Below are 144179 nucleotides of genomic sequence, written 5' to 3' on the forward strand. Positions count from 1 at the left end.
AGAAGGAAAATAAGCAGAAAATGTTTTTGCAAGGCTAACTCCATCTACTCCACCAAAAACTAGTCATGCTTCTCAATGGAAGCAGCGTCCTCTAGTGGATAGAGTTTCAATAATGTAAACTTTTTTTAAAAACAAATTTTCTTTGAGGTGAAATTCACATAATATAACCATTTTAAAATGTATGATTCAGTGGTATTTCGTGTACTCACGATGTTGTGCAACCACCAGCTATCGCTAGTTTCAAAACTTTTTAATCGCTCCATAAATAACTCATAACCATTGAGTAATCACTCCCTATTCTGCCCTCCCATCCCCTTGTAAGCTCTATTATGCTTTCTGTCTCTATGGATTTGCTTATTCTGAATATATCACATAAAGGGAAACATACAATATGCGAAATTTTGTGTCTGGTTTCTTTCATTTAGCATATTGTTTTCGAGGTTTATATCAGTACTTCATTCCTTTTTATTGTAGAATAATATTTCATTGTATGTATATACCACAATTTGTTTACCTGTTCATCCAACGATGAAATTTGGGTTGTTTCCACGTTTTTTCTGTTATGAGTAATCCTGTTATAAACATCTGTGTACAAGTTTCTGTGTGAATATATATTTCCATTTCTCTTGGTTAAATACCTTGGAGTGGAATTGTTGGGTCATATGGTAAGTCCATGTTTAACTTTTTGAGGAACCACAGAAAGAAAAAAAAAGGGGGGCCAACCAAGACACATCAGAATATGGTTTCCTAAAATACTGGCATGTTTTGCAAGAGAATGCTTGTTAGTGGGGAAAATAATGGCAATAGTTATAGCTACTTATATTTCCCTCTAATAATGCCAATCTTTTATAGAAAGCCTTTCTAGAATTGAGCATGTGGTGATAATCCGTCTTACCCCATGAAGCTTGAGTTCAATGATATGCTATAAGATTTATCAAGTATAATATATATGATTGTTTATGTATACCAAGACGTTTGAGTTATCTCCTGTTGCATTTTGACTTCTAAATAAGTTTTTCTCCTTTTCTTGAATCCTTTCTATCTGAAAAACATGATATTTTCTTGTTTCAAATAACAGGAATTCATATATCAATTACAACAATTTGGAGGGGAAAAAACATTGCTCCCCTCCAAATTTGATATTTATAAATTTATAGTAATGTTGAGTTTTTGCATATTAAGACTCAAAGTTCAGAGAATTGAATACAGTATAGGCTCTAGAATGGGAAGAATAGTTTATTATATAAGGGAAGTTCTTGTCTCACAGGAAAGGGAAAACATTTCCTGTTACTGGTCAGTGGAGCAAAAGAAGAGAAAAAATTAAGAGAAGGGGATTAGATATGAGTGACCTGATTCTCTCTCCCACCTCATAGTTGAAACTAATATTGGAGGTGGTGGTGGTATACCATTACCATTCAAAGATAGATTTAAGTGACTCTCAAGCAGAGGGCATATTCCGCACTTTTCAGGACATAGCCTAAGAAATTTGAAAGATGTTTAGAGATGACCCCATTTGGCAAATCCTGGGAGCAATGTGGTGCTGTCCTGTAGGTACAGGAAGAATCGAGAGGGTGGTTACAATGTCACATGGTCTGCTCCTAACAGGTACGAGGATCCAGAATTTCATTGGAGCTCTGGCATGGGAGAGGTAGAAAGCAAAGTATGAAAGAGCCAAAGGCACAGTGGATCAGAGATATCTGGAGGCACTATGTGGAAAAGAGGGAATTTGAATCAAGAAACTGCAGTGTCTCTGTTCATGTGAAATCCATCTGCGGCCAGCAAATGATTCCTGTTCATAGCAAAGCAAATCAGTGTTGTCAGATAGAGATCATAGATCTCTGTAAGTCAGTCCTCACTTGATCCTGCTGTTTGGGTTCTTATGGATTTTCTCATTAATTAAGGAGTTAAATGAAATCTTGGACTTTTAAAAAATTTGTATGAGAGACATGGTTTTAGGTGTTTTGGGGGAAATCATCATTTTACAGAAAATAATGTCACCCTCAAAATACTAAAATAGAAAAAAAATATTACCTTAGAAATCTATATCTAGTAAAAATATCCTTCAAAATTGAAAATAAAAAAGAAACATTTTTTGGCAAATTAAACTTCAGAGACTCAATAAGACTGGACCCACAGTAAAGAAAATACTAAAGGGAGGTTTTTTTCAGGCAGAAGACAAATGATTCATAAGTAAGGAAATTCAAGAAGGAATAAAAAGCATTAATATTATGAGAAATCTAAGTGAGTATTGGCTGTAACAATAATGCCTTCCAGAGTTTAAATATAGGTAAAATGAAAATATAAGACAATAATAGCACAACAGATGACAGGGGTGAAGTAGAAAAAAAGTATTCTCATGTCCTAGCAAAGTATAGAAGCTGGTAAAGGTACTAATTTATTCTATTTTAATTTTTAACACCTTTATTGGAGTATAATTGCTTTAAAATGTTGTGTTGTTTGCTGCTGTATAACAAAGTGAATCAGCTATATGTACACATATATCCCCACATCCCCTCCCTCTTGCATCTCCCTCCCTCCCACCCTCCCTATCCCACCCCTCTAGGTGGTCACAAAGCACCGGGCTGATCTCCCCGTGCCATGCGGCTGCTTCCCACTAGCTATCTATTTTACATTTGGTAGTGTATATATGTCCATGCCACTCTCTCACTTCGCCCCCGCTTACCCTCACCCCTCCCTGTGCCCTCCAGTCCATTCTCTACATCTGCGTCTTTATTCCTGTCCTGTCCCTGGATTCTTCAGAAGCATTTTTTTCTTTTTTTTTTGACTTCATATATGTGTGTTAGCATACGGTATTTGTTTTACTCTTTCTGACTTACTTCACTGGTATGACAGACTCCAGGTCCATCCACCTCACTGCAAATAACTCAAGTTTGTTTCTTTTTATGGCTGGGTAATATTCCATTGTATATATATGTCACATCTTCTTTATCCTTTCATCTGTCAGTGGACACTTAGGTTGCTTCCATGTCCTGGCTATTGTAAATAGAGCTGCAATGAACATTTTGGTACATGACTCTTCTTGAATTATGGTTTTCTCAGGGTATATGCCCAGTAGTGGGATTACTGGGTCATATGGGAGTTCTATTTTTAGTTTTTTAAGCAAGCTCCATACTGTTCTCCATAGTGGCTGTATCAATTTACATTCACACCAACAGTGCAAGAGGGTCCCTTTTCTCCATACCCTCTTCAGCATTTATTGTTTGGAGATTTTTTGATGATGGACATTCTGACCATTGTGAGGTGACACCTCATTGTGGTTTTGATTTGCATTTCTCTAATGATTAGTGATGTTGAGCATCCTTTCATGTGTTTGTTGGCAATCTGTATATCTTCTATGGAGAAATGTCTATTTAGATCTTCTGCCCATTTTTGGATTGGGCTGTTTGTTTTTTTGATAATGAGCTGCATGAGCTGCTTGTATATTTTGGAGATTAATCCTTTGTCAGTTGCTTCATTTGCAAACATTTCTCCCATTCTGAGGGTTGCATTTTCGTCTTATTTATGGTTTCCTTTGCTGCGCAAAAGCTTTTAAGTTTCATTAGGTTCCATTTGTTTATTTTTGTTTTTATTTCCCTTTCTGTAGGAGGTGGGTCAAAAAGGATCTTGCTGTGATTTATGTCAGAGTGTTCTTCCTAACTTTTCCTCTAAGAGTTTAATAGTGTCTGGCCTTACATTTAGGTCTTTAATCCATTTTGAGTTTACTTTTTGTGTATGGTGTTAGGAAGTATTCTAATTTCATTCTTTTACATGTAGCTTTCCCAGCACCACTTATTGAAGAGGCTGTCTTTTCTCTATTGTGCATGCTTGCCTCCTTTATCAAAGATAAGGTGACCATATGTGTGCAGGTTTATCTCTGGGCTTTCTATCCTGTTCCATTGATCTATATTTCTGTTTTTGTGCCAGTACCATACTGCCTTGATTATTGTAGCTTTGTAGTATAGTCTGAAGTCAGGGAGCCTGATTCCTCCAGCTCTGTCTTTCGTTCTCAAGATTGCTTTCGCTATTTGGGATCTTTTGTGTTTCCATAGAAATTGTGAATTTTTTCTTTCCAGTCTGGGAAAAATGCCATTGGTAGTTTGATAGGGATTGCAGTGAATCTGTAGATGGCTTTGGGTAGTATAGTCATTTTCACAATGTTGATTCTTCCAGTCCAAGAACATGGTATATCTCTCCATCTGTTTATATCATCTTTAATTTCTATCATCAGTGTCTTATAGTTTTCTGCATAAAGTCTTCTGTCTCCTTAGGTAGGTTTATTCATAGGTATTTTATTCTTTTTGCTGCAGTGATAAATGGGAGTGTTTCCTTAATTTCTCTTTCAGAATTTTCATCATTAGTGTATAGGAATGCAAGAGATCTCTGTGCATTAATTTTGTATACTGCTACTTTACGAAATTCATTGATTAGCTCTAGTAGTTTTCTGGTAGCTTGTTTAGGATTCTCTATGTATAGTATCATGTCATCTGCAAACAGTGACAGCTTTACTTCTTTTCTGATTTGGATTCCTTTAATTTCTTTTTCTTGTCTGATTGCTGTCACTAAAACTTCCAAAATTATGTTGAATAATAATAATGGTGAGAGTGGGCATCCTTGTCTTGTTCCTGATTTTAGAGGAAATGGTTTCAGTTTTTCACCATTGAGAATGATGTTGGCTGTGGGTTTCTCATATATGGTCGTTATTATGTTGATGTAACTTCCCTCTATGCCTATGGTCTGGAGAGTTTTATCATAAATGGGTGTTGAATTTTGTCGAAAGCTTTTTTGGCATCTATTGAGATGATCATGTGGTTTTTCTCCTTCAATTCGTTAATATGGTTTATCACATTGATTGATTAGTGTATATTGAAGAATCCTTGCATTCCTGGGATAAATGCCACTTGATCATGGTGTATGATCCTTTTAATGTGCTGTTGGATTCTGTTTGCTAGTATTTTGTTGAGGATTTTTGCATCTATGTTCATCTGAGATATTGGTCTGTAGTTTTTTTTTTTTTGGTTTTTTTTTTTTTGGTGACATCTTTGGTTTTGGTATCAGGGTGATGGGGACCTTGTAGAAGGAGTTTGGGAGTGTTCCTCCCTGTGCTATTTTTTGGAAGAGTTTGAGAAAGATTGGTGTTAGCTCTTCTCTAAATGGTTGATAGAGTTCACCTGTGAAGCCATCAGGTCCTGGGCTTTTGTTTGCCGGAAGATTTTTAATCACAGTTTCAATTTCAGTGCTTGTGATTGGTCTGTGTATATTTTCAATTTCTTCCTGGTTCAGTCTCGGAAGGTTGTGTTTTTCTAAGATTTGTCCATTTCTTCCAGGTTGTCCATTTTATTGGCCTATAGTTGCTTGTAGTAATCACTCATGGCCCTTTATATTTCTGCAGTGTCAGTTGTTACTTCTCCTTTTTCATTTCTAATTCTATTGATTTGAGTTTTCTTTTTTTCTTCATGAGTCTGGCTAGTGGTTTATCGATTTTGTTTATCTTCTCAAAGAACCAACTTTTAGTTTTATTGATCTTTGCTATTGTTTCCTTCATTTCTTATTCATTCATTTCTGATCTGTTCTTTATGATTTCTTTCCTTCTGCTAACTTGGGGGGTTTTGTTCTTCTTTCTCTAATTGCTTAGGGTGCAAGGTTAGGTTGTTTATTTGAGATTTTTCTTGTTTACTGAGGTAGGATTGTATTGCTATAAACTTCCCTCTTAGAACTGATTTTGCTGCATTCCGTAGGTTTTGGGTTGTCTTGTTTTCACTGTCATTTGTTTCTAGGTATTTTTTGAGTTCTTCTTTGATTTATTCAGTGATCTCTTGGTTATTTAGTAGCATATTGTTTGGCCTCCATGTATTTGTATTTTTCACAGTTGTTTTCCTCTAATTGATATCTTGTCTCATAGTGTTGTGGTCAGAAAAGATACTTGATATGATTTCAATTTCCTTAAATTTACCAAGGCTTGATTTGTGACCCAAGATATGATATATCCTGGAGAATGTTCCACAAGCACTTAAGAAGAAAGTGTATTCTGTTGTTTTTGGATGGAATGTCCTACAAATATCAGTTAAGTCCATCTTGTTTAATGTGTCATTTAAAGCTTGTGTTTCCTTATTTATTTTCATTTTGGATGATCTGTCCATTGGTGAAATTGAGGTGTTAAAGTCCCCTACTATTACTGTGTTACTGTCAATTTCCCCTCTTATGGCTGTTATCATTTGCCTTATGTATTGAGGTTCTCCTGTGTTGGGTCCATAAATATTTTCAATTGTTATAGCTTCTTCTTGGATTGATCCCTTGATCATTATGTAGTGTCCTTTTTTGCCCCTTGTAATTGTCTTTATTTTAAAGTCTATTTTGTCTGATATGAGAATTGCTACTCCAGCGTTCTTTTGATTTACATTTGCATGGAATATCTTTTTCCATCCTTTCACTTTCAGTCTGTATGTGTCCCTAGGTCTGAAGTGGATCTCTTGTAGATAGCATATTTACGGGTCTCATTTTTGTATCTTTTCAGCCTGTCTATGTCTTTTGGTTGGAGCTTTTAATTCATTTACATTTAAGGTAATTATCAATATGTATGTTCCTATTACCATTTTCTTAATTGTTTGGGTTTTTTTTTTTTTTTTTTTTGGCGGTACGCGGGCCTCTCACTGTTGTGGCCTCTCCTGTTGCGGAGCACAGGCTCCAGACGCACAGGCTCAGTGGCCATGACTCACGGGCCTAGTTGCTGCGCGGCATGTGGGATTTTCCCGGACCAGGGCATGAACCCGTGTCCACTGCATCGCCAGGTGGACTCTCAACCACTGCGCCACCAGGGAAGCCCTGGGGGGTTTTTTTGTAGGTCATTTCCTTCTCTTGTGTTTCCTGCCTGGAGAAGTTCCTTTAGCATTTGTTTTAAAGCTGGTTTTGTGGTGCTGAATTCTCTTAAATTTTGCTTGTCTGTAAAAGTTTAAATTTCTCTGTCAAATCTGAGTGAGATCCTTGCTGGGTAGAGTAATCCTGGTTGTAGGTTATTCCCTTTCATCACGTTAAATATGTCCTGCCACTCTCTTCTGGCTTGCAGAGTTTCTGCTGAAAGATCTGCTGTTAACCTTATGGGGATTCCCTTGTATGTTATTTGTTGCTTTTCCCTTGCAGCTTTTAATATTTTTTCTTTGTATTTAATTTTTGATAGTTTGATTAATATGTGCCTTGGCCTGTTTCTCCTTGGATTTATCCTGTATGGGACTCTCTGCACTTCCTGGACTTAACTATTTCCTTTCCCATGTTAGGGAAGTTTTCAACTATAACCTCTTCAAAAATTTTCTCAGACCCTTTCTTTTTCTCTTCTTCTTCTGGGACCCCTATAATTCGAATGTTTGTGCATTTAATGTTGTCCCAGATGTCTCTGAGATTGTCCTCAATTCTTTTCATTCTTTTTTCTTTATTCTGTTCTGTGGTAGTTATTTCCACTATTTTATCTTCCAGGTCACTTATCTGTTCTTCTGCCTCAGTTATTCTGCTATTGATTCCTTCTAGAGAATTTCTAATTTCATTTATTGTGTTGTTCATCATAGTTTGTTCACTCTTTAGTTCTTTTAGGTCCTTGTTTAAACGTTTCTTTTATTTTCTCCGTTCTATTTCCAAGATTTAGGATCATCTTTACTATCATTACTCTGAATTCCTTTTCAGGTAGACTGCTTATTTCCTCTTCATTTGTTTGGTCAGGTGGGTTTTTATTTTGCTCCATGTGCTGCGTATTCCTCTGTCTTGTCATTTTGCTTAACTTACTATGTTTGTGGTCTCGTTTTCGCAGGCTGTAGGTTCATAGTTCCTGTTGTTTTTGGTGTCTGCTCACAGTGGGTAAGGTTGGTTCAGTGGGTTGTGTAGGCTTCCTGGTGGAGGGGACTGGTGCCTGTGTTCTGGTGGGTGTGGCTGGATCTTGTCTTTCTGGTGGGCAGGGCCACGTCCAGTGGTGTGTTTTGGGGTGTCTGTGAACTTATTTGATTTTAGGCAGCCTCTCTGTTAATGGGTGGGGTTGTGCTGCTGTCTTGCTACTTGTTTGGCCTAGGGCATCCAGCACTGGAGCTTCCTGGCCATTGAGTGGAGCTGGGTCTTAATGTTGAGACAGATATCTCTGGGAGAGCTCTCACCAGTTGATATTATGTGGGGCCAGGAGGTCTCTGGTGGTCCAATGTTCTGAACTCGGCTCTCCCACCTCAGAGGCTCAGGCCTGACACTAAGCTGGAGCACCAAGACCCTGTCAGCCACACAGCTCAGAAGAAAAGGGAGAAAAAAAAGAAAGAAAAATAAATAAATAAAAGTATAAAAAAATTATTAAAATAACAATTTAAAAAGTAATAATAATAATAAAAAAGAGAGTAACCAAACCAATAAATAAATCTACCAATGATAACAAGCGCTAAAAACTACACTAAGATAAACATAAAAATCAGATACAAGTCAGTTGCAGACAGCAAACCCCAAGTCTACTGTTGCTCCCAAAGTCCACCACCTCAATTTTGGGTTGATTCGTTGTCTATTCAGGTATTCCACAGATTCAGGGTACATTAAGTTGATTGTGGGGATACAATCCAGGGCCCCTGAGGCTGCTGGGAGAAATTTCCCTTTCTCTTCTTTGTTCACACAGCTCTTGGGGTTCAGCTTTGGATTTGGCCCCGCCTCTGCGTGTAGGTTGCTTCTGTTCCTGCCCAGACAGGATGCGGTTAAAGCAGCGGCTGATTAGGGGGCTCTGGCTCACTCAGGCCAGGGGAGAGGAGGGGTATGGTAGTTATAATTGGAATGCGAGGCAAGCCTGTGGCAGCAGAGGCTGGTGTGACGTTGCAACAGCCTGAGGCATGCCGTGTGTTCTCCTGGGGAAGTTGTCCCTGGATCATGGGACCCTGGCAGTGGCGTGTTGCACAGGCTTCCAGGGTGGGTGTATGGATAGAGACCTGTGCTTGCACACAGGCTTCTTGGCTGCTGCAGCAGCATTAGCGTCTCATGCCTGTCTCTGGTGTCCAGGCTGATAGCCTCGGCTCGTGCCTGTCTCTGGAGCTCATTTAGATGGTGATCTGAATCCCCTCTCCTCGCGCACCAGGAAACAATGGTCTCTTGCCTCTTAAGCAGGCGCAGACTTTTTTCCGGACTCCCTCCCGGCTAGCTGTGGTGCACTAGCCCCCTTCAGGCTGCCAACCCCAGTCCTCTCCCTGGGATCCGACCTCCAAAGCCCGATCCTCAGCTCCCAGCCCCTGCCCGCCCCGGCGGGTGAGCAGACAAGCCTCTTGGGCTGGTGAGTGCTGGTCGGCACAGATCCTCAGTGTGGGAATCTCTCCACTTTGCCCTCTGCACCCCTGTTGCTGTGCTCTCCTCCGAGGCTCCAAAGATTCCAACCCCCACCCAACCCATGTCTCTGGCCGCGAAGGGGCTTCCTAGTGTGTGGAAATTTTTCCTCCTTCACAGCTCCCTCTCAGATGTGCAGGTCCAGTCCCTATTCTTTTGTCTCTATGTTTTCTTTCTTCTTTTGCCCTACCCAGGTACGTGGCGAGTTTCTTGCCTTTTGGGAGGTCTGAGGTCTTCTGCCAGCGTTCAGTAGGTGTTCTGTAGGAGTTGTTCCACATGTAGATGTATTTTTTATGTTCTTGTGGGGAGGAAGGTGATCTCCACGTCTTACTCCTCTGCCGTCTTGAAGGTACCCCCCTAATTTATTTTAGAATTTAATAAGTCACAGAAGCATGTGGCAGTTGGTGGGGTAGCTAAAAACAATATAACAAAATGTATAAAATAAAAAAAAATACCAGTAATGAATCCAAAAGAAGTCATCAAATTAAATCCAAATGTATTGTGTGTGTGTGTGTGTGTGTGTGTGTGTGAAAGATTGTTAGATGAGGATTGTCAGACTGGATACAAAATAAAACCTCCATATTCAATATTGAATATGAAGTTACAGAAACATTAAAGGTAAAACAATGAAAAAAGATATGCCATGCAACCGCCATCTAAGTGAAAGCCACTGTAGATATAGTAATATCAGACAAAGTGAATTTAGGGCAATTACTAGAGATTATTACTAGCAATTATTATGACTATTATTACTAGAAATTAAGGAGCCTATTTCATAATGATAAAAGGGTCTATCTACTACAAAAATGTAGCAATTATAAATTTTAGGTGCTAATAAATATCAAATAACCAAATAAAAATTAAAAAATATATAGCAGAAGTTAACAGGACTTAACAGTGAAACAAACAAATTCATAAATACATTGGGAGATTTTTACATACCCTTTTGGTAAATGATTGAAAAAACAGACAGAAGAAATCAGTAAAGATGTATTCTGAATGAGAAGGCAAATAAACTTGATCTTTTAAACATATAAAACACTGCATCTAATAAATAAATAATGCATTTCATTTTCAACTACACATGAAACTTATGTTACATTTGATAGATGCTGAGCTGAAAAGCAATTCCTCTCAAATGTTAAATGGTTAAAATTATTCAGGGTATATTATCTGAATAAACAGAAATTAAATTGGAAGTCAAAACAAATATATCTAGATATTCCTGAAGTATTTGGAAATTTAGCAGTACTCTTCTAAACTTCCAATAAGATAAGACGAAATCACAATAGAACTTAGAAAATATTTTTAACTGAATGGTAACAAAATAAAATATAACAAAATTTGTAGGTGTTATTAAAGTCATGCTTAGAGAGAAATATATAGCCTAAATGCATTTACTAAAAAAACAATAAAGGCTACAAATCAATTTCAATAATTTAGAAAATAATGGAAAATAAAAATCATAGAAATAGAAGAAAGTAAGTTATAAATATAAATGCAAAAAAAAACCCCAATGAAATAAAAAGGATATACAGTAGAAAAGATGTCAAAAGCCAAAAGTTGGTTCTTTGAAGGATTGAATAATAAAAAGAAAAAAGTCACAAAATACCAATATCAGGAATCAAAAAAGGGTCATTAATACAGATTCTACAGATTTGTAGAAGATAACAAAGTTATAAACAACTTTATGTGAATAAATTTGAAATTTTATTTGAAATGGACAAATTCCTTGAAAAATTTGTTACAGAAACTGAAACAAGAAACAGCAAATCTGAATGGTTCTCTATTAAAGAAAAAAACTAAAAACTTGTACACAAAACCAACTCAGCCCCAGGAGCCTTCACTAGTAAATTATCCAAACCGTTAAGGGAAAATTAATACCAATCTTAATCTCTACCAGAGAACAAAAAGGTGAAAACCTCTTTCATCTTGTTTTAAGAGGTTAGCATAACTTTAAAATCAAAATCTAACCAGCACATTAAAAGAAAGAAAAATTACAAGCCAAGCTCTTTCACAAAAATAGATGTAAGAATATGAAACAAAATATGAAAAAAAAGAAACAAGGCAATATATGAAATTGATAATGAAAGTGACCAAACTGAATTCAATTCCAGGAAAATAATTAGATCTAACATTCTAAAATCAATGAATGTTATTTACTGCAATATAAAAATAAAGGAGAAAAACACTATGAATACCTAAATATAATACAATAAAAATTTAATAAAATTCAGTATTATAAGTGGTTTTAAAACTTCTTAGAAAATTAGGAACTGAAGGGATCCTCTTTAAGATGATAAAGGATATCTATTTTAAAAACCTACACCAAACAGCATACTTAATAGTGAATTATTAAAATCTTCCCCATACTCAGATCAAGAGTAAACAAGCTAACCATTATAATCATACCTCTTAAATGTTATAATGGATGTCTAGTCAGTCCAGTAAGGAAAGAAAATGAAAATGATGGTAGAGGAATTGAAAAGAGCAGAAATCAATGGAACAGAAAACTGAAAAACTGTAGAGAAAATCAGTAAACCAAAAGTTAGTATTTTTGAATACATTAATAAAATTGAGGAAATCCCTAGATAAGCTAATCAAGAAAAAGAGATAAATTACAAATTTTCAATATCAGAAATGAAAAAAGGGATATGACTAGAGAGGCCACAGACATTACAAGAATAAAAAGGGAGTGATTTGAATAATTTATGCAGTAAATGCAATAACTTAGATGAGGAAATTCTTAGAAAAATGCAACTTATCAAAAGGAAAAAAAAAAAGGAAAAAATCTCAGTAGCCCCATATCTGTTAAAGAAATTAATATCTTTAATTTACAATTTTGCACAAGGAAGATTCAAGTTACAGATGGCTTTACTAGTGAATTCTATCAATATTTAAGTGAGAAATAATTCTACTCTTACAGAAATTCTTTCAGGAATGAATGAACACTTCCTAACTTGTTTTATGAAGACAGCATTATCCTGATACAAAAAATCTGACAAATTATCCAGAAAAAGCACTAAAAATAAGAGAGAGACATTAAGAGACATGTGAGAAAGATTTAGAAATTTCAACATGTAATCCTCAAAAGTTCCAGATGGAGAGAATAGAAAAGTATGGGATGAGAAAATATTTCTAATGCTAAAAGCTAAGAGTTTTCCTGAAATTGTCTTAATTAAAGATACTAATAAATATCTTCAAATTACATTAACATAAATTCTAAGTCAGATTAATAAAAGTAATTTTATAATGATGCAAAAAAATAAAAACATCAAAAATAATTATAATATAAGCTAATGTATTAAAAATGTGGCTGACTAGTCATTTTCAGGAAAAGAAAAACTGAGTGAGTTTGCTATCTACAAACTTTGCTAACAGAATTCCTCATCTATTTCAAGAAGGAAATAGAACACAAAATGAAGAAGTAAGCAAAAGATGCAAATTTAAAGAAAGAAATGAATTAACATCTAAATAAGTCTAAATAAGCACTGCCGGGCTTCCCTGGTGGCACAGTGGTTGAGAATCTGCCTGCTAATGCAGGGGACACGGGTTCGAGCCCTGGTCTGGGAGGATCCCACATGCCGCGGAGCAACTAGGCCCGTGAGCCACAACTACTGAGCCTGCGTGTCTGGAGCCTGTGCTCCGCAACAAGAGAGGCCGCGATAGTGAGAGGCCCGCGCACTGCGATGAAGAGTGGCCCCAGCTTGCCACAACTAGAGAAAGCCCTCGCACAGAAACGAAGACCCCACACAGCAAAAATAAATTAATTAATTAATAAACTCCTACCCCCAACATCTAAAAAAAAAAAAAAAAAAAGCACTGCCTACATAAATCCACAATAATAATACTGTTTAATTCATTGGGTGCCAGACAAGGTAGAATTAAAATAGTAGACAAAAATAACACAAGAAGTGAGCAATGATATGAAATCGGTCTTGGAACTTCATTGCTCCAGATAAGGGTGCAACTATTGATTATATTTCACTAATTAAGTATACATGTTAAAATTTAAAAGTACTCACTTATAAAAAGAAATAAGGAAGAAGGAAGGAAGGAAGATAATGTGCATCTTCACAACAGTAGAGATGGGGGGAAAATGATGATAACAAAATCAATGCAAAAGAGGACAAAGCAAAGAAGGAAGAAACAAAGAAAAAAGCTTGAAAAATAGAAAGCACAAAATAGTGATAAAAATAAAATAAAATACATCTGTACCTAAAACAAATGTAAGTAGATTAAGATAGGCTATTAATAGAAAATGTCAAATTGGGTTTTATAAAATAAAAGCTAGGTATATTCTTTTAAAAATATGTACTAAAAAGATAAAAACACAGACACCTTTAAAAAAAAAGAGATGGGAAAATGAGATCTCTGTAAAATATTAGCAAAAAACTGGCAAGGTACCCTTATTACTATCAGCTTAAATAGGTACAGATGTATCTGATTTCACTGCTCATTCTACTGCTTGGAGCAATCAATCACTCCTCATTGCCAACAGAATAAATTCCAGACTCTTTAGCATAACCTTCAAGCTTCTTCACCTTTGGCTACAACCCTCCTTTGGACAGTTAAGTTCATGTTTGATCTCTCAGCTCCTATCATAAAGCTGATATGTAGTAGACACTCAAATATTTATTTAGTTCAGATGAAATAAAAAAACTCACGAGGGACTTCCCTGGTGGCGCAGTGGTTAAGAATCCGCCTGCCAATGCAGGGGACACGGGCTTGAGCCCTGGTCCGGGAAGATCCAACATGCCGCGGAGCACTAATCTCATGCGCCACAACTACTGAAGCCTGTGTGCCTAGATCCCGTGCTCCACAACAAGAGAAGCCACCACAATGAGAAGCCCGTGCACTGCAACGAAGACTAGCCCCCACTCACCGCAACTAGAGAAAGCCCACGTGCAGCAATGAAGACCCAACGCAGCCAAAAATAAATAAATAAATAAAACTCACGATTCATGCAATCATAACATTTACTTGCATAATGTCCTCTTCAACTTTTTCGTAGGTGTTTTTTCTTTTAAAAAAAGAGAGGAGAAGCACATTTATATTGTGGATCTGACATATTGACAACTAAGCAAAATTTCTTTCACCCACGCCTCTTCCTTCCCTCTTCCCCCACTATTGCTGTACATATTAACAACAAAAGACTTTTTTTTCAGAGGATAATTCATGAAGCATCCCCTCCTATTTCTTATACTCCCTTCCTTTCCTCGACTTTCCCATTTTTCTTCCCTCTTCTTCCTTCTCCTCTCCCTTTTCATCCACTCCCTTCTTTTTTTCACTCCTCCCTTCTCTTTGTACATTGATCTGTATTATACCAGAGCTTAGGAAAACAAGTGATGATGAGGGGTGCCCAAGATAAGAATGGAAGCCTTTCCTGTTTAGATGTGACTTGACAATGACAAATTGAATGAACGTTTTATATAAGCTGCCTCCCATTGTCCAGATTTAATGGTTCTTACCGAACAGGGCATCTGGTGGACTATTTCTATGAATCCATACTGTTTCCTAAACCACCCCCATATGCACTAGGGATAGTTGGGGTGCCATTTTGTATGTGTGTGTATGTATAATTTGAAGATCTCTAAACTATTCTGATAGAACTCCCTTTCCACCAACTACAGTCCTAGAAAAGAACCCCTGATACAAATGGGTCAATGTCACACTTCAAGATAAACACCTCTTGGGACTTCTCCGGTGGCGCAGTGGGTAAGACTCCACACTCCCAATGCAGGGGGCCTGGGTTTGATCCTTGGTCAGGGAACTAGATCCCACATGCATGCCACAACTAAGAGTTTGCATGCCACAACTAAGGAACCCATGAGCTGCCACTAAGGAGCCCTGGAGCTGCAACTAAGGAGCCCGCCTGCTACAACTAAGACCCGGCACAACCAAATAAATAAATGAATAAATATTAAAAAAAAAAAGCTTAAAAAAAAAAGATAAACACCTCTCTCCTACTGTATAGCACAGGGAACAATATTCAATATCCTGTGATAAACCATGATGAAAAAGAATATGAAAAAGAATATATATGTATAACTGAGTCACTTTGCTGTACGGCAAAAATTAAACACAAGATTGTAAATCAACTATACTTCAACAAAATTAAAAAAAAAGATAAACACCTCTCTCACTGCAAGATAAACACCCCCAGAGCCATCATATCGGGAACTTGTATATGATGACTTATACAATGAAGCGCTGAAGGGAACAGGTGCATTTTCTGCAGAACATTTTTTCATATTGAGCAAGGATACCCTAACTCATTGGTCCTCGACCCTAAGTATAAATCAACATCAATGGGGAGCCTTAAAAAAATTAGATGCTTAAGTTTCATCCCCAGAGATATGAATTCAATTGGTCTGCTTTTGGTTCAAACATTGGCATTTATTAAAGCTTCTCAGATATTTCTAATAGGTAATCAGAGCTCAAAAACATTTCAAACTTCTCATAATTAAATGGAAAAACCAAATCTGTGTCATTTGGGGAATTTTTAAAATATATTATAAAGAGTGAGATCTAAGCTCACTTGGAATTTTTGCTTCCAAAATTATAGAAATGAAGATATTATATGAACTTTTTCTAGTGCAGCAGATTATTAGGGGCCTAAGTGTACAGATCTGTTGTCTACAGACTATAATAAGCAAGAGATTTGGTGAACAGAAAAGAAAAAATGAGAATATCCTTAATGAAAAATACTGAGAGCCCAAGGAAGTGATGGAAAAGTATATAGAAAGTACATCAAGAATACATAGGGAAGGAACCAAAATGGAAAAGAGAATAACAAAACAAAACAAAGCAGTAGGTAGACGGGAAGGAGAAAGGATGCACAACTTAAAATGCTAGTCAATCTTTTATTAATTTTTGTAATTTTCCACTACTGTATCCAATACCATATCTAGGTTTTGGGCCAATATTAAAACTAGATATCCAGTACACTCTTCTTAATTAATTTCCATTAAATGAAAAAATTTAAAGATGAATTATTATATTCAATGTGTATTTTTACATTTTTTCTGACAGATCATTTTACATGATAGAAATTTACCTTTAAATGGCATTTCAAAGATAGAAACAACGACAGAACAATTAAATACAAAAACAAAAGCAAAAACTTTATTCTTTTGGCTTGATTGTAATGTGGTTTACCGTTCTTTATGGTAATAGCATTTTCCTGCATGCATTTCACCAACATACTACAAGTCAACAGCTTTAGTGTAAAGAATCTACATTTAATGTTGCTTGTGAAAGAAACACAAAGTGTTTTGCTGTAACTGGTAATATAATTTCACTTATATAATTTTTGTTGAAAAGAAAAGCTTGGACCTCATATCTGATAAAGTTCTAATGCCATATGGGTCAGTAAGAATAAGATCTACCTGTGTGAACAAACATTGGAAAAGACTGATGATTTACTGAATAAAAAGACTAGGTGGAAACATCTGATTCAAGCGATGCCAAGAATATCAACTGATCGTTCCTTAAGCCTCTTTTGATAATAAGGCATCACTATTTGAAAGCAAATAAATGCTGGACTCAGTCTGAGATTTGTTTCACGTTGAAATGTGTGCAAAGTTTACTGTACTAATAAAAAAAAGCAGGAACCTACACTGCATGTTAGTCTTTGTTTCTTATTTTGTGAAGTGCTTTAATTTAAAAGTGCTAGGAACAGAAACTAACAGTAGTGACTGTGACATCAACCTGAAGATACTTTTAATTTCTAATTTTATGTACAAAAAGCTGAAAAATAAAATAAAATGAACTTTGTACAGTATTTATATTTTCTTAGAAAACTCTAACCATATATTTTCAACAGAATTAAGCAGCTTGCAACATGTTTGTACATCGGGCTTTTTACCGTAGAGTATTCAATTAAGATTGGAAGGATAAAAACCAAGAAGCTCTTTATTGTTTGCTGCAACCTATTGCTTAATGACACGAAGAATGAGGTCTTGATAGAGCAATTTGCTTCACTTTACCACTGACATATATGGCTTCCCATATTAGACTTCTGAACAGTGGAAGGAATAAGATGCAGCAGCAGAGGCAAGATAAACATGCAGCAGTGACAGCTTCAAACTATAATGGAACCAATTACATCATATTACCTGTTGAAAGCTTGCAAACTATACTTACTGTGGTACATATTTGATGCAATAAATACTGTGCTTAAGTCGTCATTTTTGTTTGCTCAAACATGCACCACTGGGTAAAATTACTATTTACAAAGCAGACTTTTATTTTTTAAATTGACATGTACTATGTCAACCTTACCAAGAGCAGAAGATGGCTAAACAATACTGCAGGATAAAGCAGAATTAACTTTATAAAGTGATGGGAGGGGATGCTTTTTGGTCAATTCAGGTTTTAGAAAGGACTGATAAGATATTTTTATTTTATGCCAAAGGACACTTATCAAAAATGTTAAAGTCATGCTGCCAGGACTCTGAATGACTATGTAATGGGGTGTGTGTGTGTGTGTGTGTGTGTGTGTGTGTGTGTGTGTGTGGTGTGTATACATATATATGTATATACACGCACATATACATATATACATATATACAGGTACATGTAATGGATTATGAAAAAATAAAACAACTTTTTAATGCTTGTGAATTCTATGAAACATTTACAGGCACAGTAAAATTTTTCTGGATGAGACACCTTAAAAACATGAATAGCTGTTTAAGCACCTCAAAAATCTGAAAACATCCTGACACAAGAAGTAAACTCTTTCCTTTTGTGATGTGATTTCTTTTCATGTGAGAATGAGAAGTGCAGCATGCCTTCATTTAAAATATATCCAGTTATACAGTAGAGAAACATAGAATTTCTTACCTTTAATCCCTCTCCCCAAACGTAAACCCATTTACAAAAATAGTCACATATAATAGTAAACAACCTGTGAATTAAAAAGAAAGTGATAAATTCACAGCATACATTTCATAAAAATATGGCAGGTGTGGCAGTTAGAACATAAACAGTGGTGACAATTACTGTTATCAAGTGTCACGTGTTGAATTTACATAAAAATTTAACTTCCCTCCCCCCTTTAAATTGGTTCCTAGAGTCTGAGTAGCCATTACTCTCTGCTCTTCAGCAGTGTCAGCTGGTTGTGAACACAGAAACCTCCTGTCGATGTTGTTTCTCTGGTTTGTTGAGTCTCAGTTTGCTGACCAGAGGCCCCTGTCTTGTTATAGGCACTGACCTTAAGTATACAGTTGTAAAAACAGTCAGTTTGGCATTGACCTCCTGTGGGAGTCCTGTTGACACAAACACATCACCATCACAGGCTGTAAACAATTGATCACAAAATGGAATATTTTTTGTTACTTTTTACTTTCCCTGATATCTTTCCCTTTGTCTTCCTTTTCTGATTTGTCTTTTTCAAATTTTTCTTTTTCTGGTTTGGTCACACTGTCATAGGAAGGTGGAGACGTGGTAGAAGGTGTCACATCGGTTTTCTCTGGAGTTGAATTCTCATTTAGTTTATCAGTGAGGATATCTTCTTTGATGGGTGTTCCATCACCTTCTTTACCTTTGTCCTTCTTATATATACATGAAACTTTTTTAACTTTTTGCTTCAAGAGGTAGCGTCTATAAGCCCTCTGGATAACAATAGCAGACACCTCCTCTTGTTTGCGTTTCAAAGTGGTTGTAATGGGCTCATAGGAGACTTTGGAGGGGTTGGATGCCATGAATCTCTCTTCCATCTGTATTCGAAGGGCATCCATCTCTCCACTCTCACCCAAAACACGCTTTGTAAAGGCAAATAAAATGTCGAGGCAGTGGATCCTGTCCCCACTGACCATGGGCAGATCCATGGCAATGAGCTGGACTTTGTTTGGTTTTGCTATGAGAAGAGGAGGATCCAGGGCAGCCGCAAAATCAGAGAGCTTGGAGAACTCTATGAACTGGGTGGCATCAGGATCAAACTTCTCCCAAACCTCATAGAACATCTCAAAGTCATCCTCACTCAGGGGCTCTGCACTTTCTTCAGTAGCAACACTGAAGTTCTCCAGGATGACAGCGATGTACATGTTCACCACGACCAGAAATGATATGATGATGTAACTGACAAAAAAGAAGATCCCCACAGATGGGTTCCCACAATCTCCCTTAACTGAGCTGCCAGGGTGATCTTTTTCAGGGTCACAGTCTGGAGGTCCACTATTAAGAATAGGTGCTAGCAATCCATCCCAGCCAGCAGAGGTGGTAATCTGGAAAAGGCAGATCATGCTGTTGCCAAAGGTCTCGAAGTTGAACATGTCATCAATCCCAACCTCCCTCTTAACATAGGCGAAGTTGGACATCCCAAAGATGGCGTAGATGAACATGACCAGGAAGAGCAGGAGGCCGATGTTAAACAATGCAGGAAGGGACATCATCAAAGCAAAGAGCAGCGTGCGGATCCCCTTGGCCCCTTTGATCAGACGCAGGATTCGGCCAATCCTGGCAAGACGGATCACTCGGAACAGGGTAGGGGACACAAAATATTTCTCTATCAGCTCAGCCAGAAACATACCTATGGAAAGCCAAGATAAAACAAAAATAAGGTTATACTTAATGGCAGCAAATGAAAATTTACATTTCTAAGATAAGCACTAACTAGTTTTACAAAATGTGGACATGAGAATTAGGTATACACATACACACGCACACACATTTACATACACACAATCTGTAATATTTGTTTAGCAAAATGAAACTGGTATGTTTAGTGTTATAACATTAACCCTTTATACTAACTGAAGGTACTAATGGTCATTTTTTCTGGTTCAAGAAAAGCATCCATAAAGGACACAATGTATATGGCAGCCAAGCACAGAAATTTATGTTTATTTATTTATTTTTTTTTGCAGTACGCGGGCCTCTCACTGTTGTGACCTCTCCTGTTGCGGAGCACAGGCTCCGGACGCACAGGCTCAGCGGCCATGGCTCACGGGCCCAGCCGCTCCGCGGCATGTGGGATCCTCCCGGACCGGGGCACGAACCCGCGTCCCCTGCATCGGCAGGCGGACTCTCAACCACTGCGCCACCAGGGAAGCCCAAGAAATTTATGTTTCTTAAATACTAGTTCTAGTGTTTGCATAAGATTTAATGGATAAAGCATATGATTTTTGGATCAGGAATATGAGAGTTCTTATTCTTCTGAGATGGTTTTGATCCATCTTATTTGGGAGGTGGCAGCACAACGTACTGGAGACAATCCAGGCTTTCAAGACAGACATACTTGGGACTGAATCCTGGCAATGATTTTATGCATTGCTAAATGATGATAATAGCTACTTTTGTTGTCGTTGTTAGGCTTAACATTTACTAAGTCTTTTCTTTGTGCTAGGCACAGTGCTAAGTGCATTTACTTTCATAATCTCATTTAATCTTCATAACACCACTTCACAAAAATGTTCCTTGGAAAACTAAGGATTGGAAAGGTGAGGTACTTGCCATAGGTCACAGAGCTGGTAAGTAGTGAAAATAGGGAAGCGCTGGGTCAGGTCTGTATGACCCAGGAGTCTCATCCCTTAATCACTGTATTATCCTGCATATCACAGTCGTCAGGATCAAATGGAATGCTACCTTGTCTTTCTATTTAACCAGCAGAAGCGTATAAATAGTGGAATACTATTTGTCTCTCTATGTATATGTTCTCTTTCCTCAAACAAGCAGAACCTTACTTCTAGCACCTGATTTAATGTCCTACACACAAACACTTAATATGTATTGATGAAATGAATTTGCTTTGAATTTTTGAACAAAATATGTACTTGTGAAAAAGAATATTACACACCATAGAAAACTATCTGAACCCAAAGAAAACATGAAGCTTGTATGAGTGTGAATATATATAAACACACAACATGATATTCCAATTATCAAGGACAATTATTTATGGACTATTTGACTACTTGTAAGGATTTATATGTGTACGTGTGTGTGAATTGTTTATTCAAAACAATACTTGTCTATACTACAGGAGTATGACTGAGTACAGGAGTATTATGCTAAAGTTGCAGTTATTTTCTTCTGAAATGAGACAAGATGATAAATGAAACCTGCAGAATATAAATTCCTTTTTTTATACATCATTTCATACACAGCATGCAATTAGAGAAATGACAAGCTGAGAATGGACTAATAATTAGACTTTTATTTGAAATTTCGGGGTGAATGAGTAAGATTAGCAAAAAAAAACTTTAAAGCTTTAAAGCACAAATTTTCACTACTAAATTCCTTAACTGAGTAAAAGCAGCTCTTCTTACCTACGATGGAGAGAATGACCACCACAAAATCAAAGATATTCCATCCAATGGTGAAATAGTAATAACGAAGAGAGATTAGTTTCAGCACACATTCTCCAGTGAACAGAACAATAAACACCAGATTAATCCAGTACAGAATGTTTGTCATTTCTTGACTCTGGTCATCAGTTTCTACCATCATGGTGACCATGTTGAGACAGATGAGGATCATGATGCTGATATCAAAGACTTGTCTGGTTACAAAATCAAAGACCATTCCTTGGAATTTGTTCTGAAACAAAGAGTATGTAAAGTTCACTTAGAAACTGAAAAAAAAAATCAAGTTCAACTTATCTGATTTTAATATAGCAATATGAAAATGTAGCTTTTATTAAAAAACACTATGTTTGTTTTACACTTGGAAGAAAATGTGTATATTGGAATATCCAACTCTTTCCAAATGTTTTATTTATACTGTTCATGATACCAGATTTTATAAACTGATTTTATGTTAAGAACCACCTGTTAAGTTCTCAGTGCCCAGAACATCACCATGTGTACAATGGACAGTTAGTAAATATTTGCCACTATAATGAGTCTTTGTTATTGCCTGTGTTGGGGGTGAGAACCAAAATTAACTTTGAAGAACTAATGAATAAATACTTCTTTTGCTTTTCCTGTCATTTCCCCCCCTAGTTTCTCCCTTTATATACCCCCCCAACCCTCGGCAAATCCAAAGCGTCTTAAATTCTACCTTAATTCTACCTCAAGGTTCAGTTGAGAAGATGTTTTTAGAATTATAGTTCAAGAAAAAGGACATTAGTGGAATAGTTGGTGAAATCCAGTTAAATTCTACATTTTGTTTTATGGTATTACAGCAAGATTAATTTCTTAGTTTTGCTAACCAATCTATGGCTATGTAAGAGGTTAAAATAAAGGAAAGTAGGGTGAGGATTTTGTGAGGTAATTCTTCTATAAGAATAAAATTATCTTTAAAAAAATTACAGTTCACAATTCAAATGTTCAAACTCTGCCCTATTCAATTTGGACCTTATTCCAAGCACTAACTGGCCTTACGTCTTGTTTATGAAATTAAGTCCTCATCTTGCAAACCAATTAAGCCCATTGGACCCTATTTTCTTCCTTTTTGCCCCTATCTGCTTGGTATTGAGGCACTCTAGAGCTTGGGCCTTGGCTTACCTCTGCTAGGTTGTCCTCTACCTTCTCAACTAGAACTACAGACGTTCTGCTACCTCTATGCTCATAGTCTGCTTTGCCAGATCGACACATTTATTGGTCTGGATTCTCTATGTTAGTGTTTTGTCCTCTCCCTAGTAGAAGCATCCATTACTCCCTATTGAAATTCTGGGACATCAAACACCACCTGTTTGTTATATTTTGCTATTTGCTCTGAATACATATTTAGCCTGCTGGATTGGACTTACATTGTTTCAGCTGGGTCTGTCCTTCTAGGGCCTTCTTCAACCTAATAAATGCATCTAATTCCAGTTCTAAACACTTCGTTCTTAGCTCTTGTGTACTGAAGTTTACTTTTCCAAGGCTAGTTATGGTCCCCTTATTTCTACCCTTCTGATACTTCCTACCACTCTTGTACCATATCATTTTATCTTGTTTATCTGTCTCCTCTGTCCTAACACCTCTGTCAAGGGATATTATCAGACAGCCCTTCTCAGTCTGGTGAATCCTAACTCAGTTTTAAGTTTTAAGCACTCTGTGATCTCAGAAAACTTTGTGCTTACATTTGTCATAAAAGTGATGACATTTTATGACATCAATTGCTCTTATTTAATTAAAACCTTTTTCTCTTCCACAGATATAGCACCTACAGTGTAGTAGATTCAAAATTGCATAAAATCAGAAACTTGGTGTTTATTTTCATATCAGCATGATCAATAAAAAGCTCCTTAGATTCCCTGTCCATTTAGTTTTCCAGTGGATTACCTCAACATACAACTCCAATTCCCAGTTATAGATCACTGTCTCCAATTTAAATCCCAGAATATGCTGGAGGAAGCTATATAACCTTGGAGGCCTTGTTCACCAAAGATTTATGTTCTCTCACTTTACCTTGGCCCTTGACAATGATTAGCAATCCTTTGTCCCTCACTTGGTCCCAGGATAATTTCAAACTTCTCAGAAATTTTCCATTCTCTTGCCCCCTATTCTTCTTTTTTGAGAACACCAAAGTCAACTGGTGTAAAGAAACTCTTCTACTTCCTTTTTCATTTCATATTATCTTGTCTCCCACACCTATCTTTTCTATATATTACTCCAAATTCATTGGAGGACTCAGTCCCTTTTGCTCTCTAACCTAGACTACACTGTTCTTGAGCCACATCCTGCACAACTTTATTCTATATTTATTCCCTTTCTCTTCAATCTCTTCTTCTTCAGAACTCCTGCTTTGCTCTGCACCTAATCTCCCAATCTTTAGAAACTTTATTTTACTACTTCTTCTAAACATTCATTCTCTTTCAGACTCCCTTTTTGATTGTAAAATTCTGTAAACTAGCATCCCCAATGTTTTCTCCATTCATGTCCCTACTTCATATTCTGCATGACACCATTATTCATCCAGTTGTGTGAGGCAGAAGCTCATAAGTCATCTTTGTTGCTTCCTTCTTCACCTTTCATATTCAATTAATAAACCTTTTAATTTCATTCCTGTGATAGCTTACAAATCCATCCATTTTATTCATCTCCACACCACTCTACCTATCATCTCTGAAATAGTTCCAAAACGAGTCTACAATGCACATACTGCCTCTGTCAGTGCTGGTTGAGTGATATTCACAAAACCCAAATGGACCAGGTCCCCTTCAATGACTTCCCATTGCTCTAAGGACAAAGACTACTCTTGAACATGGCCTATGAAGCCCAGAAAAGTGTGGACCATCCTAACCTCTTCATTCTCCCCATGTCCCAAATGAACCCCCACCCTCTGCACTCCAGTTCACTGGCTTTCCTACCTCAGGGCCTTCACATATACATTCCTCTTCTCTTCCCACATTGCCTACTGACGCTTCCTCATTCTTCTCCATGCCTCAGCTCATGCTTCAGTGAAGCCTTCCCTAACTTCCCTGATTCATCAGTCCCCTCTTTCTTATCAGCTCTCATAGCCAAATGGATCTTTCCTTCTTGGATATTTCTATATTTGTTGGGGTGACTATTTGATTACCAAATAGACTCTTTATTGCTCGATATTTAAATCCAAATGTTTAGCACAGTACATTGTTAATGAATGACTGAAAGGATGGATTTTACCAAATCATTTCTTAATTTGCCAAATTGTTGCCAATAATAGTCTAGTTAAGTGCACTGATCGTTTCCTGTGCATCCCTGTCCCTGTCCAGGTAAACCTATGTCATTTGATGTAATTAAACAGCCATTTAAACATTTCTTTCTCAATAATTTATCTACATATATATGTTGCCTATTGATAAATCTCACTCCTTCACTGATTTACCTCTTCCTATAATGGTGAAGTGCCCAAGGCTTCATGCTCAGAACTTTTTGGGTCTTTTTTTTTTATATATATATTCTAATTATCTTTCAAAAATGAATCTAAGCTTCAGAGCTCAACTGAATTATGTCTGACAATGACAACTCTAAAATCTTTGTCTCGTATTCATAAGACCTAATTTTTCCAAATGCCTTTATAAGACTTTATGTTAGTGCAATCAGTAATTTCACAAAACATTAACTGTTTTACATTTTTCATTATCTACATAATGAAATGTAGATAATAATAATCCTCCCTCTTTTCCTATATTTTATAGCTGCCTCATCCCACTGAATCTTCTTGTTGGCTCATTTATTTCCTATGTTCCAGTCCTATTGGCATGACCCCATATTGTGGACTCATCTTCTTGTATATAAGGGTTCATCTTCTTGTCCAAGGCCCAGCACTATTTTGTCTCTAACATCTTCTCATGCCAGTCTCTAAAATTCTTTTTCTTCACATTACTGTGCTGTTCACTTAACTATATTATATTTTCATTTGGCTTAATTAAGATCGATTTCTTCAGACTCATAGTGGTAACCTTGACTCATTTAACCCAAAAAACCTTGTGTTTACTACTCACTATTTCAAATATATCACTATTCTCCACTGCAATATTTATTTCCATGGCTTTGGAGTATATGTTTTCTTATATAGGGCATTACTCTGCTTTACTCCCCATCCATTCAAGTTGTATTATTTCTCAAAGAGTAGGCTCAAATTGTCCATTCCTAATGTTTTGTCCAATATAACTATCCACTTTCTTTGAGCTTTTGGCTAACTTACAAACAAAACATGGGCATGGCCAGTTTTAGCTTGGCCAGTTTTACATCGTCACTAATGGAGTCATGGAGTCATGATTCCTTGGGAACACTGGATTGCCTTGTACCATGTATACCTTGGGGGAGGACTTCTGAAACATAGAAAAACTCAGGAACTCTCCTGACAACAATTCCTTGAAGCAACCAAACAGAACCAGTAGCCATTGGCAAATATACAATTGGAATAGCCATGAAAAGTCTTAAAGAATGATGTCATCTGATTTAGGGGCAAGATGCTAGGAGGAAATAGATTTTTCTTAAAAACCAGGAAAAAACAAGACCTGTGACTTTTTCCATTAATGATTCCATTCAATCTGCAAAGTTGGACAGAATATGGGGCATATCCAAGAGGTACCAATTATCCCAATTGGTCCCCACTGCACTCTGAGAACATTCAATATTCCCACACTATGTATCTATGAATATGTTTTCTTCTCTGCATTATTAGAAGCTCCTCAGTGACATCAATCCTATGGAATAATATTGGCATATAAGTCTGAACATTATTATTAATATGTATTTTATGTCTGTGTATAAAATAGATTACATAATTTCTACATAGTATGTATATATAAATTACAAATACTTAGGCTATTTAGACTAGCTAGCCACATTGCTAAGGCAAAAACTTTGTTTTGCAAATGCACAAAAATTAGTATCTAGCAATTTGGGCTGTAAAAGTGATAGATAGCATAGCTTTTATTGATGATGAAAGTATGTTATTCTTACAGCAGGTCGAGGTATGGGCTTTTGTGGTTTCTTTGAACCCAGTTTTTTCATTGCATTGTAGTATTTCTTCTGTTCTTCTGTCATAAAAATGTCTTGACCTCCAAAGTAAAGAAATGAAAGAAAAACTTGTAAAAATCACGTTCTTTGCTAGCTACAAAATTCATCTTAGTAATTGTGTGAAAAATGGCTCCACATTCTATTCTAATGCTAGTAATTAATATACGTATTTTAGAGATGCATATATTCAATGCATAAATTATGCCATATTAGTCAGATTTCTATACCGGAAATATCAGTACATGCTATCTGAATTATCAATCACTTAAAAACTCATAGATGATTAAGTCTCTCAAAACAATTTCTGAATTTTATATTCTTTCTTTTTGTTGACTGCATTTGGAGCCAAAAGGAAATGGTGTGATATGTTTAGTTCACATTTTAGAGCAAAGATGAAATTTTAGTATACTTATCTTCTTTTTCTGTTGGTTGAAGTTATCTATGATGACACCAATGAAAAGATTCAGAGTAAAGAATGAACCAAAAATAATAAAGATAACAAAATAAAGATACATGTACAGATTGTCTTCATACTTGGGTTGTAATTCTACCTACAAAATATGAAAAATGATAACTATTAGACCTACTCCATGTTTCATAAAAAAGACATCAGTGAATTTTCGATTCTCAAAGCATGTTTCTATCACTGGAAATTAAAAAAAATTAAACAGATTTTATGAAACATCAAATCTAACACCTATTGACGAGTCTCTAATAAGGTTCACTGACTTGAGAAAATGAAACAACTCATAGAAAAGTCTGAATAATTAAGATTAATTTCACCCAATAAATGCCTAGATTATGAATGAACTTGCAATGAAGTTTCAAGACCCCAGTGGGGCATGCAAAGTGAGGATTTCCTCTTCCTACAGAAGAGGTGTTGTAGTCACAATATTCTATGTTAAAAACTTTCAAATTTTACCCTTTCTGACTCAGTTTCTTCATCTGTAAAATGGAAAAATATAGAACCTACTCCTCATATGGTAGTTGGGAAGGTTAAATGTTACTATCATATATGAGAGGTGTTAGAACAGCACCTGGTCAATAGTAATAGGTTAAGAGTAAAGGTTTGATTTCTATTACATATTTCTGTTGATAGACTAGAATTATTACTGTACGTGTGGACATAGGTACATCAGTAGGATCTTTCCATCCTGAAAATTAGTCTATTGCTTCATCCTATTCAGCAGGCCTTAGGCATTGTTTTTGTAACAATGATGCCCTCTCTCATCCAGCACAGTTCTGACGAAAAAAGTATGATGGTTGGTTTAAGCTTTGGCTGTAACCTGTAGTTCAGGTCTCACAGGACATTGTTCTAACCAACTCAGTTAACTAGTCACAGGTGACAATGAATGCAGGTAATGACCCATTGTGTCATGAAATCAATTTAGAGGGTAATGGCCAACATGGAATTTTTTTTCTAATGAAATAGGGTAAAATAGAAAATATTGGGAATATTGTAAAACTGCCTATTCTTTGATAAGACTTCTATTTTATTTATGCATGTGTGTAGTGGACAGTGATATAAAATATTTTAAAATGTCTTAAAATTAAATACAATGCAAACACAAAAGTGCACAGTACATAAGTGTTAGATGTAATAAACTCTTTTAAAGTGAACTTTACAACCCAAGATGTCAGAAACCCTTGGTGTATCCTTCCCAAACATAAATTCTACCATCCCTGCTAGAGGTAATCATTATCCTGACTTTTACAGTAATTATTTCCTTGCTTTTTCTCTAGAGTTAGAACCTAAGTATGCATTCTTGAACAATAAGGTTAGTTGTGCCTACATTTTGTCTAGTAGACACATTTGTTATAACAGTTACATTTTAAGATTCATCTGCATTATTATGTATACTGGATTCATATATCATTTTCAATACTGTTTAATATTCAATATTTGCCTATTTCTACTACTTTTGAGTTGTTTCCAGTTTTTCACTACTGCAAAAAAAGTTATGCTCATTCTTATACATAGATTCTCCTATATATGTACACAAGTTTCTATAGAATATATTGCTAAAAATGGAATTGTGGGGTTAAAGAATATCTTGAACTTTAACGAATAATGTTGGTAATGTTCAACTTTTTTAAAGGAATATTTATCCATTTCCCCCCAACCAGCATACTAGAGTTCTTGCTGCTGTTTATTCTTAGCAGCACTTGGTATTGTCAAACTTTTTAATATTGCCAATCAGGAAGGTTTGTAGGTAATATCTAATTTTGGTTTAAATTTGCATTTCTCTATTAACTAATGAGAGTAAGAGTGAATAACTTGTCATAATTATAGTGGCCAATTGGACTCCATCTTTTGTGAAGTGCTTGAATGCTGAGGGGTTACATAGCAGACAGTGTATGCTAGGTTACTAAGGAAGAAACTGAAAGCAAGTTGTGTGTCATGTAGGTTATTGATAAGAAAGGTGGAGAGAATTTTAAATGAATTAATCAAATAGGTAGGAAACCACTGCAAAAAATGAGATAATGTAAGAAAGCCAGCACAGTGAGTGGTAATACATAATAAATTGTAACTATTATTCAAAAAACCCCATAACTGGGATTCCTGATAGTAATAGATACAATGCAGGGTGTTAAGCGCTTTCATTCTTTTTTTTTTTTTTTTTTAAATAAGGTGAAAAAAAAATCGGGAATTCTTTCTAAGTTACCACCTGGTTTTTGGTGTCAGGGATATAATATTTTGAGCTTAATTACTATACTCTGGCAATATTATCAGAAGCCAATCTCTTTTGCAAAATGTGATTTCCTCCCTTATTGTTAGTGAGAAATTAATGGAGATTATACAAAAAATTTCAAAAGTGCTGATGTGTATAAGGTAGATTATGAAAGGCCTTTTTTCTACCACAAAAATCTCACTTCCCAGAGAGAAACACCATTAGGATTTTTTTATATGTTTATTTTGCTTTCTGTTTGCTTTTTTCACCACTAGTCAGATCCTTCCTATCAGAGGAAAGATCAAAAGCTGGAAGAAATCTGTGACAGATGAAGAAAGTGCCTGTGCAGGCTTTTAATTCATGGCCAGAACTATCAGAACCAAAAATAAGATGTCTCATTTTACAAATAGAGTCAACAAATTTTTAAGTGCCAGGTACCATGCTAGATACTAGGAAAGATATGTTAAAAGATTCACAGTGAGTAGAGAAATACATTTAAATCAAATTTTGGAAAGTGTAATATAAGGTTGAATATTTTATTTTTCTAATATAGATGTAATCTATAAATTTACCTATGATTTCACTTTATTGACAATATCACTAAATAACAACACTTCAGAAATATTCACTGGATCAAATTAAACAATTTTCTCTCTAAACAGACTTACATTTCGTGAATCAACAGCTGCATACATGATATCCATCCATCCCTTAAATGTGGCCTGTAAAAAAAGTCACATCATTTAATTTTTTCCCTCATAAATTATAATTCTAGAAAAGAGATTCAATATCAGATTGATTGACCAAGATTCATTCAAAACAGGTATATAAAATAGTTTTGAATTAATATTTAAACTCTTTGGGCAAAGTTTTATAACATATGCATTGAAAACTCTTCCTTTGCGTTCTTCTATAACATCTTTTTATGCAACTTTAACATCTATAATGAAATCATGATGGATTACAACAATATGCTATCATAAAAGCAATTATCAATAACTTTTGACTCTGCTGTATCTAAAGAATATAACATGAAATAATTTCACGTATATAGTACTACCTTCAGACAAATGAAAAAATATGCTGTGTTGTTTGATCTTAATGCTTTCTTTTCTGCTCATCCCTTTCTAAGTGGTATTATCACTAACCATCAATCATGATGGTTTGTTCTTGAAATTCTCCTCAGTATTGCTAAATATACTATTTTGAGGCAGTTATTCTATAAAAAGCAGCATTATAATCTGAAGCAAACATTATATTTAATTGCAATTTACTTTTTAAAATATTTTGGTTTTGTGTGGGCATAGTAATCCTGAAGACAAGTCTTGTACATTTTTTTTTCAGTTCCTTAGTGCCACAGGACCCTGCAATATTTACCTAGTGTTGGGTATTGTGTAGGTGGATCATCTCAGGGAGCATGTGGACATGACTTAGAGTGGTCAGTTGAGAAGTTGAATGGATTTTTATGAAATTATAGCAGACATAGTAGACTTGATAGGAAGGTTTTCATTTGCAAGAGAGCAATCTCCCTATCTGAAAGCATTCAAGCAGCAGGAAGGAAGAGGGGAATCAAGGTAGAGTTCGTGTGAGGGTACATTTGGTTACGGTGTTGGTGAAGGTTGGGCGGGTGGAGACTTGGTGAGGGTTTAGAGACTGTCTGGTACCTGAGAAGGAGGACAGAAATCTACCACCCCTCTCCCCACCGCCTTTCTAACCCCACCCTCAGGCCACTGCCTCTACTTTGCTTAGATTAGGGATGGGGGGAAACAGTAGGAACCTACACAGAAATCTCAGTAACAAAGACCTGTGCTGGGAACCTAAGGCTTAGTCTGAGAGACTATAAACTTTGTAGAGCTGTCCAGTTTTCAACATGGTGCAGAAAAGACAGTTCGGCCATGACTGAGGAAGAATCTAGGCAGATGGGCTTGAGGAAGTATCTATTTGCAAACACTGAGAAAGAAGAATTTTGGACTCCTTTTCATAATACATCACAGTGAATAATAAGGTGGTTACTTACTACTTGAAGTAGAGAAAGATACCCGAGTCCCACATTATCAAAATTGACTTTCACGTTCTTCCACCGGGCAGTTTGGTTGCTCTCTATGAGGGCCTTACACTCACTGTAGTTGTTGACCACGCTGACATCAAACATTTCTCCAGTGGTGTAGTTAATACAGTGATAAAACTTGCCAGCAAAGAGATTCACTCCCATGATACTGAATATTAACCAAAAGATCAGACAAACCAGAAGTACATTCATTATGGATGGAATGGCTCCTAAAAGAGCATTGACAACAACCTGGCACAGAAATGAGATGGAAAAAGAAGTGAAAAGAGAGTCAGATCTATGGAAGGACTAGGAATTTGGTCATTATATATGCAAACTTGATATAGAAAATATGAAAATCATTCTAGTACTGAAAGTTTGATTCTCTTTTTAAAAAATTAAAACAGCTACTTCAAAAACAGTAGATTTTAAATTGGTAAAGTGAAAAGAATTTAAGAGCTAGCCATTCCTTTCTATGCAATCATGTGCATACAAACATAGGAGCACACACACCTACACACATCATCTGTTTCTGGTTGTTTTTGCAACATTCAGAGAAAGTCCTAAGTAACTCTTTTGAAATATCACAAAAAAAAGCATCTAAAAGTTCTTTTTTGAATAGCTAAATGTAGGGAGACAGGGCATCACCATTTCCTCAGTGCTGAGGGTATGTGGTCTCAGGTTTTGTGCCCCAGGGGATGACAAATGGCAGCACAAATTCCTCTGAGTTCTTTTGTACCACCTTTCTAAATGAGTGTTAGATTTCCACAGATGACCTACTTTTTAGCCATCTCAGCCTTCGTTTGAAAGCGAAAAGGCCAGATGTGAACTTTAAAAGGCTCAAAATACATCATATGGAACAGGGAAGAAAAATGATGAGGAACGATGTGGTGGTTTCAAATTACAGTGAGTGGGATTTTGTGCACGTTTATAAATGGAAGGAATATAACTAATCTTGACTCACATCAGAAGCCTATACAACATGCTAGCAACTTCCCACAGAGTGAACAAATCTAGTTAGAAGCAATCTAATTGTTTCTAATTAGAAGCAACCATTCAGGCATTAGGTTCTGTGAGTGCCTCCAACAATGTCAAGTTTATGGATGTCTGACAAATATTACTGATTGATTGGTTATGTGAGTCTGAATGTAGAAGACACAAATTCAGCATGGATTTGTCATGTCTAAGGTTCAAAGCAGCAGTTTGTTCTCAATTCTAATTCCAACAAATTCTAAAGCATTTGGTCTTACCCTCATTCCTTCAAACCGGGATAAGGCTCTCAATGGCCTCAGAGCTCTTAGTGTTCTGAGGGATTTGATGGCACCAAGTTCTGAGTAACCCAAAGCATTTGCAGTTAAGCTAACCAATGAGACCTATACAGAAAAAGCAACACAGTTTTCTCATTTACAAACAAAAATGCTTATACAATTCAACCTTGCTCTATGTAATAAACCAGTAGTTCTCAAACTTTAGTGAGTATCAGAATCACCTGGAGAGCTTGCTGTAAACACAAATTGCTGGCCAAGGTTTAAGGTAGGGCCTGAGAATTTGCATTTCTTCGAGTTCCCAGGTGAGGCTAATGATACTGGCCTGTGAGCCACACTTTGAAAACTACTGCTATAAACTTATGAAAAAGAAGAAACTATATGTGTTTTTTTTCAAGATTCTTGACAAGAAAATTTTAAAAAATTAAATGTAAAGCAAGAAAAAGAATGACACCGAAATGAAATTTTCATCTATAGATCTGTAAAACTTTATCATTCCTCATATTACTGAGCAGACCTGAAAGAGAAATTAAAACCTAGTACAAGTATGCAAGTAAACTACGCAAACCACTATTGACTCTGAATATAAACACATTCAGAAAGATCTAGGTTTCTAAACAGTGGCTTAGTCTTCCTGTAAATGTCATTGTGAGGGCATAAGATCATTAATTAGGGAAAATTAAAATAATTCATTAAAAAATGTTGAGATTTTAGTATAACTAATTAGAAATTGTCAGAAAAATGTTTTCTTTAGTCATTTACACAGATGACTAATGCAGTTGATAGAAGTTGTAAAATCTCAGCTAAAAAGGAAAAGAACAACTGCCATAGGTGGCACAGAAATGTCTGATTTCCTTTGAAAATACATAGAAAACTCATTAAAGCCATATAAACTAAAAAAAGATATTTTCTCCTAAAGTGCACCTGAATTTCAAAAGTAGAAAACTGAAAACAGATGTGTAATATAGGTTTTAAGAATATGGTGTTAGTGTATATTTAAAAAATACATTTTTTAAGAAAAATAAGTGAAGCACAGAGAAAATTTTTACAACAAAACTTGACTTATTCGAACTAATTTTGCACATGTCCTCTGAGATAGAAAAACCTTTAAATTTAGAAAAAATTAATCTATAAAAATTTCTGAGGTGGTTTTTATATTTTTCCTAAAATCTAAACTTTTAGGCTTTGTAAGTCTCTTCACAGATAACTGAAAAATAGTTACTGAATTATCATTTGTTGTGAAGATCTACATATAAAACAAGAGGACCTATAGTACTTTATCTTCTCTAAAGACAAAATGAAAAAGAGCTAGGCATAAATTAAAGGAGGAAAGATAAAAGTTAGACATAAGAAAAAAAATTCTGAACCGGGGTAGTATTTATTGGCTAAAGAAGTAGTAAAATATTCAAATTTACATGTCTTGTGTAGCTGAATATGAAAAGGAGATACCTGTAGACCCTCTTCTCTTTTTTTTTTTTTTTTTTTTGCGGTACGCGGGCCTCTCACTGTTGTGGCCTCTCCCTTTGTGGAGCACAGGCTCTGGACGCGCAGGCTCAGCGGCCATGGCTCACGGGCCTAGCCGCTCCGCGGCGTGTGGGATCCTCCCGGACCGGGGCACGAACCCGTGTCCCCTGCATCGGCAGGCGGACTCTCAACCACTGCGCCACCTGGGAAGCCCCCTCTTCTCTTTTTGATCTTTATTGGTCTTTGGCCTGTAAATAGTAATCTCCTTCTATTCCATCACTGACACCTCCACCAAATTTCTCTCCCTGAAAGAGCGAGCTTTTCTTGTCACTTTCCATAGACAATCTTTTAGCGGCTTCATTACTAAATCGTAAATCTAAATCTCTTTGTATGGCATCTCAGGTCCTTCAACCTCTTCTCCAACTTACCTTTCTTACCTTATCATCCAATTACAGAACGCTTTCCCTCACTTGTTTTGTGAACAAGCCCTGCTTGGCATGCATCAGTGTCTTTAAGGCTTTGGTGTCCTTCCCCTCATCTGTACCTGCTGACATGTCATCCCTCAAAAGCCAGCTCACACTGCCCTGGCCTCAAGAAGCCTTTGCTCTTTCCTCAGTGAAGCAGACGGCACTTTTAATATAGATGTCATCTTCTCGCTGTATACTATCTGTCCTCACTAGTTGTCTGTAAGCTCCCATAGGCCCAGAAAAATGGCATTCATATTTGTCTCTTCCATAACAAAATAGATGCTCAATAAATATATTTGACATAAAGCAAAGTATGGATTAGTTTAATACATTATCATAATAGTTTTCTTAAATCTAAGAAGGTAAATATCAGGGTATGCTAGGTAATATGAGTAGCAGTTTATAGACTTCAACTAGATTTCTCTTAAGAATTTCTTTATATTTAGGTAGTGTTGACTTAATGCCTTTATTATCACATAGATATATTAAATACCAGATATTTTTATTAAAAATCATAACACATACAGAAAATAAAGAAAAGTATCATCCATAATCTCATTATACAAATAAAACAACTGGTACTGTCTTGGTATATTTTTGCTTTGTTTGTAATGTCCACACAGATGTGGTTTTAAGTATTAGTTATTGTCTTATTTCATTGCCGGTAAACTTTTGATATAATTCTTCATGTAGCTCTATATGTTATTTAAGAATAGATTTGCTTTAGGCAGATTCAAGGGAAAAAAGATATTTTTGTCTCTTAAATTCAAAGAATTCTCTTTGTCTCTTACAAATTTTTTCCTGTTTGGTGATCAGAAAACTCCTACTAAATTAAAAGTTGATATATTTTTCACCTGAAGTTGTAAAAAATAATTTTCTCCATGAAAGGGTCCATTTTTTTCTTTGCTAGCAACATATGTAAATTTTATATTTCAAAATACACCTTTAATTGCCAAGGAATTATTATAATCAACAGAATATTATCTTTAAAGTACACTACTTAACACATTGTGCTTTCCTGAAAATTCCAGAGCCCTCCTCCTCCCTTAGCTCTGAGCATCACCCGTCCCCTCCCCGCAGGTGTCCTGTTCCCTATTCTCACTGGCTCGCCTAGTCTTTTCTAGACAAAAGGCCTTTAAGTTCCTTTCTAGTCTTTCAAAATGGACTATTAATTTAAAAGGAGTTTAAGAAGTAAATCTCCAAAACTAAATGAAAGTGATTTAAATTTTTTTTTTTAGTTAAGATATTATATGCATTAAAAAAGGTGAGATCTTCCTCAGAATTTTCCCTCAAAAATCAGGGAATAACCTTATATTCATATTTTTAAAGCTTCATATTCTGATACTGCATCTTTATTTTCAACACCATCGTGGTTTCACAAAACTTTTAAATAATTGGTCCAATAGCCAATCTGTTTCTGCCATCATACAAATCAAGAAGTGTCTCTTGCTATTTGGACTTCCAAATTTTTTGGAATTAGTAATCCACCTGTGGGACAGACACTTTGCAACAGACTCTGGTGATGATGAATATAGTAACATCAAAGATGCCCTTGAAGAATTTAAATACAGTTATTGTATGAAATGTGAGAGTGATAAAAGCAAAACTTCTATGGTAATATATTATTTTGTATAACTTGGAATCTTAAATATTAATTTAAACTAAACCAATACATACAATAAGTTCCATTTGACTGTTTCATCTCTGAAAGTATATACATTTAAACCAGCAAAAAAATTGTTTTGGGGCATTTTCTTATTGGGAAGATGGGAACCATCATTTATATTTGGGGCCATGCAGTACTTACTAAGTGCCTTTTATGTGCCAGGCACCATTGCTAGCACATATCATTCACATGCCAACAGAATGAAACAAGAATGTTCAGAATACTCACATCGACAATCAGGAAATCTAGCCAGCACCAGGCATTGGTAAAATACACTTGAAAGCCGTATGCAACCCACTTGAGAAGCATTTCCAGAATGAATATATAAGTGAAAACTTTGTCAGCATATTCTAACATGGTCTTAATGGTTTTTCGCTGTTCAATATATATATCTTCAAAGGCCTGTAAGTGAAAAAGCTTCACTGAATTTCATTTTCATGAACTGTCTCTAATTGGTATTTTATTAGAGAAAAACATGCTGCAAGCCTGTTCTCAGGTGCTTATGGGCGGAACACTTTGTGCTTCCCAGAGCTGCACTTTGCTTTATAGTTATCTATATGCAAACGACAGTTGACTGAGCATTTATTCAAATAATTTTTAAATTTTGGTATCAGGGTACCCCAAAAGAGCTTAAAATTTTTGAGACACTGCCAGCTGCTTCTCTCTACAGCAGGAAGCAGAAAATCATCTGCAAGCAGATCTGCTTTGTTCAGTGCAGAGTTGTGGACTGTAGCCCTTCAGTAATGCAAATGTAAGGCAAGGAGCCCCCTTAGCCTGGGAAAGGGGAATGGATTATGATCTCTAGCTTGCTCCTCTATCTCTCTTGCTCAATCTGGGCATGTGTGTGGTGTATATCTAGAACCTCCCTTTGCCATTATTTTGCAGAACTCTTTGGAAAGGGAGGGGGAATTCATTTGCAGGAGTCCCTAGGCCTTCTGGAATGAAAAGAGCATTTATCTAATTCAGTCCTCTTACAAGAAAAACTATCAGGGTAACCTGGTGGTCTGGATCAAGGAGAAAGGAGAATTTTATTTTTTTTTGGAGAAAAGGGGGATCGGGGCTTGTAAGTGGGGCTCAATACAAGGGCCTAAATGCTTTTCAACTCTATAGCTGAAGCTAGAAGCCCCCTCAGAAGCCAGCCTTTGTGCATGTTGGTGCATTTTGGTGATCTCTGACTGGGTGTAATTGATAACCGTGAGCTGCTACAGCAAGGGCACTAGTCACCAACAAGATGTCACAGTTCCCTCTCTACTTGGCATTAAAACACAGAGCTGACCTTCTTTGCTCCAAGTACATGACAGGCTGCAGAATCCTTAATCAAATCAGAGGTGGGCTTTGAGGCCTCCAGATATAATGCCATGATCCTCCTACTAAAATCAACTCACCAAACACTAGCAACTAATAGAAAAATAAACAAATAAAAGAAATGTAACCACATTTACATTACCAAATGGAAAACGGGACACACTGTTTTCATTATATTAATCAATATTTTGACCAAATTGACCATTCTGTGGAATGAAATCAGATATAAAATAAGTTTGTAATGCTTTCACTTTGCTACTCATTGGTAATTAAGTTAGTTTACTATTTGCCATTCAATGTGATTGGCACTAGTGAATCAGCATGAACAAGACAGGTGGGTTTTATGTAGCAATGGAGCTTATGTTAAACAGTTTGATATTTAGCTGATAATCCCATATCATGTCTACATACTCATTCTTAACAGGAACTGGTTCTGATGACTAAAAGAAAGATCCTTCCTTAAATATTCACAAAAAATCATACTGATCTAAATTTGATTCAATTTGAGGCCTATTCCAGAACAATGAAAATTGCTATTTAAGTAGTGTGCTAAAAATATCATACAATGTCTCTCATATTCACAAACACCTTGCTGTAAAAACATGTAAGAGGAGGTTCATTAAGGGGAAAGGCGAAGGACTTCAGGTAAAAGTAAAAGAGCAAATCATATTTCACCTACCAGTGCCCCACTGCTGAGTAGAATCATGAAGACAATGAAGGTTTCAAACCAGTTATGCTCCACTATCTTATAGCAAGTTTTTCTCAAGTTCCACCAGAGTTTCCCTTTGCCTTCTTCTATGCTTATCTGACAACACTTAAACTTCCGCACACAGTCTAAAATATGTCAAAGTAAATGAAGAAAAAAATTACTCTTTGATTATGTATATTTGTGTTGGTGTGAGATTCATCTACATTATTACCTGATATATTGTAAATAACTAGTTTTTAATATGGCTTTCACTTGTAGAAATAGAAATCATCTATACTTTTTTTACTCATTCATTCAACAACTACTTTTTAGTGTTTATGGGACTATTATAATGAATTATATTGCATTATAAAAACATATTATAGAACAACAGAAAGAAGTAAAATCACCAAAAGTTGATATTTCCATCCTATCCTTATCCTATGAGTATGATTCCACTCATATACAGACTTTATATATATTTGATTTCTAATTATTTAACTTAATGGTATAATATAAACATTTCCCTTTTTGTTACAAGTAAATAGAATTTTGAAAGGTTTCACATGCTTCTCTAAATAAGATTACCAGCCATAAACAAAATTTATATAAAGATTCCACTATTATTGAACATTATTTTGTATTTTATTTAATTTATTTTTTTATACAGTAGGTTCTTATTAGTTATCCATTTTGTACATATTAGTGTACATATGTCAATCTCAGTCTCCCAATTCATCACACCACCTATTATTGAATATTTATGTTTCTTTAACTCTAGCTGTTATCAGCAATAATGTAACAGACACCTTTGCAGTCTACTATATCAAAGGCTTGTCAACAAATATTTATTGAATAGCTGTTTATTCAAGGAATTGTATTGGACAAGTTCTAAAACCAGAATGTGTGAAACACAGCCTTGTCTAAAAAGAATGTGTATTTTGAGTAGGGGAGATTTGCCCACAGATATTACAGTTATAGAAAGCAAAATAGGTACTGTGAGAGTTTACTAGCAGATTAATTTCTAATACTGCACTCACTTTGGCAGCACATATAAAACACTGGAATGATACAGAGAAGATTAGCATGGCCCCTGCACAAGGATGACAGGCAAATTCATGAAGTGTTCCATATTTTTTACAAGGGAATCCCCATAAGGTTAACAGCTGATCTTTCAGCAGAAACTCTGCAAGCCAGAAGGGAGTGGCAGGACATATTGAAAGTGATGAAAAGGAAAAACATACAACCAAGATTACTCTACCCAGCAAGGATATCATTCAGATTCAACGGAGAAATTAAAACCATTAGAGACAAGCAAAAGCTAAGAGAATTCAGCACCACCAAACCAGCTTTACGACAAATGCTAAAGAAACTTCTCTAGGCAGGAAACACAAGAGAAGGAACAGACCTACAATAACAAACCCAAAACAATTAAGAAAATGGTAATAGGAACATACATATTGATAACTACCTTAAATGTAAATGGATTAAATGCTCCAACCAAAAGACAAAGACGGGCTGAATGGATACAAAAACAAAACCTGTATATCTGCTGTCTACAAGAGACCCACTTCAGACCTAGGGACACATACAGACTGAAAGTGAGGGGATGGAAAAAGATATTCGATGCAAATGGAAATCAAAAGAAAGCTGGAGTAGCAATTCTCGTATAAGACAAAATAGACTTTAAAATAAAGACAATTACAAGAGACAAAAAAAGGACACTACATAATGATCAACGGATCAATCCAAGAAGAAGATACAACAATTGTAAATATTTATGCACGCAACACAGGACAACCTCAATACATAAGGCAAATGCTAACAGCCATAAAAGGGGAGATCGACAGTAACACAATAATAGTAAGGGACTTTAACACCCCTCTTTCACCAATGGACAGATCATGAAAAATGAAAATAAATATAGAAACACAAGCTTTAAATGATACATTAAACAAGATGGACTTAATTGATATTTATAGGACATTCCATCAAAAATCAACAGAATACACTTTCTTCTCAAGTGCTCATGGAACATTCTTCAGGATAGATCATATCTTGGGTCACAAATCAAGCCCTGGTAAATTTAAGAAAACTGAAATCTTATCAAGTATCTTTTCCAACCACAACGCTATGAGACTAGATATCAGTCACCAGAAAAAATCTGTAAAAAATACAAACACATGGAGGCTAAACAATATGCTACTAAATAACCAAGAGATCACTGAAGAAATCAAAGGGGAAATAAAAAAATACCTAGAAACAAATCACAATGAAAACACGACGACCCAAAATCTATGGGATGCAGCAAAAGAAGTTCTAAGAGGAAGTTTATAGCAATACGATCCTACCTCAAGAAACAAGAAAAATCTCAAATAACAACCTAACCTTACACCTAAAGCAATTAGACAAAGAAGAACAAAAAACCCCAAAGTTAGCACAAGGAAAGAAATCGTAAAGATCAGATCAGAAATAAATGAAAAAGAAATGAAGGAAACTATAGCAAAGATCAATAAAACTCAAGGATGGTTCCTTGAGAAGATAAACAAAATTGACAAACGATTAGCCAGAATCATCAAGAATAAAAGGGAGAAGACTCAATAGAATTAGAAATGAAAAAGAAGAAGTAACAACTGACACTGCAGAAATACAAAGGATCATGAGAGATTACTACAAGCAACTATATGCCAATAAAATGGACAACCTGAAAGAACTGGACCAATTCTTAGAAAAGCACAACATTCTGAGACTGAACCAGGAAGAAGCAGAAAATATAAACAGACAAATCACAAGCACTGAAATTGAAACTGTGATTAAAAATCTTCCAACAAACAAAAGCCCAGGACCAGATGGCTTCAGAGGCGAATTCTATCAAACATTAAGAGAAGAGCTAACATGTATCCTTCTCAAACTCTTCCAAAATATTGCAGAGGGAGGAACACTCCCAAACACATTCTACAAGGCCAGCATCACCCTGATACCGAAACCAGATAAAGATGTCACAAAGAAAGAAAACTACAGGCCAATACCACTGGTGAATATAGATGCAAAAATCCTCAATAAAATACTAGCAAAAAAAAAAAAAAATACTAGCAAACAGACTCCAACAGCACATTAAAAGGATCATACAACATGATCAAGTGGCATTTATCCCAGGAATGCAAGGATTCTTCAATATACACTAATCAATCAATGTGATAAACCATATTAACGAATTGAAGGAGAAAAACCACATGATCATCTCAATAGATGCAGAAAAAGCTTTTGACAAAATTCAACACCCATTTATGATAAAAACCCTCCTGAAAGTAGGCATAGAGGGAACTTACCTCAACATTATAAAGGTCATATATGACAAACCCACAGCCAACATCATTCTCAATGGTGAAAAGCTGAAACCATTTCCACTAAGATCAGGAACAAGACAAGGTTGCCCACTCTCACCACTGTTATTCAACATAGTTTTGGAAGTTTTCAAACAGCAATCAGAGAGGAAAAAGAAATAAAAGGAATCCAAAACGTTAAAGAAGAAGTAAAACTGTCCCTGTTTGCAGATGACATGATCCCATACATAGAGAATCCTAAACATGCTACCAGAAAACTACTAGAGCAAATCAATGAATTTGGTAAAGTAGCAGGATACAAAATTAATGCACAGAAATCTCTTGCATTCCTATACACTAATGATGAAAAATCTGAAAGAGAAATTATGGAAACACTCGCATTTACCATTGCAACAAAAAGAATAAAATACCTAGGAATAAACCTACCTAAGGAGACAAAAGACCTGTATGTAGGAAACTATAAGACACTGATGAAAGAAATTAAAGATGATACAAATAGATGGAGAGATATACCATGTTCTTGGATTGGAAGAATCAACATTGTGAAAGTGACTATACTACCCAAAGCAATCTACAGATTCAATGCAATCCCTATCACACTACCAATGGCATTTTCCACAGAACTAGAACAAAAAGTTTCACAATTTGTATGGAAAAACAAAAGACCCCAAATAGCAAAAGCAATCTTATGAAAGAAAAACAGAGCTGGAGGAATCAGGCTCCCTGACTTCAAACTATACTACAAAGCTACAATAATCAAGACAGTATGGTACTGGCAAAAAAAAACAGAAATATAGATAAATGGAACAGGATAGAAAGCCCAGAAATTAACCCATGCACATATGGTCACCTTACCTTTGATAAAGGAGGCAAGAATATACAATGGAGAAACGACAGCCTCTTCAATAAGTGGTGTTGGGAAAACTGGACAGCTACATGTCAAAGAATGAAATTAGAACACTTCCTAACACCATGCGCAAAAATAAACTCAAAATGGATTAAAGACCTAAATGTAAGGCCAGACACTATCAAACTCTTAGAGGAAAACATAGGCAGAACACTCTATGACATAAATCACAGCAAGATCCTTTTTGACCTACCTCCTAGAGAAATGGAAATAAAAACAAAAATAATCAAATGGGACCTAATGAAACTTAAAAGCTTTTGCACAGCAAAGGAAACCATAAACAAGACAAAAAGACAACCCTCAGAATGGGAGAAGATATTTGCAAATGAATCAAAGGAAAAAGGATTAATCTCCAAAATATATAAACAGCTCATGCAGCTCAATATCAAAAAAAAAACAAACAATCCAATCCAAAAATGGGCAGAAGACCTAAATAGACATTTCTCCAAAGAAGATATACAGATTGTCAACCAACACATGAAAGGATGCTCAACATCAGTAATCATTAGAGAAATGCAAATCAAAACTTCAATAAGGTATCAACTCACACTGGTCAGAATGACCATCATCAAAAAATCTACAAACAATAAATTCTGGAGAGGGTATGGAGAAAAGGGAACACTCCTGCACTGTTGGTAGGAATGTAAATTGATACAGCCACTATGGAGAACAGTATGGAGGGTCCTTAAATAACTAAAAATAGAACTACCATGGGACCCAGCAATCCTACTACTGGGCATATACCCAGAGAAAACCATAATTCAAAAAAAGTCATGTACCACAATGTTCATCGCATCTCTATTTACGATAGCCAGGATATGGAAGCAACCTAAGTGTCCATCGACAGATGAATGGGTAAAGAAGATGTGGCACATATATATAATGGAATATTACTCAGCCATAAAAAGAAACGAAATTGAGTTATTTGTAGTGAGGTGGATGGACCTAGAATCTGTCATACACAGTGAAGTAACTCAGAAAGAGAAAAACAAATACTGTATTGTAACATATATATGTACAGAGTCTAAAAAAAAAAAGTTCTGAAGAACTTAGGGGCAGGACAGGAATAAAGATGCACACGTAGAGAACAGACTTGAGGACACGGGGAGGGGGAAGGGTTAGCTGGGATGAAGTAAGAGAATGGCATGCACATATATACACTACCAAATGTAAAACAGACAGCTAGTGGGGAGAAGATGCATAGCGCAGGGAGCTCAGCTTGGTGCTTTGTGACCACCTAGACGGGTGGGATAGGGAGGTTGGGAGGGAGACGCAAGAGGGAGGAGATATGGGGATATATGTATACGTACAGGTGATTCACTTTGTTATAGAGCAGAAACTAACACACCATTGTAAAACAATTATACTCCAATAAAGATGTTAAAAAATAAATTTCTAATACTGAGCTTTACAGAAAAAGTGGACTTGGGGCTAGACTTTGAAGGATGCGTAAGAATCAGGTCTAGTACATGGAGCTGTAAAGGAATGCAGAAAAAGTGATATTAATAAACTTTGGTGATGGAAAAGTCTAGAAATTGTGTGAAGCAGAGAATTGGGAGTCAAGACTAGAAAAGACACTCTAAAGCCAATCTCAAAAGACCCGAATGATTCAGTTAGAGAACTTAGATTTTATGTGCTATCTAATGGGGAAAACATTGAAGGATTTATTTGGGAGTTATGGAGATTTACCTGATGAGAATACTGATTTAGAATGATCTTTACCTGCACAAGGCAGTGGATGACTAGAAGAGAGAAGATGGAAAAGGAGTCCAGAGTCTATGAGATTCAATCAACTTAACATTAAAGAAAGTGAAAGCAAGGGTAATGCTAGTGATAGTGGTCAGGAATCAAAAGATACTGCTGAGTTGACAGGACCTGGCAGCACACAGTATATTGGGGAGCTGGGGTGTGAGAGAGGAGTCATGACATAGAGTTTTAACCATGACAGAGAGCTCTCCTTCAATGAATAGAAAAATGGAAACCTCATTTTGAAGGAGCTTAATATTTTAATGCATAAATATTTAACAGATGCTACTTTATAATGTCAGCCAGATCATATCCTTTGTTTCATGAAAATTTAATGAAGTCCCCTTAAATGTTATTAGTTTCTCAAGAAAGAAAGAAATAGCGTTGTATTTCTTGTTTCTTTGAGGCAAGATCTTTCTCACATTTCTGACTCCCAAAGGATTAAGAAGAATTACATGCCCTGAAAATATTTGTTGTAATGAATTAAATGGAACTGGATTTAACGGGTTTTTTTCCCCTAAAGAGGATATGGGATGAAAAAACACTGTTTAACATAAAAAGACCAACATTAGTGGGAAGGATAAATGCCAAATTTGGGATACTGATTCACTTCTGAGACAAAAGCAAGGGAATGGGATACTGAAAGGGTACAAAAGGGGCCAAATCTGTCTCTGTTTTATTCTTAAATAAAAAGTCTGAAGCAAATATTACAAAAATAGTCAAATTGTTAAAGTTGGTTGGTGGGTGTCTATGTGTTATTTTTGTTTTCTATAATGTTATGTTGGTGACATTTCATACTTAAATGCTTTTTTTAACTTCACAAAAGACAAATGCTGATATTACCATAAATATTATTATGTATATATTGTGACCCTAAAAATAAGCTAATGGTCTGGGAAGGAGGAATAACTAATGCTACAGAAATTATTTTTGTGATATACCACTTAAATGTTTCGTAAAGTCATAATTTTTTTCATAATCAACGTCACTGAAATGTGTGCAGAATTTTGGAGGAAATAGTGAAGAAAAGTGGCTTCCCTCATAACTTATGCTGAACAAATAGCTCTTTCTCTGAAATAATTTAAAAATTGACAATTAATATATAAATATTTGTTTTCTCCAATGCATTTAAGTCCAAAAGCAATAGGTGTATGTAACATAGTCATCTGCAAAAGCCTTGAACCTATTGACCTCAATTTTGATTTCTAACATTTGTATAATCACATATTTTTAAAGTTAGCTTAAGTCTAAATTAAAACTGCTTTAACGTTCTTAAATAAAATGAAAATGAATGAAACACTTTTAGAATTAGTTGTAATTAAATAGCATTACTACAGTCATTATTATTAAAATAAACTTTTGCTTAAGCAATTATTTTTGAATCTGGGTCTAAGACATAGTATGAATTGTTAAATAGCTGTTAACTAAAAAAATGAGTTAAGAATGAAGTGATTCCTAGGGCTTTAGAGAAAAAGTTCTGTACCTACAATAGTGATTTACATAAGAAATATAAGGAATTTCATACTCTGTAATATTGCACTAATTTTTTACGCCTCTTTGTATGTAGCGCATTCCCACATTGAATCTGGATTGGCGACTCTGCTTTGGTGAACAGGACAGAAGCAAACCTGATGTAAGTGGAGGATTAAGTGCTTGGCATTTAGGCTTCCTCTCCTGCTCCTTTGCTTTCGCTATGAGAACAAGCCTGGGCCAGTGTGTGGATGGAGCTGAGTCAGGCAGCAGTCTCATCTAAGACCTCAGCCGTATGACTAATCTTAACCAAGATCAGCAAAACCACCTAGCCAGCCATGGGCTTGTGAGCAAAAATATATGTTTTTTTGTTATATGATAAGAAGTTCTGGGTGGTTTGATACACAACATTATTGTTCAAGAGATAACTGATGCATACTTCAAATAACATAATTTTAGTTTTCTTCACAAAATCCTCTTAGTATTACTCCAATGGCATGGAGCCCTGTATTATATGACTAGTATATTTTGGCATTTCATTATCTACAATCTAGTATCATTCAGAGCTAATAAAAAATATTTGACCTTGACAGATACAGGTAATTGTTATTCATGGACAGTTTTAAATATACATTAATCAATTCATACCCATTATGACCTGACAAAACAGTAAACAATAAATTACTTCTTTGATTTAAAATTGTTTTCTTTTTTATTTTAAAGCTAAAGAGAGAGATGTATGATTTGGCTTTCTCTCCTATCAAAGATTCTAGAAGGCCACCAAAAAACCCAGATAGTTAACAGCATTTCTTAAAGTTGAACAGGATTCACAAAAATAGAATATCTGATTACATAAATTAAATCTTACCTTTTCAAAAATCATCTGTGTTTTGATATAGAAAAAGCAACGAACAGACAAGTAAAGGAACAGTTGTTGGACAGATATGGACGATTAGAGCAAGCCCGGGAGGGAGAGAATAGATGGCTAGATCAGAGAAGTCTAATGAGCGTACACACATTGTTTCCTCACCTTCCGTAAAACAGGCTTCAGGTTCCAGAGATTCTTCAGGTTCAACCTCAGGTTGTTCTCCCTCAGCGGGAGCTCCTATGTCAACAGTGCTGCCTTCAGATGAACTAGTTGCATTTAGCTTCTGAAAATCAATTCCACAGAAAAGCTTTTAAAATATTTTCTTTAATCTACAATATAAAAATTTCAAAGGCGTGCCCTTAAGTCTTCTGTATTCATTTCCTTGATCTGTAATTTAAGAATATCTTAAACATAATGCCAGTCCGCTTTAGTAGAGGTGGGGGTCACAAGATTAGATACAGCACCAGAAAATTTTTTCCTTTAAAAATATGGTGCTAACAACTTAAATAATTTTTGATTAAGCTCCTGCATAGAAAGAGATTCTGAAATAAAATCATGCAGAGATCTTACGTAAGCTGCCGGAGTAGTATTGTGGTCTGTGATCTTGCTTTTGTAAATTAGTTTGCAAACGGTCTAGTTTGTTTTATTCTAAAATTGTGACCCGACCAACAAAAGCTGTATGAGTGTATTTTCATGTCAAATGCAGAAAAGATTTGATCAGATGCACATAAACAGCAACAATCTAAATTTACCCACTTTTCATTGACATGAAAACATATACCACTTGTTGTTATTAAATATATTCTATAGTTTTCTAATTCTGAAAAGAGCAGCACATTGTTAGCTTTATAGCAAGAGCTGATATTTTGCATTCTCTTTGGCCAATGCACTCCTGTGTTTCATTGTGCATTTGGAAACTACTTGTTACTCTGGCACTCTTACCTCTCCGGTTAATAAATGCAGAAATGAATCTTTGGTTGTTGTTTTGTTTTCCTTTAGGTTAAATCAAATACCACCAAAAGAAAAATATAATAGAAAGAAGTTGTTTTAAATCTTGAAATACAACAAACTTTAGCCAGGTCAGGTCGTTCATGGGATCAGTATAAATGAAGGGATCCAGTCTTTAACCTGGTCTTAAAATGCTGCAGGAATGACACAGGGCCAGGTATGAGTGCCACATGGAATCAGAGTAGTTTGGGCCACAGCATTCTCGGACCTGTTACAATGTTATTACCATTAGTGCATAACATTAGGAAATGGCTGAGCTGATAGGAGCTACTTTATAAAGGGGATGAGGTAAGCATATGATAAAATGCACATTGAAATATGTTGAACCCACTCTAAAATAGATGTTGTAGTCAGTACTGGAAACATTATATTTGGGCTAAGGATTCTATGGATTTCCGGAGGAAGCTGGTTCCTTTATTTCCTGAAAATAATTTTCTTTATATAAAATATTTCCTTGGCATAGTGGTGCTGATAAAGTAAAAATATTTATATAAGCTATAGATAAGATTGAAAATGCTTTTTTGTGTGTAATTTAACAATACCAATGATAGAAGCATAAATATATATGTATCCTCAATTAGAACTCGTTCAGGATTATTTTTAAATCTAACCAAACTACTTAAATCAAGGATTATATATTATAAGGTGCCTGAAGTTTGTTGATTTCTTTTTCTACTCACCAAGTATATCACAATACTAGACAGATACTCAATTATAATATCTTTACTGTTAAAATTTGAATATATTTTGTTTTAAATGAAATATTATATGACTTTTTCTAATTTCCTGTCCTTCATCTTTTGATTAGACTCTTTCTTTGATAAGTGTAGCTGTGTTTATAAACATGTAATTGACTAAGAAATGGCTAAATTAACCTATCAGTCCCATCCATCTGATTCACATAAAGCTGTTACACATTAGGGACCTGAAAATACTGATCTTATCATTTACTGGATATTGAAACATGACATAGGTAATCAGAATAAGTGAAGCTTGGTCATATATAATCTAACTACAAACAGCCCACAATAACAAATGGAAAACATTCCTTTTAGGAAAAAGGATAACACTGCAATTACAGATTGGGGGATGACCTGGGGGTAAATGAGAATCCATATTCAGGGTGCTCCACATTGGCAAACGACTGCATCAGAGCCTGCATCGGTGCTGGCTATATTACACGTCAGGTACTCAACAATTTTTAAAAAATGAATGAATGAATGAACTTCTTCATAAAAGAATGAAGGCTAGTCCTTGACAGTGATTGGGAGAGGTCACCAGACAACACATTCCAGGGAATCTTGGTTCAAAAGTTTCCAGAGGATCTCTGTAACATCAACTACAATGCCTTTCATTTAGTGCAGTGCCTTAGTACTGACATAGAATTAATAGATATCTTTTTAATTGAAGCCAAACATTTATATATTTAAAGGTCAAATCATTACTTTTTCAAAAGTACAACATAAAAGTATTCTGCTTTTCTAGAAGATGTATCTCACCAGACAATCTTTCGAAGCAAAGATCATGCTTTTGCCACCTCTGCACATCCCTAGGACCCATCACAATGTTTGTGTTTAATAGATGTTTATTGGGTAAATGAATGAATGACCAATGCACGCACTATTTTATTCTACCACTAACTACTTCTAACACCTCCTATCTAATACTTACTTTTACATTAAAGGGAATACATATAATATTCTCATGTAAGTACAGAGAAACACAAATCCTTCAAGATTCTAAATTGTGTAGGTAATGACCAACAACCCTTAGAATCTGAAGTGCTGTTTAAACATCAGGCTTCCAATTAACCAGACCTATGATGAAACTACGAAGTAAACTGTACTTTAACTCTGGAGTCAGGAAAACTAAGACTGACTCATTTTGACAATGTTTTTCCTGTTTCTACTCTATGTACATGGATCTACAATCCCAGCAAAGAATGGAACCTCTCTAGGAAAGGCAATATCTCATCCTCCTCCATCTTTTCCCTGATGTGGAACAGCACAGGATCTACCTGTCACATTTATTACTTGAATAACTTTATTTGGTTTACAAATAAAAAATCTAGGGTACACATTAATCCTCAACACCAACCAACCCAGTGTCTAGGTAGAGAAGGAAATGTGGCTTTAATCATCTTGTCAAAAGTCATACTGAGTCAGTAGCTGGACTCTAGGTCTTCTGTACCCCACTTTGCTAGGATTCCCTAGAGAATTTATTTGATGATCCATAAGTTAAGCCAATCTTTATCAATTTAAAACATTTAGTAGATGTGATATGTAATTAAACATCGTAGGTTCAAGATAGTGTTGGGATACTGTTGATTCCCATGTTTCATGACCATGAACTTAGTATTGGTTTCTTATATTCATATCTTTATATGTATTAATGTAGAGTGAAGCTAAACATATGTTGGGATATTTTATAAACAGAAGTTTACTTTAAACAATAAGCCTGAGATATAGGCAAGAAATTCTGATTTATAAAATCTTTCTTGATAACATCAATTCAATGACTTCCTTAAAATCACATAAGAGGCAAATATCATAATATCATAAAATATGTTGACGAAAACAGTTAAAATGTTTAAAGAGCCAATAAAAACCAAATGAATCAAATTAAGAATATAAAACTCTTCAGCTTCAGATAAGGTCATAATTATGATTAATTTTAACTACAGTGCAAATTCACCAATTAGAATTATCAAATACACATCATTCTATGGAATTATTAGTACTCATATACTTAAAAGAAGAATTTTCAAATAAAGATTATTTGTAAATTCTCCAATCTAGGCACCATTCACTGTAAAATGCCACATGAGTAAGAGACCAATATATTAACTACTTAGAAATAGAACCAGTTTTTTATTTTCAAGTTCTATTCTTCCCTTTGGTAAAATTTAGATGTTTAGGTTCCTTTTTTATTATTTGTGCTTATTTGCTGGAAGACAAGTGGACTGAATGATGTTGTTAGAACAGCCCTTCCTTACTCAACCTTTAAGAAAATATGGATGTTCCCTCAATGTCAGGATAGTCAAGAGATCAAACAGGAATTACAAACTGTTATTTGCTATGCCTGGCATTGACAATCATTTATTTTCAGATGAAAATATGAGCTGAACCTCTTTTTTTAGTGAAAACTTCATGTTACAGGGCTCTTACTATTGAAAATCCGCTGGATTCCTCTAAGTGCTGGGGAATTATAATCATAGGAGTTAAACAGGGCAGAATCATATTTTGCTTAATGATGTAATAAATAAATTTCAAGACACACAGTATTTCACTTCATGTTTTTAAACATTATACTTCTAACTTTTACTTTCCAAACTATTGTTAAACATCTACATGCCAGACTCATAGTCCTTCTTTCAGAAAGTAAAAGTATTTTTGAAAATAATTAATCACAACAGAAAAAGGGAGGGAAAACATCACTTCTTGTTAAGTTTTTCAAAGGCACACTTTTTTTTCTTATTATGAAGTTAAGATATATTTTTGAGAAAACGTAATTAGTAAATATTGTATATATTTGGGGGAAAATGTATATTCTAAACTTAGTCAATAAAAGAAATTGGAATTTTTTTAGAAAAGAGATAATTCAAATATAGATTAAATCAAATATTCCATATCTAACTATTTTGGTCACCACAAATGGCAATCTTTTGTTCCACATGGATCCTAATCTGTACTTAAAGAACTCTAGGTCATTTTACATGAAAAATCTTAACATCGAAACAATGAAAGTAATGGTTATGCTTACTTTGGGATAGGCCTAAGGCCAAAGTGATACATTAATACTAGAAAGGAACTGCTCTTCTTAATAAGGAAGAAGGCAAAATCAAAACTATCATTATCATCACACTATATTATCAGATAATCATTTTTGTCTCTATAATAGATACATTATAAAATTCTATGATCCATAAATAGCAGGGTCTTAAATATGTCTTGGGATGGCAAAAGTAACCCTTACGTCGTGCTGACTTACCCCTCAGCATATTAACAGTGCCCCAAAGACACATGTTTGGTCAATTTTGTTCTTACATTAAGGATATTTAGAGCTTTTTTTACCCTTTAATCACTATCCCACTGGAAAACTTTCCCTTGAAGACTACACATTCTCCAGTATAAAATTATAGATGGGTTTCTATTGAAACCACTCTACCACTGCTTACCCAAACCATCTCTACACATCCTTCTCTCCCTTCCTACCCCTTGTGTTGGAATTCAGTATACTACTCTTTTAGGGAGCAGACAGTGTTTTCTGGCCAGAGACATATTCAAGGAAGTTGGAAAGTGTAATAATGTGAGGGTGAGAATAAATGAAGTCATTTGCATCAGTTCTACTTAGTTTGTGTTCCACCACACTTACTCCAGCTAAATCTCTTAAATACTGGTAGACGATATTCCTGATTGTCACTTTCCCTCATACACCTCTCTACACAGGAACTTGGAAAATGATACTCAGAGAATAAGAAAACTAACTTACCTCTTTCTAAGAAACTAGGAAAAACAAGCCATTATCCTAAGGAGTCAAATCTCACACTTTTCTGAAGAATTAACATATAATAGGAAAAAATAATTCTCTCTAGTCCCTGTGTATATGTTTTTAGTATGTATCTGTGTTTAGTTGTGAGCATTTTTTACCTTGGGTCTCACTTTATATGACCAATGATATTGGTTTCATTCCTCCAATATAAGGCATTATCTTTCATGAATGTAGAATGCCAGTGACTGAATATTTTGTTCTAAGATATAAAAGAATGTTCCCAAAATGGCATGATTATTGCTCCTTCCAAAGAGGCAAATATGCTTATGTTAGGGTTGTTTTACGATTTTAATGGTAGAAGGAGAGGAAACTGCAACTAAGTGACAAAACATTTAATTAACATTTCTTGAAAATAACTAAGTTGGGTTGAGCAATTTGATTAACATATTTTAGCACAAAACTGTGATTTCAACATCAGGAAATGAAAGGTCCTCCAAATGGAGCCCATAGAAAGGTGTTACATTCACTGTCTTAGTTGTGTGACTAGGAAGTCCCTTCATTTAATAAACACGAAAGGAGCAAAAGCTCACACTGATTCTCTTCCTATATGAATTTGCAGTGCATGATATATTTAAATAATATCCTTCAAGAGAAAGTTTCCCAGCAGGTCTGGATGAAATAAAAGAGAGACAAAAACACCAAGTACAGAGGAGCAACACGATGAAGAAAGTGGATTCCAGATCTCTTTTCAGAATGAATATACCACCTATAACACTTATTTCCTTCCTTCCTTCCTTCCTTCCTTGCTTCCTTCCTTTCTTTTGGTGTATAAAATGTATTTCCTTTTCTTTCATTCTCAAGAGTTTTAGGGGTAAATATCAACCGATTCTCCAAGGGAATTGTATTCTAAATACAAAGAACTTTTGGTAAAGTGCTAAATAGAGAGATGGCATTTTCTCTGATATGAAGCAGATAAAAATTGTACCCATGCTGGTAGCAGCCAAAACATAACATTCCAATTCATTTACATTCTAATCACATTAAAACATCCTTTAGGAAGTTTGCACATGAATAAGGGATTGCTTTAATTTGCAGATTACCCTTCAGAAAAATTTAATATGACACTGAACAAAAAAATACCAACAAAGTACACTCATTGGGGCTTTATTTATTTAAGAAAAGGGCAGGGGAGAGAAAGCTTTCTGCAAGAGTTTTTCAAAGAGTATCTTATATTTCTCCTTTTAGACCCTTAGCACGTTCAAAACTCTGTTATGTTAAATGGTAACTAAATAATTCATAAAGGCATGCACTTTTACTTTTCACTGAATGTAATTTCTATAAAAATCTATGTAAGAAAATTAGCAGCTAACTCATTTTTAAAAAAAAGTTAGGGTTGCCAGACTTGCCTGACCATGCTTTATGACTCAGCATAAGAGCAGCTGTGCATGTTTTTATTTTACTGCCAATGGATGGGCAAGGAATGTAGCTGAGTAACATGCAGGCCAGTCAAAATTCATTTAGAAACTAATTATATTTATATATGTACAACTTGCTTAGGTAACCTGGATAAAAGTGGTGGCACGAGCCTCTGGCTGGTTAAAAAACACCAGAGCTGCATTCTTGATGGCTCCAGCTTGATTTTACCCCTGTGAGAAGTAAGAACGGTAAGCAGTGAAGGTCACCATATTGCACTAGTAAATTTCACTTTGAAAAATAATCATTGCGGCTTCAACATTATTAAAACTCTATAAGAAAAATCAATCATTCAAAATCACAAAGTATGAAAGGAATTACATTATATATAGTCAAAATAACATGAGTTAAAACATATAATTAAGATATGAATTTAAAATAATATACTCTAGAGAATCTACAGAAAGCTGTCAAAGAATCACACAAATTTGGCAAAGATAAAATAGAAGAGGATTTAGTTCAAACACCTAAACAACCTCTGGGTCCACTTGGTTAGTCTGCCCTATAAAAAGGAATTCATTAGGCATTCCAAAAATTAAAAGGTGCTCCGTTTTTTTCCTTTAATTTTTCAAATCATTTAGAAAAGAATGTCAATTAGCCTTATTCCATTTATTAATACTCCACATGTGATATTTAACAGCACAATCCAAACCTACCAGTTAAGAAAATGACCAGACAAAACTAACTTGAAGGCAGAGCACTAAAAAGATATCTGAGGTGGGAATATTTGCAATTCTTGAATAATTATGTCAGTTCTCTTTTGTTTTCTAGTGTAGAGTTACAAGGTAAAATACCAAAAAATTAAAACATGCACATAGTCCCTTCCTAGACTATTGCTCTAATCCTTTATTTGTCTATGAGCTTATATTTAGGAAGTCTGATATAAAGCCATAATTAAAAATTTCACCAAATAATAAATTTTAGCACACAAGTAACAATCACTATGATGGGAAAGTATTGAAAGGACTCTACAGCTAAAGCAATAAAATAATTCTGTCTACTTTCAACTGGCAGATCAGTTCTCTGCCTCCAATTCCAAAGTGCTGACTTCACATATATTACTTTGGAGTACCTAACTCAAACAGAAAACAGATATAAAAGCTCAATGGTAACAAAAGAAACTGGGAAGAGTTTGGATTTTTCCTTCTATAAGCCCCACCTTAACTAGATAATTCTCTAATGTCAAACACAATGGTTTGAGATGAGGCAAAATACATGCTCCTTTGGAGAAGTCTGAGGCTTTAAAATTTCTGAAAATTAGGAAGACTGGGTGATGAGTTAACCATACCTCAAAAGATCCTCAGCCGGAAGTTTAAATTGACTGATGGCTTCAACATTTGATTCTCCATAATTCATTCTTAGTTAATACATTTTTTACTAGCTAAAAATAAAAATTGACTTCTGTACTGTAAGGGAGATATTTGCTATTAGGTATAATGTCAAAATAATGAGAGGGGAATATATATTAAAATTTAATGACCAAATTCTATCTTCCAAATGCTGACTTTAGTTTCTAGTAATATACAATGCCAGAAGTTAGTCCCCATCCTTTCAGCATAGCCCAATCAAATATGCTTATTATCCAACATTTTATTAACTAGATCTTAAGATATTAGTCAGTTTTAAAATAATGATCTTATTAGTGAACAATTGAGTTCAACTAATTACAGCAATTATTTGTCCCAGGCTATAAGGTTTTAAAATTTTCCCCTTTAATCTCATCTGTTATTTTGTGAAACTAGTAGCTATGGCCTTGTTACCTATATGCTAATTTTAGTACCTATATTTAAACTTTCTCTGAATTTCACATTTAACATCTACTTCTATGTAATCCCTGAATTAGCAATACTACCTATCTTACAAACAAGAACAAATGGAAATAGCGTCTTCTTCAGTAATCTTATAGAATAAATATAGTAATACTGATTGAAATATCTAAGGTTCCTTTCTTAGAAATATATTTTTGCTCATAATTTTATTAACTGATCCCTAATTTTTGTGACTTTGTTGCACTACTTAAACTGTACCCTTCAGCATCTCAAACTCCCCCAAATCATCTTTCTTAGGATGAGAATAATAATAGAGGTATTTTTGTTCCCTGTCAATCACTTCAAATGACAAAAAAAGAATGAATCTTTGTTTTTCGTTGTTATTTTTATTTGTTTATGCAAGCTTTAATTGTTGGGAATTCTGTCTTCATTTTTGTGTAGTTAAACATCAAGGTTTTAATTCCTTCTCTTTATTCCCAACTCTGTGCTTATTAACCTATAAACAAACCAGGAACATATCCTGGTATTTATACTCTTCTAGTAAATCAAAGAATTCTTTAAACTACCAAGACTCTTAACTGTAGTTGGTAAATTTAGAATTTTACATTCTATAATGTATCAAGGCTTTTTGTTTGTTTAGAGAGCATGTACTGGGTTCAGTAGGGTTAAAAACATTTTCAACCTGATTCTTCATCACTACCTTCACTTCCTTTAAAAAATTATTTACTTCAGGAAACATGAAACTATATGTAAATATCAAGTCAATATCCCAATCATACTTCCATTAATAAATATGCCTGTGAAAACTAAATAAGATCACAGTTTATAAATTATTCCATAAGAGCCAAGAATGTAGCAAAATGAGAATTGGAACTGCCCTCTGACCAAGTATTGTTCTAGTACATACAAAAAAACTACCATTGTGGGAGAATTATAAGGAAGAAAGTGTATAAACTGAGGCAGTGTTCACAAATCAAAAATTATTTAAAATCCACAAAAATTCATATTAATATGAATATTTATATTATCAATAATTCAAAATGGTGAATATTTGAAAAAATGAGTCAACATATCATTTGTCTAGTTATATATTAAGGTACTGTCAATTTATCTATCACCAATTTTGCCATAGAAATTGTGTCAATAGATATTTCCTATTTTCTTACAGAAAGAAAATATAATTTTTAAAAGTCTGATAGTTTAAAGCATACACAACACCAAAGTATCTTCTGACGTAGAAATTCCTACCTCTTTGCTTTCCTCCATATCTGACTCGCTGCTGAATTCTTCAGTATTTAAATTTTCAAAGTCAGATTCTCCGACAGCAATTGGTACAGTCACAGTGAGGCTGGGGTTGTTTATAAAGGACATGTAATCACTTTCATCCACAACATATTTTTCTACACTGCTGCCTATGCCACTGGTAGTTCCATTTCCATCTTTGAGATAATTGAGGTCTTTGCCTATTTCTATGGTGGTATGGTTGGAAATACAGCTGTCTTTTTTGTTATTTAGATCTTCAAGAGGTTTAATTTCATCTAAAGCTTTCTGCTTTCTAACAAAGGCTTTCTGAATAAATTCACGTATTTTTCTTTTAACATAATCAATTCCTTTCTGCATCCTTCCCACAGCAATCTGGAGATTATTCATTTCATTATCATCATCAGTGGCGGCAAGATTGTCAGAACTGAATGAACTCAAGAGTAAGGCCAGGAAGAGGTTCAGAACCTAAAACACAATAGGAAAATTGGTGATCAAAACATTCTGTTGTTTCTATTGCTCCAAACTACAAATTTTCCAAAGCTGTTCTTACACCTCACTTTTTGCTGATAGGTATTCTTTCTAGTTTATGTTAAACTATCCTGGAAAAAAAAAAAGGTGAATGAAATAAATACCTGGCCAATATAAAACAATACTATTAACACTAATTTCTTTTTAGTCATTGCAAAATTACTGAAACCACTGTTGCGTAAAACTTCTATATTAAGTTCAATTCCAAATTTAAAATTTTAGCTATCTAGATATCTATACAGTGAAAAAGAAAAAAACCTTTTATTGGGATGTTAAGTATTTTCCCCATGTAACTTGGGTTTTCCAGGACACGGATAATTTATTATAGTTTTATTCCTGAAGCCAAAGATGATTCCAATATATTTAAATATGATTTTATTTTTATGTGTTTGTACCAATTTTTGCACTTTGGATAACTTGTCTATTTAAAAAATATATATACCTACTGCTAGATCAAAGTTCCCAGTTTTTGGTTCAGAAAATAATGGCCACTAGATTTATACAGTGGTTGGAAATACTATAAAGAAATGGTTAGAGACCACTAATTAGTCTATAACTTGGGTCTCCAAAAATAGGACCCACTGATATGAGTGAGTGAAAAGATTAGTGACCATAAACCCACTGTGTACACTCAAAAAGAGGTAATTTACTAAGGAACAGAGTACTCCCATAGGCACAAGACCAAGTAATATAATTTTTTTCAGAATTTGATTGATAATGTTCATGAGTCCCTGACTATTCAAGCATACAGAACAAAAAAGAAGGATATGGCCCTGAAGGGATCCAAAGACAAAAAGTAAATAGTACAGAAGAGGAATCCTAGAAAAAATTTTAAGTAAAACTCCAATGAAAAGGATGCTGCATTCTTGCTATATTCCTATCTTTCCAATAAGCTAATGAGGCTCAGAGTTCCTTTGTCTAACCAGTACGAGTTAGTCTAACCAATTGTGGTAAGAAAGGTAAAAACCTATAAGACCCAACAAGGACTGCACATAATTCTGTGAGTCTATATTGACATCTTTCAATTGCTATACCACATCTGCTAGTATTCATACTAAGACCTGCTCCTTCACATCAGAAATTTACCAATAAAGTTATATTTTATTGTGATTTGCCTTGAATTTACTTTTTGGATGAAAAAACAGATGCAAGAGAAAAAAATTAAATGCTACATTTGGGTTTTATCCATTATAAAACAATTTTGGTACCATAATTTTTTTCTAGATTTGATTTCCTAAGGTTTATTAATGAACTTTTCTATTAGGAACTTTTTCTTGACAAATATCAATCAACCTTCCCAGAGTGAGATCCAACTTATAGTTCCTCTTCAAAGCACTGGAACAGGTATCTACTTGTGTCATTTACTGTTATATCTATATGGCCTGCTCCCCTTTCTCATTAGAATTATAATGTTGGGTAAGAATCCAGTTTCTGTCAATTTTCCCAGTGCTAAGCTTACAAGATTGTTGTAAGGATTCAATTAGAAAATCCATGTGGCTCTCACAAAGCTACTGGCACATGTAAACCCTTGAGAAAGTTTAGCTGTTATTATCACTGTTATTAATACTACGATACAACCTACTCTCTGTTATACTATCTTTCAATTTATCTTTTTTCTTGGAAATGTTTGTGTGAGCAAGCTAATCTCTTTCTAGGGCTCCTTTGTTACCACAGGGGATTGATCTGCATAACAACTGGCCAAGGTGTTGGTTGTGATCAAAGGCAATTTAAGGGAATACAGTTCAACTAACTTACTCAGGGACTGAAACCTGGAAACCTGTCTCACACGTGGTCATGGGCAGAGCTCATTGAGTGAAAATGACTCACACGTCCCCCAGTCTCTTGGAATAATAATTTCCATTTGAGGTTCAGGATTGAAATATATTGCATGTATCAATACTGTCTCCATCCTGATTCTATTTTTTTTTTTTTTTTTGGCCGCACCACGGGCACGCAGGATCTTAGTTCCCAACCAGGGATCGTGCCCCCTGCAGTGGAAATGTGGAGTCCTAACTACTGCACCACCAGGGAAGTCCCTCCATCCTGATTCCTAATTGGTGAGAAGAACCCAAAACTTTCACATCCCTCCTGTGTGCTAATGCTCCACCTTCTCTTAGACACAGACGAGACTGCGGTGGCTACTTCTAGAAGCGGTAATCTTCAAAAAATCGTATTTTCCTTCTGCAGCACTTGCCTTGAACCTATAAGAGGATTTCTGGCCATAGTGTTAGCAAACCAAGAATAATAGCCTGGGGAAAAGCAGTCTGTGGCCAAACCTCTGTCTTGTCTGTGGACTAGGCAGTGGTTACTCACACTTCTCGTGGTGGAGCACCATACAGAAGTTTACATGTGTTAACAGGAAGTTATGTCAGCTTGTCTTTGGGGGACATTATCCTTTCTGGTGAGGATGAGAAGGAAGGATTGTAGGAGGCACTGCATCAGTTTCAGTCAGTCTTATTTAAGCAAATGTGATATGAACACATTTCCTTAATAGTGGTAAACATGACAGATACTATTACTACCTAGTTACTCCAGAAAAAATATCCAAGATATCACAAAAGGAGGACTATTTTTTAACTTATAGTAAAAAAAAAAAAAGGGAGATTCTTTAATTTTTAAAAAAATGTACAGAACTTAGGGCTTCCCTGGTGGCACAGTGGTTGAGAATCCACCTGCCAATGCAGGGAACATGGGTTTGAGCCCTGGTCTGGGAAGATCCCACATGCCACGGAGCAACTAAGCCCATGCACCACAACTACTAAGCCTGCGCTCTAGAGCTTGCAAGCCACAACTACTGAGCCCACGTGCCACAATTACTGAAGCCCGTGTGCCTAGAGCCCGTGCTCCGCAACAAGAGAAGCCATCACAATGAGAAGCCCGTGCACTGCAACGAAGAGTAGCCCCGGCTCGCCGCAACTAGAGAAAGCCCGCGCACAGCAACGAAGACCCAATGCACCCAAAAATAAAAAAATTTTTTTTTAATTTAAATTTATGCCATTGGATGGAAATTATTATTTTATAGGCTATATCTTTTTATGCATATACAGCCATCCAAATTAATATTAAATGTCATCCATCGGTATGGATACTTCCTGAAATTCTCTTTCAACTTGAATCCTCCATACAGTTAGAGACATGTGTCTTATTTCAGTAAACTAATAGATGACATGTGATATGTTGAGTTTCCTTCTCTTTAAGTTCACTCTGTGTTTTCTGGCTACATGAATTCTACCAAAATCTCACTTGCTCATTGTCACTTTCCTGATAAAAAGCCATCTGTAGCTCTGAATTGCCTACAGAAAAACTCCAATTTTGTTATGCAAAGTCACCCTTTTCATAAATTAAACTCTACACAGTTTGGCCCCAAACTTACTTTCTACTACTCCCACTATGAATTCCCTGTTGCTTGTGTCTGATCTGCTCACTCATTGTTGTCATAAAGGGTTCTGTTCTCTGCCTTTTATTCTTTTCTTCCAATGTATGCCAAATATATAAATGAAATCAAATCAAATCTAAAATCAAACCTATGACCTTTTCTTTGTTTCTTTTCTATTAACCTTATGACCATTTCTTTCTGTTCTATGCAATATTGCACTTTTCTGAAAGCAAGCAAGTTGTATTTGGAATTGTGGTGGCTTTAAAGTAAATCTACAGGGGAATTCCCTGGCAGTCCAGTGGTTAGGACTCCACACTTCCATTGCAGGGGGCACGGGTTTGATCCCTGGTTGGGGAACTAAAATCCTGCATGCCACGCAGCATGGTCAAAACCAAAAAATATATATATATATTTATGTATATAAATTATTTGATACTCTTCTCTTCAAAAGTGAAAGCCCAATCCCTTTTTCTTAAGTGTGAGTTCTTTTTAGTGACTAGCTTCTAATGAATACAATATGGCAGAAGTGACAGTACGTGACTTCAAGATTAGAACATAAAGAGGGCTTTCTCCTTGCCCTTTGTTTTGTGTCACCTGCTCTGGGAGAAGCCAGTTGCCATGTCATGAAATAATCAACAACCCTATGGTGAGATACATGTGGAGAAAAACTGAAGCCTTCTACCAACAGCCAACAAAGAGGAATTGGGACCTCCTGCCAATAGCCATGAGAGTGAGCCTTCTTAGAAGCTGATCCTCCTGTCTTAGTCAAGATAACTGAGTTCCCTGCCAACATCTTGACAGCAACCTTATGACAGACCCAAAGCCAGAAGCACCCAGATAAGGTGCCCCCAAATTTCAGACCCACAGAAACTATGAAATAATTAATAAATGTTTATTGTTTTAGGCCACTGTTCATATTTCTGGATTGTACACTGTTCATGTTTGTTGTTATTTTAAGAAGAGGTCAGAATTATCTAAGCTAATACTGAGGAGGTTGAAATCTTGGGATAAATAGAAATAAATGATAATCTTTTGCTTTTTTTCCCCCTCCCTTTTCTTTTCCTCTGGGGAATTGGAAGTTGCTTTGATGTGAAAGGAAATTAAGTCTATAAATTGCATACTTTAAAATATTGGTTATGACTATTCCACTGGACTGGGGCCTAATCAAGCACCTTAGTATAATAACTTTATATTTAAAGTATAAGAGCCTGATCCCTCTTAGAGAATCTACTGTCCTTTCTTCCCCAACCACTGGGTCCACTGTTCCCTGGCTTGGGACAGTCTACCTTTCTTCTTACCGAGCTAAATCTTACATCTCAGTAAAGATATTTCAGGGCTGAACTCCTTAGCAAAGCCTTGCCTGATCATCCTTGCCACTGTAAAGCAAAGTTTCCATCTTGTGAACTTGACATATAACACTTCACTTTCACATTTTTTCACTTACTAGTTCCTATTTTTACTCCTGTTTAGGTAAATGTCATATCACAATGCCATATATATCTTCCTATCATCTTTCCCATGCCTCCAGGACTCAGCAGAGATGTGTTGGACATGGTTCATTTTACACAGAAATGATAAACAGGTGATTCTTAAGTCAGTGTTACTTGTTCATACTGTAGTTTCTAGGCAACAATTAATTACCTTATGTGCTTTTAATGGACTGAGATTATCACTATTTTTTTTAAACTCCAACTTGTAGAGAACCCAAATTTGAAACATTTTCAAGTGATACTATTATTAGTACTTATAAATAAAATGAATGACTGCTCTTCATGGCACTTCCATGCTTTAGTACAAGAACTGAAATATAAAAGCCAAAAATGGCCCTCTCCATGATCAATAAGAGGTACAGAGATGAAGAACAGCTTTGGTTCAAAAGACATTTTAAGAGTTTATGTTGCATATCAATTATAGCTCAATAAAATTGGAAAAAATAAAAATAAAAATAATGAATAAGGAAATATTTAAAAAGAGTTCATGTGGATTTCAATAGTCTGAGCTATACCTGACTCCTGCCATCATGAAAATTGAGAATTGATTTAAAAAAAAAACATTCAAAACATTCCTCAGTTGAACATACTTTTTCATGGTTACATTGTCTTTTACTGAAAATGAGAAAAATGTTTTACCACATACCACCAGGTTTCCAATGACCATGACCATCATGAAGACAGTAAGGCACATGGTTTGACCGGCGACCTCCATGCAGTCCCACATGGTCTCTATCCACTCTCCACACAGCACTCGGAACACAATCAGGAAGGAGTGGAAGAAGTCATGCATGTGCCAGCGCGGGAGTTCACAATCATTGGAAATCTTGCAGACACATTCTTTGTAGCTCTTACCAAAGAGCTGCATGCCGACCACGGCAAAAATGAAGACGATGATGGCCAACACCAAGGTGAGGTTACCCAGAGCCCCCACTGAATTGCCAATGATCTTTATCAGCATGTTCAGAGTCGGCCAAGATTTTGCCAATTTGAAAACTCTGAGCTGGAAACAAAAGCAAGAAGGCCATTACTGCTCTGCATTCTGAAGAATCTGCATATTTGTTTGTAGGAAAAGTCTACAGTGTCTCAATTTTAGGTGATGGATTATTCATGTGCCAAACTATTATCTGGCAAATGTATTAGTTTGTTACCATGGGATATTTTTCATTTTGAAATAGTTTATATTGTAAATAAAATAATTATACAGTTTTTCATCAGCATGCAAAGAATAAGAGTCACCAAATATTCCTGAATCTTACATAAGCATTTATACTATTCTTTTTGTTTTTCTGTAAGGAACTGAGATATCTAACATTAGTGGTGATTAATTAGAAAAGACTCTTTCAGAAAAGTAGAGGCTCTCATTATTTAAAAGCCCAAAGTGGATACATTTTTCAGTGTACTTGAAATATAATGCTGAAATGCACAAGTGCAAACAACACTTATATAAGGTACAAGAGAAAAACCAACTAATTTCTTTAAATCTCTGGACTGCTATATCTGTAGCTTGCTGTAATATTAGGCTGTATTTTAAAGGAGATTTATTATATTCAAGGAAGAAATACTTGGACTTGAGTAAAAAGCTGTATTTTGTCAACCTTTATGTCTTCAGTGATTTAATTAATCAACTCATTATAGTGTGGAATGGCTCTCCACTACTGTGCCTGACACATTGGTTGTATTAGAAGCCTCTAGAGTACCATTTACCATTAAATAGCAGCAGCATTTTATTTCCGATGCTTCAGTAAATGTCAGGTCAAGAGTAGTGCATTATTTAATGGCAGCTAAGTGACCCAAAGGAGCAGATATAAGAACCAAAATTTTTAATTTATTCCCAGAGCATAATTAATGCAAAAGGGCCTGATATACTAAGCAAGACACTGATGATATTATGCCTTCTATCTCCCTAAACTGCATCACATTATCACAAAGATTTACTAAGCTTCTTAAAAGTAGTTGCCCATATTTACTTGTTATATAATCATTGCTAATTTTTGTTTTGTTTTTTTTTTTTTCATCCTTCTAGCTTCAAATTAAGATCTACAGCTATCCATGAAGACTAGGAAAGGAAATCACAGCTCTAAGGATCTTAACACAAATTTGAAAGTGGTAAGGGAGTTTCTAAACAGACTTCACAACAAAGTCTTGAAACTAATCACTGTTAAGATAAGTTGCCTATAAGAATCTGTCTTTACTAACTATATACAACCTCTGTTGTTTCAAAATAAATCACAAAAAGTTAGAGCCAACTCAAATAAACAGCACAATAAAACATACCAAACTTCAAATGGCAATGTGTCAAGTGATATTTTGTCTCATCTGTAAAAGATCCATAAACTTTGAAATATAAAGATCAAATGAAAGACCCTTTCTTTAAAATTAAAGTATAACACAGGCAACTCTTCTCAGAGAGTGTATTTGGTGACTTCCTGACCTGGCTGAAGGGGCAGATGTATAGGAGCTCTGTCTTCTTTCCCTGTACACTCTACCCAGTCCCGGGTCTTGGCTTCTACGGGGGCAAAGTGGGCAACTCCATGATCCCTTAGCCTCTGGTAGAAAGATGAGCCCACCCAAAGCCCCAACCAAGCCTTATCATGGGTAAGCAAACCCTATATAGCTGAGAGGTACATATTGTGTTGTTTAATTTGATATGCGTTTATCTATGACCTCCATTTTCTCTCTCCCCATTAGCCTTGCAATTCAATTACTAAGGGCAGAACTATTGCCTGTTCATTTGAATAAACTTAATCTATGCATTAAAACTATGAGGAAGAAGAAATTACCACCTGCTTTGTTATAAGTATATTCAAATAATATTAAAGCTATGGGAAATCTTGTAATTTTTTTCTAGAAAAGAGTGACTACTAATTAAATTATTTATAAAAACATTATGTTTACTCTCAGTTAATTTACCAGTCGAAATGATCGGAGAACTGACAATCCTTCCACGTTTGCCAAACCAAGTTCCATTAAACTAAGGCTCACAATTAAACCATCAAAAATATTCCAGCCTTCTTGAAAGTAATAATATGGATCCATGGCAATTATCTTTAGAAACATTTCTGCTGTGAAGATCCCAGTGAAGACCTAAGGGAGAAATGTTTATTACACAAATGAAGACTGTTGAAAACATAAATAACTATTGAGCAATTTAATTTAGTCCCAACAAATCACAATTCAATTCTGAGTTTTAAAAATTGGTTTGGGGGCTTCCCTGGTGGCACAGTGGTTGAGAGTCCGCCTGCCGATGCAGGGGACACAGGATTGTGCCCCGGTCCAGGAAGATCCCACATGCTGCGGAGCGGCTGGGCCCGTGAGCCATGGCCGCTGAGCCCGCGCGTCCAGAGCCTGTGCTCCGCAACGGGAGAGGCCACAACAGTGAGAGGCCCGTGTACCACACACATACACACAAAAATTTCGTGGGTCCAGGAAATTAGTATCCTCAAATGGTTTGTATTCAAATCAATATTTAATTGTTTACTATATTTAAGGTTTATCAAGTGATAAAGAATACAAGAATTAAGACAATAAAATTAATATTCTTCTCCCTAGCCCTCCAAAAACTCACCAAATAATTACCTAATAGTTTGGTTCCCTCCCTTGGCCCTGCAGGCAAGGCTGGTGCTAAAAAGGCTTTATATTGGCTGTAATAAACAAGGTCACCACTAGCCCTATAGATGTTAAGGATGCTTTTAAAAAAAAAAATTATTTTCCTGGCCAAAGAGAAGCAGCATTCTCTATTCTCCATTTTCTTTCTCTACAACTATTTTAAATTTTCCACGTGTCTTCAACCATTTTTCTTTATTCTCCACTCTCAGTACTTCTGCATCTCAGAGATAATGGAAGTCAGTCAACCTGAACTTACTCAGTTTCCTTATATCTACCAAACTACTTACATCCACACCATACTTTGCTTTTTCTTTTCCTGTTAAAAATTAAAGACATGTCACTGCTTTGCTCTAATTTCTGCAGCTGCAATTATGTATCTTCTTTGGACTTCTTGAAGAATTCACTTTCTCAATTAACCTGTAGTTTCAACCTCTTCCTGCTACTGACTGCTTCCTTTTGGGATTTTACAAGTATCAACAGATACTCAGTCCCTCTCCACCTTAAAACTACCACCAGCATCATAAAAGAAACTCTCCTTGCATTCAACTTCCCCCATTAGCTACCACCATCTGTCTTCTCTTCATAGCCCAACTTCGTTAAGAGTTTGTGTACTTGTCTGTACTCACTAGTTCCATTTCTTTAACTTACCCCCTGACCTGCCAGCAGCACAAACTGCTTTAACCAATTTCACCAACATAACCGAAACTGCCATTGATAAATTCAATTGAACTTTTAATAGTTATCTTGCTTGCCTCTTTAGGAGTTTTTCACAACGTTGTCTGTTCCTTGTTCCTTAAAATAGTTTCTGTCCTGGCTTCAGTGATCCACATCTCCCTGGATACTTCTCAGTTGCTTTTCCTCCTCCAACAAATCATTCAACACTGGAATTTTTCAGAGGTCTTTCTGTCCTCAACCTTCTTAATCTAATTTTCTTTTTACAATAACTTTACATTTTGAGATGTATTTTCCCATTCAAGCATATCCCCTGAATTCCAGAACTACATCCTTATTTCCTTATTCAACACCTCCACTGGATAACTGTCTCACAGGTACCTCAAATTCAACAGGTCCAAAATTCATTTCATCACTTTCTCTGCACAACCTTGCTTCTCTTCTGATATTTGTTAACTCAGTAAATGGAATGACTCTCTACCTCGGTGGCCAGCTCAGAAACATGAGAGTCTTGCTAACTTTTCCAAATATCTCTTGAATACTTCAAGTTGAAATTCACCCATGCATGTATTACCAGTTTTTCCTCCTTTTATTGTTGAGTAGAATTCTATTGTTTGAATATTCTATAAATATTTAAATAATGTATAGCACTTTTTGTCTCTTTTCCAAGAAATCTTGGCCACCCCAATCACATGTGCTAATATTTTCATATATTTTATACTTACATATGCTATAAATGCTTGCTTTAAATAATCAGTTGTCTTTTCAAGAAATTAAGATAAGGGAAAAAAAACAGTATTTTCTATTTACCCACATTTATTCATTTCTAGTGACCATCATTCTCAAATTTCCATCTAATACATTCTTCCCGTTCAGCCTGAAGAACTTCCTTTAGCATTTCTTGCAGCATAATTCCGGTGTAACAACTTTTTTAAGGTTTTGTTTATATTAAAATTCTTTATTTCACACTAGTTTTTGATAGATAGTTTCACCATAGAATAATGTTTTAACTTCTTTTTTTCATCAGGCCACTTTCTTATGGCCTGAACTGTTTCTGACGAGATGTTAATCCCTTGTATATAATATGTATTTTTCTTCTGGCTGCTTCTAAAAGTTTCTTTTGTTTTCACAGCCTGGCTAAGATGTGTCCAATGTAGTTAATTTTATATTTATCCTTGTTGATGTTCACTGAAATTTTACTATTTAATATTAAGGCGTCTAAGTTAATATCTTTCATCAAATTTGAGAAAATTTTGGCCATTATTTCTCCAAATATTTGTTTTGTTCCATTCTCTCTTTTGTCCTTCTGAGTCTCCCTTATGTAAATATTAGAGCACTTGATGGTATTCTGCAGTGTAGTGTGACTTAGTTCATTTTTCCTGTAAGTTTTTCTCTGCTGTTCAAATTGGATAATTTCTACTGGTTTGCTTCAAGTTTGACACTTTCTTCTGATATCTGCAATTTTCTTTTAAACTCATCCAGTGAATTTTTCATTTTAGAATTTGTACTTTTCAGTTCTAAAATGTCTAGATAATTCTTTTATATAGTTTCCATTTTTTCTGCTCATATTCTCCATCTGTTTATTCTTGATGACCATTTTTTTCCTTCAATTTGTTAAATGTATTTATAGTAGGTCCTCTAATGTCCTTTAATGCTAATTTTAGTAATTCAGCCATCTCTGGATCTATTTCTATTGAGTATTTTTTTCTCTCAACTCAAGTTACAGTTTCCTATTTCTTCATATATCATGGAATTTTTTATGTGATGTGAATAATGTATTGTAGAGAGTTTTGATTCAATTATTTTTCTCTAAAAAGTACTGATATTTGTCCTAGCAGGAAGTTAAATTATAGGTTGGCCACTTTGAACTTATGGTAGTTAGGTTTAATACTTAAGTAGGGCACAGCTATTTTGGTTTGCTCTTTGTCCTAGTTGAATCTTCTGGTTCTCTGACATAGCCTTTACTCCTTAAGTGTAACCCCTTTGGGGTTTTAAAGGAAAGCCCAAAGTCTTTGTTCAATTTCTCCATCTTGGTCAGCTTTAAATTCCAAACTCTTGGGAAGTATTTCCTTCTATACTTTTTTTTTTTTTTTGGAACAATTTGTGAAGGATTGGTGTTAATTCTTTAAATATTTGGTAGGATTCACCAAAGAAATCATCTGGGCCTAGGCTTTCCTTTGTGGGAACATTTTTTGATTACTAATTCAATTTTTACTTGTTATAAGTTTTTTCATATTTTCTATTTCTTCTTGAGTCAGTTTCAGTGGTTTGTTACTTTCTAGGAATTTTTCCATTTCCTCTAGGTTATCTAATTTGTTGGTACAATTATTTATAGTACTCTGTATACTCCTTTCTATTTCTGTAAGATCAATAGTGATGTCCCCTCTTCATTCCTGCTTTTAGTAATTTGAATTTTCTCTCTTTTTCTTGGTAAGTATAGCTTAAGATTTGTCATTTCTATTGCTCTTTTCAAAAAATCAACTTTTGGGTTTGTTGATTTTTTTCTGATGTTTTCTTATTCACTATTTCATTCATTTCCACTCTATTCTTTATTATTTCCTTTCCTCTGCTAGTTTAAGATTTAGTTTGCTCTTCTTTTTTCTAGTTTCCTAAGGTGAAAATATAGATTATGGATTTGAAGTATTATTTTTTTACTACAGGTATTTACAGCATAAATTTCCCTCTAGGCACTATTTCAGTTTGGTGTGTTTTCATTTTCATTCATCTCGAAGTATTTTCTAATTTTTCTTGTGATTTCTTTTTTAACCTATCGGTTATTTACAAGTCTGCTTTTAATTTCCATATATTTATAAATTTTCCAAATTCCTGTTTATTGATTTCTAATTTCATTCTATTTTTGTGAGAAAAAATACTTTGATTTCAATCTTTTTAAGTTTAATGAGGCTTGTTTTATGACCTACCTATCGCTTATGCTGGGGAATATTCCATATGTACTTGAGAAGAATGTGAATCCTGTCTATATATTTTCTACTATTTCATCATCTTCCTTAACACATAAGACAAGTCCTATTTTGAACTGTCCATTTGTTGTTTATGTCTTTCCAGCATCCACTCTCTCTTCTTCTGATAATGGTAGACCTAATTTTCTTCTTCATAACTGTATTCATTTACTCTGTTTCCAGTGATAAGACATGGTTCTGGTTTGGCCAAATAGGGCATTCTAACCCTAGAATCAGATTAACTGACTGACTTAGAAATGGTCATGTAACTCCAACCAGGCCAATGATATTCAATTCTTGGGCTTTTGTTGGAACCACTAGTTAGGAGGCACAATCCTTCTGCTTAAAGAGCTGTGTCAGGGGCTTCCCTGGTGGCGCAGTGGTTGAGAATCTGCCTGCCAATGCAGGGGGCACGGGTTCAAGCCCTGATCTGGGAAGATCCCACATGCCGCGGAGCAACTGGGCCCGTGAGCCACAACTACTGTGCCTGCGCGTCTGGAGCCTGTGCTCCGCAACAAGAGAGGTCGCGACAGTGAGAGGCCCGCGCACCACGATGAATAGTGGTCCCCGCTCGCCGCCAACTAGAGAAAGCCCTCCCACAGAAACGAAGACCCAACACAGCCAATAATAAATAAATAAATAAATAAATTTATTTAAAAAAAAAAAAAAAAAGAGCTGTGTCAGGATAAAAGTTGGTAGACTGTTGCCATCAATAGAATACCCAGCCAGAGATGAAAAAACATACTGGGAAAAAGTTGGCAAGAAGCTAACTCCCAATGACATTGACTGAGAACCTGAATCTAGCCAGATTAAAATGTGGATCTATGCCCAAATGGACTTTAGTTACTTGAAGTAATGAATTATCTTTATTTTTGCTTAAGCCCATTTGAGTTGTTTCCTAATATCCACCTCCATACGCTTCTTTGATCTCTTGCTCACTTTTTATAGATAATGTTGAAGTGATTCCTATATATGTGAAAAAATTTGGACCAGGTAATGTTATTGTTCTTTCCTAAAGTTTTGTGATTTTCGGCCAGAGCTTAAAATAGTCTCCGAAATATCTTTTAGAGTCTCTGATACAGTATTCAGAGCTTCCATTGCTCTGTGAATTTCTCATGGGTATAGTTTCTCCCACTGTAAAATGCAGACATTCATAGTATCTACCTGAGGACTGACTTTGTGGGAACCTAGAGAGAGGGATTTTACATAAACCATTTAATATAATGCCTGGTACAAAATAAGTGGTCAGCATATATGTGTTAACTTTACCAGTTAAGATCTATCTGGATTATAATAAAAAAATAGTGGTTACTTCAGAGCCTAAAAATATTGTGTATTATACTTCAGAATATATCATTTACTATCTGTATAGAACCTGTTTATATGTTCATTTATCAAGTTGGGAGGTTCATGAAAACTTAATAAGCCTCATATTGATATTAATATAGTTTTGTTGCCTGAATTTATTCATTTTGTTTCTCTGTAAAAGACCACTTTACTTTCATTTCTATCATTCTACCATGTATCCATGAATGTTAATACAAAATTTTAAGTAAAAATGTAGGCAAAAATTAATCATTTTAAAATTCTTAAATTTATAGGGCAAATTCAAACAGAAATAATAACCTCTATGATGTTTCCTCTCTTAAAAATCTATCTTCAGTTATGAACAGATGATATTTCAAAATTATCTGACTTGGCATATTTTATAATTTGTTTGGCAAATGTAGACATGTCTGAAAGAATCTATTCTAAATACCTGAGAAACACATCAGGATTTTACCATAAATCAATATCCTCCATAATTCATAATAATCTTTGTAAGGAATGGGCAATTTATATTTAATTCTAAATCAAACTACACATAAAATCTTTGAATCTTTTCCACTGCTAAACTGTAGCAGTATATTTTTGTTATAAAAAAGTGATGCTGAACTTTTGCTGTCCAGGTATATACGACAATTAATTCATATTTAATTTGAGAGTGATATGTGAAATTCATTAAGGCAATCATGAACTCTTTCAATGGGTAGAGTAACCCTCAGTGAGCCTTACCAGGTTCCCGACTGACAGCACACTGCTAAACTGCTCCGTCATGGGATAGTGCTCCATGGCCATGAAGAGGGTATTTAAGACAATGCAGATGGTGATGGCCAGGTCAACAAAAGGGTCCATCACAACCAAGTTGACGAGATGTTTCACCTTTAACCATGGCTTACAGCAGTCCCAAATCAAACACATGTTAGCAAATTTATACCAGCAGGGTGGGCATTTCTGTCTGGATTCTTCAAGTTCTGGAAGAAAAAGGTTAGAATACTTATGAAAACTGCTTCCTTCCTATTAAGCAGCCTTTGGTTTAAATTGCAAGTGATTTTTAAAAAATCTAAAGTTGTTAAAAGGCATTATAGGTTAATCTGATGGTTGAGCAGGAAAGCACTTACAGTGGATTAGCTGTCATAAAAAGTGTGGGCACAGAAAGGCTAGTAAACTTTCCAAACTTATCTTGGTTAAACATGGTTTCCAAGATTCTATCTACAATATTAAATAGTCTGATAATTATCTTTAAGGCTATCAGAAATTAATGGGTAGGACTTGTGTTAAGTATACTTAAAGCTCATCTATGTTCCAGATAGAGCAAGACATATATTATCAAAGAACACCTCTCAGGAGATGTCTTTAAAACCTTTATCAGTCATGCTGAATCTCAGTTTCTTGGATTAGATATGTTCTTTGTGTATTTTAATGAGATAGTTTTGTCAGTGTCACCAGTCTTAGTTAAAAAGTTTCTAGTTAAGCCTAATTAGATATAGGCCTGTATATTAAACTCAGCAGTATTTCTTAATTTAACTAGATGGCACAAAAGAAGAGGAAATATCAAACCTAAGAAACTGAAAACTTAACTGTTTCACAAAATGGGACTTATGTACTACTGGTAAAATACAAGAGGAGCTTAGGTAGAACATACATAGAATTCATAAATTTTAATGGTATGCATTTATTTTAATATATTAAAATGTGTAACTATCACACCAAACCTATGATATAAGATTTCATATAAAAATACATTTATTTTAAAAAAATACAATGATTTCAAAAAGAATTTCAACTAAATAATAGGAGAGAAAAGACAGAAATGCACAGATCTATAAGGTGATACTGTAAATACTGAAACTTAGTAAATAATGGCAAAGAATTTGGGAGAATTAGGAAGTGGGTAATTATCTGCTCTTTTCCTTTGGTATATTTCTCTCTTAATCAACTCTTGAGTGAGAAAAGAATTCAGAAGTTTTCTGCCAATATCATTGCTGCACTCTGTTGCCTGCTCTGCCAAATGTAAGACCATCACCGATTAGCACTAAAATAGAGGAAAAGATTCTTTGTTCATCCATAGCATGACTCTGGTTGGTCACTTCAGTATTACTACTGTGGCAACTGGAATATCCCTCCAAACCTGGTACAGTTTACTAAGAATTAAACTTTTCAAGAGAGTTTATGCAATGGACAAACATGACCATAGGTAGTGATTTTTGCTTTGCTGATAAACATTCACTACCAATATTATAAAGTTTACTACTTCCCTAAAGTAAATTAATTTCCTTATTATTTTTAACAGAATTCCATGAGAGGTAGATTCTTCAATTGTCTCTTTATATACTGAAATTCTTCAAGCACCCAGCTTATTTCCTTTTCTCTTAAATGTAATTTTGTAAACAGTAAACAATAGTTGAATTGTAAATCAGAAGAAAAATATAAATATAGTTATTATGCACTGTTTTGTAGAAGCTTTTAAGACTCCCGAATAAACCCATATTTATACTGAAGGTAAAAAGGCTTTACTACTTACAGTAAATAACAAAAGAGAATTGAAAAAGCTCTTTGCCTATGTACAGTCAGAATAAGTATTTTTTAAAATGTTACTTGTAATTTAGCAGATAAAGAGAAGCAAATAGAAACTGTGTGGAAAAAGTAAATCAGAGAAAAGTTCAAAATGCAGCCAGTGTTGCTCATCTTGACACCAGGAAAAAGTGGAGCGGAGTTGTTAAATTCTAAAATAAAATCATTCAATTATTCATGCTAAAAAATAAAAAAGAATATCACACTTTGAAACAAAACAAAGCACTCAAGGAGAACTACAGCCACGTCTCCATTTTTCCTGGGTGGGTTATCCACACTGAAATCATTTACAGCCCAGTTTAGATCTTTTGCTGGCTCCCCTCAATTCCTCAGTGCTTGTACCTCACCCTCCCACCACCTTCCCAAGGATTTGACCTGGAAACATTTCCATATGGTTTTTGCATTTAAAAAACTTGAAAAGCAAACAATTCATTTTTCCTTATCTCCTACAGTGTCATTAAGTAGGAGGCCATTCATTCATTGCCTGGACAATGGAGACTTAGCTGTAGTTCAAAAGAAGGAAAACAAAAGTTGCCAGCCTGGATCAACAAGCCTGGTTCCAAAAAGGAAAGGTGAACTAAACCATGATTAGACATAGAAGGAAGGATCTCCAAATAAACAGATTATGTCAACCTAAGACACCTTTCCACTGTTATTAGGAACAAAAAAGGATTATATTAAAGACAGCTCTAGTTGCATGTATATGCTATGTACTGCTAACAACAAGCCTTGATTAATGTCAGATTCAAAATGTTTAGATATAATCGAATAAAAAAAAGTAGGCTTTGCATTCTACACAACCAATGAAAAACAGAATGAAAACTCAGCCATTTTTCCCCACATAAATATAAAGTTAAAAGCTCTGCAGATATTAAAACCAAACACTCAGTCTCCTGCTTCCTAAGTTACACTTATCTCTAGGACATCCTTTTCATTCTAAGCAAGTCCATGAGACACATTTGCATGGAGGGCGACGTGGGTACACTCATTTTTAACTCCGTATCTTAATTAGTGGACAAGTCCAATCTTGTGGTGGTGGGTTGATGTTTTTTAAGTAATTTCTTAAGTTAGCCCAAACTTAATGCTATCAGAAGTTCAAAGTAGGACTGTTAATTTAGACTTACCCTGTCTCCTTCTCTACTTCTCGCTTTAGGGAGCAGACATGCTGCTGACATCGGTAGCAGAACCACTGGCAGCTTCCTCTCAGTGGTTTTGCTATGGCAAGGAGCAGAAGACCAGAGAATCTTCAAAAGATTTACCTGGAGGGACAGGGAGGAGCAAGCTACTGGCAGCTGGGGGGGGAGAGGGAGTGCAAGCTAACGCAGGCGAGGTTGGGGAAGAACGTACTGAGTTTAATATTCCATAGAAATCAGTGAAAAGATTTCTGATATTGCATTAGGACATTATGAAAATTGGGTCCTGCAGTAACTGACATGGCTGTGATATGTAAGGCCATCTACAGTGTGAGATTTTCCTAGCTGTGACTTTTAGGCTTTTGGTACTGATATTAGTATCACGGGATCTTTGCCTTCAGACTGGAAAATAATTATTGCAAGAATCTATCCAGTGTCAAGAGAAACTATAACTAACAGGAAGAAAGGCATGAGCACATGTTCGCGCTCTCTCCTTCATTCTCCATCTTTCTTTTTCCTTTGACACATCTACACACACACACAAACACACACACACACACACTTCGGAGGGGAAGAAAAGGGAGGGGTTATAAAAGAGAAAAGGAGAGAACGGGAAAGGACAGCAAGGGAGGAGGATAGAATATATTTTACATGAAAGTATTTTCCAAGTAGCTGAAGTTGATGTTTGAATTCACTTACAGTATGGAAAGGCACAAACATGTGAATTAACAAAACAACAATAAAACCAATAATAATATTTATTGACTGTCTTCTACATGCCAGGTGCTTCTACATACATAGGTACTTTATATATGAGGCCTTATTTAATCTTTACAACAACTTTAATCTAAACGTCATTATCCACACTTTACTGATGAAGGAACAAGTGTAGAGTCTCAAGCTAACACACAGAGCCAATGATTGATCGCAAATCAAGCTGTCCTCAAAGTCTTTATTTGGAATTATAAGATCCAGACCTCTAAACAATAAACTCACTACTCACGTATAATCTGCAACTAAAGAGAAAGCTGAGATATTGTAATATCTGATCAGAGAGAGACAAAAGTAGTTTTACAAAACTTTGAAAACTTTGCTTCAAAGAGGTTAATATCAAACCCTAATTCTCATTTTTTCATTTATACATCTGGTTAAACCAAAAGAGTTTATAGCTTGAGTCTCAAGCAGTTAATACAATTTAAATGGGTTAGCATCACCATAAAAATAAACATTTATCATTACATTCCTTTTTATGTCATGCACATAAGAAGCTTCTACAACTTAGAACTTTATCTACCAAAGTGGTATTCCAAGTATACCTCGAATTTGCAGTAGATTCCTGGAGGCTAAATGTAAAAATCTGTATGAGACAATAGAATCCATGTGTTGTACATGGATTTTACTTTTATTTAGTAAAAGACATAATGATGATTTGGTGTCAAGTCAGGAAGAATTTTCTTAGAACTTATGAGAGTTTTTTTCATCATTACCAGAGCACCGCAAAGTAATTGTGTGTAAGACTTCTGACATACCTTCCATGGTGTTGGTCAAAATACTAGCCATACTCGTTGCTCTTTGCTTTGCTGTAGGATCTTCCAACAGATCCATGGAAACATGATAAGAACTGGACCGTCTCTTTCTTATTTCCGTTTCAGTAGTCGTGCCCTAAAAAAAATTTTCATATGAAATAACTATTATTTTTAAGGGTAGCAAAATCCAAAGTGTTCCTGTAATAGGTGTTACTTAACTAAGTATTCACCATGCTTTCTCAGATGTAAACAGCTCATTAAGACATTGCTGGAATCATCATTCTTGGAAGTGTTTAAAAGCCCATCATATTCTCAGCTTTCAGGGATGCCTGGGTTTGTGATCAAGATGGACTTTTCTAATTCTTCCATCTTGGAGCTTTGGGCTGGAGGGATCATGCCTATTACAGGATAGATAACCTTTTAGCATTTCAGCCAGTCCTATCTAGGACTTCAAACTGAAGCATATCACTCCTTGATTTACTCACAGGTTGAACTATTAGATCTTTATTTATATACATTCATGTGGTTTAATGTATGAAAAGAACTTTAAAGGCTTCCCTAATATGTTCTCCTAAAATGAGAATTCCACTTTAAAATGCTTCTGTTCATTATAGACAGGTAACATTTCCCAACATCCTTAATAATAAAACTAATTTTTAGAACTATCTATAACTTTGTCTTACACTTACAAGACAACCCATCCTTGGCACTGAAACTCTAATTTAAGGCAAAACATCAAATTGGGGGGGGAGGGTCTTTGATTTTTAGCAATGTTGTAATGACTTGCCATGTTTCTATTCCAAAATAAACTCAACAGAATTTCAATATGGGCAGAAATTTATTCCTATGTCAGGAGCTCAAATAATGAAGTTAATGGTCACAGGAAAAAAGGGCAAAACTCAAGCATTCCTAATGTGGGTCTGAGTGCTAATAATAAATAAGAAGTCACTTTTAGTTCTCTGAGGACTTTCCTTATTTCTAAAACAGTAATATGAGTCCTGTTCATCTACTTTATTGTGCTATGAATATTTAACATTATTTTATTAACCTGCATGCCTCTAATGCATACATATCAAAAGCAGACTTTCCACTCAATTGATAGGACTGTCATTAATGGGAATAAACATTCATTTAGGTTGCTCTAAAATTAATTTTACTGTGAAAGAAAAGTAAAATTAATGAGAAAAGAAATAACCCCTCTCTGAAACTAAAGCTCTTTAAATCAAAAAGTTGCCTCTCAGAATTTAAAATATTTTGCTTTGTCAGAGAAAGGCAAAGTTGGAAGGAAAAAATAGGGTCACTTACGAATTTGGTAAAGTAGCAGGATATGAAATTAATGCACAGAAATCTCTCATTCCTGTATACTAATTATGAAAAATCTGAAAGTGAAATTAAAAAAACACTCCCATTTACCATTGCAACAAAAAGAAGACAATATCTAGGAATAAACCTACCTAAGGAGACAAAAGACCTGTATGCAGAAAATTATAAGACACTGATGAAAGCAATTAAAGATACAAATAGACGGAGAGATATACTATGTTCTTGGACTGGAAGACTCAACATTGTGAAAATGACTATACTACCCAAATCAATCTACAGATTCAATGCAATCCCTATCAAACTACCACTGGCATTTTTCACAGAACTAGAACAAAAAAATTCACAATTTGTACGGAAAAACAAAAGACCCCAAATAGCCAAAGCAATCTTGAGAAAGAAAAACGGAGCTGGAGGAATCAGGCTCCCTGACTTATAGGAATCAGACTATACTACAAAGCTACAGTAATCAAGACAGTATGGTACTGGCACAAAAACAGAAATATTCATAAATGGAACAGGATAGAAAGCCCAGAAATTAACCCATGCACATATGGTCACCTTACCTTTGATAAAGGAGGCAAGAATATACAGTGGAGAAAAGACAGCCTCTTCAATAAGTGGTGCTGGGAAAACTGGACAGGTACATGTAAAAGTATGAAATTAGAACACCCCCTAACACCATACACAAAAATAAACTCAAAATGGATTAAAGACCTAAATGTAAGGCCAGACACTATCAAACTCTTAGAGGAAAACATAGGCAGAACACTCCATGACATAAATCACAGCAAGATCCTTTTTGACCCACCTCCTAGAGAAATGGAAATAAAAACAAAGATAAACAAATGGGACCTAATGAAACTTAAAAGCTTTTGCACAGCAAAGGAAACCATAAACAGGATGAAAAGACAACCCTCAGACTGGGAGAAAATATTTGCAAATGAAGCAACTGACAAAGGATTAATCTCCAAAATTTACAAGCAGCTCATGCAGCTCAATATCAAAAAAACAAACAACCCGATCCAAAAATGGGCAGAAGACCTAAATAGACATTTCTCCAAAGAAGATATACAGATTGCCAACAAACACATGAAAGAATGCTCAACATCATTAATCATTAGAGAAATGCAAATCAAAACTACAGTGAGATATCACCTCACACCGGTCAGAATGGCCATCATCAAAAAATCTACAAACAATAAATGCTGGAGAGGGTGTGGAGAAAAGGGAACCGTCTTACACTGTTGGTGGGAATGTAAATTGATAGAGCCACTATGGAGAACCGTATGGAGGTCCCTTAAACAACTAAAAATAGAACTACCATACAACCCAGCAATCCCACTACTGGGCATATATCCTGAGAAAACCATAATTCAAAAAGAGTCATGTACCACAATGTTCATTGCAGCTCTATCTACAATAGCCAGGACATGGAAGCAAGCTAAGTATCCTCTGACAGATGAATGGATAAAGAAGATGTGGCCCATATATACAATGGAATATTACTCAGCCATAAAAAGAAACAAAGTTGAGTTATTTGTAGTGAGGTGGATGCACCTAGAGTCTGTCATACAGAGTGAAGTAAGTCAGAAAGAGAAAAACAAACATTGTATGCTAACACATATATATGGAATCTAAAAAAAAAACTGGTCATGAAGAACCTAGGGGCAAGATGGGAATAAAGAAGCAGACCTACTGGAGGATATGGGGAGGGGGAAGGGTAAGCTGGGACAAAGTGAGAGAGTGGCATGGACATATATACACTACCAAATGTAAAATAGATAGCTAGTGGGAAGCAGCCACATAGCACATGGAGATCAGCTCTGTGCTTTGTGACCACCTAGAGGGGTGGGATAGGGAGGGTGGGAGGGAGGGAGACGCAACAGGGAAGAGATATGGGGATATATGTATATGTATAACTGATTCACTTTGTTATACAGCAGGAACTAACACACCATTGTAAAGCAATTATACTCCAATAAAGATGTTAAAACGAAAAGAAAGAAAGGAAGGAAGGAAGGAAGGAAGAAAGAAAGAAAGAAAAGATAGGGTCGCTTAAAGGTCATCTAGTCACTTCTGCTCTATATAAAATTATATGTGTAATCCTATATCTGTCTAATTTTTAGTGCTAGATTCCAAAATCTCTAATGATATTACCAAGGAAATTCTTTCTTAAGTTACATTGCTTCAGTTGAATTTATGTGTAAAGTGTAGGATATTGTGTGCTTTGGAGGGTGGCATTTGTTTGCAGCTCTTTATTTTCTGTTCTCTTTTCCTCTCTGCAGTCTTGCAAAGTCCCTTCTTTGGCCTGCACTTTCAGCTCATGTGACACCATATGTTGCAGCTCATGTTGCAGTGCCCTGCCTCACACCTGACTGTAGCACTGAAGGATGGACACAAGGCAGCAGGAAATAGAGATCACACTAGGCTTTGTTTCAAACTGCCCCATTTGCCTTCAGAGATTTATCCCACCCTCTCTGATATGACAGGATTTTGTGGTAATTATTGATAAATGCTAAATATCTTCTGACAGACTGACATTCTCTTTGTATTTATGCAAAGAAGTTGTGGATTTATTTTTGTTTGTTCAATTAACCTTTATCAAGATCAGTGATACTCATACTTTATTATGTATAAGAACCATGTGAGATACTTTTCAAGGAAGAAGAAATCCCTGATCTTGCTCTCCTCGGCCTTTTGGTCTGAGTAAGTGTGGGCCCAGAAATCTCCATTTCTTTCTTTAAACCACTTTATTGAGGTATTATCGACATGTAAAAAGCTGTATATATTTCAGGTACGCAACTTGATGAGTTTGGGGATAAGTATACACCCATGAACCATCACCACCATCAGGTCATAAACATTTCCATCACCTTCTAAAGTTTCCTTCCACTCCTCTTATTATTGTTGTTGTTGCTATTTGGGGTAAGAACACTTAACATGAGATCTACCTTCTTAGCAAATTTTAAATTTACAATTCAGTATTGTTAGCTCTAGGTCCTATACTATATAGTAACATATCCAGAATTTATTTATCTTGCATAAATGAAATTTTGGACTCTGTGGTCATCAAACTCAGAGAAGCAGAGAGTAGAATGGTGGTTGCCAGGGGTGGAGGGAGGGGGAAATGAGGAATTTCCACTTTGAAAAGTATCCCACGGAATTCTGATGTAAGTAGTCTGAGGATGAAATATATTTTGAGATACACTGGGTTAAAATGAAAGTTTTTGTTTCCTTGGCCATGTTTTCTTTTCCATTTAAGAAAATTAATGGGAGGTAATATTGCAATACGCATAGAATGTAGGTTCAGTAGTCAGCATACCTGGGGTCAAACCCTAGCTCCGCCATGCACAGGCCTCAGTTTCCTCCTTATAAAATGAGGATAATATTAGTAACTACGATAAAGGGCTGTTGTGAGGACTAAATGAATTAATGCATGTAAAGTGTTCTGGACAGTATCTAGTACATAGTTAGCCATGATTATTTTTTAAGAGAAGTTGACATTCCCTTTGCATTCTTCCAGTTTCTTTCACAACAGAGTTCTACTTTTTTCATGATTTGATCTGACTCCAGGATACCTGGACATTTCTCTGGGAGAAAGCGGTGGGGAGAGGCTATGTGAAAAAAGTGAAGATCAGTGGCTATGTCTATAATCCAAGGTAAGAATCTCCTCTATTAGATGACTGAAAGCTGACTCCATATGATTTTAATGTAGCTTAAAGAGCTCATCCAACTATAATGAGTAGAATTGTGTAAAAAAAAAAAAAAAAATCATACTGAGAAGATTTTAATATGACTCTGTAAGCTATAAAGTATAACCAATGACATTGCTAGAATATTTTTATAGTGGCAAATGAAATCTTATTTAATACCAAACTTAAAAAGCACCTATGTTTTACAAAGGAAACGTCAATAACATATCCCTGTAAGTGTCTGGTATTTAGTTGAAACCCTTTTTCATATGCATGATTTAGGGCCACTATGTTAATTAAAAATTCATGACGGTAATATAAAAATTGAAATCTGCCCTAATAATTACAACACATGACTTTACCAGGTACTTCGAGTGGCTTCTTTACCACACAGATGTACAATGGTCATTTGACTGGGTGCTAAAAATAGCACTCTGACCTTCCAAGAGGAAGAATGTTGCATTGCAGGATTTAGATGTATTTAGTAATACTACCTACTTCAAGTGGAAGTATCAAGTTCTTCTTTTAAAGGAAAAGAGATAACAAGATCCTTAAGATAAGTATTTATATCATTTCTTGCATTTACTTTGCTTATATTAACTAATCATAATGCATGATAAATTGCTGCTATACTTTTTGGCAAGCTTCATTCTGTAGTAATAATGATGAAGGAATACTTCTAATTATAGTCTATGAGACCCAACCTACGTTTTTAATTCATTTGAGAAAAGTCTGAATTGAACAATTTGACAAAATAAGTTCATAACTTATTTCGGCCTTTGAACGTTAGACTCTGTAAAATTCACACGTGTGGATATCGAAACCCATTCCTGCCTGCAACCAGCCACAGCTCCCTCGCCAACAGAGGCAGGTTTCACTGGCCTCACCTCTGGCAGGAGCTGTCCAGCGGGAGATGTGAGGGCAGAAGGGCCCCCGACCAGGGAGACCACGCCGTTGCAGTCCACAGCACTGTGCATCTTCCCGTTCATGGGCAGAACGGGGAGCACCCTGGAGGCGCGGCTGGCCTGGCTGACGTTGCTGGGGCGCCGCTCCCCGTGTCTGTGCGGCACAAACAGAGAGTCTCTTCTGCTGTCATTGTCTTCGAAGGTGCTGTGTTCATCATCGGCAAAGTCATTCTCAGAGCCAATGTCCTTGGCTCGACCTCTGAAGCTGAAAAGGCTCGCCCTACTGTTGCGTCTTGGAGAGAAAAGGGAGCCACGGATGCTCAATAAAGACTATCAATAACAAGAAAGGAAACAAACAAAAAACAGATGAACAGAATTAAGTGCTGGTGTCCTGAACAATATGAGCCTGGACTCTTCATTTCAGAGCTGTTGACTCACCAAAGGTAAGGCATTGGACAGGTGGAAGCAAGGGCTCCTGTGGCAACTGCTGGTGGGGTTCTGGCACTTTCTACTAGGTACAGGTCTTTTGTTTTGCTCTCCCTTTTCCTCCTTTCCTTGATTTTCATCTTCTGAGCTCTCATTTTCTACCATTTTCTTCTACTTTACCCATGACTTCAGATAGTCATAAGTACCCCCCCCAAAGACTGTTTCGTCTCATTTCTGGCACCTAGAACTGAAATCTTTGCTAGACCCTTCTCTAGAAACTATTCTTATTTAACAATCCAGTGGAAAGCAATTAAGTACACAACTAAGTTTTGATCCTTTGAAGCCAAAACTACACCAGTAAGAGTTCACTAGTGCCCACACCCAGATGCAGATCTCACCACCAAGGAAAATAAAACCAATCTTGCTAGTAGGTCTGTTTAATTATAGTACAAGGAGCAACTTCTCTCCTTCCCTTTGCATATTTTATAACAGTCCTCATGAATAATTTAAACAAATCTAGCTGAAAGAACTGTACGATTCATTCCCTGATTTTCACTCTTCTGTCTCAAGAAATCTAAAGAGCACCATATTTACAAAAACCTGGTCTTCACTAAGTATCTGGTCAAAACCATTTGACAATTTTCTAGATGACTACAATGTCATTGTTATCATTCAGTTCACTTTGATTCTCAAACATAGTACCATTGAGCACAACGAATCATTTCCTGTTTATTACTAGTCTACTTTTACAACCTCACTCTAGTGAGCACTTGTTTCTGTTTGTCCAATACCCATTTGTTCTTTTTCTGTTGACAGTACCCCGATTATCTCCAAGAACTGCTCCCCAGGCAAGACCATGGCCCAGGTCTAGTCAATGAGTGTATTCCATGCCTCTGGCCATAGAGCCTGGTTTGAAAATGGGTAGGAGACCCTGCATGGTCCCTTGACAGTCACCAATTTCTTGTACAATTGTTGAGAAAGAGGTGCATTTTCGATTGAGGTTGCTAAAAAATATTGAATGTAAGTTTGGAGCCATGGTGGGCATCTTATCAGCATATTGGAGGAGCCTGGAGATGTGGAGTAATACTTGGCCCTGATAACATGTTTTGAGCCTTTGGATCTAGCTGTGCCTAAAGCTACTCATTGATATCATTTATATAATTTAATCCTCTTTTTTGCTTAAGCTGGCTTAAGTTGAATTTCTATGATTATTAATAGAATACCAACTTTATCATTTAACCATTACTAGTTTCATCTTTTTATCTCCAAAGGATTTAAAGCTAACTAAAATTATTATTTTGTACCTATATATTTTTTACATTCCCTGACTAATAAGTATACATTTAATTTTATTTTCAGCTAAAGAATGATTTTCTCAATAACATCTATAAAATGTCTATAATCTTTAAACACTATCTTATGTTATATGATCTTATTCATTATTTACAGAAACACATCTAAGAATACGGGTCTGCTCCCACAGCAGAACTTATTTCTTCTTTTCCTATACCCATGTTTTTTCATCCTGTTATCAACTTCATTATTCTTTTCTTTTATTGTTTCCATATGAGTATTATTTATTTTTTTCTGTTTTTTAATATTTATTTATTTATTTGGCTGTGCCGGGTCTTAGTTGCAGCACACAGTATCCCTGACCAGGGATCAAACCCGGGCCCTGTGCATCGGGAGTGTGGAGTCTTAACCACTGGACCACCAGGGAAGTCCCCAATACGAGTATTTTTTAAACTTCTCCTACACTATCCAATTTCTTTCATGTCTCCTTTCTCTCCTTTCACAAGGGACTTTAAATTAGCTATAAGGACATAACAGTTACAGAATTTTTGACCTACTGGTTATCATTACCTCAAAAAGAAGCCAGATAAGAAATGCTTGGCAATAAGAAATAAAGTAGAAATTATGTATACGTACCACTCTTAGTAAGAGTTTTTATTTTAACTACAAGTACTCCCCTCAATTAGAGCCAATAGAAGGGCTGGAGAGAAATGTTATTAAATTGCACACAGTGTTTCTCAAAGTTCAAAGGTGAATTATGCCACACAAGAGCATAGCTTACATATGGCAGCTATATGAAAAATGATTGTTTCCCATCTGTTAGCATCAACTTCCACTGTTTACATTGATTACATAAATCCATAGCAATCAAGTGCTATACCACAAATAGAGGATGGACAGTAAGAAAAAAATCTGCCATACCAAATGGATCTCTAAAAACTCCTTGTTTATCACAAATATGGAGGGAAATAATAACTTCAGAAAGTCAACAGTATCTTATAAAGGCTTCAAAATAAAATATTCAGGTTGTCTTGAGACGTCATTAGAGATTGCACTCTTGACTTTCTTCTTTCCCTTCTCCCACACTAACAAGTCATATTGAAGTCTAAAAAATATTTCATACAATCCACTTACTCTACTGAGAAAATTACAATCCTATGATAAAAGTATTCATTATATTTTTTTCAATATGAAAGTAGAAATGGTTACTAACACAGTTGCCTATCATGTCACTACAAAACAATAGTTTTTAATACTTTGGGGCCTTAGGCCCTTGAAAAATCTAACAAAAGCTATGGACCCTTCATCACTGTACCCAGGTTAAGAACCTGGTTCACTATTTTCAGTAGTACTTACAGGGTCTTGCAAAGTGGGATTAATATGATTTCAGCATCCCTCCCTTTCTTCCTCTTCCTTTATCCCTCTCTCTCTCTCTGTGCCTCTCCATTGCCCTCTCCATCTTCTTAGTTACTTGTTTGTCTACTTCTTTATCAGATAAAAATCTTTAGTTCTATTTTTATACACACACCACTTCAGAAACGAATATCAATTTGAGCCAGATATTACATGTTGTATGAGTGATCACCTATAATGCCCAATTAGGAAGCAGGGGTTTTAAGAAGACAGTATGGGGAAAATGTTATGTCTTTGGACAAAATTTACAGAAACAGATGGGATAGAGCCTAACATTTTCAGACTTTACTATTTTGCCTAGAATTAGTTCTATAGGACTTGAAATGAAGCAAATTGGAATAACTCTGTGGTATCTGTTGGTTTGCAGTTCAGATTTAGGTAGTTTTTCCTCAGGTAACTTACTTTCCTTCTTTCCTCCCTCCCTCCTTCTCCTTTTCCCTTCCTTCAAAATAAACAATGCTCTAAAAAGGGGATTTGATTTTTTAAAATTCACATTTATTAAGATTAGTATCTCCACTAATGTAATCATAATGATTGTGACAACAGCATGAATAGAGGTGAGTAAATGTTGATATTTATTTAAAAACAAAGTCTACTTCAAATTTGAATTCAACCTCACTAAGTCTTTAACTTATCCTATCTTATAATGTTACCTGGACTTGGAGTGAATCAGGCTGACATAAAAATTTATATGTATTAAACATAAGGCTATGTGAGACTGTGTATACTAAAAAATGTACAAGGAGCATGTATAATCCTAAATATACGTATCTTTTAAATGAAATCAAATTGTAAATTTCCTCAACAGTTTCTTAAGATTTTTAAAAATATTTTTATTTCTTTAATTATTATTATTTAAAAAAAATTTTTTGGCCATGCCACATGGCATGCAGTGTCTTAGTTCCTTGACCAGGGATCGGACCTGCACCCTGCTGCATTGGAAGGTGAAGTCTTAACCACTGGACTGCCAGGGAAAAAAAATGTTTTTTTTTAAGATATTCTTTCTAGTCAGCCTGATACAGTGGAAAGTTCAAGGGTATCAGTGTCAGGATAAATCTGAATGCCGCTTCAACCTTTAATAACCAGATGACATTGGGCAATTATTTAACTTCACTGAGCCTAAAAAATAGTGAAAGTAGTACTATGCAGGGCTGTTAACATTAATTATGGTAGAGTAAGAAGAATGCCAAGCACAAAACAGGCACTCAGCGAAGAATACCAGCCTTCCCCTGTCTTCACATCTGCAGATTGGGGATGAAGATTATAGTACCACCCTAGGGCTGTAGTGAGTGGCTTCAAGTAGAAATGCACCACATAGGTGTTAGCTATTATCACTGTTATCGGTGTTGTTCAAACTGTGACTGTTAACTGTATGGATATTAAGCTTTCACTACTGAGAAACTGTATTTCTGGTAATTCTCTTGGTAATTTCAAAGACAATTAAGGATCCTAAATTTCAAAGTTTCAGCAGCTTGTGTTGGTACATAAGCCAGAAGCATCTACATATCATTTTCTACACTATGTAAGTCAAGGTATTCTTCTCATTCAAGTCTCATTAAACATGAGACAAAGATAATCAAGAGCAATTAAGCACAACTGTTTACTTAGTGTCATAAATCTTCTTCAGTGCATGTCTACCTAAAATTTTTGATTACATTTTTAGAAAAATTTTGCTTCGGTTTCCCTTGAAACAAGGACACGAAGAATACACTCCTCATATGAAGTTCGCACATGCATGGGAACAACTGCACAGATGGTCTGAAAGAATCCACTCTTCACTTTTAGGAACCTGTCACTCAGAAAACCTACAATTCACTGGGTCCAGGCACCACAGCTAAGAAGGGACAGTAACCATCTGCTGATTATTCCTCATGTAGAAAATTGCCCTGAGAAGTCTCAGAATCACAAGCCTTCCCAAGCCCAGTGGGATCTATGCTCTAAAAATGCGTTCTTGAATTCCAAAAAGTCATAAAACTCACAAATTCCTTGAGGTGATAACCAAAACACTCAATGATCATTACCATTCTGAAAGCATTGTGCCATCCAGGAAGAAGGCAGTTTTATCTAACCAAATTCTGGCAAATCTTTAAAAAATTGTGTTTGTTATGACAATGCAATTTACATAATCTAATATTTTTACCTGGTGTGGAGAGGAAAACCTCTTTTCATATGTCAGCCTGCTTCCTTCTAAGGAAAAACGGAAACCTTTTCTTCTTATGCTGTCTTCAGATTCAGATTTGTGGACCCCATCTTCCTTCTCTTCTTCTCCAGACTGTTCTTTCTGTTTCTTTTTCTTCCGTCTGTTTTTCAGCTCTTTTTCACTCTTGGAGCTCAGCTTTGATGCTACTGAAGAACTTTCTGAGAAAACCCCTATGCCACCAGCACCACTGAAGTCTCTTGATTCAGCAGATGCTGCTGCAGCTGCTGCCTAGAAGGGTTCAAGGGAGATGGTAGTTGTATATACACTTTGAAAAACTCCATCTATGTTACTGCTTACTTCATCTTTGGTATCATGAATATGTGATTTTGAAAAATGATTCTCCATTCTAGTATGTATTTGTAAAACAGTGCATTGTCGTTAGACCGATTAAAGAATTAAAATGAAAAGTGGAAGATGATACATGTGACTTTAATGAAGATCTTCAACCTGTAGCCTCACACTACACTTTCTAATTATCTAATAAGATGAATACGATACTCAAATATCATAATGATTTTTTCTGTGATTTAAACAATATCATAAGAAGGAAAGAATTTAAGAACTAAAGGTTTCCTATTTTTTATTTATTTATTTTATTTATTAATTAATTTATTTATCTATGGCTGTGTTGGCTCTTCGTTTCTGTGCGAGGGCCTTCTATAGTTGCGGCGAGCGGGGGCCATTCTTCATCATGGTGCGCAGGCCTCTCACTATCGCGGCCTCTCTTGTTGCGGAGAACAGGCTCTAGAGCGCAGGCTCAGTAGTTGTGGCACACGGGGCCAGTTGCTCCGCGGCATGTGGGATCTTCCCAGATCAGGGCTCGAACCCGTGTCTCCTGCATTGGCAGGCGGATTCTCAAGCACTGAGCCACCAGGGAAGCCCTAAAGGTTTCCTATTTTAACCTGATCCATCACACTTCCACTTGACAATGACTTTTAGTGCCAGTCTAAATTATTAAATTTAATTCAGTCAAGTATTTTGTTTCAATAAACCTTTTTTTCTCTTTGACTTAAAATGATTATTTCACTAAGAAATGCACAACAAAAGCAGATTATAGATTGTATATAAGAAAATCCCAGATCATGGCATCTGAATGAATTTGTAAATTTCAACAATACAGTTACTGGAAAGAAAAAGTGCTCAATGTTGTTGCTGCTACCCCAGTATATTTTATCTGATCTTTATTACATATTGATATTGTAAATTTCAACAGTTCAGTTATTGGAAAGATAAAGTGCTCAGTATTGTTGCTGCTAGCTCAGTATATATTATTTATCTGATCTTTGTTACATATTGATATTAGGATATTCTGTGTTAAAAGGGAACTGTACTCTACATTCAAGAAAAGACGAATATAAGCAATTGGATTAGTGACATTAAGTCAAACAAACATAACTATAGAAATTCTTGCCTTATTTTGAAGCCTCAACAGTCCAAATTATAGGATTTACAGAGTGGTAGGCAAAGAATGTAATGATTTAGTATGTTTATGTACCAGTGTTTTCCTTATGCAATCCACAAACTTGCATTTAAACACTTGAAATAGAAAATAAATATTAAATAGGTCTTTGTCTTTCTTCCAGACTCTATGAAATAATCTTCTCAGTTTGACCCTGGTTTTCTGACCTTTCCCACCTCTAGCAACACTAACGAAGAAGCAATTATAACTGAATTCTGCTTCCTCAGAAGGTTAAGAAAATACTTCGACTGAAGGCATGTAGGTATAACTACTTTGTGAGCTTGGGTGAATAAAAGGTCACAAGGGAGAAAAAAAGGTCAACAAAGTTCATTATAATTCATCATGTTTGGATGCCATTACTATTGACTGTAAATAATCATCAAAACAAAATAATAATCTCCTAATAACCAAACAGGCTCCTAACACTTACCAAATACATATGACTTGTTTCGAACATCAATTACCACTGCTGATTTTGTGTGTTAAACGATTCTGATCTCGACAGTGTGGTCAGAGAGCTGAGATAAACAAACACAAAAAGGCTCGAAGCTTGCTACTATACCTGAGCTTCTTCTTGTTGCTTTTTTAATTGTTCAAGCATCTGCTGAAATTCAGCTTCTTTCTGTTCAGCCTCTTCCAGCGTTGCCTGATTCTGTTCCTCATAGGCCATGGCCACCACAGCCAGGATTAAATTTATAAGATAGAATGAGCCCAAGAAAATGACTAGCACAAAAAATATCATGTATGTTTTCCCAGCAGCACGTAATGTCTGCAAAAATGGAAGAGATATTTTATTAAATTATATACAGGATGTTATAAGCTCACACTCTAAGTAATAAAGTATATTATAGCAGTTCTCTTGATCTCAGTATTTCATGCTTCCCAGAAGAATCATTTTATCTGTTCTCACCAGTTGATAAAGGTTTTCCCAGAAGTCTTGAGTCATAAGACGAAATAAGGACAAGAAAGCCCAGCTAAAGGTGTCGAAGCTTGTGTAGCCATAGTTGGGGTTTCTACCAGCCTTCACACAGATGTATCCTTCTGGACACTGGCTGTTATTAGGTTAAAGGAAAGAGAGGAAGTCAGTAACTATAAGTTGGATGGCTGGCTTTCCTGTTTTTATAGACGCCAATATCCATTTTATGAGACACCAGATTTCTCTCACTTTAGCCAGTGCTCAACCCAGCACTTAAGTGGACTGATTTACCTAACAACAGAATCCGCTAAGTCTATTTGTGGATTCCTCTGTGATTCATGATTGTCATTATTATATTTATCATGTCTCCATATAAAAGCAATCATATTATGATTACTATCTTCTGGGATTTGTGAACATGAACAGAAAAATAAGTCTACAGGGAAAGATTTGATTTTCACTGAAGATATCTAGAGGCAGAAGTGTGCTGAATGTGGAGGTAGGCAAGAGGGCTAAAGAAAAGATGGTGGGGTCACATTGAGAGGAATGAATGAGTCTGCAGAGTGAAGGTTTCATAGTATGACCTTAATGATCAAGCTGACCTGGCCTCAATATTGTGCCTGACACTTCTGGGCTGCGAGACTTTGGGCAAGTTTCCCACACTTGCTAGTCTTGGAGAACCTCATATGTAAGAAAGGGCGAATAACAGAACCTGCCTCCCAAACTTACAATCATTGGATACGATATCATATGTAAAACATTTAGTATAGTACAGAGAAAGAGTTAAAATCAGTCTGTTTTACTTATCACTAAGATCTGGAGATAAAGGCAGCACAATATCACATGAGCCAAATGCAAAGCCTGATGCTGATACCATTGGGAATTTTGCTACAGGTATTAGCTACTAATGTCCACAATATCATCTTCCACAGAAAGAACATTAGATTTCTGTCTACGATTCTAAAATCTTGTCAACTAGAGAAAGGTAACTATTTCTCTGAATTTTCCTCCTTGCTTTAGCTCCAGGTACAATACTTCTTAATAATAAGCATTCACATGATGACAATCATAATAATTAAAAGTACTTATTGAATGCTGTAATAGCTAAACATTCATTAATCCATTTAATCCTCACAGCCACCCTATAATTATTCCTATTTATCACATGGGGAAATCAAGGCAAGGAGAGGTGACGTTATATGGTGAAGTCTGGGTTTGAATTCATGTAAACTCTCCAGTCTATGCTGTTAACCGCTTTGCTAAAATATGCTTAACATGTACTCACCACACCTCAGATATTGACATTATCTTCAGATATCTTACATTTTATGCCATGGAGACCACATTAGCTTATATAGAATATCACACTTATAAAAGAACATGCTTATGAATTCTATTAACTTAAGCTTCTTATGTATATGTACTGCTTTTCCCTATATTTTCCGTTGAACTAATTTGCAAGATTAGCTGTGACCTAGTATGGAAAAATAATTGCTGCATATGAGTGAGTGTGTGAAGGAGGTGAGAATCCACACTTATCCCAGCTATTATGAGAGTCAGCGTGAAGTGGAATTTACGCAGGGCTTTGAATGAGGAGCAAGCGGGGGCTGGATGGGTGGAAGGTAGCAGGTTATTAAGGCCTACGCAACAGTGTGGACTGAGACTCAACACAAAACATCACTTACCCTGCATCTGAGCTGTTGCCACAAAGCAGAGCATCATTTTGCCCTTCCAAAAAATAGAAGTGACCTATTTAAAAGAGCAAAGAATAGAAAGAATCATTAAAAAAAAAAACCTCAAAACACTTCAGCCATTGTGCCTAGGTAACAAAGCTTACCTTTTCTTAAACCATGATGAAATTGATAAAATAATAAATGCATATAGGGCTAAATGAAAATATTTTAATAATAATTGAATATTAAAAAAATATCAAAAAACATTTTTGATTAAACAAATGTTTAGAAGATTGATTTAGAAAGAAATTTTTTGGTAAGGAATAACTATTATAGCATTCTCTATCAGTATTTATTGCAAATATAAACTCAAATTGCTATAATTCAAAAAATAGCTGTCAAATTAAGGCTGTTTGGCACAAAAAGTGAGAGATAGGAAAGCCTTGTTGCTTCTAAATGCTGCCATGAAATAACATTTTATTTTACAACTATGCTTTGCCTGGACCCAAACTAGATTCAGACCTTTGTTTTCCCTACCAATTTTAACTTAATTTCTTGTGAAAAGTGGACTGAGCTGTTTGCTCTTTCCATGATACTGTAAGTAAGTGTTTTGCTTTGAGTTTTGGCTTGAATACTGTCTTTCAAGATAAATTTGCTTCTTTGGAGATATGTATTTTCTAAGTATACTTATTTTTTATTCCTAAGGAATACCTTATATATAAATTTAATAAGTTGCAAAGATGATCTCAGGAAACACACACATATATAAACATACATATTTACATATTCACATACAAAAACATACAGACACATATACATTAAAAAAACACATACACACATAACCCCCACAAAAAAATTTTACTATAGTTTTCAGGAATACTTAAAAGCCTATATTCAAGGAATACCCTAATACATTATGTAGGTCAATCTGGGTCATAGTTTCACAAAAAATTTTAGATCCTTACCTCATAACATATATCAAAAAATCATTCTAGATATTTAGGGATTAAAGATTTAAAGACAAGTCCATTAATATAATATAAAAATATGTAGGTTTTCTTTTCAATCTAGACTATACAGGTGGCTGTTTAAATGCAGAATATACAGGTGGCTGTTTTACATGCAGAATATCTAGGTGAAAATTTTTATTATTTCTGAATCCAGAAGCATTTTAGAATCTTAACTATAGAAAAAAAGAAAACAAATTTGATGACTTGATTGCCTAAAAATTAGAATCACTTAGGGATCAAAAACAAACAGTAAGAAGAAAAAACAAGCTGGAGAATATATTCGCCAAAAAAAGTCAGAATGTTAACATACTTGATAAATTATAGAGATCTTATGAATTTCCCAAAATATACTATCACCTGATAGAATAACAGGTAAAAATGTCAACAGATAATTCACATTACATTAAATATATAACTTGCTAATGATACTAATAAACAATTATAGATTCTACTACATTAATAATTAAAAAGAGGATACACTTTTCCTTCTATCAGAAGATGTTAAAATATGGTAATAATCAATATTAATGAGAATTCAGTAAGTGGCCACTGCTATAGGAGGTATATAGTGGTCTGACCTCTTTGGAGAGCAATATGACACTATGTCTCCCTAGCCTTAATGTCGTCATACCCTTTAACCCCCCAAAATTCTACTAATAGAAATCTATCTGAAGGAAACAATCAGAAATAGAGAAAAGATTTATGTGCAAAGATTGTCACTGTGCTGTTATTATAACATTAATAAATGGGAAATTTCATAAATAATGAAATCATTTGTTTTATTTATTCACTTGTCCAAAGAATCTTAATCTCTTCAGTAAAAATCTTCATGAGAATACTAATTCTTAAAACATTAATATAATGTGAGAAGTGATAAAATTTCACATGGTTCTAAAAACCATGAAGGATACCTCAGACTAAGTATCCCAATGGAGTATTGATAATCAAGAGATCAATGGAAGTAGGCTAGCTAATTGCACAAGGAGAAGGAGAGGGGCTTCTTTGGTGGCGCAGTGGTTGGGAGTCTGCCTGCCAATGCAGTGGGACATGGGTTCGGGCCCTGGTCCGGGAAGATCCCACATGCCGCGGAGCAACTAAGTCCATACGCCACAATTGCTGAGCCTGTGCTCTGGAGTCCGTGAGCCACAACTACTGAGCCTATGTGCCACAACTACTGAAGCCCACATACCTGGGGCCCGTGCTCCACAATTAGAGAAAGCCCCGCACAGCGGCGAAGACCCAACGCAGCCAAAAATAAATAAATAAAATAAATTAATTTAAAAAAAAAAAAAGAGAGGGAGGGACTTGGACATTCCAATGACAGAAGGGCAGGCTTCAATGATAAGAAGTTATACTAAATCATAAGCATATTCTGATGTCCATCTCTAAAATAAAATCAAACCGTATTGATAAACAACTCTAACACAACGATTGATACCAAAGAGATAAACTGGAATAAGAATATTATAAAGGTAGGTTTTGAGTTTACACTTTCTCATCAATAAGTAACTTGCTGGACTGAGGTTCCTTAACTTTCTGATGAGTACACAAATTCAGATTTCATCTTAGTTTCTCCATTTCCAGATACATCATATACACTCAATACATATATTGAGTCAAACCAAATAGGGCCAGATTATTTTTTCCTCAGTCTTCTTAATAATCCATTTCAGCAAAATACATTGAATAGTTCAAACTACTGATTTATTTATTAAGATGACTGAAAACTCCTGATCAATCCCCAACAAATGAATATTTTTGTTGATAAAGCATTATACTGTATTGCTGTCAAGACTGGTTTAGGAAAAGAACACATCTTCAAACGGTAACTTTTATCGCGTTGATTGAAAGATAAGGAAAATGGAGTAAGATACCATTTGATTTCTGTATCATATATATTATCTTAAATTGGTCTAAGTAATTTGGTTCACGTCAAAATTGAGACAATTTTCACTATATATATATTTTAATATTTAAAGGACTAAACAGCTTAATGGTCAAAAGAGTATATCTTACTTTTATCTTCAATATATTCATCCCAGTTAAACATGCTCACTGTCCTATTGAAAGTGGTACCATTCCCATCCAATGAGTTATTAAAGAAGGAAGTGATGTTTATTTCAAAGGAAGAATTATCTGGGGGCCATTGCAAACATTTGTTTCGTAGGTTGCCCATAAACAGCTGTAATCCTATTAGTGCAAACACGCTCAGACAGAACACAGTCAGGATCATTACATCTGAGAGCTTCTTCACTGACTGGATTAGGGCGCCCACGATGGTCTTCAGGCCTACACATAAAATCAAAGGGAGAAATTTAAATATACTATTCGACAGCTACTTCACAGACAAAAACATCATGAGCTTGTCCTGGAAAATAAAGATGTCATGCAGAATGCCAACAATATTAGTTTAATGTTTGTGATTGAATAACATTTTCATGAAAAGCCTGCTAGCCGGTGAAAATGAATGAAAGCAGAATTTGTACGTTCATTAGAAAACCGTGAATGGAAATAAACCAAAAGTGTATTTCCAAATACTCCTTAGAGCAAAAGAAATGGTTTTGTTATTCATGCTTAAACATCAACCTTGTATAAATTTTTTGCCTTTATTTGCAGATGTCTTACTCCCTAACCTCTTATTGATTTTATAAAAATCTATATGAATAAAGTAGTAAGAAATCTTGAAGTCACTGAGTTATGAGGTTATATATTTGTGAATTCTGCAAGCTTGAGTATGGGTTAAAAAAGGAAGACATCTGAAAACTGAGCCCCATGCAGCACTCATGCTATCCCTTGCTCTTTCATTTATCTGAAGTTAAGAAAATTACCAGTTTTAGACCTAACTGGTCAAATCTGCAGGTTTGAATGCCTTACAGTTTAGCTTCTATGCAGAAAGCTTGATGTTACAGGACGCAAACCATGTAGCCTGTTACTGCAAATGCCTCATGCAAAAACTTGTTAAACTCAAAGGCTGATTTAGAACAGATCATTTTAAAGAAAGCAACTAGTAAAAGCAAAGAATCAAATCCACCCAAAATATGATGTACTGATTCTTGCTTTTTTACAAATTTATTTGCAATAGGTGAGAAGCAACAAGGCTTACGCACAAAAGCTGTGATTGTAGCACCAATGCTGCTAAAGTCAGCCTCGGTGTTTAACCTAGCTCTCACCTGGAATGACTGAAATTGTTTTCAGTGCTCGGAGAACTCTGAATGTTCTCAACGCTGAGACATTGCCCAGGTCCACAAACTCTGTCACATATCTGTAATAGGGAGTTCACACACAAACACAATAACAGAACACAAGAAACAGTTGGAGATATAAGGGGCCTACCACCTTATACCAGTTTCTTCTTACCTGGAATTACAGAAATAGTTTTCAAAGCTCTCAAGACTCTGAAAGTTCGAAGAGCTGAAACATTGCCTAGGTTTACAAATTCTGTTACATACCTGTAGAATTAAATCAGAGTTATTCAGAATTTAGGGAAATCTAAGTCTAAGTTGGTCTTTCATCAAGATCTTTCAACTTCAATGAGTGTTGCCATCAGATTTCCCAATTAAGAGAAAAATGGCATTGTCATCAATCATAATCTCTGTTACTTGGGAAATTTATTTTATTGCTTTACAGCACTAATTGAAATCAAAGCCATGTAATTTACTATGATAGTCCCTAATTTCTCCAAAGTGCACAATCTGATTGGAAGAAAAATATCCTAAATTCACATAATAACCAAGAAAAATGCTTGATCTGTTAAGGTAAACCACCAAGGAGAAATACAGTGTAGGCTCCCACTAATGATTTACTCTTCCTGGATAGGAAATGTATTAAGATACTTACGCAAAAGTAATGACTGTGAAATCCAACCAATTCCACGGATCCCGTAGAAATGTGAAATCTTCTAAACAAAAGCCCCTTGCAAGTATTTTTATAAGTGATTCAAAAGTGTAAATTCCTGTAAAGGTGTACCTGAGAGAAAATAGCCAAGCCCACATTAAAGGTCTAGTAGGTAATTTACATGTACATATCTTAAAGGAGAAAAACAACAAATACAAATTAGAGGCTTCCATACAGTTCTATATTGGTCTCCCTATAATGTAGACCTTAGGTAGTACTTAAGGAAGAAAGAAATATTACATTCTGAAAGACATTCTCATTGACTATAAATGAGTATTGTACTTGCTACATTAATTCATTTGAAAGCCCAAATAATATGGTTCTATATGAAAATATTACCTGAAATACACTAGTTTTGGTTTAATTTAAGGAAATAGTTATTAACAAAAATAAATGAAGATTTTTTGTCTAATAAAATGTGCATCATTAACAGCAATGAAATATATACTAATAAAACATAGAAAGGTGATAGCCATGAGGAAAAGAACATACAAACTAGGTATAATTTTTATCATCAGATATTAGTAATCACTGATTACCTTTGAAAGAGTGTGAGGCTCGTAAGGAAGATAAAGAGCTACAAATATTGGCAGTCATATCAGTGCAGTAATTGGAGCAACTTAATGAGCCAGTGCAAGCTTTGTCCTACAGAAAATCAGTGGTTGAAATGAACTTGAATCACTGTCTAACTGGTTTGTAGTAGCTAGTATGATTTGCTAAAGAAACTGATGAGGTCTCAAGATGTTAAATGCACATAAAGGGACAACAATATTGCAAGATTTTTTTTAAATCTTCTACTTACTCCACATTCTTTGTCCAGTCTGGAGGATTACTCATGGTCATAAATACACAGTTGGTAAGAATAGTGCACATAATGAGCACATTGAATAAAGTAGAAGAATACCGTCAAGGAAGACAAAATTCAGTGGAAAATTTCACTTTCATACACCATTATGTCTTTCACCACCATGAAGTTTAGAACTCTTATGCCCTTATTATTTTATTATTGAGTTTGCTTTTTCCATTTCTGTTATTTTAACAACTCCATAACCAAGTCATGTCAGGCCAAGCCATCAATTATTTGGAGGCTACTTATGTGATTTTAGTAATGAAAAAGATTAAATGAAAAGAAATTAGCTTATTGGTAAGTAATTTATCAATTTAAGTTTTTTTCTTTCTTTAATGACAGACTCAACGACTGAAGTGCAAGCTCAGCACGTATGAAGACTCTGACAAAAATTCAACAAGAGAATACCAGTAATTACAGTCGTCCCACAGTATGCGTGGGGGATTGTTTCCAGGACCTGCAGCGGATACCAGAATCCACGGATGCTCAAGTCCCATAGTGGGCCCTCTGTATCCATGGTTTCTGCATCCTCAGATTCAAGGAACCATGGATCCTGAACACTGTACACCACCTACTGTTGGTTGAATCTGCGAATGTAGAACCCATGGATATGAAACCCATGGATGGGGAGGGCCGACTGTAACTGAATGCATTATAACTCCATCCTAAGGGTCATCTGAGTGGAATATCTTCAATAAAATTCTTTCTAAGTGGAATATATAATATACGGTGATTGCTCGTTAAATTCTGAATAGTAAGAGAAGATGGCTGGTGTTAGTACTGACATTTCTTGGGTTTGTAACTGTGGCCAAATTACTTATAATTTCCCTAAGCCTTGGTTCACTTTGCTATAAAAGGGAGAAAGAATAACCATTTCACAGGATTGCTGTCAGGATCAAATTAGTTAAAATATATTAAACCTCCTACAACTTAATGTGCCTTGTACATGGTAGATACTCAATAAATTACTTTCTTAATTTCCTAAATCATAGAGAACACTACTTATAAGAAACATGTGGTTTGTTTCACTCTACCCCACTTTGCCTGTGTAGACATAGCCAATGCAGTTCACTCTCCTTTATACTGAAAAACAGCAACAAAAGCTCTTTAAGAAAACTTTCAGTAGTAATACTTGAAATAACTTTCTTTCATAGTTAATAAAAAGCACAAGAAGAATTCAGCTGTACTTATGCAAAACAAGAGCTTTATCAATATAGATTTAGAAACTGTATAAAAATTCCAGTGAATAAATGCTATTAATATCACTTCTCACTCTTTATTTTTATTTATTTATTTTTTTTGCGGTACGCGGGCCTCTCACTGTTGTGGCCTCTCCCGTTGCGGAGCAACAGGCTCCAGACGCGCAGGCTCAGCGGCCACGGCTCACGGGCACAGCCGCTCCGCGGCACGTGGGATCCTCCTGGACCGGGGCACGAACCTGTGTCCCCTGCATCGGCAGGCGGACTCTCAACCACTGCGCCACCAGGGAAGCCCTCACTCTTTATTTTTATTATAAATCTTCACATTACTTACACATAGTAAAATATCAGCACGATTTTAAGTGTAGTAAAATAGAATAGTGTTGTGTTATCTATATGTTGTGTTATGTATTATGTGTTAATCTATAAAGGAAGCTTCTTTGCACCTGCAACTGACTTTAGTCAAAGCAATCATTGATTTTTCATTTTGACTGGCAGTGATGCAAGGCACATGCTTGATTCTCAGCTTGTTAAAATGCATCCACATGAAAACAGTCATAAGTGAATGGTGTGGATCAGCCACATGAGGGCACTACAACCTAGAGAACACAGAAAAACACCATTTCAAAGAAGAAACATTTTTCCTTTATTGCTACAAAGAAACAAAAAGTAAGACAAAATTAAAGACGACTTGCTATTAGTATATAAAACTAGAGGATCCTCTGTGTCTGTTAGGCTGCTAGGCTCTACTGGAGAAAATGACTCCCCTTGGTCGGTTGGCGCCATTCAAAATACATGGTTCCCAGCCTCACCCACACTCAACACAGTCTAAATATTTCTCCACTTCACTGCACCTCCTACTCTGCAAAGACAATTCCAAATATTCTCCACTCTTCTCTGATCTCCAATCTTCTTCCTTCCCTCCCCATTTCAAACTCATGACCTTATTTCCTACTTCACTGAGAGAAGAGATAGGATCAGAATGCCATATCTTTACTTCCCACTCCCAAATTGACAAACCGCTCTGTAATAAGATCCTTTCCTCCTTCTTGTTTCAATGGGGGGAGTTTTCAATCCCTCTACTCATACTCTGGACACCTTCTACCTTTCCAGAACACTTCAGAAATCTCTTATCTCTTCCTTCTCTTACCTTTAACACTTCCCACTCTATCTACCTCTTCCTATCAGCACAAACTTGCTTAAGTCTCTCTTATCTTGGAGGAAAAAAAGAAAATACTTTCCTATAACCCACAATCCTCTAACTACTTACTACTAACTACTTCTCTTTTCCAGTTCACAGCCAAACTTCTTGGAAGAGATGTTTATCTTTACTTTCCCTCATTTATCTATCACATCCTTAGCCTACCAGTTTTCTTTCTAAATATGACAAACATCTTCATGTTTTGTCCCTGAAAACAAAAGAATAATTTTGAGTTCTTATTTGACTTGCTCTCTCAGCAGCATTTGACAAGCATGAATCTTCCCCCTTTCATTATGTTCTCTTATTTTTGCTTTCATGAAGTCCCAATCCCTTGATTTTTCATGTCTCATGGACAATTTTTTTGTACCCTTTGAAATGTTATATTTCCCTTTTTGAAAAGGACATCAGATATCCAAGCCGTTTTTCCCTCTCCTGCTATATTTATCCTAGTAAAGCTCATCAACATACATAGCTCCAAGTACATTTACATGCCCACTGATCTCAAGTATTTCTCTCCAGACTAGCCCTCTCTTCCGAACTCAACTGTCCATGGTACCCAATTGTACATATTACATCTGCATTTATGTTTACTCATTTCATTGACACTTCAAATTTTTTCAGTTCTAAAACTAAACTAAAAATCTTTTCATCCTATTCCTCTGCTCCTCTAAAATACTGCCCCTTTGACATCTCTGTATCACAGAAAATGGCTCATGATCCAGTCAGGAACCTAGGAGTGATCTTGCATTTTTCTCTTCCTTAAACCTCCACATTCAACTTAACACCAAATATTGTCAATTCTACCTGCTATGCCTGGATTCAGTGAACTTTCCCCCCAATCCTCATATCACTACATAGCCCAGGTGTCCATCAAATCTAACCTAGATTACTGCAATTTCATCTAAACTGGTCTTTCTGAATCCATGTTTGACTCCTTTCAATCCTTTCTGCATACTGTACCAAATGACCTTTGTAAATGTAATTTCAATAGCTTTCCACTACCTTAGGATGGCGATCAAATATCTTACAAAGAGTGAAGAGTCTAGGAGACCTAACTGCTCTCTAATTCTCCAGTTTCAGCTTCTTTACTCTTCATTCCACTCTCCCCAGTCCAATATTATTGCAATTGTTTTAGGTCATGGAATTAAATAAGCTCTTTTTCAAGTCAGGATCTTAGCAAATATCACCTCTTTTCCCTGGACATGCTCTCTACTTCACCTAGCCAATTCCAACTTTTTCTCCAGCACTCAGATTAAAAGTTATTTTCAGTAAAATGCTGTGCACAATAGCACATTTCCTGATTAGGTCTATCAGTAATACATACTTGTAGCACCTGATACCATTCCTCCAATGACTAATTTTAACACTGATTTTTTTTCTGCTAGGCAGTCAACCTCACAAGGGCCATGTCTATATTGTTCACCACCATACCCTTGCCATTTTGCAGTGCCCGTTGACTATTGAATGATGTCAGTTCAGAAGATTGTTTATTACTAAGTGAAGTAAATTTTCCCTTTTTAATGATATATTTATTAATATGGATCAGAAATACAGCATGAAATTTGTTTTCACATATATCAAGTTCACAAGTTTCTACACTTTTTTTGAAAGAGAGAACACTGGATAAATATAAAGTGGAAATTGATAGCCTCATGAGATTTATGTCACATAACAGACTAAGCCATGGTTTTATGACCCTTAAAAATATTTACTCCTTATAATGATAAAAATTAAGTATATATAATAATGTAAAATATATATTCAAATATTAATAAATAATAGAAAGAGTGAATATTACCCAGTAAGTCAAAATTAATAAATCATTACACTCAAACTCGTGTTTTTCACATTGTATGACTATCATTTTAATAATAAAAATATGCTTAAGTTAAAGATCCTGACAGATGCTCAAAAAGGAAAGCAAATAAAACTATTTTGCTTTTAAACCAAATAAGAAATAACTAGAGTCAGGTTTTTATGCTATTAGTTTAATAGATAATCTCTAAATAGAGAGTTTCAAAACCCATTACTTTTTAAAATCACTATAAATGTATTTTATCAGTCACATATCTTTAAGATTCTCGGAGTTTGGTGAGTGATTGAAATAGTAGGATTTCAGATAATGATAACAAATATACAAATATGAAAAAAAATGTAGACATGGTATTGGTGATACCATACATTGAAAAAGTATAGAAACTCCATGTCAAGGTAGATTTCAAGGGGTTAGAATTAGTAACAAAATGCATATATTTATTTTCTAAATATATATTCCATGACATCAACTAAAGTACATTTTTCGAAAGAACAATGAATCCTAGAATAGTATTTCCTTAAGAGACTTTGTATATAAAATAAAATAGAGGTAGGTTAACCTCATATAATATCAGGAAAAAAAGGATTTTAAAATCTATTAATTTCTCTATACCAGGTATTAATAAAAATGTGTTAACCTTTTGATTGATACTAACCCGTCAATTGGCAAGTCTAAAATATTTCCTATGTGTGTAAGATGAGGAAAGACTTCAAGTTTATACTGAAAATGGTTTATGTAACTTTTGACATGGAAACTAGATGTCTACCCCTATATCCATGTAGGTAGGATGAAGCAGCATGAGTTTTAAAGTGATGAACTGTGGATCAGATGCATCCTTTACCAAACACATGGGCTTCAGCAAGTTAATTCTTTAAGGCTCAGTTTTCTTGTGTAAATGCAGATAAGAGTCCTAATACTTTTCTTAGAGGATACAATCATTTTTATTACTATTAATCATTTGTTTATTTAACATAAAAATGTAGGGCGTTTCTTTGTTATTCTTTTTTTCCTTTGTTATTCTTAAGGAGAAGACATCGTTTGTTCTGTCCAGGGGCTTTGTAATAATACATAATATCCAGAGAAGTTGCAGAGAAATTGTCAACTTAAAATATATATGAACTAGAGGTAGAAGATAGTTTTATGTAAGAGGTTTTCTAACATAAAAATGGAGAATTCAAAGCAAAGTAAGACAGGCCTCTTTCTACATATTGATGCATATTTGTGAGACAGCAGAAATATTGACTAAATGTCACATATATATGTGACACACACATAATGTTAACTCTTGAGTTGTTTAATTTTGTTATTAACAAATTCCTAACTATGTGATAACTTTTGAGCATTAAAGCAGGAAAAATAGAAATCATAAGCTGTTTACCCTCCTTTCCCTTAGACCTATATAATTTTGTGGTTTTGATTTCTACATAGATGAAAACCGTGATTTTTTAATTTCTACATAGATACCATATAATTTTGGGATGAGCTAAAAAGCTCGCTTCCTATTTAATGAAATAGTAAGTTGGAGCCACTGAAAATAACCTTTGAAATACACAGAGACAGAGATACTGGCAATGCCCCCAGTACATTATTTATACCCGAGGGTTCAGAAATCAGTTTTCTTCTGTTAGATGGAAATTGCAAAAGACCTAATCTGAAGTTTTAGCTCTGCCACTTATATAAAATGTAGTCTTAGAAAAAGACTAAACATGTGTGGGCTTCAATGAACTCACCTGCAAAATGAGAAGGCTGGAACTGACCACATTATGTTTTGGTCGATTAACAGCTCCTAACTCTGGTGCTGTATAAACATTTTGTTTGCAAAATCAAGCCTCAAGACAGTAGAGATTTGTACAGAATTCTTTGTGGAATTCCTTAAACAATATGAGAGTGTTCCTTTGCTAATCTTGCAGCAGCTGCTCCTAGAATTGTAGCTACTACTACCAACAATAGCTGTCCCGGCTACCAGTTATCATGTTCCTACCAAGTGTTAGTCATGGTGTCAGGTACTTATGTAGTTATTATTACTGATGTATATATAACGATTGCAATTTTATAGATGGAGAAACTGAGATTCAAAACAGATGGAGTAACTTGGCCCAAGGTCATGGAGCCAGTAAGTAAATCTCAGAGGTGGGGGTTGAATCCAGGTTTTCTGAAACCAAAAGCTGTGTATTTTCCTACCACTTATGAATGATAGGTAGTTCTGCATTATTGTGTGATCTGGAGTGTTTCAGGTCTTTGCCATCACTTTAAATACCATCCATACACTGACATCTCTCAGTTATACCTCCAGCCCAACCCTTTTCTGAACTCCAGACTTGTATTTCCATTTAACTTCTCAACTCCTCCACTGAATGTCTAATAGACCCCTCAGAAAAAAAAATATGTTCAAATCCACACTTTTGATTTTACCCAGCATATCCCTCCACCTAATGTTGTCCCAAGCTCAAGTAACTGCATTTTTCTTTCTTGACCAGACTAAACACTTGGAGTCTTCCTTAGCTCTGCTCATTTCCTCACACCCCATGTCCAACTGCTCAGCATATCCCGTTCAGCTCTTCTGAAAAACACATCTGAATTTGATGACATCTGCTACCCTCATTGTTTCCACCAAAGGCCAAGCCACTGGCGTCCCCTGCCTTCATAATGGCAGTAAGCCCCCAATCTATCTTCTTGCTTCCATTCTTTCCCCCCAGGCAGCCTGTTCTCCACGCAGCAGCCAGAGTGATCTTTCTCAAATTTGAGTCAGGTGATGACACTCTTCTGCTGAAAACCCTCCAGTCATCTCTCCCCATCTCATGCAGCATAAATTTGGTGTCCTCACCACAGCCTACAACTTCAGCTCCGACCTTCACTCTCACTGACCTCAGCCTCTCCTACTCTCTGCCTTTCCCACTCTCCTCCAGGCACTCTGGGCTCGTGGCTGATTCTAGAGCACACCAGGAACACTTCCACTTTTATCCTTTGCCTTCATATTTGCTATTCCCTTTTCCCCTCAGATTTCCATGTCTCACTCCCTCACTTCCTTTGGCTCTCTATTCAAATGCTATTTTTTTCAGAGAGGACTTCCCTGATCATATGATTTAAAACAGGACCTTGCCACTCTTCTCTTTTTACACTGCTTTATTTTTCTTAATAGCACTTATCACTAGCTGATTTATTTTTATTATCTCTCTCCTCTCAAACACACACATACACATGAATGTAACCACATGCGAGCAGGGACTAGGTTTGGCTCTATGTTGCATCCCAGTGTCTAGAAGAACATCTGCCACACAGTAGGTACTTAGTAAATATTTGCAAATGAACAAATGAATGAGTAACAAATGCAAAGTAAAGGAGAGTGTGTGTATTAAAGTAAAATAATAAAAACTGACATGCAACACATTGAAAATTCTGATAGGGAATTTTAGGAATATGGATTATTTTTTACTTGTTTACTATCTAGAAAATATAACCATATTTTATTTAACTATTGAAACAAGGTAATGGGCACATCAACAGCATTTTCAGTTTTCAAAATATACCCTGACAAAAATATAGTAAGCTAAGATTTTTCTGCCAAAATCAAGAAACAAAGCTAATTTGATATGCAACAGCTCCTAATGAAGATAACAACTCTTTAAGAAATAAGTCAGGATTTTCGGTGGAAATAGAGATACCAATCTAGGTTTAAGATACAAATTTCTTGATTGTGACTGGCCATATTCTGGATTATAAACTAATGATAATAAATACACAACAACCTCTTAACTGTGCCCAAGACCCACCATTACCAACCCCAAGCATTGTTATCTTATAGCAAAAGATACTTGAAGTCAGAAAACCAGGATTTGAGCTTAGGATTTGCGTTGTGAGGAATAAGACAAAATAATTGGGAAAATCACCTGCAAACTGTACAGTATTATTTACATCAAAGTTTACGAGGATCTCTAGGCAAATGTGCCTTATCACCAAAAGACTGAAGAATGTGTCTATCAGTCTACCTGCCTTTTCTCATATCTCTACTCCAAGGTGAGATATCTGAAATATAGTATTTTAATTCAGGCAATCAGAGATTTTTAAAAATCTACTTTTTCTACGTTGGAAGAAATCTGTAACTATATGCCATTTGTAAGGTTCTGGGAGAGTCAACCGTTCAGTTTGGCAAGTCTTAGATTTACCTGGCTGCCTTCACATTTCAACTTGCACCACTGCAGGCCTCCTAACAACTTTGCCCCTTGGAGGTTTTCTTTTTTACTGGGAAGCAAGTGCAAACCTTCAAATTAAATTGTATCTTGATTCCTGAATAGCCCCCACCATAAACTCGGTCCTCAATGCCCAGAGTCTTTGATCAGAACTTCTAAAACTGCTCTCATGCTCTACCACTGGAAGTCTCTTTTCCCAGACGGCATTAAGTTAGGGCTCCTGGGTCTCCTAATATAGAATTTTTTGGAGTGGAGATTATAGATTTTCAAAAAAAATACTATCTCCCCACAAAAGTTTTAAAACAACAAAAACAACAAAAAATCCTGCCTTTTCCTTTAACATTGGGCTTTCTTAATTTTATTTCATCATTCAGTTTCGAGAAAAATAGATTTTTCTGACCTCTTCAAACCTTCCATTTTGTCAATTGTTTTGCATCTAATTATTTAACCTCTTGACTCATTTGTCACTTATTTATTCAATATGTACTCTCTCAGTATTTACTATGAACAGAGCATTGGGCTAAGTCTGAATTTTCCACATAATTTCATGTATAAATTGTGATTATATAGGGATGTACAATTATTTTTAAATATAATAAATAATTTATGGAAAGATTTATTCAGTGCCCAGATTATAAATACTCAAACATAATAATGGACCATAATTTATAGTTCAAGAGACTCAAATCTAAATCTCAGTTTCATTATTCATTCCTAAAGCTAACTCAAAGCATTTTTTCTCCCTGTACAACTGGGTTCTCTTACTTGAAAAACAGAAGTAAGGAATCATTATTGCTTAAAAAAAACTCACAAGAAATTATTAAATGTTAAAACATGAAATTAAAATATGCTGACGTCTATGCAAAACTGGGGGCGGGGGTGAAAAAGGAATGACCTAGAGGTTAAAAGGAAACTGAATTCCAGAATGCCACGCTTCTAAAGACATCATTTGCCACAATGCCAGGCAAGTCTGGGGACATGCTTTACAGCCCCTCCACCCAGAAATTAGATGACTTCCCTGTACCAAGCTTATCCCATCTCTTGAATTCCTTATCTTTTCTAATTCCCTACCATATCTAATTCAAATATTTTCTGGGCCTGCTAGAGGAAGTTAAGTTTTTACTTTGTAAGCCTTAAAGCCAAGCCCTGGGCTGACCATGTTGTAAATTGCAGGCAATGACTCTTTCTAATTAGGAAACAAAATTTAAAGTTGTCCTACCTGAGACTTTGCTTAACTTTCAGTTTCCCCTTCCTTACCTCTAGTTCCTGATATATATCAGTTCCTCATCCCAAGGCTTCTGTGCGCTTCCTGTAAACGCCTCTGCGCAGCACAGCCAGTCTTGCAAACCTCTGCTTCCTTGGTTGTTGCAGGGCTGGCTGTCAGCCAGATCACTGTCCCTGGCCTGGAATAAAACTTCTCATTCACAACTACTCTATTTACCTTCAGGAGTAAATCAAATCACCATCTCCCACCAAGGCGTCATCAATCCCATCTCTAGGAAGTAGATACTTAATGAGGAGAATGAAGCATGAAATGAGGATATATATGTATAAATAGAAATTAAACCTTTGGAAAGAGATAATTGTAGCAGGACCTGAGACTTGAATAAAACATAGGAACAAGTGACCCAAAAAAGTGACATTTGAAAGGCTAATGTGTATTCCATCACAATTATAAACATTTATAACTCAAAGCTTTCAAATGCTAAAATGAAAAGCAGAAAGTAGTAAAATTCAGATGAAAAAGATATAAAATCGTATAATTCAGATTATGCATATATTTTCCAAATGTAAAGTAGTGAAGAAAATTAACTCACAGAATTTACCCATTATATAGATAACCTTGTAAAATTTGAAGACTTATAAAAGGAAAGCCTGGTAATACTGTCAAAATTAATGAAGAAGTCTTGGATGTAGTAGGCAATTCAGAGGGAGAAGAGGAGGAAAGAAGAAAGAAAGAAGTAGTAAGTCAGGGAAAGAAGAAATACTTGGAAGATGGGGCAAAGTGTTTCACTTACCTATGATCCCATTTTGCAATAATGCGAACTGTTGAGTAAGAGGGAAAAAGAAAGAAAGAGCACATAACATTGCCAACCATGCATATTTCTGAAAAATTCCCAACTCAATAAGTCAGTCAAAGAGCAAAATCATATTAAATGACTATTTGAAAAAAGGATATGAATGTACCAAAATCTTAATAGCTAATTTTCTAATAGGGTTGAAGGGAGTTAAAATGTACAGGGCAGGGGTGGCACTGAATCGAGAGATTGCTTTCCCTTTATTCAATACTATAAACGTCTGAAAAAGAAAACAAACACATAAAACAGAATTTAGAATCTTAGTATTAAAATTAAGAATATTTTAAGAAAAAAGTGAGACAACTTGTTAGAAATATTGTCTTATAAAATATAATAATATACTAATTACCAACATATGACATGATGCTGTGTGCTTTCTCTTTCTGAGCCCTATAAACTCTCCTAAATTTCATAAGTGATATGAGGATTTAAGAACATAAAGAAAATCTGTAGTCACTGCCATAGGAATGCTTAGCATCCTTATCAAGTTTTAATATCAGTATTTTAAAGCTGTAATTATAATCCACAAAGAGCTCAAAAATGAGGCTTTGATTCGTTTTCCAGTTAGATAAAAATTTTCTCAGAGGAACTTCAGGGTTTTCCAGAGGTGTTGTTTGATCACACTCTTTTTTGGGCACTTAAAAGCCACCTGCTTTTATTTCTTCTGGGGGGAGCCATGGAATGGGCAAAGTTTATGGTGTGAAGGAATAAACCTGCTGAAGATCAAAGTACCTTATGCAGAGCTAGATATTGTAAAGAGGAATTTGGATACTACTCCTGGAAATATTTTTAATGCATAAAAAAATATACTCCTTGTCTTAACTTTCTGCTTCACCACACTGTAAGGTAAACAGACTTTTGCCCTTCCTCATTTCCCCCACTGCAGGATGCCCCTTCAGTTCTCTGCCTGTCCTGGACATGGGTTCAAATGAGTGCTTCCAAAAGGCTTCTAGGGTAATGGGTCCATTACATGGTCAAGCCTACCTAGTACCCTAATGATACTTCAGACAGAGGGGACGAGGCGCAACATTCTTCACCTGACATCCCTGGCCCTAGCCCGGAAGCAATTAGGAAGTAGGGGAAGTAAAGGCAACTTGACTAAGAACTCACTTTCTTATTGATATAGTAGGGGTCCAGGTCCTCCAGGGGCTCTGACACCATCTCTGGAGGAATGTCTCCATAAATAAATGGAAGGGATTTTCCTGCTTCCAAGTCACTATTTGGCTTTGGGCCATTTTCATCATCTTCATCCTTGCGTTCTTGTTTGGGTCTCTTAGCTTTCTCTTCTGCAATGCGTTGCTCAATAGCAGCAAGGGATTCCCTGGTAAAGAAGCGGAAGCTGTCAGGTCCTGGCGGTACCAGCACTGATTGTGCCATCTTTTCATCCTGCTCCTTTAATCACTGTTTAGCTCCTTGCATAAGAAAGTGCTATGGAAACGAGAGAGAGAGAGAGAGAGAGAGAGAGAGAGAGAGAGGGAGAAAGAGAGAGACAGAGAGAGACAGAGAGAGGGAAAAAAAGCAACGGTCATTAGGATAAAACGCGACTGTAGCCAATTACATGATACTGAGATAAAATATATAAACCAAGCTATCTGTAATATTTTACTAAGGAAGCTGCACTTGGCACTCGGGGGATTCTCCTGCGTGCATTCATCTGCTTGCATGGAGATCTATCTTTCACATTCAGTAGGTGTCTATGAGGTAATCTAATCTCCCACTCCCAAAATGTTTTAAGTGAAAATATCCAACTCAGAGCTCAGAAATGGAGAATACTGGTTTGTGCTTGCTGTTTCACTTGTGTGAATATTTTGGCAGCCATCTTTTTCAGCATCCCTTCTGAAAAAAATATCCGAGATCCATAACAAGAGATGAATAATTACCAAAAATTGGAGAACCTGGGCTGTGCAAAGATCTTGCATGTATCTCTCCATTTTTTTCCATGTTCCCTTTGGCCTACTTTTCCACCTCAAAGAGCTTATTCAAAATCAACGCACCTGGTAAAGAGCTCTGGAAATCCTGAAATGCCAGGCTGTGGAAACATAGGTAGATACTGCTTGAAAGCAAGGGAGCGGGAAGGAGCAGGGAATGCCGGATTGCATTTGGAACTGCTCGGAAGCTGCACAGGAAGGGACCCAGCTCCTGCCAAACCAGGCAGGAAGTCACCCACGTCAAGAGGTCTGGAGCTTGGACCCCCTGGTTTAGCAACCTGCTGCTAGCTAGTGTAATTGCTTCTTAGATTAACAAATTTGCAGTACCTTTGGAAATACTGTAGAGATAGCTCATTTTCTCAAACAGTGCCCATTTCTTAAGAATCCACGTAGCAGATTTGGACTTGAAAAAAATAGTAAGTTTAAGATAGTTTATCTTTTACATGAACTCCTATTATGCTGGTCTTTGTGATAACATAAATGGAGTTTTACTGTATTCTAATCATATTTTACTGGGCTAACATATATAGCTCAAGAGAGCACACCAATCATTTCAAACGTTATCTCTGAATCAGTGGCAAGAGTTTCTATGTTTTTTGAAATAATACAACCAAAATCTTGACTCCAGAATGCCATCTATATACAATCACTTATCTGTTTTTCCTTCTTTTTAAAATATCAATCCATTTTAACCCTTACCCTACAGGAATGAAAATTACCATTTAATTACATGAGGTGCATTTTCTAAAAGTAAAATTCATTCACATCCAGATCATTTCTGTAGATATGCTAGATCAAACAGGGAAATCTAAAATAACATAAGTTACTGTACCATTTCCACATTTTTTTTTTGAAGTAGACCAGGACCTTTCAGCCACCAGCTAGAAGACTGCCCTCTCAGTATCACAGAGCCTCCAATACATCCCTCATTTTCCTCACCCATCCCCAGAGACCCTTAGGCCTAGTGACAGGCATAGGCATGAAGAAGGTCCCTGCACACTTCAAGGAGGAACCTGCCATGCCTGGATGCTCTAATAGAAGAGACATGCTAAAACATGCAGACAGCAGCTTCAAAATGAAAGTGGTCCTCTGCAGATTCCCCCAAGGATTCTACTGTAAAGGTAAAGAAGCATCACAGAGAATAAGCATAATAAGAATATTAAAACATTACCCCTGCAGAATCTTTTACACCCAGAGTTTAGGATTGATAAGCTGGCACCAAGAAGACTGCAGCTAAAATTCCATCATGCTTTTTTTCTTTTTTTCATTTTTTTTTAATTCTCCTTCAAAGACCACACCTAACTTCCTGTGAAAGGATTCTGGTAACTGAAGTAAGAACAGGCATTTCCTGTGCGGGGACTACAAAATGGCATTATTATAACTACCACTAGAGGGCGGGGAACTGTGAAGAGAAACCCCTCAGTGTACACACAGAAGCATGTTTGAAGCAGCCCAAAGCTCTCAGTAATGGAGCTCTAATCTTCTACAAGCTTTTCTTAGAACAGAACATTAAGACTTAGCTGGTTTGAATTACTAATTTTGTTAACTGATAATGCTTCCATTCATGCTTTTTATTTGCTAAGCCAAATTGAATCGACACAAATAACTCAAAGTAAAAAGAAAGTAAATAAAGAAGGGTTAAAAATAAAAACTCATAAAACAGCAATTATATTAATGAAAGTCTTACATACATGAGCTTTAACATTAGCCTCAGCCCCAGAGTATCTGAAATCCAATAAAGGGCTTTGATAGTTCAACAAAGAGGTGGCCTTTGTGCTATCTAAGTTAACTTTCCCTAGAAATAAAACTAAACTAATGGGACACCAATATTATTTTATCTCTAATTTAAGCAGCTGAAAAGCAGCCAGAAAAAAATGAAAGCCAGTGAGATACTAGATGCCAATACTTAGATTAATAACATAGTTAAGATTTGCAGGCTAACTATGTGCCTGTCACTGACCGGGCTGAGTCTGTATGCACTATATCATTTCATCCTCTCCGTAACTCCATCAGATAAAGGCTTTCATGATCCTTATTTGAAAACTGAAGAAAGGAAGTACACTGAGGTTAGGAAAAGTTACCTAAGATCACACAGGCAGGATTCAAACTTAAAATCTGTGAGCTTTATTCAGCCATAAACAAAACAAAAACAAAGAATAAAAACACCTCATATAACTAAATCCTAAAATAAAGATTAAATAAAAATGAGTAAGTGGCATCAATTATAATCAGAAACAGTCATAATGATTAAGTCAATATATTTTTTACATATTTTCTAGCTTCACCATTTTCATTAGAAAAGGTATTTGATTGAAACAAGCAAGAATAAGATATAGCCAAAAAGAATTTTTTAATTCATTCTAGCATGTCTGTTTTGGTTATAGAAGCAAAAGAATGACCCAAAGTGGCTTAGGTAAGAGAAAGAAAGAAAGGAAGAAAGGAAGAAAGAAAGAAAGAGAGAGAGAGAGAGAGAGAGAGAAAGGAAGGAAGGAAGGAGGGAGGGAGGGAGGGAAGGAAGGAAGGAAGAAAGGAAGGAAGGAAGAAAGGAAGAAAAGAAAGGAAGAAAGAAAGAAAGAAAAAGAAAAAGAAAAGGAGGAAGGGAGGAAGGAAAAAAAAAAAGAAAGAAAGGAAAGCAACATGGGAATTCATTGTCAAGGTTTATTGTTTAGGGCTAGCTATAGGCATGCCCAATTGATGTTACCAGCACCTAATCATACTGCATCCTTTGGCTCTGACTTCTATGGTGATAGCTTTTCATTCCTCATTGTAGTAAGATGCTATAGCATCTCTGGCCTCCCAATCTCCCAGATTTAAATCCAATCGGAACAAAGACCCAGAAAAACTCTCAGCACATCTCACTGGCTTCAGTTGGGTCACATGCTCATTCTGAAGTAATCAGGCTGTCCAGGGTGATGCAATGCTTTGTGCTTTGATTGGCTTCTCCTAAGCCAATGCCTCATCCTGGACTAGGGAGGAAATCCTACTTGAAACCTATGAACAGTCAGGGTTGTGGAATCACTCAGTAACAGGAACACACCAAGCTATGTGCATTTACATTAATTGTAGGGTCACCCCTTTCTCTCCCATTGATCCTAGCCAGTGAATGTGTCTTAGGATATTTAAAATGGTGAACACAAAATATTTTACCAAAACATCCAAGACATATGATGAACAACACCTGATTTCCCAGGATGACGTTTTCAGAAGTCAACATATTAGTTTTTCTTGCATTTGCCCTGACCCTTGTTAACATCATGCTGACATTTTATGAGAATGCTAAATGACATATGTTACATGGTTTTTAAATTTCATTCAGTTGTACTACTTTTCAGACAGAAGATTTTGTATTACAACTTTTAAGGCCAGACACTATATTTGGAAGACCCATAAATAATGGGAAAGGCAAGCAATATAATTTTAAGTGGTTGGAAAGAATATTAAGAATTGGATTTCTAAATTCCAATGACATTTCTGTTTTCCTTTCAATGTCTTGTTTTTAAAATTTGTCTCACTTATAAAAGAGGAACATTAATTTTCTAAATTAAAATATAAAAGAAAAATTAACGATATTATTACACATGCTGATATCTACAAAAAGTTGTATTACAGTGATATGAAAGAGCAATAACAAAACAAAGAAATAATAGTATATGACTCAATTCCTTTCCACAAAGATTCACATTTATATTAATAAGTACTCTAAAATTAAATTTATACTAAGAAAATTAGTGGCTTATTACATTTTATGGATAAGGAAATAACTATAAAATAGTTTATAATTGATGATTGTGGATAAGTGCTCAAAAACCTTAGATGATTTTGTACCTAAGAGTTAAGAAAGCTGAGAAAGACTAAGGAATATCTTTTTCTGAAAGTGATCTTTTAATCCTATTTTACAATTGTAATTTTTAATTTTCTTCAGCACATTAAAGTAATACTGGAAACATAAGCTAAGGGAAGATTTGCTAAGTATTACCTGGAGATTTATTTTCTGTATTTTCTAGTTTCCTTAATCTATAGGTTTGACTCTATTTTCTCATGAACTTTTTGATCGTCACTTACTGTGTTTTTGCATATCCTTCTTCCTTTAACCTTGATCCACTAGCTCATTTCCGTAACTAACAATTTCCGTAAGAGTGAGAAAGTTCTGAACTACCAGACTTACATGTTTTCTCACTACAGATTAGAAAAAGAGCATAACAGAAAATAAAAGACATATGCTCAGTACGTACTGTTCAGATAAAATGTCATTTTTCTTTAAATGCTAGTTTTAGTTACAACACTTTTTAAAAACCTTATTTTCAATATTTTATAATCATATGATATTTGTTGAGCAACACTCTTTATAGAAGTATAGATATTCCTTTAAATGACTGTTATCTTTTTAAACACATTTTGTTTTTCTTTAACAGAGATGTACTCCAGTGCTATCATAATCCCTGGGAAATATCATTCAAGGTAACAATAATCACTTTCATCAAATTTCCTGGGAAAAAATAAATTATATATGAAACATGCCTCCATTTTTATACAAGCATTTTCATTTTATTGCAGGTAGGGTGGCAACTTGTTTCTACATCCTTTCTTTATCTTCAGATATATTAAATGCATGTTCACATCCGTGAAATACTTCAACCCTGCCAAAATAACTTATCAACTGGAAGTTCACCTCTAATCTGATTACATACTAGTTTGTTTTTGATGGATCGATCATACTAGAATCATTGAATTCTACTTCTGGATCTTAAGAGTCAACTAAGGAAGGAAATTTCCTAAGGTATGGTCCTCCCCATGAGAGTGAGACAGTTCCATGTTCTCCAAAGGCTTGAATATTTCCAGCTCAGTTTTCTTCCTTCCTTCTGTTTCACTGAGGATTGCTACCTAAAACTGTCCCCCTCAGCCCTCATCCTTTTTTATAGGGGACAAAAAAGTGGCCTCTAACCTCATAAGTGGGATAGTAAATCTGAATGTCTGGGCATCTTCCCCAGGAGAGAATAATCAGGCAGAGCCAGGAGCAGGTCTTTGGAATGAAAAACGATACTCAAAAGATAGCTACATTCCAAAGTGTCCTAGATACAAAATTTGTGCATGCCTGTGTGTGTGTGTGTGTGTGCACGCACATGTGTGTGCCTCAGAGAGACAAAGAACTAGAAATGAGAATGAGTGCGTAAGAGACCATGGATTTGTTTCTTCACATCATGTTAGCATGACCTAAATTCTGGCACTCTACCTGGTTCTTGCTATTAGTTGCCACATTTAATTCTTGTAATATTTTGTGAAGGAAGTAGTATTGTGGTCACTTTTCTAATGTGATGGTGATCCAGGCTTACATAGGGTGTGTAACCTGACATGGTCACACAGAGCCAGCATTTAAACTCACATGTGTCTGATTTCAAATTCAAATATACTTCATTGTCCCATTTTGCCTCAGGAGTGAGAAATGTACCATTGATACACAAATTGAAAAGGATAATGTGAAATAAGTCTGATTTTTTTAAGTCACTGGATCCCCATCTATAGCTAAGATGTTTGTAGGGTACACTAAGCCCACTGCTATTAAACAAACTGGTGACCCACTAGGGTAATTCAGTTTCCCCTTCATAATCTTGCTATTGTGGGGTTCGCTTGACTTCCGCTGGAATAAGCTTTAAACCCTGAACCTCAGTGTTCTCATCAGTAGACATGAAGGCTCATTTTGAGTTTTATGAAATAAATTTATAAGAACAAACTAAGCACTATGACTGGGGCATAGCAGATGCTTACTAAATGCTGGCTTCTTTTCCTTTTTTCAGAGATACCTTAGTGCTGTTGTTTGTCATTTGAAATTTTTATTGAAGTTATTTCTGTAAAGCTTCTCTCTCCATTATCCCATCTTCCTTATCTTATCCCATTTTTGTTTGTGGTTTCCAGTGTCTAGCATAGTACTCACCTGAGATAAACCGTTCAGTAAATCACTGACGAATTAACAGTCGTAACCCTATATTTATTCAGGAGCTTTCTTGGTCTTTTTACTGAGTACACTTTCTTTCCTTTTGGGGATAATTTATGTGTCATGACACCAACTAATTCTAGGTTTCTGATTTTGTGGTCGTTGTTTCAGTTATATAGAACTTTATAAGTGACTGCATACATTTATGGCGCCTCTATAGTTTGAGCTGACCTCACCTTTCCTAATACGTGCCCTTAACCTAAAGTCAGACTACTATCGTCACTGCCTCTCCTCTCCATCACACATGCACACACCACACACTTGTGCACATATACACAGATATGTTTGTTTCTGTTTCTCTAGCTTATTTCACCAGCCCAGAAAGTTCAACATTCATGTATTTGCTTTTCACAGTCTTATCAATTCTTCACGAGCCATTGTTCTGGAAAATGTTAAGAAATTTCTTCTTCATTTTCTGAATTTCCATTATATTTATGGTAGAAAAATAGTGTGGTATTTACTTCTTAATGCATACCTCTACATACATTTTCCTTTGCTTTAATTTGTCCCTAAATTACTATTTCTAGGTCAGTTTTAGTGAAACTAGAGCCTTACATTTGTCATCCTCATCCAAGTATCGTCAAGGATTCTCCATTACCATCCACATAAAGTACAAATTCCCCTGCCTGACATTTAAAGGACGCTCCAAATTTTCTTTCCAGTCTTACATCCTGTCGACCCCTACCCTCACCTGTCATAAAGACAAAATAATTTGTTCAAGTTTTCCTAAACTTGCACTGTGATCTCTGTACCTTCACTTCCAAGCAATTGATTATGCCGTTTTCACGACCTGACATTCACTATATTACCAATTCAACCTGATGAAACAATAGCAGTTTTAAATCTCAAATACTGCATTTTCCATAAATACTTCCACATCCTTCCATCCTGTTATGTCCTTCACTTTTTTGAGCTAAATAACACTTGTTTTTTACACACTATTTGTTGTATTTATGTAACTGCCTTGAGATAAGTGGATGATGTCCTCCTCTTTGTAACTCTTGAAGTTCATAAAGCAATACCTTGCACAAAGTAGATACCCAATAAAAGAAATGAATAACAAAAGATCTCAAAGAGACAGTATTGAACAAGCTGTGATGTTGAAGGGGGCCTGGATGTACAACAGGCTCTCGTGACTCAAGAGAACAGATCTAAGATGCATGTGAATGTCATAGGAAAAAAACTGATTCGATATAAATAATAATGTTCAAATTCTTAGACCTGCATAAAGCAAAATAGCTACTCTTTAATAAGAAGTAATTCTCAGTTACCAGAGATATTCAAGCTGATACTGTAGAAAGGATGCTTGTCTGGGCAAATAATTGGAATAAACAATTCCAAAAATATTTCCAACCTCCAGATTGTATGATTGCCTAAAAAGCAGAGCATCAAATTATCTTTTACTAAAGTAAGAAAAATGGAGACAAAATTAAATTAGTTATTATGGTATTTTACATAAATTCTGGATTAGAGATAACTTAACATCCAGAAGATGGTGATAAAAACATTTTGTCTCCCCGATCAGTGGTTGCCACTGCTTAGTAATGAGCGGCACGAGGGCAGGGAGCTTGTCTGGACCTGCTAACAACCTTCTTCTCCAGTGCTTATTGCATCATGTGGTTTCTCATAAATATGTGGAACTGAATTAAAAATGAGACTTAATTTGCATTTGCATAACTAGACCAAAAGAGGTCAGAAAGAAGACACAGTAAAAAAGGATCTTAACATAAAATCTGGCTTGTTTTAAAAATACAATCAATTACTGCTTCTTGGAATGCAATAAGAAAACACTGAAAAGCAATGGTAGAAGTTTTTCTTGCCTCTTTTTAGGATAAAGAATGAATCTATTTGTCTTTGTTGAGTTCACATGGTAAAAAATATATTTTCAGCAAATATGTGTCCAGATACATGTCTTCCTTTTAAAAATTAGTTACCTTGGAGGTCCAGGCACTTAAGCCAAGAGGGTTATGGCTCTAAATAGTTTGGGGTTTCCTTCTTTTGGGGTTGTTGCTTATTTTTCTAGGGAGCTAATTTAAGGTTCTTTTTTTTCCCACCAAACTTTTTTGGCACTCATCTTCTTGATTTATGCAACATCACTCATTTTGAGGAGCTCTAACTGACTTACTATTATTTGGTGTACACCAGGCTTCTGAAGAAAAGGCAGTAACTTTGGAGCCAGACAGAACTAGTTTGCATCCTTACTCTGCTACTTTCTAGCTGTGGTTCTTTGAACGAAGTACTTGAATTATAATGAGGATTGAAGATGATAAGTAAATTACCCAGCACACACAGAAGATACTACTTATTCCATTTTTTCCCTATACCCTTCAAGTTCTTTTTTTTTTTTAACATCTTTATTGGAGTATAATTGCTTTACAATGTTGTATTAGTTTCTGCTGTATAACAAAGTGAATCAGCTATATATGTACATATATCCCCATATCCCTGCCCTCTTGCATCTCCCTCCCACCCTCCCTATCCCACCCCTCTAGGTGGTCACAAAGCACGAAGCTGATCTCCCTGTGCTATGCGGCTGCCTCCCACTAGCTATCTATCTTACGCTTGGTAGTGTATATGTCCATGCCACTCTCTAGCTTTGTCCCAGCTTACCCTTCCCCCTCCCCGTGTCCTCAAGTCCATTCTCTAGTAGGTCTGTGTCTTTATTCCCATCTTGCCCCTAGGTTCTTCATGAAATTTTTTTTTTTTTTTAGATTCCATATGTATGTGTTAGCATACGGTATTTGTTTTTCTCTTTCTGACTTACTTCACTCTGTATGACAGACGCTAGGACCCCTTCAAGTTCTTACAAATAACACCGTATGAAGCAGAATAAATAAGACTAAATATAAAGCTAGAAGTCTGATGTTTTGCTATTTACAATCCAGTATATCATTTACCAAAAAAATTTTTAAGCGCTCACTAAAACCCAGCATTCTTCCAGATGCTTACAGACAAATCTCTGCCCTCATGAAGCTTATATTTTATGTATCCTAGTACTACAGATTATGTACAAGAAAATTAATTATAGAATATAGCAGGTGGTGGTAATTGCTATGGAAAAAGATAATGTAGGAAAGAGAGAGAGAGAAAAAAAAAGACAGGGTAGAGAGTGAGGGAGAAGAAGGGTGTGTTGTAATTTGAAATAGAGTGGTCAAGGAAAGTCTTGCTGAGGAAGTAACATTCAAGCAAAATCCTTGAAGGACTCACAGAAGCCAGCCATGTCATGAGCCTTCCTGGATGACAGGGTCGCAAGCAAAGCAAACGCATCGAGAGTTGCAGAAAGGTATTCAGGTTTGGAAAGGCCTAAAGAAAGGTAAATAACATTGAAAGAATGAAATGACCATGCAAAGCAACACATATCAACAGGAAGAAGAAAGTGGAGCAGGTAGCAGGGACAGTGAGTATAGCAGCAGATGCTGCCAACCTCAGTTAGGCCTGCCATCTGCTTTCCCAGCAGTCTCACCAGGGACACCTGTGACATAAATGTCAAGACCAGAGCCCAAGCCAGAACCTGAGAAGCAACAATCATACCAGAAATGAAGGAAAGCTCACTGCCACTCAATGTCCTTAGCCTGAGCACAAAATGGGGATGTTAAAAGCAGGATAGCCATGCCCGGTGCCTCAGAAAAATCTAAACTTGGATGGCCGTCTGCAGAGTGGACCCAAGAACCGCCTTATGGATAGATACGGAGTATACAGGAGCCAAATTTAGCAGCTAGAAACAGCTCAACATCAGAGAAGCAGGCAAAGCAAAATGCTGCCTATCCTTAATGCCTAGAAATATTTGTTGAAATTTTAAAAGATTAGAAAAAGGATATTCCTTTGGGACCGTGATGCAGTTTTAAAATAGACCAATGAAAAGATATAGTACCAATTAAAATCACAGCTGTGAAACAGGTATTGCTTACAAAACTTTTTGTTTGTTTGTTTTTATGTATGAAAAGTGTGCTGCTAATGCATTTGTCTATTCAACATGGTGGCAGCTATCTTCACTAGCATATTCCCTGGCTTCTAATCACTCCTAATACATTTTAGAGAGAACAAATAGAGAATTAGCCACTCTTCTCTCAAGCCTTAAGGGCTCCTTCCTGCTTCTCTCCCTCCCTCCCTTCTCTCTCTCTCTTTCTTTATTTCTATTTCTTCTTTCTTTTCCCCCTCTCTTTAGAACAAGGATAATTCCTGTCCTGATCAAATCCATAAGGTTGCTGTTGGGATGAAATTAGATTATTTAAAGTAAACCATTTTTTGAACTGTAAAGCCCTATAACATTGTTTACTCATTTTATTATTTTTCTTCATATTATTAAAACATTAAATTTGCCTGTAGAAATGAATGGAGAAAGGGTATTTTAAACAAAAAGAAATGACCACTTACGTTCTATGTTTAAAAGTTTCCCTACATAACTCCATGTATGTGAATTATAAAAGTATGGTTAGAACTCATAAGATGGTTAGATTTTGAACAGCTCTCTATCCATGCACATAGATGCAGAAGCCCACATATGTCAGGTCACATGATTTCCCTCCCACCATATTGCCGTACCAGTTTCATCTGCAAACTAAAACAGGAAAAATAGCAGGCTTAAAAAGGGAAAAGGGCAAAAGCCTCAGGAAAACATACCGCCTCTCCCCAATAAAGTGATCATTTGCCTTCTACATATTCACTTCCAGGCTCATATTCATGAATGACATTTCCCATTTATTTTTCTCACTCCCAACCAAAATATACTGAAATCATTAAAAGCAAGGACCGATCTGTAAAAGCAGCCTCATCACTTGGAAATTATCAAAGGGCAAGAAATGACACACATTTTTTTAAAAGTTCGAATCATGATCACAAATTGCAAACTGAATGTTCTTTTGGTCTCTCATAAAAGATACAGAGAGAGAGAGAGAGAGAGAGAATGGTTTGAGTTCTATAAAGAAAATGTTCTTCCAAATAAAAGAATTTGCAAATTAGCAGATATGGTTTATATTTAGAATTAAACCCCTACTTTCTTTATGGCACTGAGCAAATTTTTTCCTTGTATTGGCACCATAACCAATGCTAATTAAAATCATAGGTTTTGTGTTTGGAAGGGGGCCTCCCAAGAGATCATTTAGTCAGACTACTTATATTCATTAAGGATTGAACTAAAATCAGAGACAGATGGCTTTGTCTCAGATCTCAGAACAGAGATTTCTCAATTTTCCTTGGTTGTCTATTCAACTCTTTAATCACCATCTAACTTACTCTTTAGTTATAATCTGTTAATATTAACGCTATCCAGACTATTTCTGCTAGTGTTTCATTGGATGGAAATGGAAGCACCATACACATCCCAGTATGGGATTTATCAGGGTGAAATTGCCAAAACATTTATTTAGCATTCTTTTTATTGACATTGAAAGGATATTACCTATTAGTTCAACCAAGGTACAGTGACTCAATAACAACTGTAGTAAAAAACAAACACTGGCTGATGGTGGGTTGATCCCTATAATTCTAAGCCTTTAGTCTGCTTTTCTGCCCATTCTCTTCCCCAATTCTTCTGAAGAAAATGTAAATTTGATTACTCAGTTCCTGAGACAACATTATAGTTAAAAGACATAAACACACAGACTTTTAACATGTTGTAGTCTGTCATTCAGTATAGAACACTTCCTAATTTTCCTTATGATTTCTTTGATTCATGGATTGACTTAAAAGTGAGTTGATTAATTTTTCAAAAAAAAGGACTTTTTCTAGATGTCTTATTGTTATTGGTTTCTAACTTAATTCCACTGTAGCCAAATAATCAAATAGATTGAGACTTATTTTATGGCCCAGCATATGATCTTTGGTGAAAGTTCCATGTGCACTTGAAAAGAATGTATATTCTGTAGTTGACTGTAATATTCTATAACTGTCAATTTGAGCCTCATGTTTGGTAACTGATAATACTATTTGTCTCCTATGTCCTTACAGGTTTTCTTCTACTTGTTTTATCAACTACTGAAAGAAGACTGTTAAAATCTCTAAAAATAATTGTGCATTTGTCTATTTCTCAGTTTAGTTCTGTCATTTTTTTCTTCTGTTTTAGAATGTTATGATTTTGTCATACACATTTAAGAATGCTATGTCTCGTTACAAATCTGACCTTTTATCCCAATTAAATGACCATTTTTATCTGTATTAATATTCCTTGTCTTGAAGTCTACTTTATTTGATATTAATATAGGCATTTCAGCTTTCTTTTGCTTGGTGTTTACATGCTATATCTTTTGCCATTCTTTTACTTTCAACCCGTCTGTATTTTTATACTTAAAATGTGTCTCTTAAAAACAGCATATCATTGGATCTTGTTTTTTATCCAGTCTGCTGAGAATCTCAAGAGAAGTGAAAAAAACCTATACAGGAATGTTCATAGCACCTTTTTCATAATAGCTAAAACTCAGAAACAACTCAAATGTCCATCAATAGGTTAATGAAAAATAAATAAAGGTGTATTTATCCAATGGAGTACTCCTTGACAAAATGTTATGAACTACTTATATATGCAAGAAAATGTCTGAATCTAAAAAAAACACTGTGTTGAGTGAAAGAAGCCAAGAAAAAAACACCACATACTTCATGGTTTCATTTATGTAAAGTTTTTGAGCAGGCAAAACTAAGATATGGTGATAGAAATCAGAACAGTGTTTGTCTCTGGAGGCAGAAGGAATTGACCAGGAAAGGGCATTGGGGATGTTCTGGGCATAGAGATGTTCTACATCTTGATCAAGATGGTGGTTACACAAGGAATACATTTGTCAAGACTTAAACTAATTCATATCTTATTTTATGCAAATTATACTTCAACTAAAGAAAGTGGGATGAGCCCAAGCTCTACTGCCTTTCTTCTACCTCCTGTTTTCCAGTAAGTCTGTGTGACTACACCAAGCCAGACCTGGGTGAGCTGAGGCAAGCTAACCATCTTTGTTTACTCTCTTGTTGACCCTCTTTCAGTTGATAGAGTGTTTCTATCAGGTATCTTCAATTTACTCTCTCCATGTGGTCGAGATAAGACTATAAGCTCCTCTGACATGGATTCACACTTTAAAGGGAAGTACAAGCCAATTATGCACCTAAGATAATTAGCTCTAAGATCATTGGGAGTTGGCTCTTTTTGGTCTTTGATCATATCACTATCAATCTTCCTTGCCCCCCCAGCCCCGCCCAAAGAATTTGAAACCTAATTTAGTCCAAATAAACACATGGAAATTTAAATGACAGTACTGAGTACAGTAACAGCATAAGAGAAAAATGTACAAAAACAATACAGCTAACAAGTTGATTTGTTTGTGACAGATTTTTTTTAATTTAACAAAATGTTTGTATATACGTTATATTTATCACTTACAACAACCCTAGGTGGTAGATCAGGGAGGTATGAATAACTTCATCTAATAGATGAAGAAGCTAAAGTTTTTAGTCAGCTATGTCACTGGCCACAGCAAATACACAACAGATGCAAGAGTGCAACTTACATATTTTGACTCTCCCCCCAAAAGAATTCATTTTATATCCCTCTCTGTTTATAAGAGGTTAAAGGCATTGAGGGCTGAAGTGATCAACAAAAGCTTCTTAGATGAGGTGGAACTTAGGCTAAGCTTTAAAGCCTGTACCAGAAGAAGAAGACATTCCTATGGGAAGGGAAATCATAATCAAAGGCTCAGCCCTAAGCAGGGCTTGGCTCTGACCTACAAGAGAAAACAAGACAGGTCAGGGCAATAGCAAATGAAAAGATGAATTGAACTGAAGTGGAAGGTCTTGCCTAGATCAAATTGCAGATCTAATCAGGGAAGGATATTAGAGGCGAGAGCAGGGAAGGTGTCAAATAGAATGCCAAAGGTCAGTGCAATTTGCTGAAGTTTTTAAGAAGGAAAATGAAATATTAAGAAGAAAAGTGTGTATTATAAAATATCTTAAATATTATAAAATATTAATATGAAAATACTAAACTGATACACATGTAAGATTACAATTTTAGTACAGTAGTGAGAGTAGATAAGCAACAAGTACGTTATAAAGAAATAAAGGAAATTGGTACACAAAACTTGTTTAAGAAATTCACTTTCAAGGGAAGAAAAACAGGGACAAAATAGAACCAAAGAGCACATCATTTTTCAATGTAAGAGAGAGCTATGCTTGCTCGAAGGCAGAACAAAAGGAGTTAATGAAGAATAGGAAATTAAAGATATGGAGAGAGTACTTGCTTAAGGGGACTTTCTCTTGGAATATGAGGATAGGACAGGGTCAAGAACAAAGAATAAATCATTAAGCTTTGAAATCAAGAAGAATAACATTAAGTATGGGGAAAAGTCCAAGTAAATGGATGAAAATCCAGTTAAATTAAGATTGACAACAGAGAAGATCAAATTCATCTGATCACCTCAATCTTCTGAGTAAAGTCCTGTGCAGATATTGATTTTAAAAAAAGAAGAAAAGATTTGGATTGGAAAATACAGGAAAGAATAATAAGGTCATTTAAATGATCACTGATAAGAAGCAGATTTTTTGGTTGTTTACAAAAGAAATAAGATATAATAATAAAAATAGAGAAATGGAGGAGACTTTTAAAAAACATAAATTTAGGTAATAATTCATACATATATAGTGTCATTATTATATTAGCATTTTTTCCCCATTTGAATAAAAGAGGATATGATGTCCTTGTGTGAGATGAATTTAAGCTTAAAATTAGGAAAAATTTACTATCTGACTTCTCCAGAAATGTAACACAATGGAACATCATAATAACCAACACTTAAAAAAATTAGTCAAAAAAAGCTAATACTTGTTGAAATCTTACTAAGGACAAGTACTGTTGTAAATGTTTTACATGTACACTGTATTATTTAATTCAATCTTCACAATAACCTATGGGGTAGGAACAACTATTTCACACAAGGAAGTCCAAAGAGGTTTATTTCTTGCCCAAGAACAGATGACTAACTAGAAAAGTCAGAATTTGGACTGGGGCAACCTAATGTCTGAGTCCAAGTTCTTAACCATGCACGCTGACTAAAATCACCTATGTAAACTGTAAAATGTTAGCCATGGCTCTATTTCCTGCTACAGTGTTAAGATTTCAAAATTTTATTTTAGGTCTACTATACCAGGTCAGACTGTGACCATTGCCATCTCCCCAGGCTTTATATCCAGTAGAACTGGATGTATATGGACTGGAGTATAAAGTCCATGGGGTGGAGTTCAAGTGCAAGTTAAGCAATCTGGACTTTATACTAAGGGCACAGGAATTCTTGGGGAACATTATTCAGAAAAGCAACCCAACCAGGTTTGTTTCTTAGATATTATTCTGATAGTGTGGAAGAGATCTGGAGTGTGAAGCCTTTTAGGGCGCAAGGTAAGACAAAAGCCTATTGTAAGCGCCCAGATGAAAGACAACGAATGTCAAAATGAGGCAGAAGCAATGGGATCAGGAGGAGATGATCTGAGCATTTCTGAGGCTGCTTCAGTAAGCTTTAAGTTTTCACATTGGTGGAGGAGAACTGCAGAAGCTCAAAATGACTCCAGGGTTCTTGTTCAGGGGACTTGATGCACAGGAGGTAGACAACTTCTCTGGTTTTCCCAGCCCTCACTAATATTCATCTTTAAAGTCTAATTGCACGTGAAGCCATCCCAAATTTATAGAGGAAAAAGAATGAAAGCTTTATTAAAGAAAAATTATTCAGCTTGGAGATATTGGAGAAAGAGGAAGAGTAAAATCAAGGATACTAGTGCGGAATCTTTTGCAGGAAGAAATCCAAGTCAGCTGGATATTGAACTGTGAAGAATGAATATTTCTTATTATTTCATAAAAGAAAAAAAACTGAGTGAAGTTTGAATGATTAATAAACATAACATTTATTAATGTAAGATACATATGTTTTTTAAGAGTAAGTGGATATTTCCACAGTTCATTAGATCATAGACTGTTTTTTCTATAATAAGGAAAAAAATAATAGTCTTCCAGAAAAAGGAGTTGAAAAATTAGATTTATCTTTTACTAATATAAAATATTAAAAAAATTATTATAGTAGAATGAAATGTAACAAAAAAGTAAAAAAATAACCTTTTCCTTTATTTGAATTTTGTTAGCCTGGCTGAACATGAAAATAGTATTAAGAAAGAATATTCTGATACTTTAAACAGTCAATCAATATAAAAAGTGAATAAAGGAATTTTCATTTAAAGGAAAGTTGAGTTAAAGCTTCACCAAAGAGGCCAATAATGAAACAAAAAAAAGCCACCAATACTTAAAAATTCAACAAAATGCAGCTTCATCATTAAGGGATAAGGTGGAAGAGCATGCTAAAAGAGTACCAATCATTATTAAAGATGAACATAAAAGACATACATACAGAAAAGCAAAACATCCAGACCTCAGTATTTTGTGAACCGTAGTCTGTACATTTTTACCATTTCCAAACAGGATAGCCATCTGGATAAAACACTAGTCGACTTTAAGACTTTGAACTGCAACTTTTTTTTTTCGCTTGCAATATTTTTCATTATCAGTTTAAAAAAATAGAAGCCAGGCTTCCCTGGTGGTGCAGTGTTTGAGAGTCCGCCTGCCGATGCAGGGGACACGGGTTCATGCCCCGATCCGGGAAGATCCCACATGCCGTGGAGCGGCTGGGCCCGTGAGCCATGGCCGCTGAGCCTGCGCGTCCGGAGCCTGTGCTCCGCAACGGGAGAGGCCACAACAGGGAGAGGCCCGCGTACCGCAAAAAAAACAAAACAAAACAAAAAACAGAAGCCATTCCATTTGTGAGATAACTATAGTACTCAAAAGCCACTTTTCATTGTACAGATTAAGCAATACCCAAAGAAACAGTATTAGTGATAGTAAATTACAATTTATTACAAATCAACACTTTAGTAAGATGGAAAGATCATAACTTTTCTCTTTTTCAAACAGCTAAAACACATTCAACACCATACGCAGTGACGCAGAGTGATAAAATGATGGGATGCTCAAGCATGTGAAGAAGGAACCATAGCAATATTCTCTATTAAGGATAATTTGCAGCAAAAAAAAAAGGTCCATATGAGGTATCCCCTGAATCACTCTCACCTCAAAGATGTACCCCTACTTCAGGTAATTCAGCATACTTTATTTCTGCAAGTGATACAAAATCAATAGGACCGAGAAAGTTAGCAGGGGAAAGGCAAGTATAAATAATTTACAGCACTCTGTTTACCTACTGCATAACTTCTGTTTTACTAGTATTCCAGACGTGGAGTGAGAGGAACCTCGTGTCTTCTAAACAAGAAATAACCTTGTCCACCTATAACTCTATAGTTTTTTAAACATGTCATCATCAATGGTTCTATTAATATGAACTAGAAGAACTATGGAGCACTTCAGAGAGAATGTAGTCCATTTTTTTTTCACTTTAATGGTGGTAAAATTGAAGCTTATAGAATTTAAGAGTATAGGTAGTTAGTATCAGATCTGGCCCAGAGCTCTGTTTTTCTGATTCCCAGTCCAGTCCTCTTTTCACTGGTAATGATTTGTTCTCTCTAAAGAAGAGAAACAAGCTATGAGATTTTTAAAAAGAAAAGGAACAAAAGTTATTTGAACTGAATAATAAAAATGGGAATTGTTTTCTATTAAGTAAATAAAACTATACATATTTATTAGAGTCAGTGAATACTTCTACTATATCTCTTTCCTTTATTCATGACTAATCTTAGGTTTTGAAGGCACTTACTTTGGGTGAAACAGTCTCTCAATCACAGACACAGAATTCCTCTCTTTTCAATGCACCACCCTCTCAAATGTCAGATGCAAGTGAAAAGAGCGTTGCATACTCTGAGACGAGTTGAGGAGGGAAAATGTGTATCATTTCTGGAAACTAGGAAGACAGATCTGCACATGCCATAAGTGTCTTTCTAGATATAGACCACCAGCAGCAGACTGAAGGAAAGCCAAACATATGCAGAACTGCGGGCATAAGATAGATCAGTTTTCACTCAGAAATAAATGAAAAATGTGCCCATAGAACAGCATCATCACTGCTGGAGCCTGTGGCAAAGGTTGGAGGAAGAGTAGGTTTTGTAGCAATCATAGGACACTGCAGATTTCACCAATATTTCTGGGATGTTCACTGGATGGCAAAGTCTCTGCACAGCTTACAACAGGTGCAGGCAGCCATGCCAGACAAATAACAGGAATACTGCTCCCCATGAAGACAACTGAATTCAGGAAATAATGCTTTATTTCCCAAGATTCGATCCTGGCTGCCAAGCTTACACTGTCCCTGCTGTGATTAGCTCTTGTTTTCCTTGGGCCACTGGACCGTTCAAATGGCAAAGTTATAACAACTGGGAATTTAAAGCTTTCTCTTCTGCCTAAAGGATCTCTAGATAATTAGAGGAAACCAATAATACTTGATAGAACCATCACAAATTCCAATACTATACAGCATAGAATTTTCTCTGTAAGGATGAATGAACAGAGAAAAATCTCCAGACATATAATTGTTTAAAGTAAGGTGTATGTTTGTAATAATCGGTGCAGATACCTCCTTATGAAACAAAATTACTACAAAAGAGGATATGCTAATGTTGAAATATACTCTAAGATTAAGAGGACAAATTTTTTTTTATTGGAGTAAAATTGCTTTACAATGTTGTGTTAGTTTCTGCTGTACGATGAAGTGAATCAGCTACATGTAAACCTATATCCTCTCCCTCTTGGACATCCCTCCCACCCCACCCCCATCCCACCCATCTAGGTCATCATAGAGCATCGAGCTGAGCTCCCTGTGCTATACAGTAGGTTCCCACTAGCTATCTATTCTACACATTGTAGTGTATTTATGTCAAACCTAATCTCCCAATTTGCCCCATGTTCCCCTTCCCCTGCTGTGTCCACATGTCTGTTCTCTATGTCTACATCTCTATTCCTGCCCTACAAATAAGTTCATCTGTATCATTTTTCAAGATTCCACATATGTGCATTAATATACAATATTTGTTTTTCTCTTTCTGGCTTACTTCACTCTGTATGACAGACTCTAGGTCCATCCACATCTCTATAAATGACCCAAGTTCGTTCCTTTTCATGGCTGAGTAATATTCCATCAAGATCAGGAACAAGACAAGGATGTCCATTCTTGCCACTCTTATTCAGCACAGTTTTGGAAGTCCTAGCCATAACAATCAGAGGAGACAAAGAAATAAAAGGAATCCAAATTGGAAAAGAAGTAAAACTGTCACTGTTGGCAGATGACATGATACTGTAAATAGAGAACCCTAAAGATGCCACCAGAAAACTACTAGAGCTAATCAACAAATCTGGTAAAGTAGCAGGATACAAAATTAATGCACAGAAATCTCTTGCATTCCTACACACTAATGATGAAAAATCTGAAAGTGAAATTAAGGAAACACTCCCATTTACCATTGCAACAAAAAGAATAAAATACCTAGGAATAAACCTACCTAAGAAGAAAAAAGAACTGTATGCAGAAAACTATAAGACACTGATGAAAGAAATTAAAGATGATACAAATAGATGGAGAGATATACCATGTTCTTGGATTGGAAGAATCAACATTGTGAAAATGACTCTACTACCCAAAGCAATCTACAGATTCAATACAATCCCTATCAAACTACCAATGGCATTTTTCACAGAACTAGAACAAAAAATTTCACAATTTGTATGGAAACACAAAAGACCCTGTAGAGCCAATGTAATCTTGAGAAAGAAAAACGGAGCTGGAGGAATCAGGTTCCCTGACTTCAGACTATACTACAAAGCTACAGTAATCAAGACAGTATAGTACAGGCACAAAAACAGAAATATAGATCAATGGAACAGAATAGAAAGCCCAGAGATAAACCCACGCACATATGGTTACCTTATCTTTGATAAAGGAGGCAAGAATGTACAATGGAGAAAAGACAGCCTCTTCAGTAAGTGGTGCTGGGAGAACTGGACAGCTACATATCAAAGAATGAAATTAGAACACTTCCTAACACCATACACAAAAATAAACTCAAAATGGATTAAAGACCTAAATGTAAGACCGGACACTATAAAACTCTTAGTGGAAAAACACTCTGTGACATAAATCACAGCAAGATCCTTTTTAACCCATCTCCTAGAGAAATGGAAATAACAACAAACAAATGGGACCTAATGAAACTTAAAAGCTTTTGCACAGCAAAGGAAACTGTAAACAAGATGAAAAGACAACCCTCAGACTGGGAGAAAATATTTTCAAATGCAGCAACTGACAAAGGGTTAATCTCCAAAATACACAAGCAGCTCATGCAGCTCAATATCAAAAAAACAAACAACCCAATCTAAAAATGGGCAGAATATATGAATAGACATTTCTCCAAAGAAGATGTACAGATGGCCAACAAATACATGAAAGGATGCTCAAAATCACTAATCATTAGAGAAATGCAAATCAAAACTACAATGAGGTATCACCTCACACCAGTCAGAATGGCCATCACCAAAAAATCTACAAACAATAAATGCTGGAGAGGGTGTGGAGAAAAGGGGACCCTCTTGCGCTATTGGTGGGAATGTAAATTGAAACAGCCACTATGGAGAACAGTATGGAGGTTCCTTAAAAAAACTAAAAACAGAATTAACATATGACCCAGCAATCCCACTACTGGGCATATACCCTGAGAAAACAATAATTCAAAAGGACACATGTACCCCAATGTTCATTGCAGAACTATTTACAATAGCCAGGACATGGAAACAACCTAAATGTCCATTAATAGATGAATGGATAAAGAAGATGTGGTACATATATACAATGGAATATTAGCCATAATTAAGAGGACAATTTAAATATGAAAGTAAAGCCAACAACAAGAGAGTCCAATTGGAGACTGCAAGGATACTTCCAAAAATAGCTAAATTTATATGTATAATATGAACAATAAACAAGAGATTTGAAAATGCTGAAAATTAAATCCACTAAATAAAAGACAAACTCAAAAAATTTCCACAGATTTAAGAGCGAGGAGAAAATGAGATAGAAATGGTTATTAAAAATATAAAAAATGTATAAGACAAAAGCCCAGAAGATGATATAATTAAAGCTAGCAATTCAGAAGGAGAAACTAAAGCAAACATGGTAGTTGCAACAATTTCTAATCTCAAGAAAGAATGAATATTTTATATCAAAAAGCATCTGAACATTAAAAGGGACAAGCACATAACACATACATTAATGAAAATAAACCCAAATTTAGACATATTCTGTTAGGCTAGAGAAAGTTAAAAGATACAGATACAAATCTTTCAAATTTCTGGTAGGAAAAAATGGTTAATTTGCAAGAAGAGGAAAAACACTAGCAAAATTCTGGCTATATCTTATCTTCCCCACATTAGATGTCAGAGAATAAAAGAACAAGATATTATAGGGAAAAATATTTGTATACCAACTGAAATTGTCATGCCTATATGAGAAACAGTCTCACACGTCAAGAGGTAAGAAAATATATCATCAATGTATCCTTCATGAAAAGATGATTTTAAGATACACTTCAGCTCTACAGAAGATGATGCGAAAAAAAATGTCAAAATTGTGTATAAAAGAACTCTCAGTTAGGACACAGTTAAACCACAGGGCTATATGTAAATCACTATATGTATATCCATGTCAACATGGATATAAAACAATACACTTATTAAGAACATTTCTGTAAATTTGTATAAAATACCAGATTAACTTTTAAAAAAACACTAGGAAATAGTTGTACAGGGAAGGAAAAATAAATATTTTTATCATACAGGGAAGTAACTAATAGATACTGTTTCATTCATGATGCTGGCAATTTCTTTTAAAATAATGGAATGAAAACAAGGCCATGTATGCATTCCAAATTACTAGAAAAAAAACAAGAGGGAGAAAAAAAGAAAAAAGTAAAAATGATAGCTGATACAGTCCAATAGACAAATCAGGAAAAATATTAAAGAATAAGAGTGGAAATCACAAAACAAGTTATCAGAAGAAAGACCAAATATACCTAAAACTTTTGATAATAAATTGTGAATGGTTTATTCATATTAAATAACAAAAAGAACCAAATTAGATCACAAAGCAAAAGTTGAACAGATGCTGTTTATTTAAAAGAAGCATAGAAGAAATTGCCAAAATTAAAACTAAAAAATAGGCAAAAATATATCAGGCAAATACAAACAAAAATGTAGGTTTTACAATGTTATTTGAGATAAAATATATTTCAAGGCAAAAATAACTTAAATGGATAAATAAGGTAATTTTATATTTATAAAGGTAAATCTTCCAATAAAGTTATACTAGTCATAAACTTGTAAAGTTAATAGTAGTACATTATTATGCAGAACTGTTAGAAATTCAACATAATTCAACACAATTTTAGAAGACATCAATTCATTTCTCAGTTTTTGAGAGATGAAGTATAAAAGCAAGATAAAGGCATTGAAGAGTTGAATAAAATAATTATTACTGTTATTTTAATAACTAGGTACCAAACCTTGTACTGTACAGAGAAAAATTTCTTTTATAATTTCCTAAACTGATCAGTTGCACAGCAACAAAGCAACAAAAAACAAACAAGCAACTATACAAGCCAAAATATCTGACCTTAACAAACTCTAGAAGGTAGAATTTGTGGACCTAACCCACATTCCTTGACTACAGTACATTAAACTTATAAAACTTATTTTAAAATTTATAAATAGTTAAAATCCTCTATGAAATGTTTATCATGTATGAAAATGAAATTGTCAAAATAGTATAAGGTAAGAAGTAGAAAACTTGACCAGGCAAATTGTAAAGGAATTAATTGAACAGATATGTAAAACTACTTAAAAATAACAATTAAGGTGTTGTTTTACAGAAGAGTTATTGATATCCTCTAGAAAATAAATATTGACATTACCTAGAAACATTTTATTTCCACATTTTTAAATGGACTCAAAGCATAGAAAAGCAGTAAATTACTCAAAAGATTTAAGAAACAAATATAAGCTTGATAGTAAAACTTTACCAAAAATGCAATCTACAACCAACACCACTAATGAATACAGATATAAAAATCTTAAATAAAATTCATCAGCTACTTAATAACACACCAAAAAACAACATCAAAAATAGCAATTAAAAATAATATAAGAGAATATATTCATGAAATATATTATGTCAGGGGATCAATAAAGAATATGAACTATATCCAGATGCTAAAATGGCATTTAATGTCTCACATTTACTTGTAAATTATTATAAATTCTTTTTGTCAGAGAAATAAACATCCTTACATGATAATGTCTATCTGTCTCAAATCAAAATTGCATCAATACAATTACATCACTATGGATACTGATGTCAATATATTTTAGTGATGAAATATTATAAATATTTATTTCAAAGTAAGGAAAAAGCTAGAAACTTTCACTATTAATTTTTGCCAGGATAATAATCTGCCAATAGTAATTAGAAGAAAACAATATTTAGAATTAAATAGAGCAACCATTGATTAGAAGTATTGGAAAAGAGTAGATATAATTATCATAATTATTTACAGACAAAATTATATACTTAGGCTAAAAGAAGCAACTGTAAAAATGGTAAAATTAGTAGGTTATATCTGTAATACAGGTATACCAACACATTTCACTGTATAAGATCATTCATCCAAAAGTTTAAATACTATCAAACACCTACACTTTGCAATTGGACGGCAATGTGAGTATATAGGCCAAGAGGTCTGCAACTCAGATCCTATAAGGGCCATTTAGTAAATGCTTCAGGCTTTGTGGGTCATGTGGTCTCTGCTGCAACTATGCAACTCTGTCTTTGTAGCATGAAAAACAGCCATGGAAAATATATAAAGAAATAAGCATGGACATTCCAATAAAATTTTATTAATGGACACTAAACTTCAAATTTCATATCATTTTTACATATCACAAAATATTCTTCTTTATTTCCCAACTGTTTTAAACAAAAGAGGCTATAAAAGGCCGTAGTTTGCTGACCCCTGATATAGGTTATAAGTGGACTATCAGTGGTATTACCACAAATCACTCAGATAAGTATTATGCGGATCAGACAGCACTGTCAGAGGCTATGTCACGTCGTGAAGAATTTCAGAAACTTCATGGGAGAAAGGTTTTTACTACTAGATATCAGTGGGAAGAAAATTTTGAATATAAGGGTTAGGAAAGGTAGATAGGAGACACTGAAAGGTTTAAGAAAAATAGTTGTCATCTTCTCTTCCAGTTTCTGTAGATGGAATAACGACAAATTCTGACACACCCTTATGCGAAGATCAGCAAGAATTTCCCAGTAAATAAAGTTTTCATCTTTTTGTTTTAAAGTCATGATGCTTTTTTAAAAATTAAAATGTCAATTAAAAAAGACAGTGGGAATTCCTTGGCAGTCTAGTGGTTACGACTCTGCGCTTCCACTGCAGGGGGCACAGGTTCAATCCCCGGTTGGGGAACTAAGATCCCGCAAGCCACATGCCATGGCCAAAAAAATTAAAAATAAAATAAAATAAATAAATGTATATGTATATATAAACAGGGAGTGTGAATTTGGGGAGATAATAAGTTAAATGCATTTACTGATTTTACATTTACAAATATTTAGGGACTTAAGTAGTTTTTTTCACCTTTAATTCATCTGTTTTTGATCACTGAAAAAATAATCAGACAGCAAATACATTATTTCAATTAATTTTATGATACACTTATATTAATAAAAGGTTTTCTTTGTGTACTGTAAAAAAGGCTGTCCTTCTCAGTTCCATTCTTCAAAAAAATTAAGATACTGAATAACATCCTGAAGCATTCAGATATGCAGAGCATGTTCAGACTATTTCTAAATCCATATCTCTGTGTCTTATGTGTTTAGTTTTATTACCTATGAACTAAATCTCCTGTCTTGTTTCTACTTATTCTATTTTTTTTCTATACTTAGTCTTGTTTATGGGATTTATATAGATACCAAATATACGAGATTATCTTTTAAAGCATATTAATTAATTTACTACCACATCTAAGTTCAACTATGGAGTCAAATTTCCTAGATTCAATTTTGGTTTACACATTTCTTATCTGTGTGACCATCAAGTTATTTAAACTCTATGTTTTTCAGAATCCTCATATTTTAAATGTGGTCATAATAGTGCCTAACTCACAGGATCATTGTGAGAATAAAATAATCTGATTTATGTGAATTGCTTCACTAGTGCCTATATTATACTAAATACAGCATACCCCATTTTATTATGCTTTGCTGTGTTGAGCTTCACAAATATTGCATTTTTTACAAAAATTGAATGTTTGTGGCAACCCTCTGTTGAACAAGTCTATTGACACCATTTTTCCAACAGCACTTTGTGCCACTGTGTCACATTTTGGTAATTCTTGCAATATTTCAAATTGTCTCCTTATTATTATATTTGTTAAGGTGATCTGTGATGAGAGATCTTTGATGTTATTATTGTAATTTTTTAGGAGCACCAAGAAACACGCCCATATAGGATGATGAATTAAATCGATAAATGTTGTGTGTATTCTGACTGCTCCACCAATCGATGGTTCCCTGTCTCTCTCCCTCTCCTCAGGCCTCCTTATTCCCTGGGACAGAACAGTATTGAGATGAAGCCAGTTAATAACTCTACAATGGCTTCTAAGTGTTCAAGTGAAAGGAAGAATCACGTTTCTCACTTTAAACAAAAGCTAAAAATAAGTAAGCTTAGTGAGGAAGGCATGTTGATAGCCAGGACAGGACAAAAGCTAGGCCTCTTGTGCCAACCAGCCAAATCGCAAATGCAGAAGAAAAGTTCTTGAAGGAAATTAAAAGGTTTTGTTTTTCAGTGAATATACAAATGACAAGAAAGTGAAACAGCCTGATTTCTGATATGATGAAAGTTTTAGTGGTCTGAATAGATCAAACCAGTCACAATAGTCCCTTAAATCAAAGCCTAATCCAGAGCAAGGTCCTAACTCTCTTCAATTCTATGAAGGCTGAGAGAGGTGAGAAAGCTGCTGAAGAGAAGTCTGAAGCTAGCAAAGGCTGGTTCATGAGGTTTAAGGAAAGAAGTTATAATCACAACATCAAATAACAAGATGAAGCAGAAAGTTATCCCGAAGATCTAGCTAAGATTATTAATGAAGGTGGCTACACTAAACAACAGATTTTCAAAGTGGACGAAACAGCCTTCTATTGGAAGAAGAGGACATCTAAGACTTTCATAGTTAGAGAAGAGAAGTCAATGCCTGGCTTCAAAGCTTCAAAGGACAGACTGACTCTCTTGTTACGGGCTAATACAGCTGGTGACTTTAAGCCAATGCTCATTCACCATTTAAAAAATTCTAGGGCCCTTAAAAATTATGCTAAATTTACTGTCTGGGCTCCAGAAATGGAACAATAAAGCCTGGATGACAGCACATCTGCTTACAACATGGTTTACTGAATATTTTAAGTCCACTTTTGAGAATTACTGCTCAGAAAAAAAGATTATTTTCAAAATATTACTGCTCTTTGACAATGTATCTGGTGACCCAGGAGCTCTGATGGAGATATACAATGAGATTAATGTTGTTTTCATGCCTGCTAACACAAAATCCATTCTGCAGCCTATGGCTTAAGGAGTAATTTAGACTTTCAAGTCGTATTATTTAAGAAATACATTTTGTAAGGCTACAGCTTCCATAGATAGTGATTCCTTTGATGGATCTGAGCAAAGTAAATTGAAAACCTGGAAAGGATTCACTATTCTAGATACCATTAAGAACATTCCTGATTCATGGGAAGAGGCCAAAATATCAACATAACCAAGAGTTTGGAAGAAGTTGATTTCACGCCACATGATGACTTGGAGGGATTCAACACTTCAGTGGAGAAAATAACTGCTGGTGTGGTGAAAATAGCCAGAGAACTAGAAATAAAAGTGGAGCTTGAAGATGTGACTGTATTGCTTCAGTCTCATGATAAAACTTTAGTGGACGAGGAGTTGCTTCTTATGGATGAGCAAAGAAAGTGGTTGCTTGAGATGGAATTTACTCCTGGTAAAGATGTTATGAAAACTGTTGCAATGACAACAAAGGATTTAGAGTATCACATAAACTTAATTGATAAAGCAGCAACAAGGTTTGAAAGGACTGACTCCCATTTTGAAAGAAGTTCTACTGTGAGTAAAAAGCTATCACACAGCATTGCCTACTACAGAGAAGTCAGCTGTGAAAGGAAGAGTCAATCACTGTGGCAAACTTGTCTCTATTTTTAAAAATTGCCACAGGCACCCCAGCCTTCAGCAACAACCACCCTGATCAGTCAGCAGCCATTAATACTGAGGCAAGACCTAAACCAGCAAAAACATTTTGACTCACTGAAGGTTCAGATGATGGTTAGCATTCTTCAGCAATAAAGTTGCTTTTAATTATGTACATTTTTTAGACATAATGCTATTGTACACTTAGTAGAATGCAATGTAGTGTAAACATAACTTTTAAGTGCACTGGGAAACCAAACAATTCATGTGACTTCCTTACTGCAATGTTCACTTTATTATGGTGGTCTGGAACCGAAGTCACAATATCTCTGAGGTATGCCTGTGTTCTTGACAGAATAATAGATGGCATAAGAGAATTTAATTGAAGAGATTAAAACAAAAAATGACTATTCACAAAGGCATGTTAGGGTTAAGGAAAACCAACAAAGCAATGGTCACCACCGCAGGGCTAGTGGCAGCAGGAAGCAAGAGAAGGAAGTGATTCCTGCTATCAAGAGGGAGTAGGGGCCTCTTGGCAAGAGCTATGGCCTTCATATTCTACCATGGCAATGTAACAGGGAGATATGTGAGAAATAAATACCCTAACTTCATTTTCTTCCAACTCTCCAATCCCTGCTGGTGCCCATCTTTGGCCATCCCCGCCAGAAGCCACAGGCCAAGTGTGCCTCTTGATACAGTGCCAACAAAGAACCTCCCAGGTCTCAAAGCATGGTTTAGAAGAGTAGAGGAACAAATGATATGTATCCAGCACAGCAACTATCCCATCATCATTTTTCAAGCAATCTTTTTTGTTTAGAAGTGTGACTATGACTTATCATTACCATGTCTATTTGCCACTGCAAACCACAAATGCCCCAAATTTACTTCTTGACAATAAGAAAGTCGAATATGAATAACCCAACCTATGCCTTCAGTTCACCTGATAGCCATTGATAAAGTTGAAAATTAGTCTTCATTTGTCTATAAAGTTGACAACATGTGTCTCAAATTAGCCCTTAAGGAATAAATAACAGATGCTCACTGGTAATATTTGATGTATTCCCCTCCTTTAAATCATCAAAAATTGACTCACATAGAAAAAAAAATACAGGTTATTGGCATTAAGGATTCTAATCTACTGAATGCCCTAGTCATTTCATACTTAATAACAAAGTGTATTAGTTTTCTATGGCTGCTGTAACAAATTACCACAAACTTGGTGGCTTGAAACAACATAAATTTACACCTTTACTGTTCTAAAGGTCAGAAGTCAGATATGAGTTTTACCTGGCTGACACCAAGGTGCTGGGAGGGCCACACTTTCTCCAGAGGTTTTTCTAGATTCTGGAGGCCACCTACATTCCTGGTTCTATGAACTCTACCTTGCATTATTCCCACATCTCCTACTTTTTCTGTACGCAAATCTCCCTTTGCCTCTCTCTTATAAGAACTCTTGTGATTATATTTAGGGTCCATCCAGAAAATTCAGGATAATCTTCCCATCTCAAGATCCTTAATTTAATCACATCCGCAATCCCTTTTGCCATATAAGGTAACATTTATAGAATCCTGAGATTAGGACATGGATACCTTTGGAGTCATTATACAGTGTACCATAAAAGGCTATGAAAGTTCGTAGCTTACAAACTGAAAATCACATACTAGAAACCATGGACTTTTCAAGTTGTCTCTCTCTCTCTCCTTTTAATCTGCCCTCTTTTCTCCAGGAACCACTAAGTGTAAAAATAACGTATTAATTTATATTATAACTCAAAAAATGCATTAGAGAAGTTAATCTCTCTATTCAATCTAGATCAATTTTCATTTCCTAAGCTATGAGGTCATGGATTAATTTACGCAATGCAAGGTAAGAGAATCACTGGGGTGGAAGACACCAAACATTCCAACACATGCAGCACTTTGCATAAAATTCCTGAGACAAAATGTCATGCTTTCTTTGAAAATCTAAATGTAAAAATACACATCCCATTGGCTTTTTTCTTTTATTCTTGTTATTGTTATAGCTTGTTTTATTTTGTTTTCTGCTACCCTCTTCCAGAATTACTAATGTTCCACTGATTCTTACCATCTATATATTGGAACATCCCAGTATGTGTTCTTTCTTATGCTATGTCTGTGAACTACCCTATACTTAGCCAATACATTCCCTTTTTTCCCCTTGCTAACATTTTTGTTAGTCTTTTTCTGTTACTTGTTGTAAAGAACACTTGATTTGCTAGAAACACTGTCATAAAAACTAAGATGGTATTTACTGAAATATAGCCTAAATCAACTCAAATCTTCTTAGAATGTTTCGAGTTGTAAAATGTATTATATTGATTTATTAAATCATATTTTATTTCATTTATAACTCTTTCTGGTCTTTAGTAATGACCAGAATTTTCCTGAAGACTTAACCAAGGTCAGGAATCTGAGAAAGCAGAAGCTCATGGAAAAATGATGAACTACATGGAACCAGAGATTAAATTTATTGGCTGAACCTTATCCAAGTGATCAAGGTTTCCATCATCAGTAACAAGTCATGCTGATAGCAGGAACCCCTCATGGTGTGAGGAAGATCAATAATACACATGTCTGTCCTTAAACAGTAAACAATTTTACATGAGAGATGACCCAGGTGCACATATATCTGGCTAGTCCACATTATGACAAGTGTAAAGATAGCTGCAGGATGCAGTGGAAGTACAGAAGAAAATGTGACGCTGTATGTGAAAACATCAGAGAGAGCATTATAAAGGAAATGACATTTGAGTTAGATCTAATTAGGACAAGAGTTCACATATATCTTCTGAAGCATGGAATATTATAAATTTCTTTTTTTCAGTGGAAACCTGGAATCTATTGAGGACAGAAATATATTCAGTGGAAATATTTTTCAGTATGATTAAGTGGAAAAACATACATTTTCTAATAGAAATTTGGCATATTTATGTTAGAATTTTCTATAAATAAAGTAATAAAGACATATACTAGTCATTTAACAAAAACAAATACCTAAGCTGAGATTTAGAATACACGCATGAAGGCACTTTAGGAGAGCTAAACTGGGTAATTTCAATTAAATCCTACTGGTTTAATGAAGCCCCATCAGCAACATGTCAGCATAAGATGTTCCTTGTATTTCCCTTCCCCCACAACAAAAATAATTTGGCATCTATCCAAAAACAAAAGTACCTCTGTGGAAGCACCATACGCCAAAGACCCAGAATAGCTAAAACAACCCTGAGAAAGAAGAATAAAGCTGGAAGAATTACATCTCCTGATTTCAAACTATACTACAAAGCTACAATGGTCAAAACAGTATGACACTGGCATAAAAATACACACTAGACCACTGTAACAGAATTGAGAGCCCAGAAATAAGCTTTCACATATAAGGCCAACTAATATTTGACAAAAAACCAAGAACACTCAGTGAGAAAAGGATAGTCTCTTCAATAAATAGTGCTGGGAAAACTGGATGATCAGATGCAGAAGAAGATATTGAACCCCTATCTTACACCACACACAAAAATTAACTTGAAATGGACCGAAGAGTTAAACATAAGATCTGAAACTGTGGGCTTCCCTGGTGGTGCAGTGGTTAAGAATCCACCTTCCAATGCAGGAGACACAAGTTCAAGCCCTGGTCTGGGAAGATCCCACATGCCGCAGAGCAACTAAGCCCGTGAGCCACAACTACTGAACCTGCGCTCTAGAGCCTGTAAGCCACAACTACTCAGCCTGTGTGCCACAACTACTGAAGCCAGCATGCATAGAGCCCGTGCTCTGCAACAAGAGAAGCCACCGAAATGAGAAGCCCACACACCGCAATGAAGAGGAGCCCCTGCTTGCTGCAACTAGAGAAAGCCTGTGTGCAGCACCACAGACCCAATGCAGCCAAAAATAAATAAATTAAATAAATAAATTTTTAAAAAGATCTGAAACTGTAAAATTCCTAGAAAAAAATAGGAAAAATCTTTCTGATAGTCATCTTGGCAACAAGTTTTAGGCAGTATGACACTAAAAGCACAAGCAACAAAAGCAAACATTAATAAGTGGGACTACATCAAACTAAAAAGCTTCTGCATAGCAAGAGAAACAATCAACGAAATGAAACAGCAACCTTCAGAATGGGAGAAAGTATTTGCAAACCATATATTGGATAAAGGGTTAATATTCAAAATAATATAAAGAACACATACAATTCAATAGCGAAAAATCAAACAATCTGATTTTAAAATGTCAAAGGACATGAATAGGAATTTTTCCAAGGAAGACATCCAAATGGCTAACAGGTACATGAAAAGGTGCTTGACATCACTGATCGTCAGGGAAATGTAAATCAAAACCACAATGGGATAACACTCACACCTGTTAGAATAGCTATCATCAAAAAGACAAGAGATAAGTATAGGTGAGGATGTGGAGAAAAGGAACCCTCATGCACCATCCATGGGAATGTAAATTGGTGCAGCCACAACAGAAAACAGTATGGAGGTTCCTCAAACAACTAAAAATAGAACTATTATATAATCTAGCAATCCCACTTCTGGGTATATACCCAAGGACATGAAAACAGAATATTGTAGAGATATGTGCATTCTCTTGTTTATTGCAGCACTGTTCACAATAGCCAAGACACAGAAACAACTTAAGTGTCCATTAGTGAATGAATGGATAAAGGAGATGTTGCATATATCATATGTATAACTGAATATTATTCAGCCACGAGAAAGAAGGAGATCCAGCCATCTGAGACAACATGAATGGCTTGGGGGATTCTGTTAAGTGAAGTAAGTCAGACAGAGAAAGACAAATACTGTATGATATCACTTATATGTGGAATCTAAAAAAGCCAAATTCTTAGAAACAGAGAGTAGAATGGTGGTTACCAGGGCCTGGAGGGTGAAGAAAATGGAGAGATGTTGGTCAAAGAGTATAAACTTCCATTTAGAAGATGAACAAGTTCTGGGGATCTAATGTACAGCATTGTAATTACAGTTAACAATAAGGTATTATATAGTCAAAAATTGTTAAGGGAGTACATCTTAAATGTTCTCACCACAAAATAATAATGGCAATTATGTGGCATGATGGAGGTGTTAGCTAACACTACATTAGTAATATTTTGCAATATATGTGTGTATCAAATCGACATGTTGTATACCTTAAAGTTACACAATGTTATATATCAGTTATATCACAATAAGATGGGAAAAAATCCTGGTGGTTTATATAAATTAAGATAGTAAATAATTTTGTAATGGTTACAGAATTAAAAGGACAAAATATAAAGTCAATTTTCCTAACTTATTAAAAGAGCAAAATAAAATTAACTATATGTTATCCAAAGCTAAAGATTTGTTTCCAACCGAAAACAAAAACAAAACATTCCCAATACATTTGACATTGCAACCATTACTTCTAGTCATCTCTAAACAAGGGAATATATTTTACTTTCTATGATATGGTCACTAAAGATTACACAGTGAGGATACTGCAATAGTTGAGAAAGAATGGAGTCCTGGGCCAAACAACAGTTTTATCTCATCTGTAAAAATGAAACTTAAACTTTCCTCTTCAGGATTGTTGCAAAAATTAAAGGAATCCACGTGAAGAAAGTTCAGGACACATAGCATACACTGGATCATTATTAAATTTTGAGGATTTTCAGTCTATGATTAATCTAGTATGTTTTAAAAATGTCTTATGTGCCAGGCACTGGACTATGTGCTTGAGAGATGGAAATGAAGATTAAGTTCCTGACTTTGAGAAGCTCACAATCTAGAACAGTGGCAAATAAACAGAGAATAAAGCCCCATGAGAAACATACTAAATGTTACATAAATCAGGAAAAGTCCATCAGCCAATATTTATGGTATGTTTACTCTCCTGGAAGGCCTGATTTTATAACATTAATATACATTTCACTCTTACTGACATAAATACTGAATGAAAAATCAGGCAGATTGTTCTGGGCATTTGTGTGAATCAGCTCAATAAAAGTAAAAGAGGAAACACACTACCCTTTCAGCATGCTTAAAGGAACACAATTTAAGTTTCTAAGGTTCATTCATTTACTCAACAGTTACTATTTTTGTTACTTCTATATGTCAGCAACCATTCTGAGCACTTGTGATAAACTGCACCAAACATAATAATCTTTGCCCATTTGTAGCTTACATTATTGACAAAGGAGATAGAAATTATACAGGGTGCTAGAAGTTGTAAGTTTTAAGAAGGGAAAGGAAGCAAGGAAAGGAAATGAAAGGAAAAAGTGAAGCAAAAAGAAAGTGCAGCAGAGTATGGAGGATCAGAAGAATGGAGTAGGGGAAGGGAGAAGAGATTAAATTGTATAGTCAGAATAGGCATCATTTAGAGATGCCATTTGAGCACAGATCTGAAGCAGGTGAGGGAGTTAGTCATGCAAATATCTGAGGCAAAAGCCTTCAATAAAGATGTGAATGTTCCTGCAATATTCAAGAAAGAAACGTGAATAAGGGGAAGAGAAATTAGAGATGAGGTCAGAAAAATAATGGAATGGAGACCAGATTCAATCGGAAATTATAAGGTAGTTTTTAGTCTGAGAGCAATTGGCATTACTTAGAGGATTTTGAGCAGAGATGTGGCATAAGCTTACTCCTGTCTGCTGTGCTGAGAATAGAAGGAGAAGGAGTAGAAGGAGTAGAAGAATAAAGTCCAGTTTGAAAAAAAAAATGTTCTGAAGAACCTAAGGTCAGGACAGGAATAAAGATGCAGATGTAGAGAATGGACTTGAGGACACGGGGAGGGGGAAGGGTAAGCTGGGACGAAGTGAAAGAGTGGCACTGACATATATACACTACTAAATGTAAAATAGGTAGCTAGTGGGAAGCAGCCGCATAGCACAGGGAGATCAGCTCGGTGCTTTGTGGCCACCTAGAGGGGTGGGATAGGGAGGGTGGGAGGGAGATGCAAGAGGGAGGGGATATGGGGATATATGTATACATAGAGCTGACTCACTTTGCTATACAGCAGAAACTAACACAACATTGTAAAGCAATTATACTCCAATAAAGATGTAAAAAAAATTAAAGTATTTAAATAAAAAAAGGTAAAAATCTTAAAAAAAAAAAAAGTCCAGTTTGAAGATAGTAAGACAGAAATCCAGGAGAGATATGGTGATGGCTTGGACCAGGGTAGTAGCAGTGGAGATGCCAGGATGTAGTCAGTCTCTGGATATATTCTGAAGATGAAATCAACAAGAATTCCTTAGGGACTGGATATGGGATATGAGAGAAAGAGAATACTCAAAGGTAACCCTAAAGTTTTTAACCTGAGGATAAGTAAGACTGGCATTACCTCCCTAAGAAGCAAGATAGGGAAGGCTGGTGGTAGAGCAGGTTGGTCAAGGAGAGGGAAGTTCAGAAACGTAGTTTAGGGCACGTTAACTTTGAGATATCCACGAAATATCCAAATCTATATGTCAAATATGCAGTGGGACACATAAGTTTTTAGTTCAGCAGAAAACTGGAGGTAAACATTTGGAAGTTATGACTATCTACATAGTGTTTAAAGCTGTGGGACTCAATGAATCACAAGGAAGTGAGGAAGGTAGAGAAAAAGAGAGAATCAGTGACTGAATCAGGGATACTCGCAAATAATGAACTTTGGAAAGGCAGAGTAAACA

General features: G+C 35.5%; 1 protein-coding gene and 1 non-coding gene across 3 annotated transcripts; one reads left to right on the forward strand and one right to left on the reverse strand.

Moving 5' to 3' along the window:
* Positions 1-17812: 17812 nt before the first annotated feature.
* Positions 17813-108786, reverse strand: LOC111172813 (sodium channel protein type 2 subunit alpha). Of its 2 annotated transcripts, none has more exons than XM_022569921.3 (26): positions 108446-108786; positions 107437-107555; positions 96810-96899; positions 95951-96079; positions 95284-95375; positions 94130-94402; positions 91116-91179; positions 89425-89566; positions 89077-89283; positions 86996-87283; positions 81706-82053; positions 75807-75939; positions 71306-71544; positions 64923-65096; positions 62656-63012; positions 56601-57080; positions 46774-46894; positions 38268-38422; positions 36512-36685; positions 32672-32794; positions 31392-31673; positions 30043-30096; positions 27116-27253; positions 26646-26750; positions 21594-21864; positions 17813-19855 (listed from the first exon to the last, which is right to left on the reverse strand). In XM_022569921.3, exons 1-26 carry the CDS (start codon positions 108710-108712, stop codon positions 18660-18662), a joined length of 6021 nt encoding a protein of 2006 aa, XP_022425629.1. In that variant the 5' UTR covers positions 108713-108786; the 3' UTR covers positions 17813-18659. The 2 variants fall into 2 exon arrangements, with proteins under 2 accessions (XP_022425629.1, XP_022425634.1); XM_022569926.2 differs by lacking the exon at positions 95284-95375 and adding an exon at positions 95471-95562.
* On the forward strand, positions 39309-39414 carry LOC115802177 (U6 spliceosomal RNA). The gene has a single exon (XR_004022577.1). It is a non-coding gene; the product is annotated as a U6 spliceosomal RNA (small nuclear RNA).
* Positions 108787-144179: the final 35393 nt, after the last annotated feature.

Source organism: Delphinapterus leucas, chromosome 8 (genome assembly GCF_059928025.1).
Source record: "Delphinapterus leucas isolate spDelLeu-1000000601 "Yukka" chromosome 8, BTC_Dleu_Yukka2, whole genome shotgun sequence".
In the NCBI taxonomy this organism is placed as follows: Eukaryota; Metazoa; Chordata; class Mammalia; order Artiodactyla; family Monodontidae; genus Delphinapterus; species Delphinapterus leucas.

What these genes read in the sequence shown, in the direction of transcription:
- LOC111172813 (XM_022569921.3), bottom strand. Translation starts at nt 108,712, where the DNA reads ATGGCACAATCAGTGCTGGTACCGCCAGGACCTGACAGCTTCCGCTTC. An exon ending in GGGAAAACCTTTATCAACTG is followed by an intron (nt 89,284 to 89,424) that starts GTGAGAACAGAT and finishes CCATTTTTGCAG; the next exon opens with ACATTACGTGCTGCTGGGAA. An exon ending in ATATGGAGGAAAGCAAAGAG is followed by an intron (nt 46,895 to 56,600) that starts GTAGGAATTTCT and finishes ATTGATTTTCAG; the next exon opens with AAGCTAAATGCAACTAGTTC.